Source organism: Triticum aestivum, chromosome 3A, assembly GCF_018294505.1.
Source record: "Triticum aestivum cultivar Chinese Spring chromosome 3A, IWGSC CS RefSeq v2.1, whole genome shotgun sequence".
Classification (NCBI taxonomy): domain Eukaryota; kingdom Viridiplantae; phylum Streptophyta; class Magnoliopsida; order Poales; family Poaceae; genus Triticum; species Triticum aestivum.
Window position 1 is genome coordinate 424,299,651 of NC_057800.1, and position 144,179 is coordinate 424,443,829.

Consider the following 144,179-nt stretch of genomic DNA (forward strand, 5'->3'; position numbering starts at 1 on the left):
AAGTGCAAGATGAGAAGCCAAAAGTTATATGATTTGAAGCTTGCGATCCACATCTTGATAATGTGCATGTGAAGATGGGCTTAAGTTAAGGCTTCCCTCATTGCAATATGATGAAGCATTTCGAGTATCTTCACCAAGTGACTGTGGACAAGAAAAAGATTCCAACTTGAGGCGAGCATTAAAGTCATCATCGAGCTCAAGTGGAATGTGCAAGGCAAAGGTATACCTTAGCTAGGTTTTCCTAATTTTGTCGGTCTCATGGTGCTTGGTGGGAGACCGGATTATAGGTTTGATAGTCGTACTATTAAGAGGGACTTTTGCGCGAGTAGCTTTATCATGTTGCATGCAGAGAGATCAAACTTTTCATGATTTACATCATTATTTATTGTTGATCTTGGGTGTTTCTCTATGTGAGGACCTTGGGATTTTCCATAACTTTAAAACGAGCCCAAAATCATCGAATTCAGAGTTTGTGTGCCAAAGTTGTGCATGTTTTAGTGGGCTGCTGCTGGCTATTATGGGTACCCCGTGGGCACGGGGTTTTGACCTTGTGGGCACGGGGCCCCCATGCACACGGGCTTGTACCATGCGCACAGGACCCCGGTGGCACGGGTTGTCTAGGAAATGTCCGTTGGTGCCCCAATGGCTAGTTTTAGGGTTTGGCTATTTAGTGGCTCCGCCCCCTCCGGTTTGGGGGATGTTCATACACCTAAACATCATTTTGAGCCTCTTACCACCTCTCCCAAACCCCTATATCCCCTCTATGTGAAGGGGGATTTTTGGATGGATCTTTTAGTCATTTGTTGATTCTATCCATTTCATCCCCTCTCTTCAATCTCCTACTTTCTGTAAGTGCATCTAGTGCCACCCCTAATTGGTTTTGGACTATTGACGACAAACCTGGTTGAGGGACTAATGTGTTTATGAGAACTGCAAGATAACACAGGTAGAAGTCCCTCATTGATTCGGTTTTCCTACTAGAGATGACCCCTAAAAATGTATGAAGACATTGAAGTCAAAGGTGGTATGTAAAGACATTCACATTGAAGATTATGACAAAAGAAGACATCACGTGAAGACCATGGAGCGCGAAGACTTAGTTGTTTCGTCGTTCTTTTTCTTCTTTGTTGGGTCATATGAACCACCGTACTATTAAGTGGGGTCCAAGTGAACCAGTCAGAATGACTGAAGTGATGCTTAACCAAAATTCTATGTCTTCGAGCGAAGACAATAAGAGAAAATCTTATCCAAAGCTGGATAAGTCAGCTTTGCTTGTAGCCCAAGTAAAGTTGTCGTGTGTGTTTGAAATATGACCGTTGGAACACGTGTCAGTTCCTTAGTGACCCAGGGTCATTTCAGAAAAATCAGGTCGGGTTGCCTAGTGGCTATAAATAGCCCACCCCCTACAACCATAAACGGTTGGTTGCTCAGAGTTAGTGTACGACTTTTGTCGTTTGAGAGCAACCCACCTCGAAGTCTTTGAGAGAGAATTCCTTGCGAGGACAAAGCCTAAACACCCAGAGCCAAAGAGTGTTAGGCATCACTGAAGTCTTCCTGTCTATGTGATCTGAAGACTTATTACACTTGAGGACTGTGAATCCTCCAGCCGGTTAGGCGTCGCGTTCTAAGCATCCAAGAGTCATTGTGGATCGCCGGTGAACGAAGTCTGTGAAGGTTTGGAAGTCTACCTTGAAGACTTACCAGAGTGATTGGGCAAGGACTGGGTGTCCTTAGCTCAAGGGGAATAAGGTGAAGACGCGGTCTTCTGAGTTGAATCTCAGCCTCCCTAACCACACATACAGTTATCATAGCAACAGGAATTGGTCCAACAAATCATTGTCTTCAACGAGTCACTGGTTCCATTCTTCCCATCTCTTTATTTGCAGATTGGTCCTTGTGAAGTCATTGCCTGTTTGCATTATCTATTTGTCTTCACTGTGTGACTGCTTGTTCTGTTTGGCTTCGTACTATCTTCCATCTTGATCTATACTGCCTAGCTGATATTAGTGTTTGTGCTTTCATCTCATTCAATACTTGACTATGGCTTGCTTAGTGTAGTCTACCTTCCGCTGCATGGTAATAGGTTTGTTTCTATCATTTGTCTTCGAAACTTCCATGTTTTGAAGACTTTCATAAAAATCGCCTATTCACCCCCCCTCTAGTCGATCACTAGCACTTTCAGTTGGTATCAGAGCAAGGTACTCCCTTGTTCTGTGTGATTCGATTTAACCACCTAGAGTTTTAGCTATGTCGACTGCAGGGATAATCAAAGTCTCCGCTGCATGCCCAGTCTTCGATGGAACTGAATATCCCTACTGGAAGAATAAGATGCGCATGCATCTTGAAGCCATTGATGTCAACCTCTGGTATGTCGTCAAGAATGGCGTCCCCAAGGCTGGTGAAGGTGTCACCGCTGCTGATGTCAAGAAGTTCGTTCAACTGGATTCCACTACCAAGAACATCATCTGTGGTCATCTAACCAAAGGACAGTATGGCCGTGTGAGTGCTCTGGAAACATCCAAGGTCAACGAAGGCGTCTCAACCCAGAGAGATCAAAGAATCAGTGTCCTTCACAACCTCTTCAACCGCTTCAAGAGAAACGACAATGAGAATGTTCAACTCACGTTTGATCGACTCACTGACATCACAAATGAGCTTCAAGCCCTCGGCGCTACTGAGATCACCAAGCATGAAGTCGTCAAGACACTCCTGAGATCACTTGACAGCTCGTTTGATACCCTAGCCCTGATGATTCAAGAACGCCCTGACTTCAAGACACTCGATCCGTCTGACATACTTGAAAGGCTCAACACACACGAGTTTCAGCTTTCTGAGAAAAGAGATATCTACGGTCCCAACTATGGGCGAACTCGTGCTTTGAAGGCAAAAGTTGTTTCCTCATCTGAAGAAGACTCTGATTGCAATTCTGATGATCCTGAAGACATTGGAAAGGAGCTTGCTATGCTTGTGAAGAAGTTCCAGAAATTCACCAAGAAGAAAGGCTTTAGAAAGTCCTCACGATCTAGCTCAAGGAACGATGAAGCTTCTGCTCATGACTACAAGAAGAGAACATGCCACAAGTGCAAGAAACCTTGCCACTACATCTCTGAGTGTCCGCAGTGGGACAATGAGAACAACAACAACAAGAAGAGCAAGGAATATGATTCTGACAACAACAACAAGAAGAAATACTCAAAGTCTTCTTCCAAGTCTTCATCAAAGTCTTCATCACACAAGAAGAGCTCATTTGGCAAGGCTCATGCATTTGTTGGCAAGGAAATGGATTCAGAGGAGGAGTCTGCTTCTGAGGAGGCGGAGGTGGAGTCTGAGGAGGAGTCCGATTCTGGCATTGCAAGTCTGGCTACAGCCTATGTTGCCAAGTCCATCTTCAACATTGAAGACAATGACTCCATCACCGACGCCGATGCTAATGACCAGGACGACTCCGCTCCCACCTACAGCTTCATGGCACGCGGTGCCAAGGTAAACTCACACACTACTCACTATCAAACATCCAGTGAAGATGACTCTGATTGTGGTTCCAAACCCAGCTACAAAACACTTGCTAAAATTGCAACTGAAGAACAGAAAGCTATGGAACATATTCAAAAACTGTTAGACAAAAGCAATGACCTGTTAGACGCTGAAATGACTCGATCTCAGTCCTTAATTGAAGACATAAAAAATCTTCACGTTAAGTATGAGGAACTTGAAATTCGTCATGAAACGCTCTCAACAACTCATGAAAAGCTTTCCTATGATTATCTTCAAAGGAAGCAAGATCTTGAGAAATTGAGAGCGGCTCATGAAGATCTTCAAAAGGAAAACGAATCACTTCGCGCCAAACAGATCAGTTCCGCTCAGGAAGGATTTGAACCACCATGTCTTAAATGCATTGAGCGTGACAACGCTACTTCTATTGCTGGATGTTCTACTTCTGCTACTATTGTACTATCTTCAACTGTTGATGTGGTAACTAACCCCTCTGCTGAGGATGCCACTGCTATTGCTGATGAAAATGCTAGGTTGAAGACATTGCTTGAAACAGAGATGTACAAAAGTCTCAAAGGGCATCAGACACTATGTGATGTCCTCAAAAGGCAGATCCTGAACCGAAACCCTAGGAAAGAGGGTGTTGGGTTCGAAAGGAAAATGAATGTTGATGGCTCTTACTGGAAGCCTGAGCAGTACCCCAAAACCACATGGGTTGCTGCAAAGGAACCTTCAGTGGATCCATCCACCCTATCTGGCTTCACTTTTGCTAATCCCATTGTTATTGATGAATCCTTTGATGCAAACTATAAACTGTTTAAGAATCAAAATGGTGAAGTGTTTGCCAGGTATATTGGTACTAACTGCAGGAATGGGCCACCTATGAAGAAAGTCTGGGTGCCGAAAAGGTGTCTGGAGAATCTTCCTGTGAATGTCATTGTCAGTGTCAAAACCGGCGGATCTCGGGTAGGGGGTCCCGAACTGTGCGTCTAGGCCGGATGGTAACAGGAGGCAAGGGACACGAAGTTTTACCCAGGTTCGGGCCCTCTCGATGGAGGTAAAACCCTACGTCCTGCTTGATTAATATTGATGATATGGGTAGTACAAGAGTAGATCTACCACGAGATGAGAGAGGCTAAACCCTAGAAGCTAGCCTATGGTATGATTGTTGATGTGTATGTTGTCCTACGGACTAAAACCCTCCGGTTTATATAGACACCGGATAGGGTTAGGGTTACATAGAGTCGGTTACAATGGTAGGAGATCTGAACATCCGTATTGCCAAGCTTGCCTTCCACGCCAAGGAAAGTCCCTTCCGGACACGGGACAGAGTCTTCAATCTTGTATCTTCATAGTCCTGGAGTCCGGCTAAAGGTATAGTCCGGCCATCCGGACACCCCCTAATCCAGGACTCCCTCAGTAGCCCCCGAACCAGGCTTCAATGACGATGAGTCCGGCGCGCAGATTGTCTTCGGCATTGCAAGGCGGGTTCTCCTCCAAATTCCATGTACCTGTTGAATAAAGTACGGTTTCTTGTAGATGTTGCGCTCCTTGGCTTCTGCGCCCAATAACGGCTACTCCCCACGTGTCAAACGAATATGAAAGGTCTGAGTGTTTTTACATTCACACCCCTAGCCGCGTAAACAAGCTGACCTATTTAAGGAGACGAGGATTTAGATCCAAACCACACCTTCCCCCTTCGCGAGTGTTCATCAGAGCGCATTCGACAAAGATCCATTCCACCATGGCCAGCCGTCGCGACTCCTCCTCCCGCCCTTCCAGCCCTAAGCCCGGATATTGGGAAAGATGCTCCATCCCGCATAGCGAGTTAGTGACGCTCCAGACCAAGATATTTGTCCCCCCGACCTATATGATCCCGGTTCGAGCCGGTCTTGCCATCTATAACGGCGGAAAGCAAGCGGAGAGCGCCCCTAATCCCTCCAAAGAAGAGCGGGTGTGCCTCGTCCCTTATTTAATAAGGGGGCTCGAATTTCCAATCCATCAATTTCTCTGGGGGCTGCTGGAGTTCTACGGCCTCCAGCTACATCATCTCACGCCTGCCTCAGTATTGCATATCGCGGGCTTTTTAGTCCTTTGCGAGCTGTTCTTGGGTGTTGAAGCTCATTTCGGACTGTGGAGGGAGCTATTTTGCCTCGTGCCCCATTCCAAGAAGGGGTCTATGTATCAAGTGGGCGGAGCCGAAGTATGGCGCATCGCCGGGACCGGCTATCTGTCCGGAACCCCAAAGAAGGCGTCCGAAGACTCACCCTCGGAATGGTTTTACATAGAAGACGTCCCGCTGCCGGATCCTGTCCGGATCGGCCTCCCTGAATTCAACAACGCTCCGTTAAAGAAGCGCCTAAGCTGGCGCCCACGGAGCCCTCAGAGGGAAAGTGACAGGGACGTTGTTTACCTAATGGGCCGGATAAGATTGTTAGCTCATTCCGGACTAACCATGATCGGGGTCATGGCCGCATGCATCATGCAAGGGGTGCAACCGCTACAGTATAGAGGCCACCCCATGTGGGATTTCAACGGGGAGGACGACACCACCCGCTACGGCCGTAAGGGGCCGGATTCGACCGCGGCTCTAATAAAGACCTTGTCCGCTTTGTATAAGGGAGAAGAGGAGGATTTTCTCCGCGTTAACCCAAAGGGTGGATTTTCCATGTACAATCCTCCAAGCTGGGTGAGTGATCACATCTTGCCCATCCGTTTTATATCCCCATTGTTAAATATTTAATCTTAGTGATTTCGACGCAGGAACTACGCCAGGCTGTTAAAGAAATAAACAGCCCTCCTCCACAACCCGAGGACCCAGGACGGTCCCTTGACCCGGACTCGCAAGAGGATCCGGAGCTTTCGGTGGATCTGATTGATGGAGTGTTCCATCAATTGAGCAAGGACAATGCCTTGGTGGCCAATACGGCTGATTATCCAAGGCTAATCCCGGCCTCCCAGAAACGGGAGGCCGAACCTGCGGCGACAAGCCAACGAGGGGCCGCAGGGCCCCGTGGGCAGAAAAGAGGTGCAGTCCGGATTGGGGCGTCAGCGCAAAGGTATGGCGCACCCCCTTATCCCAGGTGTCGTACCTTCAGGGCATATTAACACTTGTGTCCTCTTCAGGACAAAGAGACCTCGCCGAACTATATTTGGAGAGACCGCCAATCGCGCCTCCACCAGCCAGGCTCCAAAGCCTAGCCCGGAAGCGGGGTCGAACACAAGGCGCGCACTGGACGATCCTCCGACGGAGGATGTGGACAGGTTGTCTGCCGCCAACTCTGAGGTGGAGAGTGCCATGCACCACAGGCGTCGCCGGAAAATTCTTCGCGACGCTTGTTTCTCCCAAGAGGTGTTAGATGCCTTTAAGTCGGGAGATGCGTACCTCCGTGCCGCTCAAAATGGTCTAACCAGAGCCACGGAGCAATATGTAAAAGACATACGGGTAAGAAGATTTTGGTAATTATATATATACCAGTAGCCCCCGAGACTTGAAACAGTTAAAATAACTGATTTAAGGATCATTTGTTATGCAGGTTCTTATAGTAAAGAATTCCCTACTGTCCAAGGAGCTGGAAGAGTGCAAAGCCCAACTTGAGGCTGCACTAGCTGCGGCAGGGGAGCCTAAGGAGGCCCCCGTTGGTAATATACACTTCAAAAGATAAGTATTTTGCAAAGCACGACTTTGGTGCGAATCTGACAAATGAAATTGCAGATGGCGCCGGATTGGATCCGGAACGGCAACATCTCCTACGCCAGCTAAAGTCTGGTGAGAGGGTGCTGTTGAAGGTGATGGGGGAGAAGAACGATCTCCGAGATGCCAACACCAAGCTGGGCGTCGAGCTGAAAGATGTTCGTGCCCAACTGTCAGACTCCGTGAAGGAGAATCAGTGGCTTCGGCGCGGCATATTTAGTAAGTGCTTGAACGAACCTTTTAAAAGAAAGTTCGGCGGGGAAGTCGACTAACAGAGCAATGTCTGTAGGTGTGCTGACAGGCCGTCCTATAGAGGAGATGCCCGGTTCTACGGGTTACCTTCTTCCCGAGCTCTCGCAACTGCTCGATCGAGTTCGGCAGGCGATGCGAGGCGTCGCCCAGGCCCTGTGGCCATCCGTCTCCATGCCCTAAGGTCTTGGAGAGCTTGCGAAGAAGCTAAAAGGAGCACGGCGGCGCTTCCGATTGTGGAAGATATCAGCCTGCCGTCAAGGCGCTAGGGAGGCCTGGGCCATGGTGAAGACGCGGTACGCAAAGGCTGACCCCAACCACATGGCCGAGGTCGGTCCTATAGGGCCCGATGGGAAGGAGATCCCTGTAAGCTTAGTATACGGCCAAGTAGAGTTGGCCGCAAAGTGCTGGACTGTAAATTAGACAACCTATTAGATGGTATTGAAGAGGAATACGATTAGTCAAAATGACTATGTTATTTAGTTGACATTTATAATGCCTTCTAGCCGGATTGTAGATCATTTGTCATGGCCGACCTTTTCGCTTCAGCCTCGGGACCTGACGGTCCGGAGTGTGTCCGAATTCCCATGCGGTTATATAGGAACCGGGGAATGCATGGAGACCAGGCGTAGGGGTCATTAGTGCATGAACAGACAAGTGCCTGACTAGTTATGTTATGTTACATGGTTAGTAAGGAACATCTTCCAGGGAGAATAGTTCCGTTAGGGGTTCCTTTCCCTGGGAGGCATGCCCTAAGGTGCATGTCCATGCTGCAAAAAGAAACGCAGGAAAAACATCTGGGGGCGTAAAAAATAAAAAAGATCATCTTTAGTTCACCGACCGAATATTCCCTTAAGAACACTAGCTTTCGGCTTCACCCAGTCTGAGGTACACGTCCGGCTGACCCGGCAGTAACAATCGCAGAGGTGCTCCCTTTACCACCTAGCCGAACAATCGGGAATGTAGGGGTAAGCACAGGAGCCAGGCAACCCAGCTTGGCCAAAACTTAAGTCATATCGATGCATATAATGGTGAATAAAAGGTACACACGCATGTGTTGGGCATGAAGCCCGTATGAATAAGCTTCTGTTTAAAAAAGCCCCAGGTTTGATGAGCGCGGATGGCGCGTCACTTTATGAAGGGCTATAAGAGTGAGAGAGAGAGAAGAAGAGAAATGCAAGACAGAAAATATATAAAAAATGGACACAGGAAGGAGACGAACATAGAGTCCGGCGCTAGGCATAGAATCTTCGGAGACGGGCTGCGTTCCATGGGTTCGGCTCGAGTCGGTTATCCGATGCATCTCACAGGCGGTACGCTCCACCAGTCAGGACTTGGTCCATTATGAAGGGACCTTCCCACTTGGGCTTGAGTTTGTCCTTTTTCTTGTCCAGTAGTCGTAGAACTAATTCGCCAACGTTGTAATTTTTGGCCCGTACTTCTCTGCTTTGGTATCTTCGAGCCTGCTGTTGATAGAATGCGGAACGGGCTTTTGCCACGTCACGCTCTTCCTCCAATGCGTCTAAGTTGTCCTGCCGATCGAGCTCGACTTCTCTTTCTTCATACATGCGCACTCGAGGTGAGTCATGAATTACGTCGCAGGGCAAAACTGCCTCTGCGTCGTACACCATAAAGAATGGTGTGTATCCGGTGGTGCGATTCGGTGTGGTCCGCAGCCCCCAGAGTATAGAGTCGAGCTCCTCTACCCAGTGCGTGTTAGATTCCTTGAGGGACCACACTAATCTGGGTTTAATGCCGCTCATGATAAGACCATTTGCACGTTCGACCTGGCCGTTAGTTTGTGGGTGATAGACGGAAGCATAGTCGAGCTTGATGCCCATGTTTTTGCACCAGAGTTTTACCTCATTGGCCGTGAAGTTCGTGCCGTTATCAGTGATGATGCTGTGGGGAACGCCATAACGGTGTACGACCCCGGATATAAAGTCTATCACCGGTCCGGATTTGGCCGTCTTAACAGGCTTGGCTTCTATCCATTTGGTGAATTTATCCACCATGACCAGTAAGTATTTTTGCTTGTGGGTTATGCCTTTAAGGGGTCCAACCATGTCAAGCCCCCAGACCACGAAGGGCCAAGTAATGGGGATGGTTTGGAGGGCGGTGGGTGGCATATGACTTTGGTTTGCAAAGAGCTGGCAACTGGTGCATCGTTGGACTAAGTCCTGAGCGTCTGCCCGGGCCGTCGGCCAATAAAAGCCTGTATGGAAGGCCTTGCTTACAAGGGACCGAGCTGCAGCGTGATGACCGCCCAGTCCGGCATGAATTTCAGCCAGGAGGTTCCGCCCCTCCTCTTCGGAGATGCACCTTTGAAGGACTCCAGTAGTGATTTTCTTATAAAGCTCTCCCTCGTGGACTCTGTAGGCTTTGGATCGCCGCACTATGCAACGTGCCTCATTTTGGTCCTCGGGGAGTTCCTGCCTAGTGAGGTAGGCGAGGAATGGTTCTTTCCACGGGGCGATGACGACCATTATTACGTGGGATGAAGGTGTTATTTCACTGGCAGAGCCTCTGATTGTGTCAGAATGTTCGGTGTCGGGCAGTGCGGTTGGGTCCGGGGTGTTATTGTTTGGCCCCCCTTCCCATACTACGGATGGCTTGAACAGCCTTTCCAGGAAGATGTTGGGGGGACTACATCACGTTTTGTGCCGATGCGTGCCAGGACATCTGCCGCCTGATTATTTTCCCGGGCTATATGGTGAAATTCAAGCCCCTCGAACCGAGCTGACATTTTTAGGACAACGTTGCGGTAAGCTGCCATTTTTGGATCCTTGGCATCAAAGTCTCCATTTATTTGCGATATAGCGAGGTTCGAGTCCCCGCGCACCTCTAGGCGTTGAATGCCCATGGATACTACCATCCGGAGACCATGTAAAGGGCCTCATATTCAGCTGCGTTGTTGGAGTCTGTGTACATAATCTAGAGTACGTATTGAACTGTGTCTCCTGTGGGGGACGTCAAAACGACGCCAGCCCCCAGTCCAGCCAGCATCTTGGAGCCGTCGAAATGCATGATCCAATTTGAATATGTGCTGTACTCTTTAGGGAGTTCGGCCTCCGTTCATTCTGCGACGAAGTCGGCCAAGACTTGCGACTTGATGGCTCGCCGTGGCTTATAAGTTATGTTGAACGGGAGGAGCTCAATGGCCCATTTTGCAATCCGGCCCGTTGCGTCACGGTTGTTTATAATATCGTTAAGTGGTACTTCCGAGGCTACTGTTATTGAACACTCTTGAAAGTAGTGTCGTAGCTTCCGGGATGCCATGAATACCGCGTATGCGATCTTTTGATAATGCGGGTACCGTGATTTGCAAGGAGTGAGGACAGTGGACACATAATAGACCGGCTTTTGAAGGGGGAATCTGTGTCCGTCCGCTTCTCGTTCGACGACGAGCACTGCGCTTACAACCTGATGTGTTGCTGCAATGTATAATAGCATTGGTTCGCCAATATTTGGCGCGGCCAGGACTGGGTTTGTTGCAAGTATGGCTTTTATCTCCTCGAGTCCGGCCGTGGCTGCATCCGTCCATTCGAAGTGTTCGGTGCGCCGAAGGAGGCGGTAAAGGGGTAGGGCCTTTTCTCCCAAGCGGGAGATAAAGCGGCTTAGAGCCGCCATGCATCCGGTTAACTTTTGTATTTGTTTGAGGTCCTTTGGGATATCCAGTTGCGACAGAGCTCGGATCTTGGCTGGATTTGCTTCGATTCCTCTACCGAATACAATGAAGCCCAAGAGCTTTTCGGCTAGAACGCCGAAAACGCATTTTTCTGGGTTGAGCTTGATGTCGTATGTTCGGAGGTTATCAAATGTGAGCCTCAATTCGTCTACTAGAGATTCGACATGTCTTGTTTTCACGACCACATCATCTACATATGCCTCCACTGTTTTGTCGATCTGGCTTGCCAGACATGTCTGAATCATGCGCTGATATGTTGCGCCGGCGTTTTTGAGCCCGAAGGGCATTGTGTTGAAGCAGAATGAGCCGTATGGTGTGATAAATGCCGTTGCGGATTGGTCAGATTCTGCCATCTTGATTTGATGGTAGCCGGAATATGCGTCGAGGAAACACAATGAATCGTGTCCTGCGATAGCATCGATAATTTGATCGATGCGGGGGAGGGGAAGGGATCCTTTGGGCAAGCCTTGTTAAGGTCTTTAAAATCAACGCACAGGCGCCAGGATTTGTCCTTCTTTGGTACCATCACCAGGTTTGCTAGCCAGTCCAGATGTTTTATATCTCTGATGAATCCGGCCTCCAATAGCTTTGCTAGCTCCTCTCCCATAGCCTGTCTCTTAGGTTCGGAAAAACGCCGAAGAGCCTGTTTGACAGGTTTGAATCCTGTTTGGATATTTAAGCTGTGCTCGGCCAGCCTGTGTGGGATTCCTGGCATGTCTGAAGGGTGCCAGGAGAAAATGTCCCAGTTTTCTCGTAGGAACTCTCGTAGTGCGGTGTCTACATCAGGGTTTAATTGGCCCCGATGGAAGCTGTTTTATTTGGGTCCATTGGATGGACTTGAAATTTGACTATTTCGTCCGCCGGTTTAAAGGAGGTGGACTTGGATCTTTTGTCGAGTACCACATCATCCCTATTCACCGTAGAGCGTAGCGCAGTCAGTTCCTCAACCGCTAGGGCTTCGGATAGTGCCTTGAGGGCCAGTGCGGCTGTCTTGTTTTTGGCGCGGAGTGCTATGTCCGGATCACTAGCGAGAGTGATGATCCCGTTAGGCCCGGGCATTTTGAGCTTCATGTACCCGTAATGGGGTATTGCTTGGAAGATTGTAAACGCTTCCCGCCCTAGTAGAGCGTGATAACCGCTGCCGAATGGAGCCACATGGAACGTGATCTCTTCGGACCTGTAATTATCCGGTATGCCAAACACCACATCTAGTGTGATTTTTCCTGTACAACACACTTCCTGACTGGGGATTATTCCTCTAAAGGTTGTGCTGCTTCGCTCAATGCGGTTCCAGTCTATTTCCATTTTTTGAAGGGTTTCCTCGTAAATGAGGTTCAATCCGCTGCCGCCGTCCATGAGTACCTTGGTAAGACGAAAGCCGTCCACTATTGGGCTGAGGACCAATGCGGCTGGTGCTCGGGCTGTTTGGAATTTAGGTTCATCACTGGTGTTAAAGGTAATAGCCGTGTTACTCCATGGGTTTATTGTTGCTACTTGGTAGACTTTGGCAAGGCTACAGAGTGTCCTTTTTCGCATATTATTTGATGCAAAAGTCTCGAAGACTGTTAATACCGTATGGGTGTCTCTGGGGTGGCTTTCTGTGGCCTCCGGAATTAGGAGGTTTTCGCCAATTTTGGCCACCCGCCGGAGTATCCAACATGCTCTAAGGCTGTGAATTGGTGTGGCGTCCTCTGTACTGTGAATTTTACAGGGTCTGTTAAGCCATCCTTCCAGTAAGGTTCCATGCCCTGTAGAGGGTTTTTGCTTTTTGGTATTTGACCTGGGTGTCTGGTTATGCTGCACCCTTTTATTTCGGACTGGGTTTGTATTTAGGGCCCGATTGTCCCAAAATTTTATTTTGGTTTTCCAGGTGCTTTCCATCACACAATACTTTTGTACAATGGACGCCAAGTCAGCGAAGCGTGTGATATCACGGCGACTTATGGCGTTGAGTATTCCCTTGTCCGTGCAATTATTGCAGAAGATTAAGATTGCGTCTTCCTCGCGGCAGTCCCTTAGCCTGTTCTTAACCAGGAGGAATCTAGCCCAGTAATGATGTACTGTTTCGTCGGGCTCTTGCCTGATTTTGGATAGATCGCTTATGTTGGGGTGGGTGGGTGGAGTTAAATCCGAAGCCTCACCCCGTCTAAGGCTCAGAGGCCGAGGAATTTCTGAACTCGAAAATTTGGATCCCTGGGTGTTGTCCAATGAATCCAACCCGTCGCCTAACTCTAAGTTCAGGTCTTGAGTGATATCCTCCCCTCCGCGGGTATCTGGCTTGGAGGGTTCGGGAATCTGGACGTAGCGAGTCCTTAAGATAGACGAAGGGTCGCCACACTGTCCCTCTACCACGACAACGTGATAGGTGACTTGGGGAGAGTTAATCTCTCTCAGATTGGTTTTAGGCCCAATCTGGTCGTAATCCGTAGTGACTCCCAGGGTGGCGAAGCGATCCAAGAGCTCGTTTATGGGGGAAAGCTCCATTGGATCTAACTGCTCGGCGAGTTCCAAACTGACATGAAGATTGTTTTTGATGGCTTGAGAGGTCATCGTCGGTGCAGAAGCCGAACAGGCGGTCATAAGAAAACCACCTAGCCGGAGGGTTTGGCCGACAGCCAAAGCTCCCTTAGCAACGGTGCCGTCTTTAAAGACGGGGCGAGGCATCCTTCCTGATGGCAACGACACAGAGGAACTCTCAATGAAAGCACCAATGTCGGTGTCAAAACCGGCGGATCTCTGGTAAGGGGTCCCGAACTGGGCGTCTAGGCCGGATGGTAATAGGAGGCAAGGGACACGAAGTTTTACCCAGGTTTGGGCCCTATCAATGGAGGTAAAACCCTACATCCTGCTTGATTAATATTGATGATATGGGTAGTACAAGAGTAGATCTACCACGAGATCAGAGAGGCTAAACCCTAGAAGCTAGCCTATGGTATGATTGTTGATGTGTATGTTGTCCTACGGACTAAAACCTTCCGGTTTATATAGACACCGGATAGGGTTAGGGTTACATAGAGTCGGTTACAATGGTAGGAGATCTGAACATCCGTATCGCCAAGCTTGCCTTCCACGCCAAGGAAAGTCCGTTCCGGACATGGGACGGAGTCTTCAATCTTGTATCTTCATAGTCCTGGAGTCCGGCTGAAGGTATAGTCCGGCCATCCGGACACCCCCTAATCCAGGACTCCCTCAGTCATCATGACACCACAAGTGAAGAAGACAAACCCCAGACCACAGGCTTCATATGGTCCAAAGGCTTCATACAGACAGAGGACTCACCTGAGTCGCACTGACGCAAATATTTTGCAGGGAAACCATACTCATGCCTATGAATATGAGCGCATTTCATCAAAACGCCATGTTCATAAGACCAAGAACTACTCTGCTTATTCTTATGAGAACTATTGCCCTCCTGCAAGACTATTTGCTAGGGCTTCAAAGGCAAAGTTCTCAGATGTTGCACGTAGACTCATTGCTTCGAAGCCACCCTTGAAGATGTGGGTGGCTAAGAAAGATTAACTCTCTTTTGCAGGGAAGGGTCTCCAGCCGAAAATCAAATCCGTCAGAAGCTATTGCTGGGGACCTTAAACATCTTGTAGGGCATAAGATCAAATGCCCAAATGGTCTTATTATGTATTTTGTTCCTGAGTCGCTTGCTACTTGCCCTATCAGTCCTAACCTAGATCTAAGCTTTCATAATCCACTTGCTCGTCAAATGTTTATGCTTCACAATTCTCTTCGTGAAGCCTATCCCCCTAACTGCACTGTTGGGTATGACACCGGCTGCTTCAGAATGGATTATTGATAGTGGGTGTACTAATCACATGACTGGCAAGTGAAGTCTTCTCATGGACTCAACTTTACGTCCATCTGATAAGAGTCACATCACATTTGCTGATACTGGTAAAAGCAAGGTATTGGGTCTAGGTAGAGTTGCAATCTCAAGGGATCAACACATGGATAAAGTGATTCTTGTTAAATCCCTTGGTTTCAACTTAATGTCTGTCTCAATGCTTTGCGATTTAAACATGATTGTGATATTTGGAAAATATCGTTGCCGTGTTCTAATGGAATCTGACAAGTCTATAGTCTTTGAAGGGTATTGGAAAGATGATTTGTACATGGTAGATTTCTCAGCAGGACCACAGCTTGCCGTATGTCTTCTAGCAAAAGCTTCAGAATGCTGGCTCTGGCATCGGAGGCTAGGGCATGCTGGCATGAGGAACTTGCACACTCTTGCAAAGAAGAAGCATGCCATAGGCATCGAGGGCGTCAAGTTCAAGAAGGATCACCTATGCGGTGCCTGTGAAGCTGGAAACATGACGAGGGCCAAGCATCCCTCGAAGGCAATCATGACAACGACTCAGCCCTTCGAACTGCTGCACATGGACCTCTTCGGCCCCACTCACTACTCAACTCTTGCTACTACTGCTTGTCTCTGTGGCTTCGTCATTGTTGATGATTATTCAAGATATACATGGGTGCATATAATCCTCTACAAGACTAAAGTGCAGGATGTCTTCAGATGCTTCGCCAATCGAGCCATGAACAACTATGGCGTCAAGATCAAGAACATCAGAAGTGACAATGGCACTGAATTCAAGAACACTGGCCTCGACACTTATCTTGATACTTTGGGCATCACTCATGAGTTCTCAGCTCCGTACACGCCGCAGCAGAATGGCGTCGTGGAACGCAAGAATAGAACACTTATTGAGATGGCCCGGACGATGCTCGATGAATACAAGACTCCAAGAAAGTTCTGGCCTGAAGCCATTGATACTGCATGCCATATTATCAACCGTGTTTATCTTCACAAGCTTCTGAACAAAACATCCTATGAGCTCCTCACTGGTAAGAAGCCAAATGTCAGTTACTTCAGAGTAGTTGGTGCCAGGTGCTGGATCAAGGATCCACATCACACTTCAAAATTTGCACCGAAAGCACATGAAGGCTTTATGCCTGGATACGGAAAGGATTCGCACTCCTACAAAGTCTTCAACCTCTTTCACTATAAAGTGGTTGAAACTGTGGATGTGCGGTTCGATGAGACTAACGGCTCGCAAAGAGAGCACCTGCCAAATGTGCTAGATGAAGTTCCATCCAGTGAATCCATCAAGCTTATGGGAACTGGAGAAATCATATCGTCTGAAGCTCAGCCTGAAGAGGAACTCATCATCTCTGCACCTGATCAACCTGAAGACAATGCTCAGCCTGAAGACAGTCCTTCAAACAATGACAATGACCAGCAAGAGCAAAATCTTCGTCCTGTTCATCCTCGTGTTGCAAATGAAGTACAGATTGAGAGAATAATTGGCAGCATTAATGCACCTGGTCCACTCACTCGTTCAAGGGCAACACAACTAGCAAATTTCTGTGGACACTTCGCATTCATCTCAATATCTGAACCTAAGAAAGTTGATGAAGCCTTCATGGAGCCTGAATGGATTCAAGCAATGCAAGAAGAGCTTCAACAATTTGAGCTGAATAATGTATGGGAACTGGTCAAGCGTCCTGATCCTCGTAAGCACAATATCATAGGCACTAAATGGATATATCGCAACAAGCAAGATGAGCATGGTCAAGTTGTCAGAAACAAAGCTCGTCTCGTTGCTCAAGGACACACTCAAGTTGAAGGAATTGACTTCGATGAAACATTTGCTCCTGTGGCTAGGCTTGAAGCTATACGCATACTGCTGTCCTATGCAAATCATCATAACATTCTTCTGTATCAAATGGATGTGAAGAGCGCTTTTCTCAATGGCAAGATTGAAGAAGAAGTGTATGTTGCACAACCGCCTGGCTTTGAAGATCCAAAACATCCTAACATGGTTTATAAGCTCAACAAGGCACTATATGGCCTCAAACAAGCCCCTCGTGCTTCGTATGACACACTCAAGGACTTCCTGAAGAGCAAAGGCTTCAAACCTGGTTCTTTGGATCCCACACTCTTCACGAAGACATATGATGGTGAACTGTTTGTGTGCCAAATATATGTGGATGGCATTATCTTCGGCTGCACCAACCAGAAATACAGTGATGAGTTTGGATATATGATGCAAGAGCAATATCAGATGTCCATGATGGGTGAACTGAAGTTCTTCCTTGGTCTTCAAATACGATAGCAACACAACGGCATCTTCATATCTCAAGAGAAATACCTCAAAGACTTCCTGAAGAAGTTTGGAATGCAAGACTGCAAAGGTTACACGACGCCAATGCCAGCTAAACACCATCTGGGTCCCGACGACAATGGTAAAGAGTTTGATCAAAAGGTATACCGCTCCATGATTGGTTCTTTGCTTTATTTATGTGCATCTAGGCCAGATATCATGCTTAGTGTTTGCATGTGTGCCCGATTCCAAGCGGCACTAAAGGAATCGCATCACTTAGCTGTGAAGCGAATTCTTCGATATTTGGCTCAGACCCCAACACTAGGATTATGGTATCCAAAGGGCTCAGAGTTTGATCTAGTTGGATTCTCGGATGCTGATTATGCTGGTGACAAGGTGGATCGCAAGTCTACATCAAGCACATGGCACTTTTTGGGACGATCACTTGTATGTTGGTCTTTAAAGAAGCAGAACTGTGTATCTCTCTCCACTGCTGAATCTGAATACATTGCTGCTGGATCTTGCTGCGCTCAGCTTTTATGGATGAAGCAAACACTCAAAGACTATGGCATTCATCTGAAGCACGTTCCACTCTACTGCGACAATGAAAGCGCCATCAAGATTGCAAACAACCCAGTTCAGCACTCAAAGACAAAGCACATTGAAATTCGTCATCACTTTCTCAGAGATCATGTCATGAAGGAAGATATTGATATCATACATGTCATCACTGAAGAGCAACTGGCAGATATCTTCACAAAGCCCTTGGATGAGAAGAGGTTTTGCAAGTTACGGCGTGAGCTAAATATCTTGGAATCCTCAAATGTCCTATGATCAGGCACACATCCTAACACTTATGCATGTTGATGACTTAGATGTGCAACACACGAAGTAAAGTATGTCTTCAATCAATGAAGACTTACATTCTGAGTGTGAATACATTAACGTGGAATTTGACTTCGGAGCGCCACGATAATTGTGCGCCGTGTCTGGGTCTAATACTTCCTATACGGTGGGTAACGCCACCACCAAATTCTTCCCTTAGAAGTGTTTTTCACATGGCGTTACATTTGCAAAGTCTTCGCATTTTGTTTGTCTTCAATGTTAACATGGCCTCATGTTTATCTTCAATTTAGTTTCTGTCCTCTACATCATTCACTTATAGCTATGTGTTCACGTTGAATCTTTTGAACTAAGTGAATGTGATCGGTCCCTAACCTTTCTATGCTCCTGTCTCAAGTCTATCTATCCAAATCATATGCATTCTATTGAAACTGTCGAATGTCTTTGCTGTGTCCTTGTCAGCAGGAGATACACAGACAAACATTAAATCCGTTTTTAAATGCTCAATCCTTCTGCCTGAAACCCGAAGAAGTGGGAACGACCACCCGACAATCCAAGCGTGCGTGGGAACGTGGAACAACCTCCAATGTGTTGCATGATCGCCACATGTCCTTCAGATGTGAACCGCCAGGGGCACCTGCGTAATAACGTTGTGCCATCCCTGTCTCTATAAATACACGCCTCACCTCATTCATTATCTCTTCTTCCACTCTCACACAAACCCTAGCGCCACCGCTAGCACTCGACGACGCTGCCGACGAAGCGCTTAGCTGCCGCGACCTCACCGACGCCGTCCTCACGCCGGCCGCGGACATCGTCTTCTCCGCCATCGTCGTAGGTGTCCTCCGTCGCCAAGTTAGGGCACGGAAGATCGAACTGCTCGGCCTCCTCTTCCACTCCGTCTAGCAGTTCCTCATGTGGTAAATAAAACCTCCTTTTTACAGTCTTTTTGATCCGATAGATTCATCCTTTTCAACCACAAGTGGTTTCTATTCCCACAAGTTGGATCTATCTCATTCTGCATCTCATAGCATGCCTAGTATGTTCACTTATGCTTCACCACCGAAGCGCCTGCACCACCGAAGCCAAAGAAGCTGAAGTTGGATCTATCTCATTCTGCATCTCATAGCATGCCTGCACCACCGAAGCCAAAGAAGCTAAAGGTTCAAGGGGCAGTCGTGGATCAACCTGCAGACGACGCTGATTCTGATGAAGCGCCTGCACCACCGAAGCCAAAGAAGCTGAAGAAACCTAAAGCTTCGAAGCCTTCCCCTGCACCAAAGGTTTCACGGGCGAAGCCTCTGGCCACTGCACCTCCTGAAGACAGTGTGCAGTCTGAAGATCTTTCACGCATCTCCAAGCCCGCCAAAGTGAAGAAGCCCATGCAACCCACTGGTCAAGCACTGACCCCTGCTGTTGTTTTGCGAAATGAAAATGATGCCATTGATCTGTCCAGTGACAACGATCTTGGCGATGACACTCTTGAGCAGTTGATCAAGAGCAAGCAAGAGGCAGAAATCTTCAATGACCTCCCTGAGGGAGTCCTGGATTAGGGGGTCTCCGGACAGCCGGACTATAACCTTTGGTCGGACTGTTGGACTATGAAGATACAAGATTGAAGACTTCGTCTCGTGTCCGGATGGAACTCTACTTGGCATGGAAGGCAAGCTAGGCAATACGGATATGTATATCGCCTCCTTTGTAATCGACCTTGTGTAACCCTAGCCCTCTTCGATGTCTGTATAAACCGGAGTGTTTTAGTCCGTAGGACACAACAATAACATAAAATCATACCATAGGCTAGCTTGTAGGGTTTAGCCTCTCTGATCTCGTGGTAGATCTACTCTTGTACTACCTATATCATCAATATTAATCAACCAGGACGTAGGGTTTTACCTCCATGAAGAGGGCCCGAACCTGGGTAAAACTTCGTGTCCCCTGCCTCCTGTTACCATCCGCCTAGACGCACAGTTCGAGACCCCCTACCCGAGATCCGCCGGTTTTGACACCGACATTGGTGCTTTCATTGAGAGTTCCTCTGTGTCGTCGCCGTTAGGCTTGATGGCTCCTTCTATCATCGTTAGCGACGCAGTCCAGGGTGAGACTTTTCTCCCCGGACAGATTTTTGTATTCGGCGGCTTTGCACTTCGGGCCAATTCGCTTGGCCATCTGGAGCAGATTGAAAGCTACGCCCCTGGCCACCAGGTCAGGTTTGGAAGCTTAAGCTACATGGCCGATATCCACGGAGACTTGATCTTCGACGGATTCGAGCCTCTGCCTTGTGCGTCACACGGTCATGATGAGTATGATTTAGCTCTACCATCCGACAGCGTTCAGGAGATCGCACCGGCAGTCGCTCCGACCCTCAATTCGGAGCCAGTTGCGCCGTCCATGGACGGGTGGATGGACCCCGCCACGGAGGCCTTACCCCCATCGGTGACCGAGCCGAACATCGACCTTACTCTACACGAGAGCCGTGTTGACAAACTGCCGGATCTCTCTCCGGCCACGGACTCCGAACCGCCTGCGCCCGTTCCTAGCGAATCCAATTGGGCGCCGATCATGGAGTTTACCTCCATGTATATTTTTCAGCACTCGCCCCTTGGCGACATATTGAACTCATTAAGGTCTCTCTCCTTGTCAGGAGAATCCTGGCCGAACTATGTCCGGCAGGATTGGGATGCGGATGGCGTCAAAATTCACCGCCCACCCACCACCCACTTAGTAGCCATTGTCGATGACCTAACCAACATGCTCGACTTCGACTCCGAAGACATCAACAGTATGGACGACGATGCAGGAGACGAACAGGAACCACTGCCCACAGGGCACTGGACGCCCACTTCATCACATGCCGTATACATGGTGGACACACCAAAAGAAAACGACCATGAGGAACAGAAGGACGCAATGAAGGGTTGTCTCCTCGAGAAGCAGTCAAAGCAGCGGCGTAAGCGCCGCTCCAAATCCCGCCTCGGCAGAAACAACGATCATACAGACCTAGCGTTAGAGCAGGGTGAACCATCGCCGGACCACGGCAACACGGAGAATCAAACCGAACAACCCGATTCTGTCAAAGATAACAGTCCGGATGACATCACACTGGACACACCCGGAGCAACAGAATGCCCGTCAAAGGCTCGTTCCACCGCGAGGAGTCTAAAAAAGCAGAAGCAAAGGCTCAAGGCTGTGCAAGACACACTTAAAATCAGATGGAGTAAAGTACTCAATACAGCAGCGAAGTACGGCGCTAATTGGCCCACCAAGAGCTACCCGAAGCGGAAGTTGCTACCTGAATTCGATGAGGAGGCCTTAAATCCCCCGCAACCAAAAATTAAAACAGCCCCCTGGCCGGATAGACGACCTCACAGTCAACATAGAGCGGCAATCAACGCCGCACATAAGCCAATACGCGATTCACGCGAGGGCTCGCATCAAAAGGACGGCTCAACCAGATCCATCTATGGACCACGCAAGTGCACTCCAGCATACGATGCAACACAACAAACATCCAAACAACACGGTAAACCCAGATACAGGGGTGCCGCACACCCCCTATGTTTCACCGATGAGGTGCTGGACCATGAATTTCCAGAGGGATTCAAACCCGTAAACATAGAGGCATACGATGGAACAACAGACCCTAGGGTCTGGATTGAGGACTATATCCCCCATATCCATATGGCTCGAGGAGACGATCTCCACGCCATCAAGTACTTACCACTCAAGCTCAAAGGGCCAGCTCGACACTGTCTTAAAAGCCTCCCCAAAAACTCCATTGGAAGCTGGGAAGAGCTCGAAGATGCTTTTCGAGCAAATTTTCAAGGGACTTATGTCCGACCTCCGGATGCGGATGATTTGAGTCATATAACTCAACAGCCCGGAGAGTCAGCCCGAAAGCTTTGGAACAAGTTTCTTACTAAAAAGAACCAAATAGTTGACTGTCCGGACGCTGAAGCCTTGGCAGCTTTTAAGCATAGCATCCGTGACAAATGGCTTGCCAGACACCTCAGCCAAGAAAAGCCAAGAACAATGGCAGCATTAACAAGCCTCATGACCCGCTTTTGCGTGAATGAGGACAGTTGGCTAGCGAGATGCAGCACCAGCGACCCAAGTACATCCGAAGTTAGAGATGAAAACGGGAAATCATGATGTAGCAAAAATAATAAGCGCCGGAATAAAGAAGACATCCCGAAGAGCATGGCAATAAACGCCGGATTCAGAAGCTCTCGGCCAGGTCAGCAAAAGCCGCCCCCTAAAGGCGCCAGAGATGAACTGTCCAGCCTGAACAAAATTGTGGCCCAAGTATGTCAGATCCATAGCACCCCGGGTAAACCCGCTAATCATACCCACAGAGAATGTTGGGTCTTCAAGTAGTCCGGCAAGCTGAACTCCGTACACAAGGGGGAGGATACACCAAGCGAAGACGAGGATGAGCCTCTCAAGCACGACATTGGGGAACAAAAGAAATTTCCACCAGAAGTCAAAACAGTAAATGTGTTACACATGATCAAGGGGAGAAATAAAGCGGCACTCCCAGAGAAATATGCCCAAGGGCCTATCATCGCGGAGTCCTGCCACTTGTCGGCTCAACCGATCACTTTCGACAATCGGGATTACTCAGCAAATATCCGACATGCAGGATGGGCTGCCTTGGTATTAGACCCAATAATTGACGGATACCATTTCACACGAGTCATGATGGATGGTGGCGGCAGTCTAAACCTGATATATCAGGACACAATCCACAAAATGGGGATAGACCCAACGAAAATTTGCCACAACAATACTACCTTTAAAGGAGTAACGCCAGGCCCAGGGGCTCACTGCACGGGCTCCCTACTACTAGAAGTTATATTCGGCTTTCCCGATAACTTCCGTAGCGAAAATTTAACCTTCCACATTGCTCCATTCCAAAGTGGCTATCAAGCACTACTTGGACGCGAAGCATTCGCTAGCTTTAACGCAATACCGCACTGGGCTTCCCTCACACTTAAGATGCCCGGTCCACATGGCATCATTACAGTAAATGGAAATATGGAGCGATCCCTACGCGCCGAAGAGAATGCGGCTGCCTGGGCAGCCGCACACTAAAACGGCCTCACCAACTAAAGTATTCGATAGGTCATCAAGACCACAGACACGGTTAGACAAGTCCGACGCAGTTGTATGTAATTCGTACAGGTTTGATGACCACACCCCTATAACAAATACAAGGGGCTCAACGCACGCAAACAAGTGACAATTTTTACTCATCTTGAATTATACATGGTTTTTTCAAAAAACCTACGTTTTTGCATTACAACTTTTCACCTAAGTTCCTCTCTTTTATAGATGACCACCGTGCTACACCCGTCCAGGATACGGCACAATGGAGACACAGGTGCGGACGTGCAACAGGGACCCGTTCCAAGGATTCTTTTTAGATTAAGACCCTGCGTCAACCTTTTTTTACTGTCTCTTGTTGATACACATCCCTCGGATTCTCAGTACAATTGAGAAGGATGCTGGCGCCTTGGCATGTGGCCACGCCAGAATAATGCATGTACCTGAACACCAGGGGCTTCTTACAAAGGGCACTGATTAGGCCTGGTTCATACCATAACGACCGAATACCTTAGGGAGTGTTCGGCGTCGCGAGTTTGGCCCTATATGCATCAGCTCCGAATCATGTCTTTGGTCAAATGTTGGGTTTGCCCGGCTCCTATGTTTTGGTACCTTTTGTTCCGCTCTATCGGCTAAGGTAGCACTAGGAGAACTACTGCGATTGTGCCCCGGGTCATCCGGACGAGCACCTCAGTAGAGAAAGCCGAAAACTGACTGTCATGATATAGCGTGAGACTGGTCAACCACTCGATGACCTATCGGAATGTTAGAATTTCTTTGCCTTAACGAAGGGCCGTTTCCCGGCCAGGCATGTACGCACCCCGAATTCGGGAGAGTGCGGAGCCACCAGGGGCTATATAGTAGCCCCACCATGAAACTCCTATGGCTAAGTAAAAGTGTTAAAGCATTATAGTCCGGTTGCCTCGTTCGCTGCGCTATCACCTCCTTAATAGGACCAAGACATTGGGTTAAGTGTGAACACGCGTCTTCTGCGAACACCCCCGCAATTATATGTGTGGGGGCTGAAGCCGACGACTGCAATCTTTCAGGTTATACACATGTATACATAAATGGCCGCACAGGAGGCATCATATTACTTTCAGGCAAAAGTATAAACATAGCCTTAATAAATTTCATAAAAACATTGTGTTTACAATGGGAATACATGTCACTCAAACATAATATTCTTCGAGCACTGGGCCTCTATCAAACAAGCACCCTCGAGAACCTCTTCGAAATAGTGCTCGGCAGCCACTCGGCCTATGGCCGAACCCTGCGCCGCAACAGTGGTAGCATCCATCTCCGCCCAGTATGCTTTAACACGGGCAATGGCCATCCGCGAGCCTTCTATGCACGCCGACCTCTTCATCGCATTAATGCGCGGCACCACACCAAGGAACTGCTGCACTAAGCTGAAATAGCTGTTCGGCTTCGGCTTTTCCGGCCACAGCTGATCCACGACAGACCTCATGACGAGTCCGGACAACCTATTGAGTTCGGCCCATTCGGCTAGCTGATCAGTCAATGGAAGCGAATGCTCTGGAATGTTAAATTGCGACCAAAACAGCTTGTCCACTTCACGATCTGTTTGATCTTGGAAGTATTTGGCCGCATCGACAGCGCTCGCCACCAAGTCCATGTATGCGTCTGCCGAACTCTACCCAGCCAATCCAGAGGGGCATACCGTGGATCTCCGAACTTCCTCCGCAGCATAAAGGGCTTCCCAGCCGCAATATCCCCGGCTTCACGCAGCTCCTCCTTCTTCGCTCTCATAGCAGAGCGGGTGTCTTTGTTCGCCATCGTGGCCTTTTCAAGGTCCATTGCCTTCGCTCGGTTTTCTTTTTCAAGGAACTAGCAACGGTCGGCAGTGTCTTTTAACTTTATGACCATCTTGGCCATCTTCTCTTTGCTCTCGCAATGCGCAGCCTTCTTGGTTTTCAACTCTTCGGCCGCCTTCACAGCAGCCGCATTACTAATCCTTGCTTGTTCTTTGGCTCGGGCAAGTTCCGCCCGCAGGGTTTCCACGATGGCAGCTCCATTTGCAGTCACAACATATTAAAGATACTGGCATCATGCTGCTATTACTATGTGGCATTCACCAGAAAATACCACTTACCCTGTGCCTCGTCAAGCCTCTTGTTAACAAGCTCGATGTCGGCATCCGCCGCATCCAGTTGCGGCTTCAGTTCGGCAAACTCATGAGTCCGGCTAGCCACCGAAGCTCCCACTACCTGCACATTAAAGCGGTATGGTTATTGCCTGGGACTACGATCCTCTGTTTGCCGCCGTTCTCGGTGACAACCAGAGTCTCAGGGGCTACTATGTACACAGGGCACACCTAAAAATGTGCGGTACCATCACAAATGTACATCATTTTACATACCTCAAATCCCATCAGTAGACTCATAAAGGCATCATGCAACCCGCTTTCGGCGGATGAAATCCTTTCCATCACCGTACCCATCAATGTACGGTGTTCTTCTGAGATGGCCGCTCGCTCCAACAGCTCTCTCAGTACGTCCGACCGCATACCAGACTGTGCCGGACTGTTCTGTTTGCTCTCCTCGAGAGCCGGACGCTGGGGACTTCGGGGGACTATAGGATTATCTTCTGGCCTCACCGGATCCGGAGAGGCCCTCCGTGACGACACCTCAAGGTCGCCCGCTTCTTGAGCGGAGGAGTCCGGGGGAGGCGTTTCGCTCTCCATCATCTCCGGAAGAAGATCCCCCGAAGACGAGCTCTGCTGAGAAGGGCTAAGATTCGAACTGCAAGATAAATACTTCGATTATTTTCCTCAGAGGTAAGGTAATATATCTTCACTATTAAAGTACTTTTTACTTAAAGCTCGTTAGAGGGCTGATCCCCACGCGGACTTTGTGCGGCAAGAGCACCCTCCAAGGCAGGACCCTCTGGTGGAGATTTCTTCTCCCACTTGGAAACCTTGGTTTCCGGATCTTCAGAGGTAGTCCTCTTCCTTCCCCGGGGTGAGAGAATGTCAGATTACTCCCCTCGGTTATCCTCCCTCATGGAGGCGCTCGTTCCCTCGGTCGGAATAGGTAGCGGTGGAGGCCCGCTTTCGCCCTCATTATTCCCCCCTTTGTCTTCCTTCGAGGGCTCCGGGCAAGGTGCTAGCTCGAGCATCTTTTCCAGTACCGGATTTTCCAAACCCTCGGGAAGGGGGGCCGAACACCGAATCATCTTCGCCTTTGTTATCTAGTCCTGGTCAAAGAGCGATTTCTCAGAATAACGTCATGATAAATGAAAGATGGTGTGTTCGGCTAGAGGATAACTTACTTGGTCGGCGGTGCGGTTGCTGCTCAGGCCCACGTCCTCGGTAGTATCCGGACACTCTATCTAGGGTCCGATGAATGATCTATACATCTCCTCGTGCGTCAGGCTGAGGAAATTCTGAATAGCGCGCGGTCCTTCTGGGATGAACTCCCACATGCGAAGAGGCCGGCGTTTGCATGGCTGGATTCGTCGAACCAGCATGACTTGCATTACCATAATCAAACTGAAATCTCCTTCGAAGAGATTTTGGATGCGGCTTTGCAGTACAAGCACGTCCTTGGCGGGACCCCAGCTCAGCCCTCTGCTAATCCATGACATGAGTTGTGGTGGAGGGCCTGAGCGGAAAGCAGCGGCAGCCGCCCACTTGGCACTTCTGGGAGCTGTGATGTAAAACCACTCCCGTTGCCATAATCCAGACACCTCTCGAATAGAACCCTTTGGCCATGGAGCTCCGGTGATCCCGCTTATTAATGCGCCTCCGCATGCTAGATGCTGCCCCTCGACCATCTTCGGCTTCACGTCAAAGGTCTTGAGCCATAGGCCGAAGTGAGGGGTAATGCGGAGGATAGCCTCACAAACAACAATAAATGGTGAGATGTGGAGAAAGGAGTCCGGGGCTAGATCGTGGAAATCTATCCCGGAATAAAACATCAGCCCCCTAACGAAGGGATCCAGAGTGAGGCCTAGACCTCGGAGGAAGTGGGAGATGAACACGACGTCTTCGTTGGGTTCAGGAGTAGGGACGACCTGCCCTCGGGCTGGCAACCGATGCGAAACCTCGGCGGTCAGGTACCTGGCCTCCCTCAACTTCTTGATATCTTCTTCTGTAACGGAGGAGGGCATCCACCGGCCTTAAAGGCTGGATCCGGACATGATTGAAGGTCCGGAGCACCTGAACTGGGCTTCGGGTGTTAGAACTCGAGGCGGGGGAAGGATTCGATTGAGCACGGGAGGGAAAAAGTAAAAGCCTTGTCCCTTTATAAAGAGGGTGAATATCAAGCGTCCTCTCCGTAGCCGTTTGGGACTTGCCTATAATCTAGGAGTCCTAGATGCGGTTGGGTTACGCACGACCTTATTGATGAGAATCCTGTAATTAGGGGAGCACGATCTCTGGTTTGACAAGATGTGTCAAGAAACCGCCTCGCATTGTGTGTGGGGCTGGTTGAAGAAAAATGGTTCGAATAATTACCGGGCCATGGCATAATGTCGTGTTGCCGAAACGTGTCAGCAGATTAGATTTGTGGAAATATTATTCTCTCTACGATGGTATGTGGAACTTAATTTGCAGGGGCGGACACTATCCTTGTGTTCAAATTCTTCTGTGATGTATTCGGAGGAGGAACCCGCCTTGCAATGCCGAAGACAATACTGCGCGCCGAACTCATCGTCATTGAAGCCTGGTTCAGGGGCTACTGAGGGAGTCCTGGATTAGGGGGTCTCCGGACAGCCGGACTATAACCTTTGGCCGGACTGTTGGACTATGAAGATACAAGATTGAAGACTTCGTCTCATGTCCGGATGGAACTCTACTTGGCGTGGAAGGCAAGCTAGGCAATACGGATATGTATATCTCCTCCTTTGTAACCGACCTTGTGTAACCCTAGCCCTCTCCGATGTCTATATAAACCGGAGGGTTTTAGTCCGTAGGACACAACAATAACATACACTCATACCATAGGCTAGCTTCTAGGGTTCAGCCTCTCTGGTCTCGTGGTAGATCTACTCTTGTACTACCCATATCATCAATATTAATCAAGCAGGACGTAGGTTTTACCTCCATCAAGAGGGCCCGAACCTGGGTAAAACTTCGTGTCCCCTGCCTCCTATTACCATCCGCCTAGAGGCACAGTTCGGGATCCCCTACCCGAGATCCGCCGGTTTTGACACCGACACTCCCTCTCTTTGATGTCGAAATCTTAAACAAGTTTATTGATGAGTGGTTTGATAGCCCAAATGTCAGCTTTGATGATCTTCAGCTTCCTATTGGCCTCAGCGTCGCCTTCCACGAAGCCATTGGTCCTAAGCTGGCTCTAGCTCAGAAAATTGTTGAGCTGAAGCATAAGATCGATTATGAAAAGGCTTAGTTCAAGAAGCACATGGCCAAGCTCAATGTTGAAGACATTCAAAACTTGAAGGTCATGATGCATGAGCTCAAGGAAGCATTCCACAAGAAACGCGAAGAAGCCAAAGGTTCTCGTGAGCGCATGAAGGATCTTGCTGCTAAATGTGTTCAAGGATACAATGAAGCTGAAAAGCGTAAGGCTTTGGGGCGACCAGGCATCGACCCCAGAATGGCTGCCAAGAAGAAGAAGAAGCCAGCTGTGGCAGAACTAGAAGCATCAAGGCAGGAAGAACCTCGGATTGTCTTCCCAGCCAGTATGACAGGCTCGAAGCCTAAGGTCCCCACAGTGGCTTCCGAACTCAAGAAAACAAGGGCAGCTGAAGCCGAAGCCAGAAAACGCAAGACCAAAGCCACCACTGATGATGCTCCCCCAACCAAGAAATGGAAAACCAAGAAGAGAGACCAGGCTGCTCCCATAGAGCCCCTTGATGTCGAGCCAATCTCTGTGGCTCGTCCTGCGTCCGAACATTGAGAGCGCTAGTTGATAGTTCATGAGCCTGCTTCCACAGAGGCTCCTGAAGCTGAAGACAATCCAGCTGTTGACCCCATCGCAGCTGAAGACATTGGTCCTCACGACAATGTTGAAGATGATGAACTCCTTCCTCAGATCGAGCGCAATTTGGTATCATCGACTGTGCTCACGCACAGCGAGCTCATCAGCATTGGTCGTCCTCTGACGCCAACTGCTCAGGATGCATCATGGGCTGATCACCCACAACAACAAGACACCCCAAGTGCTCCCCAACCACAAGATGACGATGACTTTGAGGCCCAGCCGACTCCATCTCCACAAGCGTTGCCAGCATTCCACAGGCTTCACAAAGGATCAAGGCCCCAAGTCCCTCCAACTGTGAACGTCTCTGAGTCTGAAGCCAAAACGGCTGAAGATATTTCGGCTGCATCAGCCGATGAAGAAGAAGAACCAAGAGTTGAAGTAGAAAGAGTTGCTACACCCCCATCCCACCAAGATGTTGTTCTCGAGGAAAACGTGTCCGACCCTCCAGCTCCTGAAGTGGAGGTTAACAATACTGAGGCGGCCACCAACATCAACACTGAAGCCAATGGCATTGTCATGGCTGAAGCAAATGTGGTGCCTGAAGCTAATGTGGTGCCTGAAGCTAATGCGGTGCCAGAAGTGCATGCATCTGAAGCCACTGCTGCGCCGAAGCCAATACTGAAGCACCTGAAGCCAATGTGGCCCCTGAATCCCATGTCAACGACAATGCCAATGCTCCTGTACCCCCTCCAAGACCTCATACAATTGAGCTGGCATTTGATCGTGGTCATCCTGTTATGGTCCGATGGCCCATTCTGGTTCCTCCACCTGCTGCGGGTCCACAATTTGACTATCATGTAGAGAACAGACCTCAAGTCCAGAAGCCCAAGCCAAGACTTCCAAGATTCCCAGGAACTGCAACTTCACCTGGGGTCGTCAATGTGAATGGCTTCATGGCACATAACACCTTCTTCAACAGCACCAAGAACCCTTACACCAAACCTCGCATTTCATCGGATCGATTCTGGAGCTATCAGCAGCGCAGCTACTATTCCTGCATCTTATACAATCAAGGGCGCATATTTCCCCATATGCGTCTTGACACTGAAGCTCTAGCTGGCATGCCCTGTCTAGAAGAAGCGTTGGATTGCTTTAGAGACGCTGGACTCCTGCAATTTGTCACAGACAAGGAACACTGGAATGAAGAGCTTCTGTTACAGTTTTATGCAACTCTTCACATTCGAGGCTACAACAGGGATCCAAAGACTTGGGTCCTTGAGTGGATGACAGGCAATGTCCATCATGAAGCCAAAGCTCTTGATATCATTGAGCTCACAGGCCTGCCCACTCCTGGTGAATACTATGAATCATGTTGTCAAGAACACCAGAATGCTTTGGAGAGCATTTTTCAGAAGCCAGAACACAACATGAGCCAAATGTTGAGCACGATGAAGCCTTTGCCTCACGACGCCGACTACCCATGTGAATTCTTTGTTGAAGACCTAGAGTATCTGCCTCGCACCATTTATCATATCATCAGAAAAACTCTATGGTCTGTCAAAGGACATTCATCTACAACGAAGCTTGAAGGAGCAATGAAGACTTTGGTCTATATCTCCAATGGCATCAGCTTCAATGCTCAAGAGTTTTTCATCAGACAATTGGCTACATCTGGCTCCGACATTTTTGGGTTGAATTTCTATGCTCCATGGGTCATGCGTCTTATCAAGCTTCACTCTGCCTTCAACTATCAGCCGTCTGCGCACAATCATCTTGTATTCTTGCCAGAGGTTGATCTGTCTGTTGAAGCTATTTACCCAAAGCCTACTAAGGATCCCATTTATCTTCACAATGCTGATCGTCAAAGCTTCACCCAGCCCATTGAAGGAGTTCAGGTAGTCTCTCGTGTTTATCCTTTGGCTGGTAACACACGTGCCCCTCGCGCTCAAACTGACGCCACTGAAAGAACCATTGCCCAAAGGCCTCGGAGGCGATCTCGTGTTCTCAATGACCAAGAGCTTCCCGTCGCGCTACACCAGAAATAGGACAAGCATCACAACTGGCTTAAGCGTCAGATGTAAAGCCTCTTGGTGGATATCAATCGCATTCGCAATCTTGCCACCAAGAATGCCCTTGTTACTCATGAAACCCGTCGAAGGTCTTGGAAGAGTTTGACATTGCTTAGTGCTGAAGCTGGTCTGCAGGACGGTGGCTTCACCGAAAGATTCAAGTTTGACTCAACTCCTCCAAGGAATGCTCACTTGCATCGGACTCCCTCACTTGAAGACTCTGGCTATTCGTCCTCAGCTGCGACAGTGAATTCCAGAGTCATCGATGACCAAGATGATGCAACTTCACCTCCTCCAACTTCAGCACGTGTCGACACTGCACCAAGTTCTTCTACATCACCGGACCTCAACGACGACCCTGCTGCCTAGCCTACACCTCATGGGAACGAGTAGGCGCTCTATGTATTCAAACCTTTTTGGTCCTTACTAACAAAAGGGGGAGAAGCATATGAGTTGATAGTCTCCAAGCGGGTCCATATGGGTGGTTGCTTTACTTTTTGCTACCTTTTCCAAGTGCTTACAACTCTCGCTTTTCGATACATTTGGTTCTTTGAGTTGTAACACTTAAACTCGATGGTCGTCTGCTACTTATTTGCTATTCTGTGATGCGATGATAAATTCCGCATGTGCGGTGATAACTTCCGCACTTAGGTCATTTTGCAGACGTCATTTTTCATTATGCATGTCATTATCTTCGTTATATCAAATCATGCATGATGAATTGTCATCATAAGTTGAAGAGGATCTCCACAAGTACAACCTGCCATGTGCATTTGCATTCCAAAAGCAAATTACTTATATGCACATCTTCAGGGGGAGCCTTTGCCACTTATGAAGACAATACACCATCCGTTACAATTTCACATATTTTATTCCCCGTTGAAAATTTCAACCAGCTTGTCATTAATCACCAAAAAGGGGGAGATTGTAAGTGCATCTAGTGCCACCCCTAGTTGGTTTTGGAGTATTGACGACAAACCTAGTTGAGGGACTAATGTGTTTGTGAGAACTGCATGATAACACAGGTAGAAGTCCCTCATTGATTTGGTTTTCCTACCAGAGTTGACCCCTAAAAATGTATGAAGACATTGAAGTCAAAGGTGGTATGTGAAGGCATTCACATTGAAGACTATGACAAAAGAAGATATCGCGTGAAGACTATGGAGCGCGAAGACTTAGTAGTTTCGTCGTTCTTTTTATTCTTTGTTGGGTCATAGGAACCAACGTACTGTTAAGTGGGGTCCAAGTGAACCAGTCAGAATGACTGAAGTGATGCTTAACCAAAATCCTATGTCTTCGAGCGAAGACAATAAGAGCAAATCTTATCCATAGCTGGATAAGTCAGCTTTGCTTGTAGCCCAAGTAAAGTTGCCGTGTGTGTTTGAAATCTGACCGTTGGAACACGTGTCAGTTCCTTAGTGACCCAGGGTCATTTCGGAAAAATCAGGTCGGGTTGCCTAGTGGCTATAAATAGCCCACCCCCTACAACCATAAACGGTTGGCTGCTCAAAGTTAGTGTACGACTTTTGTTGTTTGAGAGCAACCCACCTCGAAGCCTTTGAGAGAGAATTCCTTGCGAGGACAAAGCCCTAAACACCCAGAGCTAAAGAGTGTTAGGCATCACTGAAGTCTTCCTGTGTGTGTGATCTGAAGACTTATTACACTTGAGGACCATGAATCCTCCAGCCGGTTAGGCGTCGTGTTCTGAGCATCCAAGAGTCATTATGGATCGCCGGTGAACGAAGTCTGTGAAGGTTTGGAAGTCTACCTTGAAGACTTACCAGAGTGATTGGGCGAGGACTGGGTGTCCTTAGCTCAAGGGAATAAGGTGAAGACACGGTCTTCTGAGTTGAATCTCAGCCTCCCTAACCAGACGTACACTTGTCACAACAACTGGAACTGGTCCAACAAATCATTGTCTTCAATGAGTCACTGGTTCTATTCTTCCCATCTCTTTATTTGCAGATTGGTCCTTGTGAAGTCATTGCCTGTTTGCATTATCTATTTGTCTTCACTGTGTGACTGCTTGTTCTGTTTGGCTTCGTACTATCTTCCATCCTGATCTATACTACATAGCTGCTATTAGTCTTTGTGCTTTCATCTCATTGAATACTTGACTATGGCTTGCTTTGTGTAGTCTACCTTCTGCTGCATGGTAATAGGTTTGTTTCTATCGTTTGTCTTCGAAACTTCCATGTTTTGAAGACTTTCAAAAAAATCACCTATTCACCCCCTCTAGTCGATCACTAGCACTTTCACTTCTGAGAGTGCATCTTGTGAGATTGACAGAGTGAGTTGAGCATTTGTTGCCTGATCTTGCATTGCATTTTTTGCATTGGTTTGAGCTCCCCACATCGATTTGTTCGAGTGAGATCCCGCGAGTTTATTACTCCTAGAGGCTTCCGCTTCCTAGACGGTTTGGTGATATATTGAGAAGTTTGTGAAGAGGCCTAGGTGGCCAAGGTTCCTCTAGAAGCTTCCTTTTGTGGTGTGCTCCGGGGAAGGGTGTGAAGTGGCGTAGGTGGTCAAGTTCCTCCGGAAGCTTTCGTGTTTGTGGTGTGCTCCGGAGAAGTTTGTAAAGGTGTGGTGGTCGCCTTCAAGACCAACCCCAAATGAATCAAGGCTCATCTATGGGGGGTGACTCGAAAGGGATAATATGGTGAGTCACTTGGTGACACCTTACAGCTTTAGCTTCGGCACTGCCCTAACGGAGATTAGCACTCTCATGAGTGTGAACTTGGGGATAAATCCGCATCCTCGACTCACTTGTGGTTATCTCATACCCACACCCTTTACTTTCCACAATTCATACTTGCTCATATTGATATATCTTGTGCTAGTTGAATTTCTTAGTTGTTCCTACATTTCCATATATTGTGATATAGTTTGTGATTGCTACTTTCCTTAAGTGCCTATCTTGTTTAGAATAGGTTGTTGGTGCACTTAGTTGAGCCTAGCATGTTTAGGATTTGTGCTTGAAAAGTATCCGTTTAGTTTAATTTCGCATTAGGATAAAGCCAAATTTGCAAAAGTGTTTAAATGCCTATTCACCCCCTCTAGTCGTCATCTAGATCCTTTCAATTGGTATTAGAGCTTTGGTCTCTCCTTAGTAGGCTTTACTGCCTAGAGAGTAAAGATGTCAACTAGTGGTATAGTGCATGATGACACTTTTGTTTTAGTGGCACAAACTATCACTAGTGGAAAATTCGCATGCATTGTCACTTTCAGGCCATGGGTCCAAATTTTGTGCGAATTTGATAACCCCCAAGTATAGGGGATCGCAACAGTTTTCGAGGATAGAGTATTCAACCCAAATTTATACATTCGACGCAAGGGGATGCAAAGAATATTTGGAAGTATTAGTAGTTGAGTTGTCAATTCAATCACACCTAGAGACTAAGTATCTGCAGCAAAGTGATCAGTAGCACACAGTAGTATGGTAATTTGATAGTGATAGCACCAATAGTAAGAACAATAGTAACGGTAACAGTGGTAGTAGTAATTTTATAGCAGTTGTGAAAGTAGCAATAGTAATAGTAATGCAGTAAGAACAATATAGGAAAAACTCTAGGCATTGGATCGACGATTTCCTTGGATAATATTCATCATATAACAGTCATAACCTAGGGCGACATAGAACTAGCTCCAATTCATCAATATAATGTAGGCATGTGTATTCCGTATATAGTCATACGTGCTTATGGAAAATAACTTGCATGATATCTGTTGTCCTACCCTCCCGTGGCAGCGGGGTCCATAAGGAAACTAAGGGATATTAAGGCCTCCTTTTAATAGAGAACCGGAACAAAGCATTAACACATAGTGAATACATGAACTCCTCAAACTACGGTAATCACCGGAAAGAATCCCAATTATTGTCACCTTGGGGTATGCGGATCATAACACCTAATAGCTGCATATAAATTGCATGGTAGGATCAAGAACACAAATATATTGGTGAAAACATAAACGGTTTAGATCTGAAATCATGACACTCGGGCCCTAGTGACAAGCATTAAGCACAACAAAGTCATAGCAACATCAATCTCAGAACATAGTGGATACTAGGGATCAAGCCCTAACAAAACTAACTCAATTACATGATGAATCTCATCCAACCCATCACCGTCCAGCAAGCCTATGAAGAGATTAATCACTCCCGGCAGTGAGCATCATGAAATTGGTGATGGAGGATGGTTGGTGATGACAACGATGGCGAATCGCCCTCTCTGGAGCCCTGAACAAACTCTCGATCTGGCCTCCCGATGAAGAACATGAGGTGGCGGCGGCTCCGTTTCATAAAACGCGATGAAACTTCATATCTTATTTTTCTCTCGGAAAATAGTAATTTATTGAGTTGGAGTTAGGGTCAGCAGAGCCTCGAGGGGCCCACTACCCACAAGGGCACGCAAGAGGGGGGTAGCGCGCCCTGGTGCCTAGAGGGCAGCAGGGCCCCCCTTTACAGTGGGTATTTGGTCCAATATTTTTCTTTTATTCCAAATAATTCTCCAAAAAGTTGTGTCCAATTCTGAGAACTTTTATTTCTGCACAAAAACAACACCATGGTAGTTCTGCTGAAAACAACATCAATCCGGGTTAGTTTCATTCAAATCATGCAAATTAGAGTCCAAAACAAGAGCAAAACTGTTTGGAAAAGTAGATACGACGGAGATGCATGAACTCCCCCAAGCTTAACTCATTGCTTGTCTTGAAGCAATTTAGTTTACAAACTAAAAGTGATAAAGAAAAACTTTTACGAACTCTTTTGTTCTTGTATCCATCTATATGCTTAAATAATACGTAGGTTTTCAGCAAAGATCATGATTAACCATGCAAACAATAACTCTTAGAAATTTTATTTCACTCATATCAATGGCATAATCAACTAGCGAGCAATAATAAAATATCTCAAATGCCAACACTTTGTCAAAACAATCGTGATATAATATGACAACAATGGTATCTCGCTAGCCCTTTCTGAGACCGCAAAACATAAATGCAGAGCACCTCCAAAGTTCAAGCAGCGACTAAACATTGTAATTCATGGTAGAAGAGATCCAGTCATGATGCACACAACATTAACTATACACAATGCATGAGAATGACAGTAGTGCTCTCTGGACTGGTGCTTGTTTGAGAAGGTAATGACTCAATAATAAAAGTAAATAGGTAGGCCCTTCGCAGAGGGAAACATGGATTTGCAGAGGTGGCAGAGCTCAAGGCTTAAATCAGAGATAAATATAATTTTGGGAGGTATACCTTTCCTGTCAACGTTACTACCAAGAGTTATCAATATCTTCCATGCTAAACACATTAGCGGTGGTTCCCAAGTTGTATAAGTAAAGTTTACCCCCCCTCCACCAACAAACACAAGCCATGGCTAGCCAAATCCTTGGGTGCCCTACATACCAACAACAGTCTGGGGAGTTTGTTTTATTATTATTGCAATGTTTGATCATGGGACTAGGCATCTCGATTATCGTTCCTTCTCGTGCAAGGACGAGTGAATAAACACTCATCGTGAGAATAACCCACTTAGCATGAGGGATACTGACCACCCCCTGTCGCTCCATGAGCGGTACAGGCACACAAAACAAATGTTCATTTGAATTTTGGGAGGTGGCACATGCAAATTTACTTGGAACAGCAGGGTAATACCGCATATAGGTAGATATAGTGGACTCATCTAGAATAACTTTGGTTTAAGGATTTTGATGCATAAGCAGTATTCCCGCTTAGTACAGGTGAAGGATAGAAAATATGTTGAGAAGCGACCAACTAGAGAGCGAAAACGGTCATAATCAAGCATTATGAATAATTAACATTGAGTACTAGCATGAGTAGAGTATAAACACCATGAACATAAATACCGTGGAGGCTATGTTGGTTTTGAATCAACTACATGCGTGAAAATGTGCCAAGTCAAGCCACTTGAAACATTCAGAGGAGGATACCATATCATCATACTACATAACAACCATTTTAATTCATGTTGACATCTAAGATAAATCATTATCCACTCCTAGCTACTTAAGCATGGCACGAGCAACGGTAATCTCTACTTGTCATCATAAACATGTTTAATGTTAATATGTCGGCATTCTGGGAACCAGGATACCCAAACTTGCCTGCCTGTGGCCCATGGCATAGCTTCATCGATGGCCTGGTACGACCCATCTATGACACCTCCAAGACAAGACCCTCATGAGGCGGGCGACATCAAGACCTCCGGAGGGAGCTGGCTCCTGAGGAGCGGAGATTTCTATGCGGGTGCCCACCTCATGAGGTTGAGGTGATGGAAGCTATGACAACCAAGGCCAGGCGAGCGCCAGCAGGCGCAGAGGAGCAGGTTTCCTCTTTGGTGCAAGGAGGCAAGCGCAGACACAGGGTCCCGAGGAATCAGCCAAAGGTTTCCATTCCCGTGCAACAAGATCAAGACCGCCAGGACGACAGGACAAATGTCTTCATCGAGCCCACCGTAGTGTCACGGCCAGAAGCTTTGCACGTGAAGACCACCATTCATCAGGATAAGAGTACTACTTGTCCCCTTTCAAAATTGGCCACTGTGGGATCCCTTCCCACCTTCGTTTTGGGGCAAGACGACCGAGGCCACTATAAACATAGCTTAGCTACCACTGTAGTAGGGGATCCGAGACATCATCCACTCACACCCACACCAGAGCAGACCTCACGAGGTTGTTCTTCCCTTGTACTAGTCCATCCTCAGACCCTCATGAGGCTAATCCACCACAAAGTAGGAGTAGGGTCTTACACTGCAGGGTGTCCCGAACCTGGGTAAACTGTTGTGTCCCTTTCCTTTCTTGTTCATCGAGCTAGGCCGGTGATGAACTGGTTGGCTGGAGAGGTTGAGTTCTTCGCACATGCCCTGGAGTTTGAACCTTCCTTGGGTCCGCGGAGCCCTGCATCCAACATTTGGTGCGCTAGGTAGGGGCGTATCGAAGCCTTTCTTCCACCGTTTTCTCCGCATTGTTCCGCCGTTCCTATGGCAGACGCCCACCGTGTCCGTGCCGAGCGCTGGGCAGCTCGGGTCACCCAGACGGTGCCCATGGGCAACGGCGTCCCTCGCTGCTCCCGCTCCATGGTGGCTAATGCCGCCACCGACCCTGCTGCCCGCGAACAGCAGGACTCGTCGCTACCACCATCCGTGCGACACCGCGGCGACACCGCGACTCCGTCACCCACTCTGGCCATGGCATCATCTTCTCACGTTCGTTGCGGGCTGGGGAACGCGCAGGCTGCGCTGCTCATGGTGCGCGAACTACTGCGCTACCACCCAGCCAACAATCTCTCCAACGACTGGCTCGCCTGCATCACCGAGCTCGTCAACACCGCTGGTGAGGCCCCTACACCGTCCTGCTCACCTCGTCCTCTGCGGGTGACGTGGCTCACGGCATGCCTCCTCCTTCTCCTCTGCATGGCGTGGACCCCGAGCTAAGGCGCGAGGCTCCCCAGCGCGACCCACCACGCAGGGCGCTGGGGCGCGATGAAGAAAGCTGCCAGGTGGTGCAGCGGCCCCACGGAGAAGTGCATGCGCTTCCAGCTCTGCCACATCAAGACCATGTGCCGCCAGAGGTGGCGGCGCGCGGGCGTCAAGATCAGGCTCCTCCTTAGCGACTGGCTCCCGTGAGTGCAGTAGGGTTCCGTGCATTCACCACGGAGCTGTGCCGCGTCGTTTGGTCCGGCAAGTTCAAGCCGGATCTGCCTCCATGCTATGATGGCATCCGAGACCCCGCCGAGTTCCTCCAGCCCTACGAGCTGAGTATCGAGGCTGCGAACAGCAATGACAAAGTCATGGCGAACTGGTTTCCCATGGCCCTCAAAGATGGCGCACGCTCGTGGCTCCTGAACCTTCCGGCGGGGTCGATCTCCTCCTGGGACGAGCTCCGCGAGCGCTTCATCGCCAACTTCCAAGCTACTCGTGACCGCACTCCTGCGGTAGGCGACCTGCAGTGCATCAAGCAGCAGCCGGGAGGAACCCTGCACATATACATACAATGCTTCACCAACATTCGCCTCAAGATCCCTAAGGTGTCGGACGAGGCCATCATTTCGGCGTTCACTGGCGGCGTCCGAGACGTCAAGATGAAGGAAGAGCTCACCATACACGAAGACCTGTGCTTGGCTCTGGAGATGGTCAACATGGGAACCAGATGCGCGAGGATAGAGGAAGGTCACCTCTCCCTCCTGGAGCTCATGGAGGCCGATCCTGAAGAAAAGAAGGCCAAGGCCAACGATGTGAAGCGCAAGGGCCTTGCTGTGCTCACGACCGAACCTGAGATGAAGCGCAGCTGCGACCATGCCGAACCCTCCAAGGGCAGCCGCCCATTCTGCATCTTCCACAACGTCCACAGTCACAACACCAATGACTGCCAGAAGCTCAGGGCAATCCACGACGGGCGCCTTGGCCGCCATCCTGAGCGCAACGACCATGGCTATGGCCGCCAAGGAGGCCGCGGTGGAGGCCGCTGGGACAACCACGACCCCCGCCAAGACTGGCGCGATTAGCCCCATGAGGATTGTTGGCAGGGCCAGCCTCACGATGGCCCATGGAGGGACCAACCTCGTGAGGACCATCCTCAGGGCAATGCCGGCCTCCCTCCGCTACTGCCGCCGCCAAGGAGGAACAACGACCACCGCTAGGATGATGGAGCTGGGGGCTTCCAAGAGCCTTGACCATTGCCTGCATCCTCGGTGGCGCTCAGGCCCTGCCTCTCATTGCATCTTCAAGAAGTTCGCTCGCGAGGTGAACGTGGCCCTTTCCAAGATTGGGGTGTCACATCCCCTCAGATGGTCCAAGTACGCCGTCACCCTCGACTCTATGGACCAACTCAAGTGTTGAACTACCGCTGGCGCGCTCCCAATGCTCTGCTCACCGAAAATCAGCAATGTCCTCGTCACTAAGACACTCATCAACGGTGGCGCGGGACTCAATGTCCTCTCTGCCGAGACATTCGAAAGGCTCCAGGTGCCCTACGACCAGCTCCTCCCCACCAAGACTTTCTCAGGGGTGACCGACGGCTCCACCGTCCCCCTGGGACATATTCATATCCCTGTCACCTTCGGTAGGCGTGACAACTACCGCATCGAGCTCATCCACTTTGACATCACCCGAATACGCCTCCTGTACAACGCCATCCTCAGGTATCTGTCTCTCACCAAGTTCATGGCAGCGACTCACCATGGCTACAATGTTCTTAAGATGCCCGGAAGCTGTGGCATCATCACGGTTGCCTGTGAAGAGAAGGATGTGGTGTGCTCCCTCAAGCGCGCCTTCTAGGCTGCGGTGGTCGAGAACTTAGATGACGAGGGCGCCATCCATCCTCCCAAGGTTGTCCCCAAGAAGAAGAAGCAGCTCCTCCTCAGGGGCCCTCAGGAGGCTGGGGCGTCCGACGATCATACCTCAGGCCCTGTGCCCACTGCTGGGGCGCCTTTCCCTCTCACATAGGAAGGCGCGCCCGGTGCCCCTCTCAGGACGGGCTCGAGGGCCCTCGTTTGGAGGGCCTCTAACCTGACCAGCGTCATGAGGGAAGCGTTCGGGCACCATGTGGAGGCGTGCTTCAATGCGCTCTTCCGTGAGAAGGGATCAGGCACCAGGCACTCAGGAGTTCACCACCAAGGCAATCGAAGAGCTTCAGGAGGTGCGAGCCATGCACGGTGAGCGCCTCCCCGCTCCACTCAGTGTAGCTGCCGCCCCTGACATGGGTGGCGAGCTGTGTGTCTGCGTCAACATCCTAGGCCTCAATAGGGCTTCTTCCTAGGAGCTCTTTTGGCCGTCCTGCGTGGGCTAGAGTGGGGGCTGCCCCCGCAGCTATATCCGCATGCCGTTTGGCCTGCCGAACATGGCTGCCACGCACCAGCGCTACATGCAGGGCATCCTGGTGGCTCACGAGGCCAGGCGCCAGGCAATCTTGACGGAGGAGGTGCCTGACCCTTGCGAGCCTCCTGGACCTCTGGAGTCCCCCAGGACTCAGGAGCCGGCCGACTCGTGAGGAATGACCTCTGCAGCATGCATCTTCAGCTACCCCAGCACTTCTTCAACGATAGTGCGTGGTGACTTTTTGGTTTGTTTAGTTGAGGGCGCCCCTCAGGCCGCATTATCCTCAAGCTGCTAGGGCCAGCCCCTGCAGTGTGTATCGTTTTGCGCACGTATCAGAACCGGTTTCGCCTCTTATGAATTTCCTAAGATATTACAACCTACATCTCCAGTGCTTCGACACCATAAACATTGTGCGTCCTCATGAGCCCTCCCACGACCGCCTCATGATTAAGGACTGGCACGGCGTCTCTGCTCGGGTCCGTCCCTACAACGTCGCTAAAGCCAAGTGGTCGAGTTCTGTCTCGTGGGCTAGCTCCCGTGCATGTCACCTCCCATGGTCCTTGGTGCCTTGTTCTAGCATGAGTTAATCGCGTGTGGATAAGCCAGGGCGCGCAACCCAGTGCCCCGCCGCCATGGGAGCCACGTGCCGGTTGTCTTTCTTTGGGACTGTTGCATGAGAAGACTGGGCCTGACGTCTATGCTCGGGTCCGTCCCTACAACATCAATAAACCCAACGGCTAAGCTCTGTCTGGCGGGCCAGCCATGTTCACGTCACCTCCTGGGGTCGTTGGTGTTTGACCTTCTCATGCGATGTCCTCTAGAGATTCACTCGGCGCAGGCCACCTAAACATCTCGCATGGCCCTTACAAATGTTCCAAACCGAAAATTCAGGCACAACCCGCCTTGAGGTAGGGCCTCGTGAGTCCCACGCTAGCTCATGAGTGCCCATATACACCTCCTCCAGTCCTACCATGCTAGCCATGCGTACGGACGAGGCTATACACACCCCGGAGTATCCCCCCGAGGGAACTCCCACCCACGCATGAGTGGAAGCCCCATGCTCCACGCTAGCGGACGACACTGCCGAGGAGAGGCTATGCCCACGCCAAGTGGAGGCACCATGCTCCGCGCTGGTGAATAAACAACTGAGGGCACCCTAGTGGCTGCATTAACCTCAGGAGGGCCAATAGGCTCGCCGCCCGGCCTCACCACGCTGTTTTCCCTACGGGAGAGCCGCGCGAGGGGGCTGGGCACAGAGGCTGCGCCCAGGTCACGCCTGGTGCACGCCACCTCACCAGGTCTCTCAAACCTGGTTTTCTCGTGACCCTCCCTGGCAAAAGCTGGTGAGGAAAGGTATGGGGACTCCAGATTAACTCAGACGCTGCTCACGTTTCCTTCATGAGGGATGTTGGAACGTCAAGGGGGACCCCTGAGCATCGCGACTCAGGGCCCTCACTAGTCACGTAGCCCCTCACCCCTTGGCCTCGTCCTGGTGATCTGGATGCCCCAACGGCGGTTGAGGTATGTGTGGGGCCGGGTGAAAGGATCGAGAAGAGGTGTCTAGAGGGGGGGGGGTGATTAGACACTAAGTGCCAAAAGTTGCAATTTTTAATATTCTCAAGTTTAAGTGGAGTTTAAGAACAAGTTTAACAAACACAATACATATCAAGCAAGCATGCAATGAGTATATGAGCAGCGGGAAGTAAAGCATGCAACTTGCAAGAATGTAAGGAGAAGGGTTTGGAGTATTCAAACGCAATTGGAGACACGGATGTTTTTGTCGTGGTTCCGATAGGTGGCGCTATCATACATCCACGTTGATGGAGACTTCAACCCACGGAGGGTAACGGTTGCGCGAGTCCACGAAGGGCTCCACCCACGAAGGGTCCACGAAGAAGCAACCTTGTCTATTCCATCACGGCCGTTGCCCACGAAGGACTTGCCTCACTAGCGGTAGATCTTCACGATGTAGGCGATCTCCTTGCCCTTACAAACTCCTTGGTTCAACTCCACAATCTTGTTGGAGGCTCCCAAGTGACACCTAGCCAATCTAGGAGACACCACTCTCCAAGAAGTAACAAATGGTGTGTTGATGATAAACTCCTTGCTCTTGTGCTTCAAATGATAGTCTCCCCAACACTCAACTCTCTCTCACAGGATTTGGATTTGGTGGAAAGAAGATTTGAGTGGAAAGCAACTTGGGGAAGGCTAGAGATCAAGATTCATATGGTTGGAATGGAATATCTTGACCTCAACACAAGTGTAGGTGGTTCTCTCTCAGAAAATGTGTATTGGAAGTGTAGGTATGTTCTGATGGCTCTCTCCACAAATGAAGAGTGGGTGGAGGGGTATATATAGCCTCCACACAAAATCTAACCGTTACACTCAATTTACCAATCTCGGTAAGACCGAAGGGAAAAACTCGGTCGGACCGATTTAGTAAACCTAGTGACCGTTAGGGTTTTCGGTGGGACCGACTAGTTCAACTCGGTGGAACCGATGTGCTAGGGTTAGGGTAAAACCAAAACTCGGTTTGACCGATTACTCAAACTCGGTGGGACCGATTTGGGTAATAAGCGAAACAGAGAGTTGGCCAAGCAAACTCGGTGGGGCCGATTGCATATCTCGGTGGGACCGAAAATATTGCAACAGGTAACAGAGAGTTTGCAAGCCCATCTCGGTGAGACCGAGATCCCATCGGTGAGACCGAACTGATTAGGGTTTCTGGCAGTGGCTATGTTAACTGAACTCGGTGGCTCCGGATAGAAAGAATCGGTGGGGCCGAGTTTGACTTTTGGTTTAGGTCATATGTGGATGTGGGAAGGTAGTTGAGGGTTTTGGAGCATATCACTAAGCACTTTGAGCAAGCAAGCCATTAAGCAACACCTCATCCCCTCTTGATAGTATTGGCTTTTCCTATAGACTCAATGTGATCTTGGATCACTAAAATAGAAAATGTAGAGTCTTGATCTTGAAGCTTGAGCCAATCCTTTGTCCTTAGCATCTTGAAGGGGTTCCACATCCTCTAGTCCATGCCACTCCATTGTTGAACTTATCTGAAACATACTAGGTAAAAGTGTTAGTCCAACAAGAGATATGTTGACATTAATTACCAAAACCACCCAGGGAGCACTTGTGCTTTCAATCTCCCCCTTTTTGGTAATTGATGACAACATACATCAAAGCTTTAGATAAAGATATAGAGAATAGCAAGTAAAGCTTTGGAAAGACATGTAACATGCATAGGCTCCCCCTACATGTATGCAATCATGTGAATATTGAATATAGGAGCATGTGAATGCGTAAACATGACAGAGTAAGCAATGTGTTACATGTATCTTGGCTATATGCATCAGAGCAAATGATGTGAATGTGAGAAATGTACCTTCATGCTCATGAGTCCTTCTTGCAAACAGTATGTACATCAGCAAGAACTTCTCATTCACATGACTGTGATGCATATACTTACCTTGTGGTCTTGAGTTGGCTTAGGATGGGATGAACCTGCGCAAACAAGGTTAAATAACACAGATACACCTACTGACCAGAGCAAACAAGAGAAACCACAAGAGAACCAAGACTGGGATGACATGTAGAGTGAGTACTAAGTACCACATTGGATATAGACATGTCCCCAAAGGTAAAGATATGCAATAAAATCAGAGATTTCCTTCCCTTAGATGTCTTGCTCCCCCTGAATCTGCATGGGATATTGGGAGAAGATAGGAACAGAAAATCAGAGCAACAAAAAAGGAAACAACAGAGCTTGAGCTAAAGCAAGCAACCAAACATGTCTTTCCCCTCTTAAAGACATGTGACATCTCTCCTCTTGAACACCAAGCATCTGGGGTCTTTGATGATATTACTTTCTCCTAGTTGAGAAACTCTCTCCCCCTGAGTATTCTCTCTTTCTCCCCCTATAGGAAGGATTAAGCTTTGATGTGATCTCTCTCTCCCCCTTTGACATCAATTTCCAAGAAGGGCTCTTCTGGACATGTGATACAAATGGGTTGGTCCTCGAGTCACAGAGCAAAGCAGCATGTCTAATATGATGCTGGTAGAGGACAAGAATCATTGAGTGGAGCTGGAGCAAACAGAAATCAGGAATAAGTGGCAAGTTGGTTTTCCTGTGATGGAATCGGTGACTCCGAGTTGTGTGCTTCGGTTGCACCGAAAGATTTCGGTTGGGCCGAAGAGAACAAACCGGTGTGACCGAGTTCATCAGAGTGAAACCACTTGTCACCTCAGCTCACTAGACAAGTAAGATCTCACAAGGATATGCAAGGAATTAACTGAAAGATTTGCAATGAATTGGATGCAGAAAATGCAGAACAAAAAGGAAAGAAAAGAAACTAAAAGTTCTAGATGAAGTTTTTTTTGAAAGGGGAAACAAATATGCAAATGCAAAAGCACGGAGAAACACTAGAGAACTTCATCTAGAAATGGTCGGTGACAAAGTCACCTATGTTAGAGTATATTGACTTAGGAGTCAAGTGAGAGCACTTGATCATAGGTCATACTCATCGTTTAAGCTCAAAATGGGGTTACCATTTTTCGTTTAAGCCTTTTGATGTATTCACATCTTGTCGAGTTGCTTTGACTCATGACTTGGAGTAAAGCTTCTCTAAGATGGAATAACATACCTTGGGTGGTGGTGTTGATCTTGTTCATGTAGTTGAACTTGTGTGGGTTGCTCAAGGTTGATGTAGTTCATCAAGGGTTGGGAGCACCACTTGGAGTTTGAGTTCATCTACCTACATGGGTTAGCTTTGCAAGGAAGAGCACTTGTGTATCCAAAATGACAATCATGAGACTCAACATGGAATTTGCCAAAGGATATGTTTGAATGGTTTCGTGCTTCCTTGTCTTCAACCACCATTGTGTAGAGACTTGGTGATGTAGAGATTGCTCAAGATGTGAGTGAGTTGCAATCTCATAGATTTAGATTCAACCAAGTACCTACACGGGTTAGATAACATGCAAGGTACAAATATATCCAAGACATATGAATAGCATCATAAGAGAAATATCGAGGATTAGTCATAGGCTCATGCCCCGCATGTATCAAATGGAGTTCCTACTCCAAGTTTGAAGCATCAATGATGTTCAATTCACCTCTCAACCTGCAAAACACTTTCTCATCAAGTGGTTTAGTGAATATATCCGCCAATTGCTTATCGGTGCGAACATGCTTAAGGTTAATGTCCCCTTTTGCAACATGATCTCGAATGAAATGATGACGAACTTCAATATGCTTAGTTCGAGAATGTTGCACGGGATTGTGAGCAATCTTAATAGCACTTTCATTGTCACATAGCAATGGAACATGTTTCACATATATCCCATAATCTTTAAGAGTTTGGGTCATCCAAAGTAATTGAGCGCAACATGAACCAGCGGCAATGTATTCCGCTTCGGCGGTGGATAAGGATACCGAGTTTTGTTTCTTGGAAGACCAAGACACAAGAGATCTACCAAGGAATTGACAAGTACCCGAAGTGGACTTTCTATCAACCTTGTCTCCGGCATAGTCCGAATCGGAGTAGCCAACAAGATCAAAAGAGGACCTCTTAGGATACCAAATGCCAAAATTTGGTGTATGGATTAGGTATCTCACTATCCTTTTCACAGCCTTAAGATGACATTCTTTAGGAGCAGCTTGATATCGTGCACACATGCACACACTTAGCATAATATCGGGACGAGAGGCACATAGATATAACAATGAACCAATCATAGAGCGATAAACCTTTTGATCAACCGGTTCACCATCTTTGGTCAAATCAAGATGTCCACTAGTAGGCATGGGTGTAGTCATACCTTTGCATTCTTGCATATTGAACTTCTTGAATAAGTCATTGGTGTACTTCGTTTGAGAGACAAAGGTACCTTCCTTAGTTTGCTTGATTTGCAAACCGAGAAAGAATTTGAGTTCACTCATCATAGACATCTCAAACTTCTCCGACATTAGCTTTCCAAACTTCTCAATAAAATGAGGGTTAGTTGAACCAAATATGATATCATCAACGTAAATTTGGCACACAAATAGGTCTCCATTAACCCTTTTAGTAAAAAGAGTAGAATCAGTTTTACCAATTTCAAAGCCTTTTTCAATAAGGAACTTGGTCAAGCATTTATACCATGCTCTAGGAGCTTGTTTAAGACCATAAAGGGCTTTGTGAAGTTTGTAAACATGATTAGGTTTCTTAGGATTGACAAAGCTGGGAGGTTGCTTAACATAAACTTCCTCTTCGATTTCGTAGAAAAGCACTTTTAATGTCCATTTGGTACAAGGTGATATCATGGTGATTAGCATAAGAAAGTAAGATGCGAATGGACTCAAGTCTAGCAACGGGAGCATATGTCTCACCATAGTCCATACCTTCAACTTGTGTGTAGCCTTGGGCAACAAGACGTGCTTCGTTGCGAACCACTTGTCCATCTTCATCTTGCTTGTTGCGAAACACCCATTTGGTACCAATGATGTTGTGGTTGTTGTCGGGTTTCTCGACCAAAGTCCACACTTGATTTCTCCCAAAGTTGTGTAGCTATTCATGCATAGCGTTTATCCAATCCGGATCCTCCAATGCTTCTTCAACCTTCATAGGTTCAATGCTAGAGATGAATGAGTAATGTTCACAAAAGTTAGCTAAACGAGTTTTAGAGCGAGTGATTCTCCCGGTTTGGATATCATTGTAGATTTGCTCGACGGGATGATCCTTAGCAATTCTTGCTCGAAATCGTGAAAGCTTTTGCTTGGGTCAGGGTGGAACATCCTCTTCATCTTGTTCTTCTTCTTGGCCTTCTTCATTGTTGACATTGTCGTTCTCTTGTCGTGGTGGAGAAGGAGGTTGTTGATGTTCATCTTGGTGTACTCCCTCGTTTTCTTCGTCTTGGCGTGTCCCACTTGTGGATGCTTCCGTATCAACTCTTGGTTCACCTTGTCGTGAGGTAGAAGCTTCCACTTGGACGGACGAGGTACTCTCCTTCACTTCCGTTGGACGAGTCTTGCCAATGGACAAGTCTTGAATTGCTTCCGAAGGGTCTTTGTCTCCTACATCAATTGGCAATTGCTCTACTTGCGAGCCATTAGATTCATCAAACTTCACATCTACCGTCTCTTCAACCTTTCGGGTGAAATTGTTGTAGACATGGTAAGTGTGAGAGTTTGAGCCATAACCAAGTAGGAAACCTTCATGAGATTTAGGAGCAAATTTAGAACGACGATGCTTATCAAGAATGTAGCACTTTGAGCCGAATACTCGAAAGTATCCAACTTGGGGTTTGTTACCGGTGAGGAGCTCGTATGCCGTCTTGCCGAGTAGCTTGTGAAGATACAAGCGATTTGTTGCATGACAAGCTGTCTCAACCGCTTCCGCCCAAAAGTGCTTTGGCGTTTTGTACTCATCAAGCATCGTTCTTGCCATCTCGATAAGAGTCCGGTTCTTCCTTTCAACAACTCCATTTTGTTGAGGTGTGTACGTAGCCGAGAACTCGTGTGAAATCCCTTCTTCGTCAAGAAAGGTGTCCACATTTGCGTTCTTGAACTCCGTTCCGTTGTCACTCCGAACCTTCTTGATCTTCACGTCAAACTGATTTTGGGCCTTCCTAGCGAAGTTTTGAAGATCTTTTGGACCTGCGATTTGTCATCAAGAAAGAACACCCACGTAAATCTTGAAAAATCATCAACTATGACTAGACCAAATGAGTTACCACCGAGACTCTTGTAGGCATTTGGACCAAAGAGATCCATGTGAAGTAGCTCGAGTGGTCTTCTTGTGGTCATGATGTTCTTCGCGCGGTGACTTCCTCCAACTTGTTTCCCTGCTTGACAAGCACTACAAAGTCTATCCTTGTCAAATATGACATCTTTTATTCCAAGGATATGATCACCTTTAATAAGCTTATCAAGATTTCGCATACCAACATGACCTAGTCTTCTATGCCAAAACCAGCCTTTAGAAGATTTGGGCAATTAAGCAAGTTTTAGGTTGAGCCTTTTTAGTGAAATCAACAATGTAAAGATCTCCTCTATGTATACCGGTAAAAACCATTTTATGATTATCTCTACGAAACACTTGGCAGTCTACTTCAGTAAATAGGACATTGAAACCGAAATCAGCAAGTCTAGATACTGAAAGTAAGTTGTAGCCAAGAGATTCAACAAGCATGACATTTTGTATGGAGCTATCATGTGAGATGGCCACCTTACCAAGGCCAACCACCTTACCCTTTGAATTATCACCAAAAGTGACATACTTTCGAGGGCCGTCATTTTCAGCAAGCTCACGGAACATGTCTTTATCTCCGGTCATATGATCAGTACATCCACTATCAAGGACCCATTCCTTTCCTCCAGCCATGTAGCCGCGAAGATTTGCCATAAGACCAAAGTGTCTCATCGCATCATCGAGATCATAGTCACCATCATCATCATCATCATCATCATCATCATCATCCGAGTATTCATGTTCAACATCATCTTGTGATTGATCAATTCCTAGAGAGGGTAATTCATTAGATAAATGATCATTTGTATAGTTATCTTTATGAATTCTAATAGCTCTGGAAATGATATTGCTAATGATTCCAACATCTCCTTTGGCACTCGTAAGATCAGTAAGCTCAAATAAGCAGTCATCAAATTTGGGATCATTGGAACTCATCTTAATCAAAGCAATAGACTTATGGAGGATTTCATCTAGATCTTTCAAGGAGTAATTAGGAAAGAGTTCCTCAAGGAATTTCCATATGGTGTAGGCACACTTAAGAGTCGACAAACATCCAATCAAGTTTCTAGGCAAGCCTCTAGTGATAAGATTAATAGTTCTAAGATTGCGAATCATGTCAATATCTTCATCTAGGGTAGGGTGCAAAGGATCAACATGAGGTGCACAAGAGCTAGTAATGTACTTGTTCAAATGATATTCATTGAAAATCTCAAGCATTTCATTTTTCCACTCATGAAAATACTCTCCATCAAGAATAGGCACTCTATGTCTAAGACTCCCCAAAGTAGACACATCCATCTTCCTCCAACGGTGTTTAAACCAAGGCAATGGAGACCAAAGCTTTGATACCAATTGAAAGGATCGAGAAGAGGTGTCTAGAGGGGGGGGGTGATTAGACACTAAGTGCCAAAAGTTGCAGTTTTTAATATTCTCAAGTTTAAGTGGAGTTTAAGCACAAGTTTAACAAACACAATACATATCAAGCAAGCATGCAATGAGTATATGAGCAGCAGGAAGTAAAGCATGCAACTTGCAAGAATGTAAGGAGAAGGGTTTGGAGTATTCAAACGCAACGTGGTTCCGATAGGTGGTGCTATCGTACATCCACGTTGATGGAGACTTCAACCCACGGAGGGTAACGGTTGCGCGAGTCCACGGAGGGCTCCACCCACGAAGGGTCCACGAAGAAGCAACCTTGTCTATTCCATCATGGCTGTCGCCCACGAAGGACTTGCCTCACTAGCGGTATATCTTCACGAAGTAGGTGATCTCCTTGCCCTTACAAACTCCTTGGTTCAACTCCACAATCTTGTTGGAGGCTCCCAAGTGACACCTAGCCAATCTAGGAGACACCACTCTCCAAGAAGTAACAAATGTTGTGTTGATGATGAACTCCTTGCTCTTGTGCTTCAAATGATAGTCTCCCCAACACTCAACTCTCATAGGATTTGGATTTGGTGGAAAGAAGATTTGAGTGGAAAGCAACTTGGGGAAGGCTAGAGATCAAGATTCATATGGTTGGAATGGAATATCTTGACCTCAACACAAGTGTAGGTGGTTCTCTCTTAGAAAATGTGTATTGGAAGTGTAGGTATGTTCTGATGGCTCTCTCCACGAATGGAGAGTGGGTGGAGGGGTATATATAGCCTCCACACAAAATCTAACCCTTACACACAATTTAACAATCTTGGTAAGACCGAAGGGAAAAACTCGGTCGGACCGATTTAGTAAACCTAGTGACCGTTAGGGTTTTCGGTGGGACTGACTAGTTCAACTCGGTGGAACCGATGTGCTAGGGTTAGGGTAAAACCAAAACTCGGTTTGACCGATTACTCAAACTCGGTGGGACTGATTTGGGTAATAAGCAAAATAGAGAGTTGGCCAAGCAAACTCGGTGGGGCCGATTGCATATCTCGGTGGAACCGAAAATATTGCAACAGGTAACAGAGAGTTTGCAAGCCCATCTCGGTGAGACCGAGATCCCATCGGTGAGACCGAACTGATTAGGGTTTCTGGCAGTGGCTATGTTAACTGAACTCGGTGGCTCCGGATAGAAAGAATCGGTGGGGCCGAGTTTGACTTTTGGTTTAGGTCATATGTGGATGTGGGAAGGTAGTTTAGGGTTTTGGAGCATATCACTAAGCACTTTGAGCAAGCAAGCCATTAAGCAACACCTCATCCCCTCTTGATAGTATTGGCTTTTCCTATAGACTTAATGTGATCTTGGATCACTAAAATAGAAAATGTAGAGTCTTGATCTTGAAGCTTGAGCCAATCCTTTGTCCTTAGCATCTTTGTCGGTGTTCTGGGAACGGGGGTCCCCAGACTTGCCTGCCTGCGGCCTGCGGCATGGCTTAAAAGGGGGCCCAACATGGCCCATCTTCATCAACACAGACCCAAGGCCCTCGCGAGGGGCCAAGCCTCGCGGGGCGGACGACACGGAGCTTCCTCAGGCACGGCCTCATCAGGATGGCTCGCGAGGAGGCGGAGAGATCAAGGCGGGGTACCTCACGAGGTGCCCGTGACGCAAGCCATGACAACCAAAGGCACCAGGCGGGCGCCAGCCACGCAGTGTCCTCCTTTCCTCTTTGGTGCAAAGGGAGCAAGCACAGCCACGGAGTACCGAGGCATCAGGCAAAGGTTGCCATTTCGGTGCAGCGAGACCAAGACCAGGAGGACTACAAGACAGAGGTCATCGTGGAGCCCAAGACGGCGTCACCACCAGAGCTTTGTGCAGGCGAAGACTACTTTTGTCAGGATAGCTGGTACTAGCTATCACCCTTCAAATTAGTCCGCCATTGTTGGCTCCCTTCCCGCTCGATATTTGGGAAGAGAACCAGGGCCTCTATAAATAGGACTAGTCACCATAGTACGAAAAGGGGGGGACCGGACCCAGAGATACACACAAGTACGAAAGCTCAAGAACACCTCAACCTCAGGAGGTTGTTCTTCCCTCGTACTGTCCATCATCAGCCCCAGAGGCAATCAACCACACCACACAGTGGAGTAGGGTATTACACCACAACGGTGGCCCGAACCAGTATAAACCCTGTGTCTCTTGTGTTGTTCTTTCCATAGCTTAGATCTTAGCGAGGAGGAGGGGTGCAGGTAGGTAGAAGGCGAAATCTCCGCGCGCACCCCAGTGTTCGAACCTCAAGGGTCTACCGGAATCCGAAATCCGACATTTGGCGCGCCAGGTAGGGGTGCACCAGAGTTTTCCCTTCCGCCACCGCCACGGCCTGCCTCGCGATGAGTAGCGCGTCGCCCGCTCCAGCCACCGGTGCCAGCACGGGGGCCAGGGGGCTCCGAGCCCTGGCCCCAGCCCTGCAACGGGTACGATGGCCGGAAAAGTTCAAGCCAACGACGCCGCCGCACTACGGCGGTATGACTGATCCGCTGACCTTCTTGCTGGCGTGCGAGGAGGCCCTCCTCGAAGCTGGAGGTGACGATAGGGTCATGACCAACTGGCTCCCCATGGCCCTCACCAGCGCTCCACGCGCATGGCTGCTCCACCTGCCGGCAGCCTCTGTGGCCTCTTGGGAAGAGCCCCGCAGCCTCTTCCCCGCCCACCATGCTACACCAACACCCCCGGTCATCGCGGCCCTCCTGGGCGGCTCGCAGGCGCCGCCTACAAGTCACCACGTCAAGCCGTTCATCCGTCAGGTCAGCGCCACTTCCACGTGGCAGGGGGCTCTCCCGGACCGGGCGGCTCCCAAGGCCGGCCTGACCTTCAGCTCGGAGGACCACCCCTCCAACTCGGCCTGCTCGGGTGCGCTCGCCATGCTATGCACCCCCACCATCTGCCCGGTGGCCATCACCAGAACTCTCATCGATGGCGGTGCGGGCCTCAGCGTGCTCTCGGTCGAGGCCTTCAACCTCCTCTGCATACCCCTGGAACGGCTGCAACCCAGCCGGCCCTTCTCAGGCGTTGGGGGCGGATCATCCAGCTCCTTGGGACAGATCCGGCTCCCAGTAACCTTCGGCACCTACAACAACTTCCGCACGGAGCTGGTCGACTTCGACATCGCCCCCATCGGCCTCCCCTACAATGCCATCCTCGGCTACCCGGTGCTGGCCCAGTTCATGGCCGCAACGCACCCGGCGTACAACCTCATGAAGATGCCCGGGAGCAACGGTGTCCTCACCGTGCACTGGGACACCGGAGACGCGCTGCGGGTGCTCAAGCTCGCCTTCAAGACGGCGGCGTCAGCGCGGCCCCCCGACTTGGAGACCCCCGAGCCCAAGGGGGCTGCACCCGCCAAGAAGAAACAGTTGTTCACCCAAGACAAGGCAGAAACCAAGCAGATACCCGTCGATGAGGATGGGTCCACCAACGCCACTTTCACCATAGGCGCCAACCTCGAGCCCGAGCAGGAGGAGGCCCTGGTTGGGTTCCTACGCGCAAACAAGAAGGTATTCGCTTGGGAGCCTGACCAGTTGGCGGGGATCCCTAGGAGTGTAATCGAGCATCACCTCAATGTGTGCCCCAACGTGCGCCCTGTGAAGCAGAAGGCAAGGCGGCAGTCCACAGAAAAGCAGGCCTTCATCATCCAAGAGACCCGCAAACTGGAAGCCGCTGGGGTCATTCGCGAGGTCCGATACCCGGATTGGTTGGCCAACCCTGTCGTTGTGCCAAACAAGGGAGGGAAGGAGCGCATGTGTGTCGACTTCACCAACCTCAACAAGGCATGCCTGCAAGATCCGTTCCCGCTCCCCCGCATCGACCAGATCGTCGATTCCACCGCAGAATGCGACCTGCTATGCTTCTTGGATGCCTTCTCTGGGTATCACCAGATCAAGATGGCGGTAGAAGACGTCGAAAAGGCAGCCTTCCTAACCCCGTGTGGGGTGTACTGCTACACATGCGTGCCATTCGGGCTGCGTAACGCAGGGGCGACCTTTCAGCGGCTGATGCACATCACCTTGGGCCCGCAGCTCGGGAAGAATGTTGAAGCTTACGTCGATGACATTGTGGTAAAGTCTCGGGAGGCCAGGACCCTGATACAAGACCTGGAGGAAACCTTTGCGAGCCTCAACGCAGTGAACCTATGGCTCAACCCAGAGAAGTGTGTGTTCGGAGTCCCCTCGGGCAAGCTCTTGGGTTTCCTCGTGTCCCACCGAGGCATCGAGGCTAACCCGGAAAAGGTCAAGGCGGTGGAAGACATGAGCCCGCCAAAGACCCTCAGAGAAATGCAGAAGCTCACTGGGCGCGTGACCGCGCTAGGGCTCTTCATCTCCAAGTTGGGGGAACGAGCGCTGCCCTTCTTCCAGCTAATGAAGAAAAAGGGGCCCTTTGAGTGCACTGAAGAGGCCCACAAGGCGTTCCAGGATCTCAAGAGATACCTGACCAGCCCACCGGTCATGGTGGCTCCGCGCCCTCAAGAGCCCCTGGTGCTTTACCTCGCCGCCACTCCCTACTCCACCAGCGCAGCCCTGGTGGCAGTTAGAGAGGAGCGTCGAATCAAAACCACAACAGCAACCCGGGATAAGGCAAAACAGGAACAAGGAAGGCCCACAGAAACCGCCACCATGACTGAGGAGGATCAGCCGCCGCAGAGGAGTGCACCGGAGGCGGAAGAGGCCCCTCTCCCAGATGGCCAGCCTCAGGAGGCCTCATCACCTCAGGAGGCGCCATGGTCTCCGAAGGGAGCCGCCAGCACTGACGCACCCAACCTCGTTGAGCACCCAGTGTACTTCGTCAGCACGGTGTTGCGGGATGCGAGGGCACGGTACCCCATGCCTCAGAAACTCCTCCTCGCGTTACTGGTGGCCTCGTGCAAGCTGCGACACTATTTTCAGGGTCACCCCATCAAGGTCGTCTCGTCATACCCCCTGGAGAGAGTGCTCAGGAGCCCTAACTCAGCTGGAAGGGTCGCTGAGTGGAACATAGAACTGCAAGCGTTTCAGCTCGAATTCAGCACGACCAGAGTCATCAAGGGAGCAACATTGGCGGGTTTTGTGGCAGACTGGACGGAGGCACCAGGCCTCAAGGCCGACGAGGATCGGTCCCTCTCCCCGGGAAGCGAGGTGCCAAAAGGCTGGGTCATGTACTTCGATGAAGCGTTCTCCAGGCATGGCGCTGGGGCTGGGGTGGTGCTTATATCGCCCACTCAGGACAAGCTCTACTACGCTGTGCAGCTTTGTTTCCAGCAAGGTGAAAAGGTCTCCAACAACATAGCGGAGTATGAAGGTTTAATAGCGGGCTTGAAGGCCGCAGCTGCCCTGGGGGTGAAACGCCTCACCATCAAGGGCGATTCGCAGCTTCTTGTCAATTTCTCCAACAAGGTGTATGAGCCGAAAGATGAGCACATGGAAGCCTACCTTGCGGAGGTCCGCAGGGTGGAGAAGCAGTTCTGGGGGTTGGAGTTGCAGCATGTGCCCCGTGGCACCAATCAGGAGGCCGACGACATCGCCAAACGGGCATCCAGGCGGTTACCTTAGGAGCCTGGCGTTTTCAAGGAGCGGCTCTTCAAGCCCTCAGCCCTGCCGTCATTGTCAAACACGGCTCAGCCTCGGGAGGAGCTCCCCTAGCCACCTGCCTCAGGAGCTCCGGCCTGTGGCCCGGCCTCAGGAGCATGCCTGCTCCTGACGATGGTACCTCAGGAGGGATGCTGGATCACGGAGCTCTGGAGTTACTTAACACAAGGGACCCTGCCGGAGAAGGAGGAGGAAGCGGAGCGAGTGGCACGCCAGGCCATGGCATACTACATCAAGGATGGAGAGCTCTACCGGAAGCGACCAAATGATGTATCCCTGCGCTGCATCTCTAGGGAGCAAGGAAAGGAACTGCTGGAAGATATACACGGCGGAGACTGTGGACATCATTCATCATCACGGACCCTCATCGGCAAGGCGTTCCGCAGTGGGTTTTATTGGCCCACCGCATTCAATGACGCTGTCGAACTAGTAAAAGCTTGTGAGGCCTGCCAGTTCCACGCCAAGAAGATCCATCAGCCAGTAGGAGGCCTGCAGACTATACCCCTTTCGTGGCCATTCGCAGTCTGGGGGCTGGACATCTTGGGCCCGTTTCCTCGGGCGCCAGGGGGCTACCGCTACCTCAACGTCGCCGTGGACAAGTTCACCAAATGGGCTGAAGTAGAGGCTGTCCGCACCATTCCCGCGGGTTTCGCGGTCAAGTTCATCAGGGGCATCATGAGCCGGTTCGGGGTGCCGAACCGCATCATCACGGACAATGGTTCGCAGTTCACCGGTAACCTCTTCAAAACATACTGTGCTAACCTTGGAACGCAGATATGCTACGCTTCGGTGGCGCACCCCCGAAGCAACGGCCAGGCCCAGCGAGCCAACACAGAGGTCCTGAGGGGCCTCAAGACCAGGATGTTCAAGAAGAAGCTGGAGGCCTGCGGCAGAGGTTGGTACGACGAGCTTCAGTCCGTGTTGTGGTCCATCCGCACGACCGCGACCAAGCCGACTGGAGAGACCCTGTTCTTCCTGGTCTATGGAGCCGAAGCGGTCCTCCCTCACGAGGTCAGACGTTGCTCCGCGCGGGTCCTGGCGTTTGACGAGGCGCAGCAGGACGCCATGCGGGGGATGGGCCTCGTGCTGGGGGAGGAACGTCGCCGAGAAGCTGCGCTGGGAGCGGCGAGGTACCAACAAGCACTGCGGCGATATCACTGCCGCAACGTCTGCCCCAGAACTCTCAAGGTAGGATACCTCGTGCTCAGGCAGGTTCTCTCCAGGGAGGGACTGCACAAGCTCTCTCCCATGTGGGAGGGCCCGTTCAAAGTTGTTCATGTTTCCAGGCCCGGCTCCACGCGCTTGGAGACTTAGGAGGGGGTGCCAGTCCAGAACGCATGGAACATCCAGCACCTCCGGAGGTTCTACCCCTAAAAAGGCCCAGAGCCTGTGAAGAAGGTGAATGCCTGTGAAGCTGTCGCATTTGGGAAAAGGCCCGGAGCCTGTGAAGAAGGCGAATGCCTATGAAGCCGTTGCGTTTTGGAAAAGGCCTAGAGCCTGCGAAGAAGCCAAATGCTTGTGAAGCCGTCGCGTTTTGGAAAAGGCCTGGAGCCTGTGAAGAAGGTGAATGCCTATGAAGCCGTCGCGTTTTGGAAAAGGCCCGGAGCCTGTGAAGAAGGTGAATGCCTATGAAGCCGTCGCATTTTGGAACAGGCCCGGAGCCTATGAAGAAGGCGAATGCCTGTGAAGCCGTCGCGTTTTGGAAAAGGCCCGGAGCCTATGAAGAAGGCGAACGCCTGTGAAGCTTGCCGCCCGTGACACTCTCACGTAATAATGAGTTGGGGCTGTACATGCCCCAGAGTCTCAGGAGCACCGGCCTCAGGCCCTGGGGCTCCCTCCCACGCCCAGTGGCAGCACTTAGCTCCGCGCTGGTGAGAAGACGTCGAAGACTAGATTAGGTGCTGGACGCGGCTTTTTCATTTGCTTTCCGCAGTTGGGTTGTTCATTCTCATTCGAAGTTTTATTGAAGTTGTTGCCGTCTTTGGCTTGTGGTTCTTCGACCTTTCACTCTCCTGCCTCGATTTCTCTTATGCAAGGCCTCGCGAGGGGGGCAGCCGAGCGTCCTCACGAGTGTTCCTGTCCTAGTCGTTCAAAGGTTTCGCGACCTGGGTCCATTACAGGAGCACCCCTCCAGTCCGTGCCCCATGGGCACCGCGACATGAACACGGGGCCTGGGTCGGTCGCCCCCCCACGGCTGGGGCCGGGAACTATCCACGCGCGGGCACGTAGCAGGAAGGCACGATAACGGAAGCAAAGCGATGATTAACAACAATAACCCAAACACGCCCCCGCGGGGCTTCACGCTACTGTCTTTTTACGCAGGAAAAAGGAAAAGAAAGAACAAATCCGGCGCAGCTCGCCTCACACCGGCCTGCAAGGAAGACTCGAGCTGCCTCCGGGGCTCAGGCAGACTCTCTCACGCGCTTCACCGAGGCGTGACGGCGGGCGGACATGCTACCACCTCCCAAGCAGGTGCGACGGCGTGGAGGGTGACCGCGGCCACCGCTAGAACAGTCGCCGCCTGAAGAAGAACCGGAGAAGCTTGGGGAACCCTGAGCGCCGCCAGTCACGCGAGCGCTATCCTCTCCATCATTGCCGGAGCTGGGTTCCCGGCCGCGGTCGTCGTCCTCGGGGCAGCACCCTACGCGTCGACCATCTTCCCCAAACACCCTCACGTAGAGGGTGGCATCGCCGTCAAACTTGAAGTGCAGGGTGCACCGACGCCTCAAGCCACGCACGCGGGCAAACGTCTGCCAACCGCGGGCCAAGGCCAGGCTCCCGGCTGCGGAGACCTCTAGTGAAGCCCATGAGGCCCGACTGCAGCAGCCGTCAGCCTGGAGCCAGAGGCCGCCCGGGAGCTCGTCGAGGAGGAAGCGAGGAAGTGGAAGCCGGGTGCTAGTCGGCTCCGCCGACCACACAACGAACTCCGGCAGCACCTCTGCAGCGCGAAAACGCGGCCTAGGGGGACGCGCGACCGAAGCGCGCCCCCCGGCCGCAGCAATCCACCCGTCGCCGTGCTGGAAATCATCTACACGGTCGCGGGGAGCTGCCGTGGTGGCCACAGGATGTTTGCGAGGGCGCCCTCGACCGCGCTTGGGCGGGGGAGAGGCAGGCTCAACCTGGCGAGCCTTCCCCTTCTCTGCGGCCGAGAACCTCCTCGACGGGGCCATGAAGAAGAAGGAGAACCAAGGGGGGATGAACTGGAAGGGCGCGCGCCGATCCATACTTATAGCCGGCGAGGGCCAACCGTCGGCCCCCACGATCGCAGGTAATCATGACCTGCTTTGCATGCAGGGACTTGTCCAATCCGTGCAGTTGCCGAGGCGCCATGGGGAAGTGGAGACGCCCACGTCCAATCAACCGCCACGCGGCGCCCAAGACCGCAGGCTGTTAGGGCCCGCGGCGCTTCGCTCTTGCCCATTCGCCTCCCTGCACGGCGAAGCCCGGGCGCGCCTTGGGCCCGGGGGCTTCTATCGGCGTTCTAGGAATGGGGGTCCCCAGACTTGCCTGCCTGCGGCCTGCGGCGTGGCTCAAAAGGGGGCCCAGCACGGCCCATCTTCATCAACACAGACCCAAGGCCCTCGCGAGGGGCGAAGCCTCGCGGGGCGGACGACACGGAGCTTTCTCAGGCACGGCCTCATCAGGCTGGCTCGCGAGGAGGCGGAGAGATCAAGGCGGGGTACCTCACAAGGTGTCCGTGACGCAAGCCATGACAACCAAAGGCGCCAGGCGGGCGCCAGCCGCGCAGTGTCCTCCTTTCCTCTTTGGTGCAAAGGGAGCAAGCGCAGCCGCGGAGTACCGAGGCATCAGGCAAAGGTTGCCATTTCGGTGCAACAAGACCAAGACCAGGAGGACTGCAAGACAGAGGTCATCGTGGAGCCCAAGACGGCGTCACCACCAGAGCTTTGTGCAGGCGAAGACTACTTTTGTCAGGATAGCTGGTACTAGGTGTCCCCCTTCAAATTAGCCCGCCATTGTTGGCTCCCTTCCCGCTCGATATTTGGGAAGAGGACCAGGGCCTCTATAAATAGGACTAGTCACCATAGTAGGAAAAGGGGGGGGGGATCGGACCCAGAGATACACACAAGTCCGGAAGCTCAAGAACACCTCAACCTCAGGAGGTTGTTCTTCCCTTGTACTGTCCATTATCAGCCCCAGAGGCAATCAACCACACCACACACTGGAGTAGGGTATTACACCACAACGGTGGCCCGAACCAGTATAAACCCTGTGTCTCTTGTGTTGTTCTTTCCATAGCTTAGATCTTAGCGAGGCGGAGGGGTGCAGGTAGGTAGAAGGCAAAATCTCCGCGCGCACCCCAGTGTTCGAACCTCAAGGGTCTATCGGAACCCGAAATCCGACAATCTTGAAGGGGTTCCACATCCTCTAGTCCATGCCACTCCATTGTTGAACTTATCTGAAACATACTAGGTAAAAGTGTTAGTCCAACAAGAGATATGTTGACATTAATTACCGAAACCACCCAGGGAGCACTTGTGCTTTCACCGGGCCCTACCGACGCAGAACACTAAGGCAAACAAGAAGGAAATCGAGCATGGAAAGGAAATTATGAAATCTCGATGATTATTTCAAAACATAATGTGGTAGGAATTTAAGCAGAAGTTCTCATGCCTCAGCGAGGCACGATGGATGTTGCAAGATTGAACTAGGAGGAAGCACTGCTGTTGCCCGCCTTGGGGAGCCCCTTGTCGATGACGCCGCCACCATCTTCATCACCGGCTCCGGTCGCCGTAGCCATGGGGTCGGAGACGTAGAGGAACTTCCCTAGTAGGGCTTCCACCTGCTTCTTCACGGCCCCGACAGTAGCTTCACGGAACTCAGGAGCCACTGGCTCGACCAGGGTGGTGATCTCGAGGCTTGGCTCCCGAAGGTGGAATTGGCTGAAGACACACGTCGCGGCCGCGGTGAAGAGCGCGTGGCACTCCCCTTCCACCATGGAGTCCACTCCGGCGGCGACGCCTTCAAGCGCTTCAACAAGCTTGGGGAGAAGCCGAGTAAGGCCCTCCTCCGGAGTCGCCAGCGGCTTCATGTACCCTCCCACGTATAGGGAGTGCATCGCCTCGCGGGACCTCAGCTCGAGGGAGACGAAGGCTTTGCGTTCCACGACCGCCCTCTCCATGCCGATAGCGAGGGTCTTCTCCCTGGCTTCCAGCCAGGCCACCGCATCCTCCTTCAGCTTGGTGTGGGAAGCCTAGGCCTTGTCCACCTCCTCCTTGAGCTTGCCCATGCGGTCCCACTCCACAGCTTGGTCCTTGGCTGCCTGGGCTAGCTTGGTGTCACAGTCGGCAAGCGCCGCTTCAAGAGGCTTGAGCTCCTCCTCTTGCCACTAGAGTCGTTTGCTGTGGGCGGCTTGCCCCTCGCGGAGAGTCTTCAGCTCTGCCTCCACCCTGCTGCAGCGCTCCTTGGCAGATGTTGTGTTGGCCAGCGCCGCGTCACGAGCCACAATGGCCTTGCCGGCCTCTTTGCTGCTCCCCGCGGTGGCAACCTTGGCCCGGCCCCAGGCCGTCCTAATACACGCATTGGTTTGGAGCCACCCTGAGATCAACCCCATGTGTCCCATCACCATGCCCCGGTCGGCGTCTTGGAGATCAGTCTGGAGCTGATCTAGCGTGTTGTAGGCTTCCTCAAGGGCCCTGGGCCTGATTAGGGGGCCGCAGTCCGCCAGCACAAGGGCCTAGGGAGAAGGCAAAACAGGCGCATGGGCTGGAGTCGCCACGACAGCAGGGGCATCCGGGGGCTCTGGAGCCCCCGAACCCCCCATGGGTGAGACGGGGACGGGCGGCTCCGGAGCCTGCTGGCCCACAGAGGCAGGCACCTCCCGAGGTTCCACCACTGCTGTTTGAGGGACTTGCTCCATCACGGGGGAGGCGAGGCGGTCTCCTCCGTCTGTGCCAGGGTCATCGTGGCCATGGCGGACGGAGTTGCCTCAGAGGTCCCGGCTCCCTCCTTCCTTTTCTTCACCACGGTCTCCATCTTGGTCACCAGGAGGGGGGTATTGTCGGAATGGCATCAAGAATGGCAAACAAAATAAGACAAGATACTTACTTGTCAGCGGTGATGTACGCCCTTTTCCTAGCCGGGGCCAGGGCGCCCCCAATCTTCCTGAGCACGGGCTTAGTTGCTCCTTGGGGATTGACGGGGCGCACCAGCGGCTGGCCTCAGTGCTGGTACCTTGCATATCATTAGGATCATGGATATTCAAAGAATTCATACTAACAACATTGCAATCATGCTCATCATAAAAAGATCTAGTGCCAAACATTTTAATGCATTCTTCTTCTAACACTTTGGCACAATTATCGGAATCCTTATTTTCACGAAAGACATTAAAAATATGAAGCATATGAGGCAACCTCAGTTCCATTTTTTGTAGTTCTATTTTATAGACTAAACTAGTGATAAAACAAGAAACTAAGATTTGATTGCAAGATCTAAAGATATACCTTCAAGCACTAACCTCCCTGGCAGCGATGCTAGAAAAGAGCTTGATGTCTATTACGCAACCTTCTTCTTGTAGACTCATTTTGGGCCTCCAAGCGCAGAGTTTTGTAGGACAATAGCAAATTTCCCTCAAGTGGATGACCTAAGGTTTATCAATTCGTGGGAGGCGTATGATGAAGATGGTCTCTCTCAAACAACCCTGCAACCAAATAACAAAGAGTCTCTTGTGTCCCCAACACACCAAATACAATGGTAAGTTGTATAGGTGCACTAGTTCAGCGAAGAGAGGGTGATACAAGTGCAATATGGATGGTAGATATAGGTTTTTGTAATCTCAAAATATAAAAACATCAAGGTAACAAGTGGTAAAAGTGAGCAAAAACTGTATTGCAATGCTTAGAAACAAGGCCTAGGGTTCATACTTTCACTAGTGCAAGTTCTCTCAACAATGATAACATAATTGGATTATATAACAATCCCTCAACATGCAACAAAGAGTCACTCCAAAGTCACTAATAGCAGAGAATAAACGAAGAGATTATTGTAGGGTACGAAACCACCTCAAAGTTATTCTTTCCGATCGATCTATTGGGCTATTCCCATAAGTGTCACAAACAACCCTAGAGTTCGTACTAAAATAACACCTTAAGACACACATCAACCAAAACCCTAATGTCACCTAGATACTCCAATGTCACCACAAGTATCCACGGGTTTGCTTATACGATATGCATCACACAATCTCAGATTCATCTATTCAAACCAACACAAAGAACTTCAAAGAGTGCCCCAAAGTTTCTACCGGAGAGTCAAGACGAAAACATGTGCCAACCCCTATGCATAAGTTCACAAGGTCACAAAACCCGCAAGTTGATCACCAAAACATACATCAAGTAGATCATGTGAATATCCCATTGTCACCACATATAAGCACATGCAAGACATACAGCAAGTGTTCTCAAATCCTAAAAGACTCAATCCGATAAGATAACTTGAAAGGGAAAACTCAATCCATTACAAGAAGGCTGCGGGGGAGAAACATCATAAGATCCAACTATAATGGCAAAGCTCGCGGTACATCAATATCATGCCAAATCAAGAACACGAGAGAGAGAGAATCAAACACATAGCTACCGATACATACCCTCAGCCCTGAGGGTGAACTACTCCCTCCTCGTCATGGAGAGCGCCGAGATGATGAAGATGGCCACTGGTGATGATTCCCCCCTCCGGCAGGGTGCCAGAACAGGCTCCCGATTGGTTTTTGGTGGCTATAGAGGCTTGCGATGGCGGAACTTCCGATCTAGGTTTCTTTTCGGGGGTTTCTGTATTTATAGGAATTTTGGGCATCGAGAACAAGTTAGGGGGGTCCATGAGGAGCCCACAAGGACGGAGGGCGCGCCCTCCACCCTTGTGGAGGCCTCATGGCTCTTCTGGCCCAACTCTTTTGCTTCGGGGGCTTCTTCTGGTCCACAAAAAACCACCGTAAATTTTCAGGTCATTTGGACTCCGTTTGATATTCCTTTACTGCGAAACTCAAAAACAAGGAAAAAAACAGAAACTGGCACTGGCTCTTGGTTAATAGGTTAGTCCCAAAAATTATATAAAATAGCATATAAATTCATATTAAACATCCAAGATAGATAATATAATAGCATGGAACAATAAAAAATTATAGATGCATTGTAGATGTATCAATGTCGTCCTCGGCGTCCTTGAGCTCCCACATATATAGGACGCGTGTGCGCCTGGAGCGGGGCCAAACGCTGCGTCAGGAACTCCTTGACGAGCATGGCCCCCGTCAGTGCCCCGGTCTCCATGTCTGCCCTTATCTTCCTCAGGACCGGCGCCGCCCAATGGTCGGTGAGCTTCTCATGACCCCACTGATTAAGCTTCTCCGGCAGCCAGGTCGGCGGTTCCAGCCGCACGTGGGGGCCCCAGGTGTACATGAAGACCCACTTGCGCCGGAAGTTCTCCACCTTCTTCTCGGCCCTCATGAGCGCGTTGCCATTATGTACCGCGATGAAGGAAATGCAGCCGGACCACTGGTTCGGGTCGTGCATCTAGAGGTAGAAGAAGTGGAGGAGGATTGCGATGGAGGGCATCACGCCAACGAATGCCTCACAGTAGAAGGAGAAGATGGACTAGAGAAGGATGGAGTTGGGCTGGAGGTACAGAGCCTGAACCTGGTAGTGGTCGAGGGAGGACATCGGTGAAGAACCCGGAGAAAGGCAGGACGAGCCCTGCGAAGATGCTGTGGAGGAAGAAGGGATATAACGTTTCCACCAAGGTCCTTGGGTCCGTGGAGCTGGCCAGGAGCACCGTCTCTTACCGCTCATTGTGGTTGCTCGCCGTCAGCGGGAGCGTGGCGGTGAGGTGCCTCTTCTTGGTGATGGAGGACGTGCCAAGGGCCGGTGCTGGGGCAGAGGCGGAGCCCGCAGCCTACGCGGCCGGCTTCGCCTTTCCGGATTCCATCTAAGTGATCTTCGAGGAAGAGACGCGGAAACGGGGAGAAATTCTACTAGATCTAGAGAAGACCCCAATAGGAGGAAAGGGGATTTGGAGCAAGGTGGAGAGAAGGCAATGAAGGCTTGGCAGCGGGCGCCAGTTTTTTTCCAGCCTAGGCAGTTGCCGAGGCATCATGGGGAAGTGGAGGCGCCCATGTCCCATCAAGCGCCACACGTCGACTTGGTCCGCAGGTGATTGGGGCCCGTGGAGCTTCGCCCTTGCCCTTTGGCTTCGCCTTGAAGCCAAGTCCGAGCACGCCTTGTGCCCGGGGGCTACTGTCAGCGTTCTAGGAACCAGGGTACCCAGACTTGCCTGCCTGCGGCCCATGGCGTGGCTTCATCGATGGCCTGGTACGGCCCATCTACGACACCTCCAAGACAAGACCCTCACGAGGGGCCAAGCCTCGTGAGGCGGCCGACATCAAGACCTCTGGAGGGAGTGGCCTCCCCGGGCTGGCTCCTAAGGAGCGAAGATTTCTATGCGGGTGCCCACCTCATGAGGTTGAGGTGACGCAAGCCATGATGACCAGCACAGACGAGCATGTTTCCCCTTTGTTGCAGGGAGGCAAGCGCAGACGCAGGGTCCCGAGGAATCAACCAAAGGTTTCCATTCCCGTGCAACAAGACCAAGACTACCAGGACGGCAGGATGGATGTCATCACCGAGCCCACCGTACTGTCACGAGTAGAAGCTTTGTAGGCAAAGACCACCTTTCATCAGGATAAGATGTACTACTTGTCCCCCTTCAAAATTGTCCACTGTGGGATCCCTTCCCGCCTTTGTTTTGGGGGAAGAGGACCAAGCCCACTATAAGTATAGCTTAGCCACCACCGTAGTAGGGGATCCAAGACATCATCCACTCACACTCACACCCACACCAGAGCAGATCTCGCGAGGTTGTTCTTTCCTTGTACTAGTCCATCCTCAGCCCCTCGTGAGGCTAATCCACCACAAAGGAGGAGTAGGGTCTTACACCGCAAGGTGGCCCGAACCTGGGTAAACTGTTGTGTTCCTTTCCTTTCTTGTTTATCGAGCTAGGACGTGGGGCACTACAAAAAAAAGACACTTCCGTGATGATACGTGTTTGTCACAGTAGGTCTTGTTTTCTGTCATGCATGTACATCCATGACGATTTTATGACAGAATCAAGATAGTCATACCTGTGCTGTCGTAGAAGTGTTCCATGACATTACCAAAATTATCATCATGGAAGTGTCCACTTCCATGACGAAAAATCACGCGTCATGGAAGTGCTTTCGTCAAGGGTGACCAACACGTGGCATCCACCGTAACAGGTCGCCGTTAAGCTACCGGCTCTGGTTTTGGATTCGATAACCCACTAATAGCCCGGACCAATGAGGATTTTCCACGTGTAAAATTCTCATTGGCCGAAGGAAACACGTGTTGGCTCACCGTTGGGACAGATGTCATCCATTCATTAGACAGGAGGCGCCTATGATACATCGACATGTGGCACAACCCAACAGAGGCCCATTCCGATGAAAAGGCCGGCCCATTTAACTTGGTCAAAAGGTAATGGGCCAGCCCATGGAAAGCATGTTCCTATATAGCCCATTTACGGCCCGCTAACTCACGCCCTGTTACGGCCTATCGGAATTAAGCTCAGTAGCTTCATCTGGGCCGTCCAATATGATTCCAGCCCATTGTAACTTCTGGCCCATGATGTATTTTGGCCCATATGAGGCCATTTGTAACTTTGGCCCATTAATGGCCCGTGGTGAATCTGGCCTGCAATGAACAGTGTACCCCTTTATACCCATTAACGGCCTATTATTCATTTGGGCCATTTCCAACCCGTGTTAGCTTTCGGCCTTCTCAGGGCCCATTTATTCTTGGGCTCATTTCCAGCATTCGGTTACTTATGACCCGTTATTGGCCTTTTCTGCTTGTGGGCCAAATTCAGCCCGCGGTTACAATCGGCCCGTTTGCCGCCCATTAATCCGTTGGGCCGTTTTCATAGCGTCGTCCAATACGGCCGATTAACGACGGCTCGTTATTGTCATCCCCTGAACGGACGATTCCAAATCTAGACTGTTTAAGGCCCATAATGCGGTCTATTATTGGCCCATGTTTGGCCTATCGATCATACGACACGTAGAAGGCCCATTGATGCTACGACCCGTAGAAGGCCCATTGTTTCTATGGCCTGTATAAGGCCCATTCTTTCTATGGCCCGTAGGAGGCCCATGGTAACTACAGTAAATATGTAGCCCATGGTCATTGTGGCCTAGTTTTAAAAAATAGGTTATTGTGGCTACTAGCAAACTGCGGAAAAAGAACTGCACTGACTACAAGCAAACAAATAAACAAGACAACAAGGAATGAAATAAGCAAGCAACTTTCGCTAGGCTATCACGACTATTACACATATTACATCCATTGGGCATCAAAGTTCGCTACCAGTGCAAATATAGGGAACAAAGCAGCATATCACATACACTGGTCGTCAAAGTTGGCGACCAATGCAAATTAACGCTGCATCAAAACAAGTCCAGAACTGAAACCACTTCAGAAGAGCTCAAGAAACAATATCCTAGGTACCCATAATGCTGGCAAGATGCTTAGCAAGGTTATTAACTTTCTCTTGTTTGGCGCTTAAATCCTCCAGCGCTTGTTGTTGCACAAGAAAGTATGCATCTGAATTCTGCAGGGACTTCCTCAGTCCTTCGGCTTCTTGCCAAAGCACAGTTGACTGATGCCTTTAAGATTGTAGCTGAGACCAAAGAAGCCGAAGTGATTCAAGCAGCGAGGTCGAAGAGCTTGTGCCAGCGGTACTAGCCAGTAACTCGAACACTATATCAACGCAGGACTGTGGGGTTTTCTCACTGTCTACAAGATCATTTTTATCACCTTTCTTGGAGACCAACAGGGTTGTCTCACTATCTTGAACCTTATCTTCATTACTTTCTCTACCATTGCATAGTGCGGTGCTCTTCTCCAATATTATTTTCGCATACTACAAGAGAAACAAGCAGACACATCACATGTTTAACATGTAGTATACCAAACTCATTTTGGTAAAACGGTTCAGTAGTAAGGTGGACAGGATAACAGCATGAAACAAACATATATCTATGCACTATGGTCACTGTATTGTCCATATCATTCTAGTTTATGTTGCCAAATCAAGATAGAGACACAATTCAACTCATATATTTTGAAGACACATCAGCATAGACAGAATATAAGTGTGAGAAACTACACAGCATTGGCAACACTTGTAATGTGCATCACATGAGAACATAACTGTTTATACAACCGAAACTGAAATCAACATAGAATAAGAAGTTAGAATAGCAATCCAGTTAAATAAATAGGTTTAAAACATACCTACTGCGCCATTGGAGTTTCAATTGTATCCTTAATATTCGAAAGTAGTTGGTATGAGTAAATACAGTGATGCAACAACAAAGGAATATGGACCATAGCTACGGAATCTGACCCGAGAACAGTTGCTCTTCTACTTTAAACGTGGAGTTTTGGTTTGCTGTGGTGGTCTTCGTGCTTTGGGCACTGCAGTTTCTTTACAAACTGCTCGTGTGGGGGTACTCAGTGGTGGACATGGTGCTTTGTCAACTAGAAGTGGGTTACTATCCGCTGGGGTTGGGGTTAGATGGGTTGTAGATGGTTCTCTGCCCAATTGTCTAAGTGTGCAATCTGGAAGAGTCTCGATTATGTGCGATGGGGCAAGTTTGTGGGCCAGTACAACCATGGTTCTATCTACATAGACGGGTAGCACTGTCTTTTGTGAAGAACATGTTTTTTCTCCCTTAGATACTGCCATCACCCCCTCCAATTCAAATGGCTGATAAACAAGAAAAGAAATTGAACATACAGACATTGTATGATAGACAGATGTGGTAATTCACATATATGTTGTCTAAGCAAACATGACAGCATGACACAATTTCACATATATGATGCCTAACTAAATAGGATAGCATGACACAGTTTTAGATATATGATGGATAACTTAACAGGATATAATGGTATAATTCAACATATGATGTGTATCTAAACAGGATGACATGACAAAACTATATGATGTCTTTCTAAAATAGGTTGGGATGAAATAATTCACATAAATGTTGTCTAAGTATACAGGATGGCATGATATAATTGACATAATTGATTCATATACTAAGCAGCTGGCACTCGCATGTATGATCTCTAAACTAAGCAGATGGAATTCAATATTGTGCATATGATGTCTAAACTAAGCAATGCAAGACACCATATGCATGATATGAGAAATATAAACACTGCAACTTATAGCATACATCTCAGGTGGGATATAGGACTATTCATCTATCTCTGAATCCTCCTTGGAGGAGCTCCCTGTAACCATCGAGATATATGCTTCAACAGGTACCATTGCCTGCTCTGACGACCTAGTGTTGCACTCCTAATTTTTCCATAACCGGCTCAAATTGCTGATACGCATGAAGAGTAGTTTAATATACACAGATTGTCATCAAATGGAATATGTAATGAAAAAAAGATGGCATGAGATAATTCACATATATGATGCCTGGCTACATGGCGGTGCATAATTCACATATATGATAACTGGCTGAAAAACATGGCATTGCATAATTCCCATATACTCCCTCCGTTCCTAAATATTTCTCTTTTTAGAGATTTCAAATGGACTACTACATACGAATGTATATAGACATATTTTAGAGTGTAGATTCACTCATTTTTCTCCGTATGTAGTCACTTGTTGAAATCTCTAAAAAGGAAAATATTTAGGAACGGTGGAAGTATGATATAGAAACCAAACAGGTGGCATTCACACAAAGCAAATCTAAACTAAGCTGATGACATATAAGATGAATAATGTAAGCAATGCGAGGCGCCATATGTATGATATGACCAACATCAGCATGCCAGGTTAGAGCAAACACCTCAGATGGTAAATAGGAGTGGTCAGCTCCCTCTGAATCCCCATCTGAACAGTTATCTTCCTCTGGAATACAATCTAGAATGGTGGGAGGGGGGCACTTCACCCACCATGGAGCGGCGTCTGCATGACATTGTATTCCCACACAATGGTCTTCTCTTTTTCTCTACATGTTCAGTACGATTGTGTACAATAACTGACACACATAATAAAAAATTAGTTAGATTTTGTAAGGCCTAAGGGGTAGAAATCAAGACTGATGGTAGCAAACGAGTGGATAGATCCAAAACTAATGATATCAGGTATATTATAGCTTCAGTTTAAAAAGATAGACAATGGATCATCTACTGTTTGTTGCCCACCCAACATGAACCACATAGAATACCCCAGATGAACAAGATAGTAGACAAATACTATTCGTTGCTGCCTCGATATGAGACCCACAGGCATTTTAAAACTCTAGTTTGAATGGTAAAGTAGCAGGTAATATTAACCGATGTATAACGTAAGCAAACACGAAAGATTGCAACCTCTGTTACGGAACTGTGTAGTTCTCAGGTTCATCTGCTCAGTCGACGATGGTAATGCAGTTGGCGTGGCTGCCGGCAATGGGGAAGATGATCTGAGGCGGCGAAAGCAAGTTTGCAGGGAGAATCTCTGCTGCAGTGAACGCTTATGTCGAGGGTGCACCTCAGGTGGAGTGGATGACGACACGGTAGGAGCAGGACATAACACACAGAGTTTTCTTTGACGCCTATCTGAAAATAAAGTAAATCTGTAAGGGCTCCTTAGAATTGGAGGATTCTATAAACGCAAGGATAGGGAAAACACAGGAATAGGGTAGGAATGCACGTGCAAAACAGAGCATTTGGAAACATAGGATTTCTGTGAATCTCGATGTTTGGTTCACATGAATTGGAAGAAGACAGGAATGGAGAAACATGGTCAAATTAAAGTCAAACCATGTGAAAATGAAAAAAATAAGAATCTTATTATGCCAGTAATGCAATTAGTCCTGTTCTTCATGCATATTAATTTGAAAAGGACGTCCAACTGGATATTAAATTTCCTACCATTTTTCTTTGAAAGAGACACCAAAGGAAAAAATCCTCCAGTTTTGCTTTGCTCCACTCCTAACCAAATGCACAAATAGTAGTACCATAGTAGTTCCATAGCAAAGGATCCCTGAGGGATCGACATGAATGCACAGTAACAAAGTGATGCAACGAGTGTACAACCTCTTTGGCATAGCCTTGTCGACCTCAACATCATTGGGTTGGATGTGGAGGGTGGTGATGCTGGTGTGACTGTCGGAGGCGGGGAAGAAGATCTGAGGCCTCTAGAAACGTTGCTGAGGGTACTTGTCGGTGTCAAAACCGGCGGATCTCGGGTAGGGGGTCCCGAACTGTGCATCTAAGGCGGATGGTAACAGGAGGCAGGGGACACGATGTTTTACCCAGGTTCGGGCCCTCTTGATGGAGGTAAAACCCGACGTCCTGCTTGATTATTCTTGATAATATGAGTAGTACAAGAGTTGATCTACCACGAGATCGGAGAGGCAAAACCCTAGAAGCTAGCCTATGGTATGATTGTATGTTGTCCTCCGGACTAAAACCCTTCGGTTTATATAGACACCGGATGGGGCTAGGGTTACATAAGGTCGGTTACAAAGGAGGAGATATACATATCCGTATTTCCTAGCTTGCCTTCCACGCCAAGGAGAGTCCCATCCGGACACGGGACGAAGTCTTCAATCTTGTATCTTCATAGTCCAACAGTCCGACCAAAGGATATAGTCCGGCTGTACGGAGACCCCCTAATCCAGGACTCCCTCAATAGCCCCTAAACCAGGCTTCAATGACGATGAGTCCGGCGCGCAGTGTTGTCTTCGGCATTGCAAGGCGGGTTCCTCCTCCGAATAGGCCATAGAAGAGTTTGAATACAAGGATAGTGTCCGACCCTGCAAAATAAGTTCCACATACCACCATAGAGAGAATAATATTTCCACAAATCTAATCTGCTGACACGTTTTGGCAGCATGACATCACGCCACGGCCCGGTAATTATTTGAACCATTTTTCTTTAACCAGCCCCGCACATAACGCGAGGCGGTTTCTTGACACGTCTTGTCAAAGCAGATATCGTGTTCCCTTTATTACGGGATTCTCATTAGTACGGACGTGGGTAACCCAACCGTGCCTAGGACTCCTAGATCTTAGGCAAGTCCCAAACGGCCACGAGGAGGACGCTTGATATTCACCCTCTTTATAAAGGGACAAGGCTTTTACTTTTTTTCCTTCCGTGCTCAATCAAATCCTTCCCCCGCCTCGAGTTCTAACACCCAAAGCCCAGGTCACGTGCTTCGGACCTTCAATCATGTCCGGATCCAGCCTTCAAGGCCGGTGGATGCCTTCCTCCATCACGAAGGAGGATATCTGACCGCTGAAATTTCGCATAGGCTGCCCGCCCGAGGGTCGGTCGTCCCTACTCTCGAACCCAACGCGAGCGTTCTGTTCGTCTTCCACTTCCTTCGAGGACTAGGCCTCGCTCTGGATCCCTTTGTTAGGGGTCTTATGTTTTATTACGGGCTAGATTTTCATGATCTGGCCGCGGATTCCCTTCTTCACATCTCGTCATTTATTGTCGTTTGTGAGGCCTTCCTCCGCATTACCCCTCACTTCGGCCTGTGGCTCAAGACCTTCGATGTGAAGCCGAAGATGGTCGAGGGGCAGTATGCAGCGTGCAGAGGTGCTCTAATAAGCAAAATTGCTGACGCTCCATGGCCAAAGGGTTCCTTTCCAGAGGTGTCTGGATAGTGGCAACAGGAGTGGTTTTATGTCACAGCTCCCCGAAGTGCCAAGTGGGTAGCTGCCCCCACCTTTCACTCGGGCCCTCCACCACAACTGATGTCATGGATCAGCAGGGGGCTGAGCTGGGGTCCAGGCAAGGACGTGCCAATACTGCAGAGCCGTATATGAGATCTCTTCGAGGGAGATTTCAGTCTGCTTATGGTAATGCAAGTTATGCTAGTTCGTCGAGTCCAGCCTTGCAAACGCCGGCCCTCCGCATGTGGGAATTCAACCCGGAAGGAGCATGCACTATTCAGAATTTCCTCGGCATGACGCACAAGGAGATGTACAAATCGTTCTTCGGACCCCAAATAGAGTGTCTGGATACTACCGAGGACATGGGCCTGAGCTAAAACCGCCCCGCTGCCCAAGTAAGTAATCCCACGGCCGAACACATTGTCCTTTTATTTGTCATGACATCATTCTGAAGAATCTCTCTCTGACCAGGACTGGATAACGAAGGCGAAGATGATCCGGTGTTCGCCCCCCTTCCTAAAGGCTTGGACAATCCGGTGCTGGAAAAGATGCGAGCCAGCACCTTGTCTGGTGCCCTCGAAGGAAGATGACGGGGGGAATAAAGAGGGAGAAAGCGGGCCTCCATCGCTACCTATTCCAATCGAGGGAATGAGCGCCTTCGCGAGGGAGGATAACTAAGGAGAAGAATCTGACATTCTCTCTCCCCGGGGAAGAAAGAGGACTACCTCTAAAGATCCGGAAACTAAGGTTTCCAAACGGGAGAAGAAATCTCCGCCAGAGGGTCCTGCCTCTGAAAGTGCGTTATATCGACTAGAGGGGGGGTGAATAGGCGATTTTTATGAAAGTCTTCAAAACGTGGAAGTTATGAAGACAAACGATAGAAATAAACCTATTACCATGCAGCGGAAGGTAGACTACACTAGGCAAGCCATAGTCAAGTGTTCAATGAAGTGAAAGCACAATGACTTAATAGCAGCAATGTAGTAAGGATCAGGTAGGAAGATATTATGAAGCCATACAGAGCATGCAGTCACTCAGTGAAGACAAAAGATAGTGCAAACATACAATGACTTCACAAGGAGCAACAGTAAGTAAAGGGAAGGGAAGATGAAACCAGTGACTCATTGAAGACAATGATTTGTTGGACCAGTTCCAGTTGCTGTGACAACTGTACGTCTGGTTGGGGCGGCTAGGTATTTAAACCTTAGGGCACACAGTCCCGGACACCCAGTCCTGAACACGCAGCTTAGGACACCCAGTCCTCACCGTATTCCCCTTGAGCTAAGGTCACACAGACCTCGCCCAATCACTCTGGTCAGTCTTCAAGGTAGACTCCCAAACCTTCACAGACTTTGTTCACCGGCAATCCACAATGTCTCTTGGATGCTCAGAACGCGACGCCTAACCGGCTGGAGGATGCACAATCCTCAAGTGTAATAAATCTTCAGATCACACAGACAAGAAGACTTAAGTGATGCCCAATTCTCTCTGGCTCTGGGTGGTTAGGGCTTTATCCTCGCAAGGAATTCTCTCTCAAAGGCTTTGAGGTGGGTTGCTCTCAAACGACAAAAGCCGTACTCTCAATCTGAGCAGCCAACCGTTTATGGTTGTCGGGGGTGGGCTATTTATAGCCACTTGACAACCCGACCTGATTTGTTCGAAATGACCCTGGGCACTAAGGAACTGACACATGTTCCAACGGTCGGATTTCAAACTCACATGGCAACTTTACTTGGGCTACAAGCAAAGCTGACTTGTCCGACTCTGGACAAGATTCGCTCTCATAGTCTTCACTCGAAGACATAGGTTTTTGGTTAGGCATCACTTCAGTCAGTCTGACTGGTTCTCTTGGACCCCACTTAACAGTATGGTGGTTCCTATGACTCAACACAAAAGAAAAAGAACTATGAAAGATCTAAGTCTTCGAGCTCCATAGGCTTCATGTGGTGTCTTCTCTTGTCATAGTCTTCAATGTGAATATCTTCATATACCACCTTTGACTTCAATGTCTTCATACATTTTTAGGTGTCATCTCTGGTAGGAAAACTGAATCAAGGAGGGACTTCTACCTGTGTTATCCTGCAATTCTCACAAACACATTAGTCCCTCAACTAGGTTTGTCGTCAATACTCCAAAACCAACTAGGGGTGGCACTAGATGCACTTACAATCTCCCCCTTTTTGGTGATTGATGACAAACTAGTTGAAGTTTTCAACAGGGAATATAATCTGTGGAATTGTAAAGGATAAGGAATTGTCTTCATAAGTTGCAAGGGCTCCCCCTGAATATGTGCCTATAGGTAATTTGCTTTTGGAATGCAAATGCACATGGTAGGTTGTACTTGTGGAGATCCACTTCAACTTATGATGACAATCCACTATGCATGTGAAAGTATATGAAGATAATGACATGCATAATGGAAAATGGACGTCTGCAGAATGATCTAAGTGCGGAATTTATCGTCGCACATGCGGAATTTATCATCGCAAAACAAAGTGGCAGATAATTAGCAGACGACCATCGAGTTTAAGTGTTACAACTCAAAGAACAAAATGTAGCAAAACGAGAATTGTAAGCACGAAGCAAAATATAAAGCACCCGCCCATATGGACCCGCTTGAAGACTATCAACCTCATATGCTTCTCCCGCTTTTGTTAGTAAGGACCAAAAAGGTTTGAAGACATAGAGCATCTACTCGTTCCCATGCGGAGTAGGTGAAGTAGCAGGGTCGTTGGTGGTGTTTGGCGGTGCTGAAGAGCTTGGAGCAGAGTTGACGCGTGCTGAAGGAGGTGGTGGTGAAGTAGCATCATCTTCATCCTCGATAACTCTAGCAGTCACTGTTGCAGCAGATGAAGAGAACTCAGAGTCTTCAAGGGGTGGAGTTCCTAGCAGCACAGCTCTTCGAGGAGGTGTGGAGTCAAACTTGAATCGCTCAGTGAAGCCATCCTCTTGGAGATCACCTTCAAAACACATCATCGTTAGCCCTTTCCATGTACGGCGACAGGTTTCATGGGCAACGAAAGCATTCTTGGTGGCAAGATTGCGAATGCGATTAACTTCCACCAAGAGGCTTTTCATCTGACGCTTCAGCCAGTCATGATGCCTATCCTGTTTCTGATGAAGAGCCACAAGAAGCTCTCGGTCGTTGAGAACACGAGTGCGCTTCTTGGGTCTTGGGGCAGTTGTACTATCAGTGGCTTCAGTAGACGCAGGGTGTGCTGCACGTGTAGTGCCAGCCAAAGGATACACCCGAGTGACTGCTTCAACTCCTTCAATGTTCTGTGAGAAACTCTGATGCTCTGCATTCTGAAGACTTAGAGGTTCCTTTGCAGGCTTAGGATAGATGGCTTCAGTAGAGATATCCACATCAGACAGAATAATCCTGTGATTGCGAGCAGATGGCTGATATGAGATATCGGAGTGAAGTTTAATTAGCCGCATTACCCATGGGGCATAGAACTTCAAGCCAAACAGATCAGAGCCCGATGCAGCAAGTTGGCGGATGAATAAGTCCTGTGCATTGAAGCATTTTCCATGAAGAATATAGAAGACCAAAGTCTTCATTGCACCCTCAAGCTTGGCATTTGGAGAGTGCCCTTTGATGGGACAAAGAGTTTGCCTGATGATGTGATAGATGGTTCGTGGCAGATACTCAAGGTCTTCAACGAAGAACTCTGTTGGATAAGCAGCATCTTGGGGCAATGGCTTCATCATGCTGAGCATCTGACTCATATCAGGTTCCGGCCTCTTAAAGATGCTCTCAATAGCTTCACTATGCAGCTGACAGCCATGCTCGTAGAGATCGCCAGGAGTGGGCAAACCAGTGAGCTCAATGATGTCAAATGCATTGGCTTCGTGATGAACATTTCCGGTCATTCACTCCAGGACCCAAGTCTTCGGATCTCTGCTGTACCCGCGGATGTGAAGTGTGGCATAGAATTGGAGCAGCAGCTCTTCATTCCAATGCTCTTGGTCAGTAACGAACGGCAGCAGTCCAACTTCCTTGAAGCAATCCAAAGCTTCTTCCAGACAAGGCAGACCAGCTATGGCTTCAATGTCAAGGTGCTTGTGTGGGAAGATGCGACCTTGGTTGTAAAGAATGCATGAGTAATATCTTCGCTGAGGATAGCTCCAGAACCGATCAGATGATATCCTTTCCCTTGAGTAGGGGTTCCTGGAGCTATCAAAGAATGTGTTGTCTTCCCTGAAGCCATTGATATTGAAGGAGCTAGGTGCTGATGCAGGACCTGGGAACCTTGGCAGTCTTGGGATTGGCTTCTGTACCTGAGGCTTGTGCTCAACATGATAGTCGAACTGGGGACCGGCAGCAGACTCAGGAACAGAAGTGACGGGATCAGTGGCTTCACTGTCTTCTTCTTCCGTTGGGGAGGGCTCCACATTAGCTTCATTGGAGGTTGTGGCAGCCGCAAGATTTTCATCTTCCACTTGACGAGTTGGAGGGTCGGTCACAGGCACGTTCTCCTTGAGAACTGCTTCTTGTTGGGACAGGGGAGTGGGAACTTGTGTGACTTCTTCTTCCGCGGCTGATGCAGCCGGATTGTCTTCAACAGAGACTTGAGGCCTTGGACCTTTGCGAAGCCTGCGCAACGCGGGCGACGCCTGTGGAGTTGGAGTGGGCTGGGCCTCAAAGTCTTCTTCCTCTTGTGGGCGATCCGCCCATGAAGCATCCTGTGCAATTGGCGTCAGTGGACGACCAATGCTGATGAGTTTGCTGTTCTGAGGAAGGACTGCACCATCTTCTACATTGTCATGTTGACCAATGTCTTCAGCAACGATGGGATCAGCTGCTGGAAAGTCTTCAGCTTCATGAGCCTCTGTGGAAGCAGGCTCATGGATGGTCAGTTGGCATTCATCTTCAGGATAGACCATAGAAATGGGTTCAACTATCAAGGGCTCTGTGGAAGCAGCCCGATCTTTCTTGGTCTTCCTCTTCTTCTTGGAGGGGGCAGTTGGAGAGGCTTCAGAATGTTTCCTCTTCCTGGCTTCAGCCTCAGCAGTCCTTGTCTTCTTGAGCTCTGAAGCTGTTGACCGGCTTTTTGGCTTCGAGCCAGTCATTTTAGTTGGGAAGACAATAGGAACTGCTTCCTGCCTTGGTGCGTCAGGTTCAGCCGTAGCAGGCTTCTTCTTCTTCTTTGCAGCCATCTTGGGGTCGATGCCAGGATGCCCAAGGGCCTTGCGCTTCTCAGCCTCATTGTAGGCTTGCACACATCTGTCAGCCAGAGTCTTCATGCGCTCACGCGAACCCTGAGCTTCTGCATGTTTCTTAACAAAGGCTTCCTTGAGCTCGTGCATCATACTCTTGAAGTTCTTCACTTCCTGCACACTGAGCTTGGCCATATGCTTCTTGAACTGAGCCTTTTCATAGTCGATCTTTTGCTTCATTTCAACAATGCGCTGGGCAATAGCGAGTTCTGAAGCAATGGCGCCTTGGAAGGCGACACTGAGGCCAATTGGTAGCTGCAGATCTTCAAAGCTGATGTTTGGCGTGTCAAACCACTCATCAATGAAGTTGTGGATGATGGTCACATCAAAGAGAGGCAGATCATTATAGATTTCTGCTTCTTCTTTGCTCTTGATGAGTTGCTCAAGAGCGTCATCTGCTAGATCTTCATCACTTGACAGATCAATGTCGTCATTGCGCAGAATGGCAGCAACAGTTAGCTCTTGTCCGGTGTGAGGCAGAGGCATCTTGACTTTCTGGGGCTTGGAGATGTGAGATAAGTCTTCGGACTGCACACTGTCTTCAGGAGGTGCAGTTGCCAGTGGCTTCGCCCTTGAGATTTTTGGCGAGGGGGCAGGCTTTGAAGCTTTAGGCTTCTTCATCTTCTTTGTCTTCGGTGCTGCAGGAGCTTCTTGTGATTCAGCGTCAGCTGCAGGCTCATTCACTGCAGTCCCTTGAACTAAGATGCGGGTGATGAGGCCTTCAAGCTTGTAGAAAGGACCGATGACATTGGGTTCTGCATCTTGTGTGCCATCTGCCATTGGTGCTGAGGGACCTGGGTTGAAGTCTAACCCCAAAGTCTTCTTGTTCTGCTTCACTGAGTTCTGGGCAAACTGGAAGTTGCGCTTGCACAGATTGTCATCACGACACCATAGTAGTGACGATGGGTGTGCATCAGCTGGTTGTGGCCCACGGACCATGCAGGGATAGAAGCCTTGAGCAATGGCTTCATCTCTGGACCTGGGTAGAAGATTCTTGTATTGGATGTCTCCCCACGGTCTCTTGATGGCATTTTTCTCAGCATATTCTTGGGTTACAAATCAGTATTTGAACCATTGTTTTGCCCAATATCTTCAAATCCATTGGATTCGGGTCTTGCGCTGATTGTAATCCTCTTCAGGATCTGTCTTGTACAGTTCTGAGAGTTCATCTGGCAGATCTCTGGATGTTTCTCCACGACGCTTTCTGCCACCCTTCCTTGCTGCTTTCTCTAAAGCCATAAACTTTAACTTGAAAGGCTTCAACACGTTCAAAGGCTTCAAAGGTTTTCGCTTGCTGGACCAACATGAACTGGCTTTGGGAGAATTAATGTGATGCTGTAAGAATTCTGCAAATGAATGCAGACTATGAGAACCAAAGGATTCTCCCACGGACATGTACCTGTGACAGCATTAAGGTGCGAGGGAAGGGGAAGAGGTCATATGCATTCTCAGAAGATTTTGAAGATCAATCCGTTTAGAAGACATTGACCTCATTTTGCGAAGACATTCACTCATAGATAAGGAGTTGGTTCCAGATTTGTACGAATCCACAGATCAGTACAAGTGAGGAATCTAACTACTTTGTGAAGCATAAGTGAATATACTAGGCATGTTATGAGATGCAGTATGAGAGAGATCTAACTTGTGTGAATAGAAACTGCTTGTGGTAGAAAGTGACAAATCCATAGGATCAACGGTGCTGTAAAAAGGAAGTTTTATTTACCACACTAAGAACTGCTAGACGAAGTGGAAGATGAGGCCGAGCAGTTCGATCTTCCGTGCCCTAACTTGGCGACGGAGGACACCTACGGCGACGGCGGAGAGGACGATGTCCGCGGTCGGCGTGAAGACGGCGTCGGAGAGGTTGCGGCAGCGAAGCACTTCGTCGCTGGCGTCGTCGAGGGCTAGCAGTGGCGCTAGGGTTCGTGCGAGAGTGGAAGAAGAGATAATGACCGCTCTGAAGTGTGTATTTATAGGTACATGGGCGGCACTGCGCTATTACACAGGTGCCCCTGGCGATTCGCATCTGAGGAACACGTGGCCATTATGCGGAATTTTGGGGTTTGTTCCATGTCCCATGCACGCCTTGATTGTCGGGTGGTCGTTCCTACTTCATGTGGAGGAATGAGCATTGAAAACAGACTTAATGGTTGTCTCTGTATCTTCTGCTGACAAGGACGCAGAGAAGACATTCGACAGTTTCAATAGAATGCATATGATTTGGAGAGATAGAATTTGAGATAGAAAGCATAGAGAGGTTAGGGTCCGATCACATTCACTTAGTTCAAAAGATTCAACAATGAAGACATAGCTATAAGTGAATGCTGTAGAGGACAGAACACTAATATATATATATATAATCAACATAGTGAAGATAATCATGAAGATATGTTGAGATCGAAGCCAAACCAAATGTGAAGACATTGCAAGGTAACGTCATGAGTGAAACACTTCAAAATAGAACATTTGGTGGTGGCGTTACCCACCATATAGGAAGTATTAGACCCAGACACGGCACACAATTATCGTGGCGCTCCGAAGTCAAATTCCACATTAATGTATTCACACTTAGAATGTATGTCTTCATTGATTGAAGTTATACTTTACTTTGTGTGTTGCACATCTAAGTCATCAATATGCATAAGGGTTAGGATGTGTGCCTGATCACAGGACATTTGAGGATTCCAGGATATTTAGCTCACACCGTAACTTGAAAAGTCTCTTCTCGTCCAAGGGCTTGGTGAAGATATCTGCCAATTGCTCTTCAGTGTTGACGTGTATGATATCAATATCTTCCTTCACAACATGATCTCTGAGAAAGTGATGACGAATTTCAATGTGCTTTGTCTTCGAGTGCTGAACTGGGTTGTTGGCGATCTTGATGGCGCTTTCGTTGTCACAGTAAAGTGGCACTTGCTTCAGATGAATGCCATAGTCCTTGGGTGTTTGCTTCATCCATAGAACCTGAGCGCAGCAAGATCCAGTAGCAATGTATTCAGATTCAGCAGTGGAGAGAGATACATAGTTCTGCTTCTTTGAAGACCAACATACAAGTGATCGTCCCAGAAAGTGACATGTGCCTGATGTAGACTTGCGATCAACTTTGTCACCAGCATAATCAGCATCCGAGAATCCAACCAGATCAAACTCTAAGCCCTTTGGATACCATAATCCTAGAGTTGGGGTGTGAGCCAAATATCGAAGAATTCGCTTCACAGCTAAGTGATGCAACTCCTTTGGTGCCGCTTGAAATCGAGCACACATGCAAACACTAAGCATAATATCTGGCCTAGATGCACATAGATAAAGTAAAGAACCAATCATGGAGCGGTATAGCTTTTGATCGAACTCTTTACCATTGTCGTCGGGACCCAGATGATGTTTGGCTGGCATTGGTGTTGTGAAGCCTTTGCAGTCTTGCATACCGAACTTCTTCAGGCAATCTTTGAGATACTTCTCTTGAGATATGAAGATGGCGTTGCGTTGTTGTCGTATTTGAAGACCAAGGAAGAACTTCAGCTCTCCCATCATGGACATCTGATATTGCTCTTGCATCATATATCCAAACTCTTCACTGTACTTCTGATTGGTGCAGCCGAAGATAATGTCATCCACATAAATTTGGCACACAAACAGTTCACCATCATATGTCTTCGTGAAGAGAGTGGGGTCTAGGGAACCAGGTATGAAGCCTTTGCTCTTCAGGAAGTATTTGAGTGTGTCATACCAGGCCCGAGGGGCTTGTTTGAGGCCATACAGTGCCTTGTTGAGCTTGTATACCATGTCAGGATGTTTTGGATCTTGAAAGCCAGGCGGTTGTGCAACATACACTTCTTCTTCAACCTTGCCATTGAGAAAAGCACTCTTCACATCCATTTGATATAGAAGTATGTTGTGATGATTTGCATAGGCCAGCAGTATGCGTATGGCTTCAAGTCTAGCCACAGGAGCAACTGTTTCATCGAAGTCAATGCCTTCCACTTGAGTATATCCTTGAGCAACGAGACGAGCTTTGTTTCTGACAACTTGACCATGCCCATCTTGCTTGTTGCGGTATATCCATTTGGTGCCTATTAGATTGTGCTTCCGTGGATCAGGACGCTTAACTAGTTCCCATACATTATTCAGCTCAAACTGTTGAAGCTCTTCTTGCATAGCTTGAATCCATTCAGGTTCCATGAAGGCTTCTTCAACTTTCTTGGGTTCTGTTATTGAGACGAATGCGAAGTGCCCACAGAAATTTGCTAGCTGAGTTGCCCTTGAACGAGTGAGTGGACCGGGTGCCTTGATGCTATCAATTATTCTTTCAATCTGCACTTCATTGGCAACGCGAGGATGTACAGGGCGAAGACTTTGCTCTTGCTGATCATTGTCGTTGTTAGAAGGAATGTCTTCAGGCTGAGCATTGTCTTCATGTTGATCAGGTGCTGAGATGATAAGTTCTTCTTCAGGATGAGCTTCAGAAGGTATAATTTCTCCAGTTCCCATTAGCTTGATTGATTCACTGGATGGAACTTCATCTAGCACATTTGGCAGTTGCTCTCTTTGTGAACCATTGGTCTCATCGAACCGCACATCCACTGTTTCAACCACTTTGTAATGAAAGAGATTGAAGACTCTGTAGGAGTGCGAATCCTTTCCATATCCAAGCATAAAACCCTCATGTGCTTTTGGTGCAAACTTTGAGGTGTGATGTGGGTCCTTGATCCAGCACCTTGCGCCAAATACTCTGAAGTAACTGACATTTGGCTTCTTGCCAGTAAGGAGCTCATAAGATGTCTTGTTCAGAAGCTTGTGAAGATAAACACGATTGATTGTATGGCATGCAGTATCAATGGCTTCAGGCCAGAATTTTCGTGGGGTCTTGTTTTCATCTAGCATCGTTCTGGCCATCTCAATGAGTGTTCTGTTCTTGCATTCGACGACGCCATTCTGCTGTGGTGTGTACGGGGCTGAGAATTTATGTGTGATGCCCAAGGTATCAAGATATGTATCAAGGCCAGTGTTTTTGAATTCAGTGCCATTCGCCATAATTGTTCATAGCTCGATTGGCGAAGCGTCTGAAGACATCCTGCACTTTAGTCTTGTAAAGGATTATGTGCACCCAAGTGTATCAAGAGTAATCATCAACAATAACGAAGCCATAGAGGCATGCAGTAGTAGTAAGAGTTGAGTAATGAGTGGGACCGAAAAGATCCATGTGAAGTAGTTCGAAGGGTCGAGTAGTGGTCATGATTGTCTTCGAAGGATGTTTGGCCCTCGTCATCTTCCCTACTTCACAGGCACCGCATAAGTGGTCTTTCTTGAACTTGACGCCCTCGATGCCTATGACATGCTTCTTCTTCGCAAGGGTGTGGAGGTTCCTCATGCCAGCATGCCCAAGCCTCTGATGCCAGAGCCAGCATTCTGAAGCTTTTGCTAGAAGACATATGGCAAGTTGTGGTCCTGCTGAGAAATCTACTACGTACAGATCATCTTTTTGATACCCTTCAAACACTAGAGACTTGTCAGATTCCATTAGTACAAGGCAACGATATTTTCCAAATATTACGATCATGTTCAAATCGCAAAGCATTGAGACAGACATTAAGTTGAAGCCAAGGGATTCAACAAACATGACTTTGTCCATGTGTTGATCCCTTGAGATTGCAACTCTACCTAGACCCAATACCTTACTTTTACTAGTGTCAGCAAATGTGATGTGGCTCTTGTCGGATGGACGTAAGGTTGAGTCCATAAGAAGACTTCTTTTGCCAGTCATGTGATTTGTACACCCACTATCAATAATCCATTCTAAAGACGCTGGTGTCGTACCCTACAGTGCAGTTAGGGGGATAGGCTTCACCAAGAGCATTGTGAAGCAAAAACATTTGACGAACCAATGGGTTATGAAAGCTTAGATCCAGATTAGGACTAATAGGGAGAGTAGCAAGCGATTCAGGAACGAAGTACATAGTAAGACCATTCGGGCATTTGATCTTGCGCCCTACAAGATGTTTAAGGTCCCCAACAATGGCGTCAGACGATTTTGGTTTTCTGCTGGAGACCTTTCCCTGCAAAAGAGAGTTAAGCTTTCTTAGCCACCCACATCTTCAAGGGTGGCTGAGAAGCAATAAGTCTAAGTGCAGCATCTGAGAATTTTGGCTTTGGAGCCCTAGCAAACAGTCTTGCAGGCGGACAATAGTACTCATAAGAATAAGCAGAATAGTTCTTGGTCTTATGAACATGGCGGTTTGATGAACCGCTCTCATATTCATATGCCTGAGTTTGGTTTCCCTGCAAAACATTTGCGTTAGTGCGACTCAGGTGAGTCCTCTGTCTGTATAAAGCCTTTGGACCGTATGAAGCCTTTGGTCTGAGGTTTGTCTTGTTCACGTGAGGTGTCATGATGACATTCACAGGAAGATTCTCCAGACACCTTTTCGGAACCCAGATCTTCTTCATAGGCGGTCCATTCCTGCAGTTAGTACCAATGTACATGGCAAACACTTCACCATTCTGATTCTTAAACAGTATATAGTTTGCATCAAAGGATTCATCAATGATAATAGGGTTAGCACAGGTGAAGCCAGATAGATTGGATGGGTCTGCTGAAGGTTCCTTTGCATCAACCCACAAGGTTTTGGGGTACTGCTCAGGTTTCCAGTAAGATCCATCAGCATTCATTTTCCTTACGAACCCAACACCCTCTTTCCTCGGGTTTCGGTTCAGAATCTGCTTTTTGAGGACATCACATAGTGTCTGATGCCCTTTAAGACTTTTGTACATCCCTGTTTCAAGCAATGTCTTCAACCTAGCATTGTCATCAGCAATAGCAGTGGTATCCTCAGCAGAGGGGTTAGTTACCACATCAACAGTTGAAGATATTGCAACAGTAGTAGCAGTAGAACATTCACCAACAAAAGTAGCATTATCACGCTCAATGCATTTAAGACATGGTGGTTCAAATCCTTCCTGAGCGGGACTGATCTGTTTGGAGTGAAGTGACTCGTTTTCCTTTTGAAGATCTTCATGAACCGCTCTCAATTTCTCAAGATCTTGCTTCCTTTGAAGATAATCATAGGAAAGCTTTTCATGAGTTGTTGAGAGAGTTTCATGACGACTTTCAAGTTCCTTATACTTAACGTGAAGATTTTTTATGTCTTCAATTAAGGATTCAGATCGAGTCATTTCAGCACCTAACAGATCATCGCTTCTGTCTAACAGTTTTTGAATATGTTCCATAGCTTTCTGCTGTTCAGTTGCAATTTTAGCAAGTGTTTTGTAGCTGGGTTTTGAATCACAATCAGAGTCATCGTCACTAGATGTTTGATAGTGAGTAGTGCGTGTGTTTACCTTGGCACCGCGAGCCATGAAGGAGTAGGTAGAAGCGGAATAGTCCTTGTCATTTGCATCGGTGTCGGTGACGAGGTCATTGTCTTCAGTATTGAAGATGGACTTGGCAACGTATGCTGTAGCCAGCCTTGCGACGCTTGAATCGGACTCCTCCTCAGACTCCACCTCCGCCTCCTCAGAAGCGGACTCCTCCTCCGAGTCCATTTCCTTGCCAACAAACACACGTGCCTTGCCAGATGAGCTCTTCTTGTGTGATGAAGACTTTGAGGAAGACTTGGACGAAGACTTTGAGTATTTCTTCTTCTTCTTGTCGTCAGAGTCATATTCCTTGCTCTTCTTCTTCTTTTTGTTCTCATTGTCCCACTGTGGACACTCAGAGATGAAGTGGCCAGGTTTCTTGCACTTGTGACATGTTTTCTTCTTGTAGTCGTGAGCAGAAGCTTCATCATTCCTTGAGCTTGATCGGGAAGACTTTCTGAAGCCTTTCTTCTTGGTGAATTTTTGGAACTTGTTCACAAGCATAGCAAGTTCTCTTCCAATGTCTTCAGGATCATCAGAATTGCTGTCAGATTCTTCTTCAGATGAGGAGACAGCTTTTGCCTTCAAGGCACGAGTTCGCCCATAGTTTGGACCGTAGATATCTCTTTTTTCAGAAAGCTGAAACTCATGTGTGTTGAGCCTCTCAAGTATGTCAGATGGATCGAGTGTCTTGAAATCAGGACGTTCTTGAATCATCAGGGCTAGGATGTCAAACGAACTATCAAGTGATCTCAGTAGTGTCTTGACGACTTCATGTTTGGTGATCTCAGTAGCGCCGAGGGCTTGAAGCTCATTTGTGATGTCAGTGAGTCAGTCAAAAGTGTGCTGGACATTCTCGTTGTCATTTCGCTTGAAGCGGTTGAAGAGGTTGCGAAGGACACTGATTCTCTGATCTCTCTGGGTTGAGATGCCTTCATTGACCTTGGAGAGGCAGTCCCAGACCAGCTTAGATGTCTTCAAAGCACTCACACGGCCATACTGTCCTTTGGTTAGGTGACCACAGATGATATTCTTGGCAGTAGAGTCCAGTTGAACAAATTTCTTGACGTCAGCAGCAGTGACACCTTCTCCAGCCTTGGGAACGCCGTTTTCGACGACATACCATAGGTCGACATCAATGGCTTCAAGATGCATGCGCATCTTATTCTTACAGTAGGGATATTCAGTTCCATCGAAGACGGGGCACGCAACGGAGACTTTAATTATCCCTGTAGTCGACATAGCTAAAACTCTAGGTGGTTAAACCGAATCACACAGAACAAGGGAGCACCTTGCTCTGATACCAATTGAAAGTGCGTTATATCGACAAGAGGGGGGGTGAATAGGCGATTTTTATGAAAGTCTTCAAAACGTGGAAGTTATGAAGACAAACGATAGAAATAAACCTATTACCATGCAGCGGAAGGTAGACTACACTAGGCAAGCCATAGTCAAGTGTTCAATGAAGTGAAAGCACAATGACTTAATAGCAACAATGTAGTAAGGATCAGGTAGGAAGATATTATGAAGCCATACAGAGCATGCAGTCACTCAGTGAAGACAAAAGATAGTGCAAACATACAATGACTTCACAAGGAGCAACAGTAAGTAAAGGGAAGGGAAGATGAAACCAGTGACTCGTTGAAGACAATGATTTGTTGGACCAGTTCCAGTTGCCGTGACAACTGTATGTTTGGTTGGGGCGGCTAGGTATTTAAACCTTAGGACACACAGTCCCGGACACCCAGTCCAGAACACGCAGCTCAGGACACCCAGTCCTCACCGTATTCCCCTTGAGCTAAGGTCACACAAACCTCACCCAATCACTCTGGTAAGTCTTCAAGGTAGACTCCCAAACCTTCACAGACTTCGTTCACCGGCAATCCACAATGTCTCTTGGATGCTCAGAACGCGACGCCTAACTGGCTGGAGGATGCACAGTCCTCAAGTGTAATAAGTCTTCAGATCACACAAACAAGAAGACTTAAGTGATGCCCAATTCTCTCTGGCTCTGGGTGGTTAGGGCTTTATCCTCGCAAGGAATTCTCTCTCAAAGGCTTCGAGGTGGGTTGCTCTCAAACGACAAAAGCCGTACTCTCAATCTGAGCAGCCAACCGTTTATGGTTGCGGGGGGTGGGCTATTTATAGCCACTTGACAATCCGACCTGATTTGTCCGAAATGACCCTGGGTCACTAAGGAACTGACACGTGTTCCAATGGTCAGATTTCAAACTCACACGGCAACTTTACTTGGGCTACAAGCAAAGCTGACTTGTCCGCTCTGGACAAGATTCGCTCTCATAGTCTTCACTCGAAGACATAGGTTTTTGGTTAGGCATCACTTCAGTCAGTCTGACTGGTTCTCTTGGACCCCACTTAACAGTACGGTGGTTCCTATGACTCAACACAAAAGAAAAAGAACTACGAAAGATCTAAGTCTTCGAGCTCCATAGGCTTCATGTGGTGTCTTCTCTTGTCATAGTTTTCAATGTGAATATCTTCATATACCACCTTTGACTTCAATGTCTTCATACATTTTTAGGGGTCATCTCTGGTAGGAAAACCGAATCAATGAGGGACTTCTACCGGTGTTATCCTGCAATTCTCACAAACACATTAGTCCCTCAACTAGGTTTGTCGTCAATACTCCAAAACCAACTAGGGGTGGCACTAGATGCACTTACAGCCTCGGAGGGTATTCTTGCCGCACAATGTCCGCGCGGGGATCAACCTTCTACCGAGCTGTAAGTAATCAAAAAGTACTTAATAGTGAAAATATCCTACCTTACTTCTGAGGAAAATAACCGAAGCATTTATCTTGCAATTCGAATCTTAGCCCTTCGCAGTAGAGCTCATCTTCGGGGGATCTTCTTCCGGAGATGATGGAGAGCGAAACGCCCCCCGGACTCCCCAGCTCAAGAAGCGGGCGACCTTGAAGTGTCGTCGTGAAGGGTATCTCCGGATCCAGTATCACCAGAGGATAACCCTTTGGCTGTCCGGCATCCCCAGTATCCGGCTCCTGAGGAGAGCGACAGCAAGGGTTCATACCGTGTGCGGTCGGACACGTTGAAGGATCTTCTAGGGAAAGTTGTCATCTCGGAAGCGCATCGTACGCTAATGGGTATGGTAATTGAAAGGATTTCCTCCGCCGAAAGCAGTTTGTATGAAGATTTTATGAGTCTGCTGAAAGGCTTCGAGGTACGTAAAAATAATGTATGCCTTTAATAGTACCACATAGGTTAGGTATGCCCATGCAGATAGTAGCCCCTGAGACTCTAGTTGTCGTCGAGAATGGCGGCAAACAGAGGATCATAGTCCCAAGTAATAACCAGACCGCCTTTATGTGCAAGTTATTGAAGCTCCGGTGGCTAGCCGGACTGATGGGTTTGCCGAACTAAAGCGACAACTGGATGCGGCAGATGCCGACATCGTGCTTGTTAACAAGCGGCTTGATGAGGCATAGGGCAGGTGATTTTTCTGGTGAATGTCACATAGTAAGAGCAGCATGATGCCAGTATCTTTAATATGTTGTGAATGTCGATGGAGCTGCCACCGTGGAGACCCTTCAGGCGGAGCTTGCCCGAGCCAAGGAGCAAGCAAGGAGTAGTAATGCGGCCGCTTTAAAGGCGGCCGAAGAGTTAAGGGCTGAACAGGCCGCACATTGCGGGAGCAAAGAAAAAATTGCCAAGATGGCCGTGGAGTTAAAAGATGCTGCTGACCATTACCGGCTTTTGAAGAAGAAAATCGGGTGAAGGCGACGGATCTGGAGAAGGCCCGGGTGGCTGCCAGGGAGGCCCGCTCCAAAATTAGAGCGATGAAGGAGGAGCTGAATCAAGCTACGCATATCATTTCTGGGAAGCTCTTCTTGTTGCGGACTAAATTCGGAGATCCGAAATATGCACCTCTAGACCGGCTATGGAGTTCTGCGGATGAGTACATGGATTTGGCTGCGAGTGCTGCAGATGCGACCGAGTACTTCAAGGATCAGAAAGGTCCAGAAGTGGAGAAGCTGTTCTGGTCACAGTTTCACGCTCTAGTCCGTTCGCTGTTGCTGAATGAGCGATTGACCGGTTGGGCCGAGCTCCGTAGATTATCTGGACTGTCCATGAGGTCCATTGTGGATCATTTGTGGCAAGGAGGGCCAAGGCCGAATAGCTACTTTAGCTTAGTGCAACAATTCCTTGGCGCTGTGCCACATATCGATGCTGTAAAGAGGTCGGCGTGCATAGAAGGCTCACGGATGGCCCTTGCCCGTGTCAAAACATACTGGGCGGAGATGGATGCCACCACTGTTGCGGCACAGGGTTTGGCCATAGGTCGAGTGGCTGCCGAGCACTACTTTGAAGAAGTTCTTGAAGGCGCTCGTTCGATAGAGGCTCAGTGCTCGAAGAATATTATGTTTGAGTGACGTATATTCCCATTGTAAAAACAATGTTTTATTGAATTTATCAAGGCCGTATTTATACTTTTGCCCAAAAGAGCTATGATGCCTCTTGTGCAGCCGTTTATGTATATATGTATATAACCTGAAAGATTGTAGTCGCCGGCTTCAGCCCCCACGCATATAATGCGGGGGTGTTCGCAGAAGATGCATGTTCACACTTGATCCAATGTCTTGGTCCATTAAGGAGGTGATAGTGCAGCGAACTAGGCAACCGGACTATAATGCTTTAACACTTTCTCTTAGCCAGAGGAGTTTGATAGTGGGGCTACTATATAGCCCTTGGTGGCTCCGCACTCATCCGAATTCGGGTGCGTACATGCCTGGCCGGGAAACGGCCCTTCGTTAAAGCGGAGGAATCCCGAAGGTTCCGCTAGGTCATCGAGTGGTTGACCAGTCTCACACTATATCAAGAAAGTCAGTTTTCAGCTTTCTCTACTGAGGTGCTCGTCCGGTGAACCAGGGCACAATCGCAGTAGTTCTCCTGGTGCCGCCTTAGCCGATAGAGCGGAACGTAAGGCAGCAAAACACAGGAGCCAGGCAAACCCAACATTTGACCAAAGACATGATTCGGAGCTGGTGCATATAAGGCCAAACTCACGACGCCGAACACTCCCTAAGGTATTCGGTCTTTATGGTGGAAACCGGGCTTAAGCAGTGCCCTTTGTAATAAGCCCCTGGTGTCCAGGTACGTGCAATATTCTAACATGGCCACATGCCAATACGTCAACATCCTTCTCAATTGTACTGAGAATCCGGGGGATGTGTACCAACAAGAGACATTAAAAAAGGTTTACGCAGGGTCTTAATCTAAAAAGAATCCTTGGAACGGGTCCCTGCTGCACGTCTGCGCCTATGTCTCCATTGTGCCATATCCTGGACGGGTGTAGCATGATGGTCATCTGTAAAAGAGAGGAACTTAGTTGAAAAGTTGTCATGCAAAAAGGTAGGTTAAATAAACTATGTACAGTTCAAGATGAGTAAAGTTGAGCCTAATTGCCACTTGTTTGTGCGCGTTGAGCCCCTTATATTGTAATAGGGGTATAGCCATCAAACCTGTATCAATTACATATAGCTGCGCCGGACTCGTCTAACCGCGTCCGTGGTCTTAACGACATGTCAGATGCTTTAGTTGGTGAGGTCGTTTAGTGTGCGGCTGCCAAGGCAGCCGCACGGTCTTCCGCGCGTAAGGAGCGCTCAATATTTCCATTTACTGTAATGATGCCGAGTGGACCGGACATGTTAAGCATGAGAGAAGCGTAATGCGGTATTGCGTTAAAGCGAGCGAAAGCTTCACGTCCGAGTAGTGCTTGATAGCCACTTTGGAATGGAGCGATGTGGAAGGTTAACTTTTCACTGCGGAAGTTATTGGGAAAGCCGAATATAACCTCTAGTAGCAGGGAGCCCGTGCAATGGGCTTCTAGGCCTGGCGTTACTCCTTTAAAGGTAGTATTGCTATGGCTAATTTTTGCAGGGTCTATCCCCATGTTGCGGACTGTGTCCTGATAAATCAGGTTTAAATTGCTACCGCCGTCCATCTGGACTCTTGTGAAGTGGTATCCGTCAATTATTGGGTCTAATACCAAGGCAACCCATCCTGCACACCGGATACTTGCCGAGTAATCCATATGGTCAAAGGTGATCGGTTGGGACGACAAGTGGCAGAACTCCGCGGTGATAGGCCCTGTGGCATGTGTCTATAGGAGTGCCGCTTTGTTTCTCCCCTTTATCACGTGTAACACGTTGACTGTTTTGACTTCTGGTGGGAATTTCTTCTGTTCCCCAATGCTTTGCTTGCGAGGCTCGTCCTCGTCTTCGCTTGGTGTATCCTACCCCTTGTGTTCGGCGTTAAGTTTGCCAGACTAATTGAAGACCCAACATTCTCTGTGAGTATGATTTGCAGGTTTATCGGGGGTGCTATGGATCTGACATAGTTTGTCCAGAATCTTGTTCAGGCCGGACAGTTCGTCTCCGTTGCCTTTGGAGGGCAGCTTTTGCTGACCTGGCCGAGGGCTTCTGAATCCGGCGTTTAGCGCCGTGCTCTTCGGGCTGTCTTCTTTATTCCGGTGCTTGTTTTTGCTGCGTCGCGACTTCCCGTTTCCGTCCCTGACTTCGGATGTACTTGGGTTGCTGGTACTGCATCGGGCTAACCAGCTGTCCTCGCCCGCGCAAAAGCGGGTCATGCGGCTTGTTAATGCTGCCATTGTTCTCAGCTTTTCTTGGCCGAGGTGTCTGGCAAGCCATTCGTCTCGAACGCTGTGTTTGAAAGCTGCTAAGGCTTCGGCGTCTGGACAGTCGACTATTTGGTTCTTTTTAGTGAGGAACCTATTCCAAAGCTTTCAGGCTGACTCTCCGGGCTGTTGAGTTATATGACTTAAATCGTCTGCATCCGGTGGTCGGACATAGGTCCCTTGAAAATTAGCCCGAAAGGCGTCTTCGAGCTCTTCCCAGCTTCCGATGTAGGTTTCGGGGAGGCTTTTAAGCCAGTGCCAAGCTGTCCCTTTAAGCTTGAGGGGTAAATACTTGATGGCGTGGAGATCGTCTCCTCGAGCCATATGGATATGGAGGATGTAGTCCTCAATCCAGACCCAGGGTCTGTCGTTCCGTCGTACGCCTCTATGTTTACGGGTTTGAATCCCTCTGGAAATTCATGGTCCAGCACCTCATCGGTGAAACATAGGGGGTGTGCGGCACCCCTGTATTTGGGTGTACCATGGTGTTCGGATGTTTGTTGTGTTGCATTGCATATTGGAGCGCGCTTGCGTGGCCCATAGATGGATCTGGTTGCGCCGTCCGTTTGATGCGAGCCCTCACATGGATCGCATACTGGCTTATGTGCGGCGTCGTTTACCGCTCTATGTTGGCCACAAGGTCGTCTATCTGACCGGATGGCCGTTTTGTTTTTAATTGCGGGGGATCTAAGGCCTCCTCATCGAATTCAGGTAGCAGCTTTCGCTTCGGGTAGCTCTTGGTGTGTTGTTTACCGCCGTACTTTGCTGCAGTGTTGAGTACTTCACTCCATCTGATTCTGAGTGTGTCTTGTGCAGCCCTGAGCCTTTGCTTCTGCTTTTTCAGACTCCTCGTAGTGGCAACAAGCCTTTGATGGGCATTCTGTTGCTCCGGGTGCCTGTCTGGTGTGATGTTGTCCGGACTATTATCTTCGACAGAGTCGGGTTGTTCGGTTTGATTCTCCGTGTTGCCATGGTCGGGTGGTGGTTCACCCTGCTCTAATGCTGGGTCGATATGATCGCTGTTTCTGTCGAGGCGGGATTTGGAGCGGCGCTTACGCTGCCTCTTTGACTGATTTTCGAGGGAACAACCCTTCGTTGCGTCCTTCCATTCCTCGTCGTTGTTTTCTTTGGGTGTGTCCACCATGTATACGTCATATGATGAAGTGGGCGTCCAGTGCCCTATGGGCAGTGGTTCCTGTTCGTCTCCTGCATCGTCGTCCATACCGTCTATGTCTTTGGAGTCGAAGTCGAGCATGTCAGTCAAATCACCGACAGTGGCTACTAAGTGGGTGGTGGGTGGGCGGCGAATTTCTTCGTCATCCGCATCCCAATCCTGCCGGACATAGTTCGGCTAGGACTCTCCTGACAAGGAGAGAGACCTTAATGAGTTCAATATGTCACCGAAGGGCAAGTGCTGAAAGATATCCGCGGATGTAAACTCCATGATCGGCGCCCAGTCGGATTGGATAGGCACAGGCGCAGGCGGTTCAGAGTCCGTGGCCGGGGAAGGATCCGGCAGTCTGGCATCATAGCTCTCATGAAGGGTAAGGTCGATACTCGGCTCGAGCATCGTAGAGGATACGGCCTCCGTGGCGGGGTCTATCCACCCATCCATGGATGGCGCAACTGGCTCCGAATTGAGGGTCGGAGCGGTTGCCGGTGCGATCTCCTGAACACTGTCTGATGGTAGAGCTAAATCATGCTCATCGTGACCGTGTGGCGCACTAGGCAGGGGCTCGAATCCGTTGAAGATCAAGTCTCCGCGGATATCGGTCGTGTAGTTTAAGCTTCCAAACCTGACCTGGTGGCTAGGGGCGTAACTCTCGATCTGCTCCATATGGCAAAGTGAGTTGGCCTGCAGTGCGAAGCCGTCAAATACAAAGATCTGTCTGGGGAGAAAAGTCTCACCCTGGACTGGATTGCTATCGATGATTGAAGGAGCCATCAAGCCTAATGATGATGACATAGAGGAACTCTCAATGAAAGCACCAATGTCGGTGTCAAAACCGGTGGATCTCGGGTAGGGGGTCCCGAACTGTGCGTCTAAGGCAGATGGTAACAGGAGGCAGGGGACACGATGTTCTACCCAGGTTCGGGCCCTCTTGATGGAGGTAAAACCCTACGTCCTACTTGATTATTCTTGATAATATGAGTAATACAAGAGTTGATCTACCACGAGATCGGAGAGGCTAAACCCTATAAGCTAGCCTATGGTATGATTGTATGTTGTCCTACAGACTAAAACCCTCCGGTTTATATAGACACCGGAGGGGGCTAGGGTTACACAAGGTCGGTTACAAAGGAGGAGATATACATATCTGTATTGCCTAGCTTGCCTTCCACGCCAAGGAGAGTCCCATCTGGACACGGGACGAAGTCTTCAATCTCGTATCTTCATAGTCCAACAGTCCGGCCAAAGGATATAGTCCGGCTGTCCGGAGACCCCCTAATCCAGGACTCCCTCAGTACTGCTCCACTGTGATGGATGGTTCCGTCATTGGAGCAGCTCCGGTGAGGTGTACGCGTCGAGGCTGAAGCAGGACAAGACATACAACATTAATCTGAAGTGGGACTCTAATATCATCTGCAATAGATGATGTAAATACATCACCAAAAAGTGCTAGATGTAAAACGCATCAGCCACACCACGTCCGCTCCGACAGATGCTATAGAAACTGTTTACTCTGAACTTAACTGAAGAAACTAAACTTTACAGTCGAAACTGAATTTTACTGTCGAAACTGATTAAACTAGTCGAAGAGCATTGCAATAGATGTTTAGGGCATTCGAGCACTAGTAGAAGACAAGCAGTGATCTAAATTAGCAGACGCATGAGCAGGGAACACACTAGCAGAGAGCAAGTCATGCAACAGAATCGCGAGCGAGTGCTAAAGCAACAACTCCTATAGCTGCCGGAGGTCGTGCAACAGCAGCAGCAGCGTGAGCGAGAGCAAGAGCAGAGCAGGAGCATGAACGGGAGCAAGAGCAGAGCAGCAGCGCGGCCGACAACAATAGCAGAGCAGAGCAGCAGCACAAAGTGGCCGCCGAGGAAGCAACGACATGGGGGAGAGACGCCATGGATGAAGTGGCCCGCGATGGCGCCGTCGATGGAGGCCTGCCATGGCTGCTCGGTATCGAGCATCGGCAGCCCCGTGAGATTGAATAAAAGATAAAATGCAGCGGTGACTACAGAACCTCCTTGGTGGCGCTGAGTTGGCCTCGGCTTCATCGAAGGAATTGGTGAGGGTGCTGCGGTTTCGGTGGGGCAGGTCAAGACGACGCTGTGGGGATGGAGGTGGCACGATAGACGAGGCGAACATCAGGGCAGCTCCTTGGAGGTGGAGGACGGGGCGGCTGATCCAGTGGGACGACGAGATCAACGATAGATCCACATCTGGTGCGGTGGATGAGGGACGACGAGCTGTTGTGGTGGACGACGTCGTCGGGGAAGAGTCTCTGGCTGGGCGGCGGTCGGCAGGCCGACCGAGGAGCGTGGGGTTTCGTGGCTTTTGGCGGCCTCGGTGTATGAATGGGGGGGGGACGAAGGAGAAGGTAGGGGGAGCCATGGCTTAGGGACGCGCTTGTCTGAAATGTAGGGTAAGTTACGAGTGTACCCCCACCGGATTTGACACCGCGACGTCGAGCCGGCATTTCCGGCTGAGGGGTAGAAGGGGGATTTCGTGTGTCTGGGCTGCGGGACCGATTTCGGATGAGGAGGGAGTTTTCGCGCGCATCAAAATTTCAGGATAACAAGGCGCGGCGCGAGATGAAGAGGCGGGAGTTTCAAAGCAGATGAGACAAAAGATACTCGAGCTTAAAATTTCGGGATAACAAGGCACGGATTCCTTGTTCGGTAGAACAAACTTAACATGCACAAAAAAACAATTCATACAAGACACAAGAGAGTCATGTCCCCTTTTACTATATTGCTATAAAAGTCATAGAAAAAACTACAAGAAAAATGTAAAAAAAATCGGGAGAATATGATTACCCTGTATAGTACCAAATCGATTCGCACTTCCCTCAATAACAACAAAAAACAAATCAATTCCCTCCAAAAGAAAGAGTCATGTCCCTTTTTATATGATTACAAATGCCAGGATCTCGAATTTCAATTTTTGAATCCATGTTATGTTGAATTCGAATATATCGTTAGGTGACCTTGCGGTTTATAATGGATGTAGTCCTACATTTTGGTCTTCCTTCATATATGAACACTTTACTCTACCCTATGAACATATATATTGTCGTCTACCATATGGACTAAATTTGAATCAATTTTCCTTATTTGAATACGATTATTTTCAAGTTATACAATCATTTAAATATTATCTTGATAACAAAAAACGTGCATATATAGCAGTAATCATATTTCACTATAAACTACATGTAACATACGATCTCCAATTCAAATATTTGTATTCATTTTATGTTGAATTCAAATCAGAGTACATTGGTCTAGGTGGCGAGATGTTCGGGATAGTCTAAACCCTGCTTTCATATGTATATAATTCTTGGCTGAATTGAGACAAGTTTTGGTATAAGCTTCTTGCAAAACCGGAGATTCTCTCAACAAGCCTCGTGGTTCCGAGGGAACATGTCACCTTTGTGTGCGAAACAATATATGCTGCCTCCCCCCAGATTTTCTTTACAAAGGCAACATAGAACTATATGAGTGCCGTGTTAAATTTTGGAATTATTCTGGGTTCGTTTGGCCTTTTTATACATTAAGTGAGTTTCTGGACATTTAATGTGCGTAATCCAAATTTGAACTGCAAGCACATGTTCCGGTGCACCAAAGTTGGTTGAAAAATCACATGTGTGTCCTTGGGTGAACTTCTAGGTCCCACGCAAGAAATGGGAATGAAATTCAAACATCTGGGCGTCGTGACTCGGCCGAGAACATCGATAAACTTGTTTTTTAAATTCATGTAAATCCAAAACTCGCCTGGAAATCATGAAACTTGGCATCATGTCATGTCATGTCACTAACATGTTGTGGTAAAAAATTGGGCCGATTTGGAACAAGATTTGGTATAAGCTTCTTGCAAAACAGAGCTTCTCTCAAGAAGGCTTGTGGTTCTGAGAGTGAACGTGTCACCTTTGAGTGTGAAATGATGTATGCTGCCCCCCTTGAGTTTCTTTACAAATGCAACATAGAACTACATGAGTGCCCTCTTAAATTTTGGAATTATTTCGAGTTCGTTTGGCCTTTTTATACATTAATTGAGTTTCTGGTCATTTAATGTGCATAATTCATATTTGAACTACAAACACATGCTCCCGTGCAGCAAAGTTGGTTGAAAAATCACGTGTGTGTCCTCGGCTGAATTTCTAGGTCCCATGAAAGAAATGGGAATGTAATTCAAACATCTGGGCATCGTGGCTCGGCCGAGAACATTGAGAAACTTGGCTTTAAAATTCTTGTAAATCCATACCACGCCTGAAAATCATGAAACTTGGCATGGTGTCATGTCATGGTACTACCATGCCCTGGTAGAAAAAGGCCGAATAGGGACAAATTTTGGTATAAGCTTCCTGCAAACTGGAGCTTCTCTCAAGAAGGCTCGTGGTACTGAGAAGGAACGTGTCATCTTTGAGTGCAAGACAATATACACCGCCCCCCTTGAGTTTCTTTACAGAGGCAACATAGAACTACATGAGTGCCCTGTTAAATTTTGGAATTATTCCATGTTCACTTGGCCTTTTTATACATCAATTGAGTTTCTGGTCATTTAATGTGCATAATTCAAATTTGAACTACAAGCACATGCTCCCGTGCACCATAGTTGGTTGAAAAATCACATGTGTGTCCTCGGGTGAATTTCTAGGTCCCATGGAAGAAATGGGAATGAAATTCAAACATCTTGGCATCGTGGCTCGACCGAGAACATTGAGAAGCTTGGTTTTAAAATTCTTGTAAATCTGAAACACGCGTGAAAATCATGAAACCCGGCATGGTGTTATGTCATGGTACTATCATGCCGTGGTAAAAAAAATTGGCAGAATGGGAACAAGTTTTGGTATAAGTTTCTTGCAAACCGAAGCTTCTCTCAAGAAGGCTCGTGGTTCTGAGAGGGAACGTGTCACCTTTGTGTGCAAAATTCAAATTTGAAATACAAGCACATGCTCCAGTGCACCAAAGTTGGTTGAAAAATCACATGTGTGTCCTCGGGTAAAATTCTAGGTCCCATGCAAGAAATGGGAATGAAATTCAAACATCTGGGCATCGTTGCTCGGATGGAAACATTGAGAAACTTGGTTTTTTAATTCCTGTAAATCCAAAACACGCATGAAAATCATGAAACTTGGCTTGGTGTCATGACATGGCACCAACATGTTGTGGTAATTTTGCTATCCGATTTGCAAAGGCGCACACATTAACAATCAACAACGTCATTTTGGAACAAGTGCGGTCACGTTACAATCGGAAACACAAGTATTATTGAAACCGTGGGCGTTCTATTTACCATTTACGTGCCGCCACGTGTGCCCTTTTTATTAGCTAGGAGGAGCCGTGCAGGGTAGCTATTTGAGTACGGGAGGCGTGCGATCAGACCCCTGCGCGTGCTTATCGGAGGAGAGCCCTTTGACATCCATCTGTCGTCCACCTCTCTTCCAAGGTCTCCATTAATGGCGCCCGAGCCTCTGTTTAATGGCGTGGAAATGTCTCACTCGACTGAGATTTAAGAGAGAAAAAAGAAAATCTGAAAAGAAAATTTTGCAGGATCTTGATGTAAGATCCGACGGACCTATATAGCATCTATTGCGACTTATAGCAAGACTGAAGAATATATATAAGGATGACAGTGGATAATAATTGTCTTACATAATGAGGAAGATAATTAAAAAGGCCACATGCGGCTATGCCCAGAATACACAAGGGAAAAAGAAGAAAGGAAGACGCCTACAATGATCTGGCTCGCTGATCTCTACTTTCTTTATGCTTTGCAGGTCGCGGAGACTAGTTCTCGTGGCGGGCGATGATCTCTTTCATCAGTATCATGTCCTTAATACGCTGCTTGACATCATCCATGGATTCCTCCACCAGCCTATTACATTCGATGCGGAGCATGGCCTTCTCGTCCATAAGTTTCTTGATGATGACGCCCGTCCTCTGCAACAAGGCAGCGGTCTCCTCCTCCTGCTTCGCCCTTCCGGCGATCATTGCCCTCAGTAGGTCGTGCTCGCCCCGGAGCCTCACATTGCCCTCTCCTAGTTGCCGGATGACGCCAGTAGCCTCGTACCGCAACCTCGCCCAGCCGGAGATCTGATCCATCTGGCCATGGAGCATCGCATGCGTGCGCTTGTAAGAGTCCTCGCTTGCCTGCGAGAAAGTTTCCCAGGTTGTCACGGTGCGGCGGGACCTCCGTGCTGCTTCGGCAGCATGGTGGGACATCTCTGCTACTTCCGTGGCGTGGCCGAACCAGTCTGCTATATTGACGGCGCGGCGGGACCTCCATGCTGCATCGGCGGCGCGGCGGGACCTCTGTGCTGCTACTACTGCGCGGCTGGACATGTCGGCTGCTTTTGCGGCGAGGCGGGATGTAACGCCCCGAGTTCGATGCGCCAGGGGTCTTCCAGTTATTCGCTGTTGTTGCCTTGTCATTCGATTGCGTGTTGCATCTTGCCACGTCATCATCCGCATTGCATCTGCATGTCTTCGAAACTTGCATCCGTCCGGGTCTCCCCGTTCCTTCCGTTGTCCATTCTGAGCCCAACCACACACTTGACCTCGTTCGCCTAACCCCCCCTCTTCGCACAGTGCGTCGACCCCTCGCGCATGTCCGAAACTGCCCCGAACCCGAACCGCTCAGTCATCACCGTGGCATTCGGTTCATCCCCAAACATCTACAAAACATCTCCGATTCTTTGTTGGGCTCCCCTAAGCTATTTATTTCTGTCCGCCCAATTACGATCGGAGGGACGAGGTAGCCCCTAATCTAATCCACGCGATGTATATATGCGTCCGAACCCTAGTCCTAGGATCTATCCCATCCATCTTTTCCCATCACGCCGCCGCCTCTCACTCACCATCTCCATCGGGATCCTCCCAGATCCCCATCGGCCAACCACCGCTCCACCTCGTCTTCAGCACAAGACCAACCAGAGCGCACCCGATCCATATCCTCTCCCGCCTCAGACCACCTACCGTGTTTTCTGGCCACAAGCACCAAGCCCCTCGCACGCCTCCTTCCTCGAGCAGGAGCTCAACCTGCTGCCGTAGACCACCACCGGCGACAAGAACCAGACCGCAGCCTCGTTGCCCCTCTCCTTATCCTGCTCCCTGCCTTCTCTTTCTCTATGGTTTCTCTCAAATCTCTGTTTTCTCCCCGTGCAGGAGCCAGGGAAGCCATGGCCTGAGCTCGACCCCGCCATTGCCGCCTCTCTCCCGCGCAACCTCGTCGCAAACGGAGACCCGGCGACCCTTCGGTGAGCCGCCGCCCGGGTACACCTCGTGCCATCCTCTTTTCCTTCCTGAGCTCCTTCCCTACGCTCTGACCTCCTCTGCTCTCCCTCCTGTCCCTTCGAACAGAAGCAGGAGTATTCCGTTGCGCCATGAAGCTCGATGCCTGTTGCCGGTCATGATCCTCGCCGGGAACCGCGACCTCTGCCTCGGATCCGTTGGTTTCGTCCGTTTTGAGTCTTCCCTGCCTCAAGATGCGTCGCCCTTGCCGGAGAACGCACCAATTCCGCCGCTGTCGTTCTGCTTCATGAGGACAAGGCCGAGCCCCTGCCTCCTCGCCCGCTTCGTCCAGCCGCGTTGACCAGCTCGCTAGGTCCCGTGCACCCCCGCCTTGGCCTCCTCCACTTCTCGCGTCACCGGAGTCCATCGCGCCCAGCCACCGGCGCTCGAACCTGCCTGCTTCCACGACCCGCGCTCGCCTCCAGAGGAAGAGTCAACGTAGGAGCGTCTCGCGCGTGGACCAGATCCAGCGAGCCGAGCCCAGCAGCCGACCTGCCCGAGCCTCTTCACCGACTGGGCCTCAGCCCATGGTGAGGACGTGCCCAACCCTCTCTTATGCATGTTGGGCCGGCCAGTTTCGGCCCGTGGTCCTTTTTTTTGCAGTCTCTACGAATTTAGTTATTATTCCAGAGAGACCGGTTTTACAGAAAGCCCCCTGTTGTTCATGCATATCATATCTCACGAACTATGCATCTTATGTAAAAACTTTATATATATATATATAATGCTTAGAATTTTGTCTAGTTTCCTAATATGCCATTTTCATCCATGTTAAAAATGTTTAAAATGATGTTTGCCATTAATTTCCCATATTGCAATGTTAAAATGTTTTATTTTATAACTAAATAACCTTAGCTCCAAATTTAATAAACTTTATATGTAAATGGGGTAGGAAAATGCATAGATTAACATGGTGGCATTACTTTGAATGTTTAAGAACTCTAAAATATGGTTTAGGGAAGAACAATACCAAACCTAATATATGCATATGAGGATTTTCTGGAATTGTTGTTTGTTATTTCCGGCCTCATTTAAACTTGTTTAGATAGATATCTTCTTTATGCTTCACCTCTTGCCATGTTTAACAACATTTAATATTGTTGGGTACATAAATGAGACCGAACTAAATAATTGATGTGGTGTTTCGTCAATATGCAACTCGTTGCATATGGAGCTCCACTTAACTTGTAGTGTTGTTTGTGCATATTGCCATGCCATGCTTTTTTAAACCGGACATGCATCATACTTGTTTGCGCATCATGCCATGCTTATGTGATGGTTGTTTACTTTGTTGTTTGCTTCTTTCTGGGTTACTTCTCGCGTTAGCTTTGGTTTCGTCCCGGAGTTGTGAGGATGCGTTCGACTCCGTCTGTTTGTCTTCTTCATGGACTTGTTCTTCTTCCTTGCGGGATCTCATGCAAGATGACCATACCCTCGAAATCACTTCTATCATTGTTTGCTAGTTGTTCACTCTACCGCTATGTCGCGCTACCTACCACTTGTTTATCAAGCCTCCCAAACTGCCATGATAGCCTCTAACCTTTTTCAACCATCCTAGCAAACCGTTGTTTGGCTATGTTACCACTTTGCTTAACCCCTCTTATAGCATTGCTAGTTGCAGGTGAAGCTGAAGTTTGTTCCATGTTGGAACATGGATATGTTGGGATATTACAATATCTCTTATTTAATTAATGCATTTATATACTTGGTAAAGGGTGGAAGGCTCGGCCTTATGCCTGGTGTTTTGTTCCACTCTTGTTGCCCTAGTTTTCGTCATACCGGTGTTATGTTCCTTGAGTTTATGTTTCTAATGCGGTTGGGTGTTATGGGAACCCCTTGACAATTCTCTTTGAATAAAACTCCTCCAGCAAGGCCCAACCTTGGTTTTACATTTACCTAACAACCTAGTACCCTTCCCTTGGGTCGGCCAACCTGTGACACCCCCGATTCAATCGTACACTAATCATACACGCAAACGTGTACAATCAAGTTCAGGGACTCGCGGGAAGATATCACAACACAACTCTACAAAATAAAAATAAGTCATACAAGCATCATATTACAAGCCAGGGGCCTCGAGGGCTCGAATACAAGAGCTCGATCATAGACGAGTCAGCGGAAGCAACAATATCTGAGTACAGACATAAGTTAAACAAGTTTTCCTTAAGAAGGCTAGCACAAACTGGGACACATATCGAAAGAGGCGCAGGCCTCCTGCCTGGGATCCTCCTAAATTGCTCCTGGTCATCGTCAGTGGGCTGCACGTTGTAGTAGGCACCTCCAGTGTAGTAGGAGTCGTCGTCGACGGTGGCGACTGGCTCCTGGACTCCATCGTCTTGTCGCAGCAATCGGGTATAGAAAGGGGAAAAGGGGGAGCAAAGCAACCGTGAGTACTCATCAAAAGTACTCGCAAGCAAGGAGCTACACTACATATGTATGCATTGGTATAATATGGAATAAGGGTATCATATGTGGATTGAACTGCAGAATGCCGGAATAAGAGGGGGATAGCTAGTCCTATCGAAGACTACGCTTCTGGCCACCTCCATCTTGCAGCATGTAGAAGAGGGCAGAAGGTAAGTCCACCAAGTAGCATCGTGTAGCATAATCCTACCCGGCGATCCTCTCCTCGTCGCCCTGTTAGAGAGCGATCACCGGGTTGTATCTGGCACTTGGAAGGGTGTGTTTTATTAATTAACCGGTTCTAGTTGTCATAAGGTCAAGGTACAACTCCAAGTCGTCTTGTTACCGAAGATCAGGGCTATTCGAATAGATTAACTTCCATGCAGGGGTGCAGCACATTTCCCAACACGCTTGATCCCCTTTGTCCGGACACACTTTCTTGGGTCATGCCCGGCCTCGGAAAATCAACACATTGCAGCCCTACCTAGGCACAACAGAGAGGTTAGCACGCCAGTCTAAATCCTATGCGCGCAGGAGTCTGGGCCCATCGCCCATTGCACACCTGCACGTTGCGTACGCGGCCAGAAGTAGACCTAGCCCCCTTAATACAAGACCGAGCTTACGGTCCAATGTGGCGCGCACCGCTCAGTCACTGACGTCACAAAGGCTTCGGCTGATACCACGACGTCGAGTGCCCATAACTGTTCCCGCATAGTTGGTTAGTGCGTATAGGCTAGTGGCCAAACTCAAATCAAATACCCAGATCTCGTTAAGTGTGTTATTTTGAAATAACCGCGGACGCTGACCAGGGCCAGGCCCACCTCTCCCCTAGGTGGTCTCAACCTACCATGTCGCTCCGCCACAAAGATCCACTCAGAGGGCCGTCGGGACAAACGTCCTTTCAGACCCAATCCGTGAATCACTCGCGGGTACTCCTACGAGCCGACCCAACTTTTAGTCACCATAGGTATCATATATTATGTATAAGTATATACCCGTGATCACCTCCCGAGTGATCACTGCCCGGCAGTATAGCGTGGCAGACTGACAAGAATGTAGGGCCACTGATGATAAACTAGCATCCTATACCAAGCATTTAGGATTGCAGGTAAGGTATCAACAGCTGTAGCAACAATGACAGGCTATGCATCAGAATAGGATTAATGGAAAGCAGTAACATGCTACACTACTCTAATGCAAGCAGTATAGAGAAGAGTAGGCGATATCTGGTGATCAAGGGGGGGCCTGCCTAGTTTCTCTGGCAAGAAAGAGGTGTCGTCAACACCGTAGTCGTACTGGGTAGCAGCGGCGTCGGTCTCGTAGTCTATCAGAGAGAAGAGGGGCAAGAAATAATAAATATTAAGCAAACAAGTGCATAGCGATGCATGACATGACAAGTATCGGTGCTAGGGGTGCCCTAATGCGGTATGAGGTGGTACCGGTGAAGGAGGGAAACATTTGGGAAATTATCCCCGGTGTTTCGCGTTTTCGGGCAGATGAATCGAAGGGGGAAAGTAGCATGTTCGCTATGCTAGGGATGCGTGGCGGACGAACGGGCTATGTATCCGGATTCGTCTCGTCGTTCTGAGCAACTTTCATGTACAAAGTTTTTCCATCCGAGCTATGGTTTATTTTATATTAATTTTAAAAGAATTAAATCATTTTTAGGATTTATTTAATTATTTTAATTCAACATTATCCAGAATAGTGTTTGATAACGTCAGCATGACATCATTAGTCAACAGGGTGTTGATTTAGTCAAACTGATAGATGGGTCCCGCATGTCATACACTCCTAGTTAATTAACATTAATTAATTAGGTTAATTAGTTAATTAGGCTAACATAATCAGGATTAATTAAGTTAATGTCGGAGTAATGGGCCACGGGTAGGCTAACCCGAGTCCCAGAACCTTTCAAGACATCGGGGCAGGCTACGCCCCTCAAGACCCCAGGACAAAGAGTCGCCTTCTAAGGAGTCGGCGGCAAGGCCACCGACTAGCCACTCACAGCCGAGTCCCAGGGACGACTTCAGGACAAACCGACTCCTGACTGACGACTTCCCAAGAAGCCGGCGTTGGGGAGCCGGCCCGCGACTCCAGCAAAACCCCATGTCCTCATCAAGAGGGATAGGACAGGGGAGTGGCTACAGTGAAGACTGCTCCCACCCCTTTCCAAAGGCAAGCATGGTCACAGTACGCCGTACCCGCAGAGATCTCCGTGTGGCGTGGCACTGTTGCCATGCTGGCCCTAACATCAGCACCGATGGACCGAATCCTGCGCCCACGATGGCTTGTGTGTACGACCTTTGGGCGGCGGGTCCCACCGGCCAGCGGGATCCCAGAAGGCGGCAAGTGTGCCACAAGTCGGACCCGTCGGGAGTCGGCCGCCGAGAGTCGGCCAGCTCCTCCCTCGGGGCCCGCGCGCCATTAACCAGATGTGACGGAGAGTGGCAATAGTGATCACCCGCCAGGCAGCGGGACTGTTGCCACGACTCCATGACGAAGCCCGCGTCATTAGAAGCACGGCTACAGTAATTAGCAGCCGGCAAGACCCGCCCGCGGCGGACGCAGCCTGTCGGCTCCGTATCGGGCCAGTCGGCGGGCCCCAGGAGTCAGCGGATAAAACGGCGGCCGAAGAGACTGACGGCTGGGCCCGCGTCCAGCCGGATTACCATTGTACCCCTGGGGAGTAGGCCTATATAAAACCCCCAGGGCACCCATGCAAAGGGTTGGAATCCATTAGTACTAGACCAGATCATATAGGGAGGAGGAAGCTAGCCTTGCGTTCTCCTACCTCTAGGAAACAGCTCAAGGAGCAGTCGTGTAAACACTTGCCATAGTGATCATGCGGAGACCCCGCAGATCAGCAGTAGGGGTATTATCTCCCCAGAGAGCCCTGAAGCTGGGTAAGATTCGCCGGCGTGCATGTCTTCGGCTCATCCCGTTTCCAGGCACCGACGACGTTCTACTCGCCCCCACCATGATAAGCCATCCTTTGGCATATGTCGCACCCAACCCCCGGCAGTTAATTAATTCTTAAATTAATTAACATTATAATTATTTTAAATTATTATTTATTTGTTTACTTATTATATTTTTAATTCCTTTTTTAAATAACGTTCTGGGCGTGGGCCCCTAGTGTCAGTGGCACAGGGGCCATAGCGGGTTACGGGCGCTGGGTCACGGGCGTGCGGGTTTCGCCCGAACGGCGAGCGGTGCGGGGCTAGCGGCAGGGAGGCGGCGACGGGAAGCAATGGAGGCGGGGCGGCGCTAAGCAGCGTTGGTGGCGGCATGTGCAGCGGCAGGAGCAACGACGAGCGGTGGGAAGGCCGCGGCGCAGGTGGGCGAGGCAAGGCGCACCGGCGGGGTTCGCGGGCGACCTGCAGCAAGGGGTGGCGAGGCCACAGGGCGGCCGGCGTGTGGTAGGCGATGCGAGGCGCGAGCGGGGATGACGGTGAGTGGCGCAACAACGACGAGGCGGGGCGCACGCGCGGAGGGATGGGAACGCGGCCGGGCGCGTGCGGTGCGGCCGAAGCGCGAGTAGTGCGCGGCAGCTGGCGCTGGCGGGGAAGGGGACGCGGTGCGCGGGCGGCGGGTGGGGCAAGGGCGGCAGGAGTGCGCGACGAGGGCGAGGCGCGGTCGGGCACGGAGCGGGGTGCGGCGATGAGCGCGGGTCGGCGTGCGACAGAGGAGGGGATCGGGGCTCACTAGGGTGTAGGCGACGAGGCAATGTGCTCGGGGAGGCTCGGGGTGGCCGGAGTTTGTGGCGGCGTGCGGCGGCCCGAGGGGGTGCAGGGGCGGTCCGGCGAGGAGGGCTCCGCGCGGCGGCGGTTCGTTTCGCCCCCAATCCAATCGGGGGAGGGGGAGGGGCTGAGGAGGGGAGAGGGGGGAGGCGCCCGGAGGGAGATGAGGCGCCGGCAGCAGGGCGGCTCCGGCACGGGCGCCGTCGTCGTGTCACAGGACGACGCGGGATCGGGGCGTTCCCGATCCAGGTCGTGGGGGGGGGGGGGGGGGGGAGTGGGGGAACGTGGGAATGGTGTTAGGGCTCAGTTCGGGGGAGGGGGGTTATGCAGGGGCCGGAGTGGGCCGTTTTGGCCAGGGTGCTGGTGCTGGCGGCTAGGCCTCTTGGCCCAGTTGGCCAGGGGGGCTTCCTTTTCATTTTTTTTGTTTGTGTTTCTTTTCTTTTATTGTTTTAGTTTATCTTTTCATTTTTTTAGTTTTAGAAAAACTACAACTAGCACCTAATTAGTATTAATAAATAATCTACTGCCCCATTAATTTCTGGCAACTAAATAAAGTGGTTTACTATCTTATTAATTGTAAAAAAGGCATTTAATCAATAGTTTTTATTATTATTATATCCGAGCATTTAAAATTTTATAAAGGAGTGCTTTCTCCACCACTGTTTCTTATGAATTATTTGGCTCACTTCAACATTTTAGTTTTAATATTTGAAAACTTTTATTGTTTTCTTGATTTTTAATTTAAATTCGAACCGGTTTCGAACTAACGCGAGAGCAACAGTAATCGAGGTGACGTGGCATCATTAGGAGAGGTTCACTATAGCTTAAGTATTCGGGCATCACAATTCTCCTCCATTACAAGAAATCTCGTCCTGAGATTTAAGAGGTAGTGTAAGGGGGAAATGTTTGGTATCAGATCTATCGGGTCTTCTCGGTCTTGCTTGCTCTTCTCGAAGAAGTTGATCTCTTATGTTGATGTCTTCATTTCTCTGCTTCAGGTCATCATGATGAAGTCAGCCTCCTTCCTTCGGGAACTCCTTCGTACTTACAAATAGGTAAAGGGCAGCTCGACAAGGATAGAATGTTATAAGGGGTAATCGTCTGGGGGTATCCCATGGATGAACAGATGAGTATCTCTCGAGTTGAACAAATGAAAGACATCGATAGCAAAGTAAGAAGGTACAATAAGGAGTTCCAAGCAGATAGACAATCGTTCGATGTCTGAAACAGAGTGAAAGGGGTCCAAAGCGTCGAAGAATGAATCTTGTGTCTGATACCAAAATAGACCAGTACGAAGGTGGCCCGTGACTTACATACGGAGCCAAGCACGAGGAATATCTTTGGAAACAGGGGTGTATAGGAGAGTCAGGTCTCGATCCTGTGGAACTGTGGGTTATGGTCCCACCATGTGGGTTAAAAGTAGGAAGGGCGGTTACATCTTGCACGATCATGTAAGCAAGGCATGCCAGAGGATAGTCTGTCGGTTATGTCGGCAACAATATCGGTACCAAGGGCGAGGGACAAAGAGAACCATTTTCCTGCTCGTTGAACGAGGCGGACCAATAGGCAAAGTTCTCGTCCATCGGTGGCTACCGGAATGTCATCAACAAAAGTAACAAGGTCTTTCTGACAGAGTGGCACAACGAGGTGTTTACATAAGCAGGGATATATTACTGCTTATATAATATAGATCACAAGAAGGTTTAAACAAACCAATGGAAGGAAAAAGTGATTATCAGGTTTAAACAGAACAATGGAAAGGAAAATGTGTTTAAACACATATTTCAAGGGTATATCCTTCCCAAGGACAAGCAGAGCATGATATCCATGACATGATATAATGTAGAAAACTCTTTAGGTAAGGGGAGAGAAATTTCATGACATTACCCATACAGCGGTGTTTGGATAATTGAACAGGAAACATTTAACATTGGGTTTTGAATGTCCTTTGTTGAAAATCGAAGTACCACAGACATGCTTCGAGATAGCATTGACATGGTCACTGGGTAGAGATTAGTATTTGTATACACAAATGTTCCATCAGGAACAACTTATAGAATAAGTCTTACAATTTCCTCATGGAAGAATGGCTAACCTTGCTAAAAAGGAAACTATAACACTAGGTCCTCTGGTCAGGTGTGCTAGGCATGACATCACCTTACCAGGGCATATAGGGACCAATGTTATAACTCTTGAAAATATGTTCCAACCATCATATCTGACCGAGATTCGGATCTGACGGGTGTCGGATACCCCAGACTCGGAATGTCTGAGAAGAAAAGGCGCAAAACAAATTGATGAGACAACATTGTAAGATTCTCGGGAAATGTACTATGGAAGCGAGTTCTGAAACAACAGCTCATCATTAAACCGATGAACGGATAAGGAGGTAGCTGTTGAACTTAGCGACAATTCATCTAGACTTCCAACAAGATGGATTTCCATAATTATGCGAACAAGGAGATAACATTTGTCAGATCAAATGATATAATGATGTATGCTTGAGGAAAACATACACAATTAAACATTGGTAATTATGGGCTTAGGTAGCAAGATCAACATTAGAAGGGTGATTTGATATCCAATACACAAAGAATGTAACAATCGTTCATTAAGTTATAGGCAATAGGGTTGCTAGAAGTTTTGAATTTTTCACATCACAGTCCATTTGTCGGTATTCTGGTTAGAAATAACACGGGGACTAAGGAATAAAGGGAGATGGCAAGAAGTATCACTTGTATCAAGATTTTTTAAGAGGTGGTGAAATTCTCATGACTTTCTTGACATAAAAGATGGTAATACTTGCAAGGTAAAGAAGAACAACTGCTGGGTAGCAAGGATCCCAAGGTATAACACAAAACAGGAACAAGTTTGTGTTAAGGGAAGGCAAGAATGTTATCGATGACAACACAAATCATCGAGGGGCAAGGATGGTATTTCTCATCACCAATTCGATTGATATCCTGTAAGAGCTCAAAATGTTAATGAGGATCACGACACAATTGTCGAGAGACTTCATGAAGATGTAATCAATCCACGATGTCATCAAGTCAAAGGAATGATGAAGCGAAAGGTTATTGGAACCACGAATATGACACAAACTCGAAATCAAGCTGGCTGTTCAAGGCGAAATGACAAGATGAGGAAAATCAACGTAAGCTTAGCTCACCATCGAAAGTGTTGCTCCGAGAATAAGGACTAGGTAGCACAGTTAAAATCATCACGAAAATTATATAGTCAAACAGGCTAGGAATGGCGTGATCGGGTAAAAACTGGTACTTAAGAAGATTACTAAGAGTTGTTGAACCATAGTGCGGACTCAGTTCAGTTATCGGTGTCTTTGAGTGTTTAATAACTCAGAGCCCATGAAAAATTGTAATTAGTGAGAATGTAGTACTTGATGAAGAACTCATAAGAAGTTATGTAGTTCCCAAATAATCTTGAGATACCAGGGGGGTAATACTCGACGGTAGATAAAAGTAGAGGTCCGACTCGGGTATTTCTATGCAGAAGACAAGTGCTTAAACTTGCACGAGAAATGGTATTTAAAGGATAACATGGTCGAAACCACGATTGAAAAAGGCCGGATCCCCGATATAAGAACTTATACCAAGGAAAATAATTAATTTAAGAGAAGCTTTAATGATAAGATCTACATTGTGTCCATGGGCATGAACACAAAGTTCAAGGTCGACTCCCACTTCTTCAATGTATAACCTTCCATTCACCTCTCACTTTCGAAGAAGTTGTAGTGTTGAAATTTTATCTAGCAAAATACCAGAAGAGTATTACTCGCGAAAACTTTGGAGTTCACCCATATTAAGGAAGGCATTGGTTCAACCCGTTAGGATATCGTGGAAACATATACCACAAGCTTCAATAGTAAACACCACCAGCTCGAAAGCAGAGCATGGTTGAGAAAGCAGAGGATACAACTTACCAAAGGCTTTATATATCCGTGGAAAGGCTCACAAGGTTATTTGAATATGGAGGACACTGTCAGATAATAATCCAACAAGAGGTCTGGTGGTCTACAATGGAGCTGATGTGAGTATCGGTACTCTATCAAAGGAAGAAGGAATGCAAGTGCATCGGATTATAGAAACAACTGACTAACTCAAAGCTCAAATGTCTAGGAATTATGAATTCCAAGACAAGGGATCAGAAGCAATTCTCTGATTAGGGATGGATAAGTTGAATAGCCTTAGGGGTACAATCGATGGCAATATGATTGGTCGAGATCCCGCTCATGCACAAAATGACGTCTGAGCCGGGAAGATAATTTATAAGGATCAACTGATTATTGCGTGCATTCGCACACATATAGAATCAATGGACTCAAAATGATAGTGGCAAAGGATGCCAATAAAATTACTAGACTTATGGGATTGACCCTAATGAAAGCAAGCAAGAATTTCAAGAGCCATAGGTTGCTGAGGATTTTCGAAAGATTGAATATCATTTCGAAGACTTTTGTGAATACATGAACAACTAGGGAGAAACAAATCCTCGAAGAGTGTGAGGATTAAGTTGTAGGTGTATTCTGGCGACAAGGAACTACAAGGCAGTAAGCACAAAGATTTCTCGGAGAAATAGAGAGAAGTTCGAGGTATCTTGTAATAACAAGATCAACTTGGAATAAAAGCAAGAACGACGGGTGTATGTATTTATCCATAGGGATATTTTAGAGGTAGGGAATTACAAAAGCAACAGGCACAAAGTCTTGAGAGAACATCGGATAGTATCTTCGGAATCTTCTGGTGTAGCAGGCGATCATCTGGAATGAGGGGCTCTCCGGGAGAAAGTATTATCGAGAACCTAAAGTTAGATTTAGTAAAACCATTTAAACCCGAAAAGGAGATAGATCAGAGTCTCAGAGTATAGACGAGGAACAAAGGATCCTAACACCACCCAAATGGCGACGTGGGCCCGTAAGGCACGCAACCTTGTTAGTAAAAAGTTTTGTAATGTCTAGACTCGACTTCGGCCAAGGAGTGTGGAAGGGGGATTCCTATAGGCAGTCTGCTCTTATACCAACTTGTGACGCCCCCGATTCAATCGTACACTAATCATACATGCAAACGTGTATGATCAAATTCAGGGACTCACGGGAAGATATCACAACACAACTCTACAAAATAAAAATAAGTCATACAAGCATCATATTACAAGCCAGGGGCCTCGAGGGCTCGAATACAAGATCTCGATCATAGACGAGTCAGCGGAAGCAACAATATCTGAGTACATACATAAGTTAAACAAGTTTGCCTTAAGAAGGCAAGCACAAACTGGGATACATATCAAAAGAGGCGTAGGCCTCCTGCCTGAGATCCTCCTAAACTACTCCTGGTCATCGTCAGCGGGCTGCACGTAGTAGTAGGCACCTCCAGTGTAGTAGGAGTCGTCGTCGACGTTGGCATCTGGCTCCTGTACTCCATCGTCTGGTCGCAACAATCGGGTATAGAAAAGGGGAATAGAGGGAGCAAAGCAACCGTGAGTACTCATCCAAAGTACTTGCAAGCAAGGAGCTACACTACATATGTATACATTGGTATCAAATGGAAGACAGGTATCATATGTGGACTGAACTGCAGAATACCGGAATAAGAGGGGGATAGCTAATCTTATCGAATACTACGCTTTTGGCCACCTCCATCTTGCAGCATGTAGAAGAGAGCAGAAGGTAAGTCCACCAAGCAGCATCGTGTAGCATAATCCTACCCGGCGACCCTCTCCTTGTCGCCCTATTAGAGAGCGATCACCATGTTATATCTGGCACTTGGAAGGGTGTGTTTTATTAAGTAACCGGTTCTAGTTGTCATATGGTCAAGGTACAACTCCAAGTCATCCTGTTACCGAAGATCATGGCTATTCTAATAGATTAACTTCCCTGCAGGGGTGCACCACATTTCCCAACACGCTCGATCCCCTTTGTCCGGACACACTTTCCTGGGTCATGCCCGGCCTTGGAAGATCAACATGTCGCAACCCTACCTAGGCACAACAAAGAGGTCAGCACGTCGGTCTAAATCCTATCCTCGTAGCGGTCTGGGCCCATCGGCCATTGCACACCTGCACGTTGCGTACGCGGCCAGAAGCAGACCTAGCCCCCTTAATACAAGCACGAGCTTACGGTCCAATGCGGCGCGCGCCGCTCAGTCGCTGACGTCACGAAGGCTTTGGCTGATACCATGACGTCGAGTGCCCATAACTGTTCCCGCGTAGTTGGTTAGTGCGTATAGGCCAATGGCGAGACTCAGATCAAATACCTAGATCTCGTTAAGCGTGTTATTTTGAAATAACTGCGGACAACGACCAGGGCCAGGCCCACCTCTCTCCTAGGTAGTCTCAACCTAACCTGTCGCTCCGCCACAAAGATCCACTCAGAGGGTCGTCGGGACAAATGTCCTTTCAGACCCAATACGTGAATCACTCGCGGGTACTCCTACGAGCCGACCCGACTTTTAGTCACCACAAGCATCATATGTTATGTATTAGTATATACCCGTGAGCACCTCCCGAGTGATCATGGCCCGGTAGTATAGCATGTCAGACTGACAAGAATGTAGGGCCACTGATGATAAACTAGCATCCTATACTAAGAATTTAGGATTGCAGGTAAGGTATCAACAGCTGTAGCAACAATGACAGGTTATGCGTCAGAATAGGATTAATAGAAAGCAGTAACATGCTACACTACTCTAATGCAAGCAGTATAGAGAAGAGTAGGCGATATCTAGTGATCAAGGGGGGCTTGCCTGGTTGCTCTGGCAAGAGAGAGGGGTCGTCAACACTGTAGTCGTACTAGGTAATAGCGGCGTCGGTCTTGTAGTCTATCGGAGAGAAGAGGGGGAAGAAACAATAAATATTAAGAAAACAGATGCATAGGGATGCATGACATGACAAGTATCAGTGATAGGGGTGCCCTAACGCGGTATGAGGTGGTACCGGTGAAGGGGGGAAACATTTGGGAAATTATCCCCGGTGTTTCGCGTTTTCGGACAGACGAATCGGAGGGGGAAAGTTGCATGTTCGCTATGCTAGGGATGTGTGGCGGACGAATGGGTTGCGTATCCGGATCCGTCTTGTCGTTCTGAGCAACTTTCATGTACAAAGTTTTTCCATCCGAGCTACGGTTTATTTTATATTAATTTTAAAAGAATTGAATCATTTTAGGATTTATTTAATTATTTTAATTCAACATTATGCAGAATAGTGTTTGCTGACGTCAGCATGACGTCATCAGTCAACAGGGCGTTGACTTAGTCAAGCTGACAGATGGATCCCGCATGTCATGCACTCCTAGTTAATTAACATTAATTAATTAGGTTAATTAGTTAATTAGGCTAACCTAATCAGGATTAATTAAGTTAATTAATTCTTTAATTAATTAACATTATTATTATTTTAAATTTATTATTTATTTATTATATTTTTAATTCTTTTTTTAAAATAACGTTTTGGGGCGTGGGCCCCTAGTGTCAGTGGCACAGGGGCCATAGCGGGTTACACGCGCTGGGTCACGGGCATGCGGGGTTCGCCCGAACAGCGAGCGGTGCGGGGCTAGCGGCAGGGAGGTGGGGCGGCGCTAAGCATCGGCGGTGGCGGCATGTGCAGCGGCAGGAGCAGCGACGAGCGGTGGGAAGGCCGCGGCGCAGCTGGGCGAGGCGAGGCGCACCGGCGGGGTTCGTGAGCGAGCTGTAGCGAGGGGTGGCAAGGCCACAAGGCGGCCGGCGTGTAGTAGGCGACGCGAGGCGCGAGCGAGGACAATGGTGAGCGACGCAACAACGACGAGGCAGGGCGCATGCGCTGAGGGTTGGGAACGCGACCGGGTGCGTGCGGCGCGGCCGAAGCGCGAGCAGTGCGCGACTACGGGCGATGACGGGGAAGGGGACGCGGTGCGCGGGCGGCGTGTCGGGCAAGGGTGGCAGGAGTGGGTGGCGAGGGCGAGGCGTGGTCGGGCACGGAGCGGGGTGCGGCGACGAGCGCGGGTTGGCGTGCGACAGAGGAGGGGATCGAGGCTCACTGCAGGTGTAGGGGACGAGGCAATGTGCTCGGGGAGGCTCGGGGTGGCCGGAGTTGGTGGCGGCGTGCGGCGGCTCGAGGGGTTGCAGGATCGGTCCGGCGAGGAGGGCCCCGCGTGGCGGCGGTTCGATTCCCCTCCCAATCCAATGAGGGGGGCTGAGGAGGGGAGAGGGGGGGAGGCGCCCGGAGGGAGATGAGGCGACGGCAGCAGGGCGGGGCCAGCGATGGGCACCGTCGTCGTGTCGCAGGGTGGCGCGGGATTGGGGTGTTCCCGATCCAGATCGTGGGGGGGAGGGGGAGTGGGGGAACGTGGGAATGGTGCTAGGGCTCGGTTCGGGGGAGGGCGGTTATGCAGGGGCCGGAGTGGGCCGTTTTGGCCAGGGTGCTGGTGCTGGCCGGCTGGGCCTCTTGGCCCAGTTGGCCAGGGGGGCTTCCTTTTCATTTTTTTGTTTGTGTTTCTTTTCTATTGTTTTAGTTTATCTTTTCATTTATTTAGTTTTATAAAAACTACAACTAGCACCTAATTAGTATTAATAAATAATCTACTGCCCCATTAATTTTTGGCAACTAAATAAAGTGGTTTACAATCTTATTAATTGTAAAAAGGCATTTAATCAATTGTTATTATTATTATTATTATTTCCGAGCATTTAACATTTTAGAAAGGAGTGCTTTCTCCACCGGGTCAGTGCTTAAGTATCCGGGCATCACACAACCCAAGGGTCATCTTTATTTTAACCCCCCGGGTCAGTGCTTCTCTAAGTGTTGGCCCTAATCGAGCTGCCTGCGGGGCCACCTCAGGGAAACTTGAGGTTTGGTTTTACTCGTAGCTAGTCTCATCCGGTGTTTCCCTGAGAATGAGATACGTGCGACTCCTATCGGGATTGTCGGCACATCGGGTGGCTTTGCTGGTCTTGTTTTACCATTGTCGAAATGTCTTGTAACCGGGATACCGAGACTGATCGGGTCTTCTCGGGAGAAGGAATATCCTTCGTTGACCGTGAGAGATCGTGATGGGCTAAGTTGGGACACCCCTGCAGGGTTCGAACTTTCAAAAGCCGTGCCCGCGGTTATGGGCAGATGGGAATTTGTTAATATCCGGTTGTAGAGAACTTGACACTTAACTTAATTAAAATGAATCAACCGCGTGTGTAGCGGTGATGGTCTCTTTTCGGCAGAGTCCGGAAAGTGAACACGGTTCCTGTGTTATGCTTGAACGTAAGTAGTTTCAGGATCACTTCTAGCTTTTCGACCATTGCGTTGCTTCTCTTCTCGCTCTTATTTGCGTATGTTAGCCACCATATATGCTTAGTGCTTGCTGCAGCTCCACCTCACCACCTTCCCCTACCCATAAGCTTAAATAGTCTTGATCTCGCGGGTGTGAGATTGTTGAGTCCTCGTGGCTCACAAATACTTCCAAACAGTTGCAGGTGCCGATGATGCCATTGCAAGTGGCGCAACCAAGCTCAAGTGGGAGCTCGATGAAGATTTTGATCGTTGTTTTGTGTCTTTTCCGTTTGATCAGTAGTGGAGCCCAGTTGGGACGATCGGGGATCTAGCATTTGGGGTTGTCTTCTTTTATTTTGGTTCCGTAGTAGGACCTTGATTGTACTCTGGATGATGTATGTTTAACTTGTATTTGTGTGAAGTGGCGATTGTAAGCCAACTCTTTATCCCTTTCTTATTCAGTACATGGGATTGTGTGAAGATTACCCCACTTGCGACTAAACTACCATGCGACTATTCCTCTAAGTCGTGCCTCGACACGTGGGAGATATAGCCGCATTGTGGGTGTTACACGGGACATCTTTCGTGCTTCCTCTTCCACGCTCGCCTCTCCCTGGTGGAAATCTCTTGACCCAGAACTCACGCTGGCCATGGTTTGATTGAGTTGATTGTTTTTCGTGGATGAAGAGTTGAGGAGGAATGTGCAGTCATCTTGGCATAGTAGTATTTAAAACCGAGTACTACTAATATGCTCCTAAGTGGGAAACCATTTAGGTTGTTATCGGTGTGAAGAAGTTTGCAATTAAATATAGCGTGGTAGTAGTAGTAATTTGGAATTTGACGAGACACGCTCAAAATTTATTGACGGTTCTACATTCGAAGTGCGACACTATTCCCGGATGGCGTAACGTGGGCTCGTGTTCTCGGCCGTGGTGTAGCATATGCCATGGTACTAGTCCTTTTTCTACTGCTGTGTACGTGCAAAAACTGGCACCGTCCGATACATATCTTACGCTTGGCATTCGACAGGAATAGCCTCGTGACGAGCTATAGACTAGTCTTTTTCCAAAAGCATTACACCTATCTCTCGGGACTTCTCGCATGCACCATCACTGATCCCTAGGTTGATGCCACCCACACACACTTGTACTCCGTGTTTAGTACGTTATACTGGAAGAGAAGAGGTGCACGCACGCACTCGCCTTCTCTCACACACGCATCTGTAGCTACGAATTGTAGTGTTCTCGACCATACGATTGGCTCTATCATAGGTTTCACGTTGCTCCTTGGCCTTGAGATTGAGAAGTTTAAACCGTGGAGGCTAAGATGGAGGCGCGAGGTTTTGGTGAATGTGCGGGCCGCACACGGCACCAACACGACACGAGCTTCGTCTGCCTGGTGCGCATGCAGTCGGGTGAGTTGTCCAAGTATAGACACAACCAGGCCCTCGTTGGTACCCGCGCCTCGACTTTGGCTTGTCATAGTGGAGAGTAACATAGACTAGTTACTAGTCTATGTTACTAGTACCTTCATAGTGGGTAGTGTCATATATGTGATAAAATAGTACTAATGTCTTCATTTATTACTCTGTAGACTCATTTTGCATTGGAAAGCACTATGTGATGGTAACATATTAGGCTAGTCATAGTGGGAGTAACTTAACTACTCCCTCCGTCTAGGTGTGTAAGTCACCTTACGAAAACGAAATAAACCCAAAACACTTAGGCACGGTAATTAACTCCCTTCTCGTTTCTTGTTTCATGACGTATCAACCAATAAGAGATGTGGGCCATGCATGCTTTTAATGACTTGAGACTAACAAACATGATATGTAGTGGTTAGTTCATTGCATGCAATGCTATTAATTAACAAAAAGACATTAAGTTCTCTCGTTTTTCCCACTGCCTTGGTCGCGGTACACAACCTAAGATGACTTAGACTACCCATAGTGGGAGTAACATAGATGGAAACATCACACTTATCTGGACAAAATAGATGATGTGACATGTAATTAATGAAGAAAGAGAGGCATGTGGTAACATAGCTAGTTACAATAACATCACACATATCAAGAAAAGATGAGTCTACAACCTAATAAATGAAGTGATGCATGACACAACACATATGTTCCGCACGTCGAAGCCACCGCCGCGCTCGCACTTCTGGCACTGCCGCTGGTTCCCGGGGCGCTCGACGCGGCAGTCCGTGCAGGCCAGGTGCCCTCCCTTGCACTGCACAAATCAATCGAATAACACATCAATCAAGAAACCTGCACCTTGCTTGATCAGCCGAATGGAGGAGGTGTATTCGAACCTCATACACTGGAGGTTTCAAGGGGCGGAGGCACAAGGGGTAGTGGAGCAAGGTGAGGTCCATCGAGACCATAGAGAGCTCCATCGTTGGGTCCTGTTCCGTCTGCATGATCTCGCCCTCCTTGGAATTCCACCCTCCTCGTGCACAACCATCTCTCGCTTTATTAGGGCCGGGGCATTACAAAGCTTTACCGTCACATATTCATACTACTTCAAGGTGCATTAAATCAACACATGCAAGTATCAAAAGGAGAGTCACGGCATGCATGCATGCGTTGTAATTAATGCATCGGTAAACACATATTATTGAAATATATCGAGTGCAGTGCTTTGATGTGTCGCGTCAAATCGTACAAGAACGAGAAGTTTGATTACTACAACACCCTCTCGACTTAACCGCACCTGCCTTTGGCTGCATGACAGGTGGGCCCACCTATCATACACGCAAAGGCCGGAGCAGTAAGTCAATGAAGCTGCGTCCCTTCCTCGTCCATGAGCATGGTGCCTGGCAAGACTAGGAGAAGCTTTCGTTCGCTACACGCTCTCCCTCCCGCACGTAGTGGACATGCAGCAGTTCAATCGGTGTCAGATGGCCAGAAGCATACAGTAGTACTCCTCCACTGCATTAGTACTCCATCATTATTCGACTTCCCGAAGAGGCGAAGAGCCAAGCGCAGCCCGAACGCTTGTGTGGCAGTTTCATGTGTAGAGTAGTCTAGGATAGCGTGTACCATGCCTGTAAGCTTTAAAATCGTTGGGGTCGGCTCCATGCTTTTTTTATTAAAATAATCTTCTAGCCCTACCTGTCATCCTGGTGATTGTAGTTTGCACACTCATCTGGTCAAGACAGGAATATATATTGGAGAAGCTTGATTTTACTACTCGCCTTCTCCCTCGCCCATGCGTGCGGTGGCTGCAGATGAGGATAGGCTTTTGGTTATAGTTGTACTACAACAAGCTATCCCTCCCGCTCGCGGTGGACGGACATGTAGCAGTGGATTCGATACTGTAGAAGCAACAGTAGTAACATCATTGTCAGTCTTCTCGAAGAGGCGAAGAGCCAAGCGCAACCCGAACGTGTGGCAGTTTCGAACCTTGGAGCGCGTATATAGCCAGGCTCTTGCATGAGACAAAATTGCTATGTGAGCCCATTATTACTTGCTAGTATAGCCCTATAAACCAGAAAGGAGTATTTGCCTTTCTAGAGATTTCAACAAATGACTAGACTACACCGAGACGGAGTACATATGGAGCAAAATTAGTGAATCTACACCGTAAATAAATACGTAGTTCTCTCGTTTTCCTCTCCGCCTTGGTCGCGGTGCAAAATAGGCACCATAGGCACATTGTCATCAACGGGAACGTCTCCTAACACGGGATAGACGCGAGCGGCAGTCGCCTCCATAGGTGCTTGAGGCACTGTTTGGTTCATATGTCCTAGGACTTTTTCTAGTCCCAACTAAAAAGTCCCTAGTGTTTTTAGCTGGGTTAGAGCAAACCAGCTCAAACTAACCCCTCCTGTTTGGATAATTTGAGGCTATTTCAACCCAAACTAGCTCTAACTCAGGGATCCAAACAAAGAGGAGTAGTACTGTACATGCTACAGTCTAGACGGTAGCACATTGTTTTTATGGCCATATCAGCACATTGTTTTCTACTGCTGATTCACTGGGCTACCGTGGTTCGCACTCCTGTGCCATGGTTCACACTCCTCCTACGTACTTCACAGACATGTGGGAGAGCCAGCATCCGGGTCGACGTGTCATGCACCAGATTAGAGTGCGGAACGGAAGGGGGGCATCACCCCGGTCGCACCGCCAGTAATTCATGACTATAGTGAGTAGTCATATCAAAAGTCTTTCCAGCAGTAACGTGCCATCAAATCAGACAACCCGTCCTTTCCAGCAGTAAGTAAGTTGAATCCACTACTCCCTCACCCTCCTCGCCTCTCTGTCAAACCGCCTACGCAAAAACTGCCGCGCGTACTGCCCGGGAAAAGCCCCGCCCTCAACTTTTAACTACGCGAAAATAGTTCGAGCTTGTTCGTTCTATATAAATATTAGTACTGTATGTTTATTCACCCGTGGGGTTGGTAAATGAATGGAGGGCCGGGGAGCACAAGTGAACAATACTACTACTACTACTACCTTCGTCCTAGTTCATTGGTCCCCATTGTATATTGTGTCAAATTTTGACTATAGATTGAACTAACAAAACATTCATGCATGTTACCAACAATTATATCATTGATAACTATGTTGAAATACGAATCCCACAATATAATTTTTTTGACATGCATTAACATTTTGTTAGCTAAATATTTGGTCAAAATTTGGCATGAACTATAAAGGTGACCTATAAACCAGGACGGAGGTAGTAGTAGTAGTAGTAGTAAGTAGGAGTCGTATGGTTACTCACCTTAAATAGAGAGTTTCTTTTCTTTAATGCCACATACACAAAATGAAACGCTTGTTGTGGAGAGAAAAAGATAATCACTCCACTATATATGTACGCCAGGGCATGAGTGCTTGCTTTACTAGGGTTGCTCTATTTATTCTCTCATCCTCTCCAGATCTAAACAAGACAATGGTAGCGACATTTTCTCTCTGCTCACCGCTGGTCACAGATCCGGCCGGATCCCTTCGGCTAGTGTATTTAGAGGACTAGGTGCATCGTTCACGCGGTCATCACCGGCGAGGGGGGAAACACACAGCTGCCGGAGGGGCCCGATCCTCTGCCCGTGCCGTTCTCTCCGACACAGCGCTGGCTCGGGAGGTCCTCCGACCCTTCTTCCTCCCTCCCGTATTGTGCGCAGATCCGACCTGCTGCCGCCGACATCCCGACGACCCACAGTTATAAGTTCTTCGAAAGCGGCCTTGCTCTACTGCCCCAGCTCCCCACATGTCTGCATGTGCATCTTTTTCTACTCCCATCAGCTCTTCCAAAACCACCTAAATTTTAGTATTATTAGAGGTAAAGCTACTTCATGTATTCGAATCTAGGACTTGGTTCAAACAACAAAGAAAGGGGGGAAAGTTGTAGCATGAATCTAGGACTTGATTCAAAGAGGAAATAATATGGTGAAAGTAGTAGAGACCGGATACCCAACCGGTCTCTTGGTTGAAAAGGGAAATAATGGGAAAACACAGTACAAACTGGATAGGGAACAGATATATTATTGGTTGAAAAAAGGATAGAAAGTGGCGGCTGGTGGACAAGTCAGCAGAGTATGTCCAGGATTAGATTTGTTGCCCTCACATAGTAAAAGGTCTCCAGGATTAGAATTGCTGCCCTCACATAGTAAAAGGTCTCCAGGATTAGATTTGCTGCCCTAACATAGTAAAAGGTCTCCATGATTAGAATTGATGCCCTCACATTGTAGAAGGTCTCCAGGATTAGATTTGCTGCCCTCACATAGTAAAAGGTCTCTAGGATTAGATTTGCTACCCTCACATAGTAAAAGGTCTCCAGGATTAGATTTGATGACCTCACATAGTAAAAGGTCTCCAGGATTAGAATTGCCGCCCTCACATTGTAAAAGGTCTCCAGGATTAGATTTGCTGCCCTCACATAGTAAAAGGTCCCCAGGATTAGATTTGCTGCCCTCACATAGTAAAAGGTCTCCAGGATTAGATTTTCTGCCCTCGCATAGTAAAAGGTCTCCAGGATTAGATTTGCTGCCCTCACAGAGCATGAACAAACTCGGCATCACCACTTTATGCCTCCTTGTAGGTACATTGTGCTGATGCATCCACTGTCGCATGTCCTTATACCAACCTTTTGCTATTGTTAATGTAAGGGTGCATCTAAAATGAAGCGATCACACTATTACCTTAGGGACATGTCTAACCAGTGTTATTGTTAATCTAATGCCTCTAGTGATATGATGCAATTAAACTATGTAACAAATGGTACTCCTGCTGTTTTGCCCGGTATGATAAGTAAGTTGCTCCTTTACGCTGTTGAGTGTCCTGGTGTCCCCACGGTCCCATGCCCTTAAACCAACTCTTTAGCTGCTATTGATTTACTGTATCTGCTAAACAAGCAATGCCACCATTAAAGTAATCCCATATTTGAGGAATGTCATTGTTGATCGTAATGCTTCCGGTAACATGAAGCATTGCTGACGTTTTAAATTTTCTACTGTCCTTGCGTGATTGCCATGAACATAATTAAGATGCTTCTTTTCATTTCATGTATGTTTCGTATATTCTTACTGACCAGCAACTGTTTACTTTCTATCTTTTTGTGCAGATAGGGATATCCATTTCACCTTGTTGCTATTGTTACCTTTTAGTGAACTACACAACACACTCTTTTTTGGAATGAGTGTCTTGTGCAGTTCAACTAATATGTCACGTGGGCAACATCTCTAATTTTGTTGGAATTGCACAAAATGGTGATTGGAGTTTCCAAAATCTCTGTCAAATTCTGCTGGTAATCTCATGCAATATTTTATTAGCCTTTGCAAGATGAGCCGTCACTGTCACCACAATGGCACTTTCTTTTAGTGGACCTGCACAAAAGGATTAGCAAATTATAGTTGCACCTTACATGAGCAGGACAGCCAACCTTAATGTTCCTCAATTTTAGTGCAACTACTAAAGAACCTGCCAGCTCACGAGAGCATGTACTTCTTGCTAGCTAAATGATGCAATCTTTGCTTCATTTTAGGTGAACTGCAGAAAAAGGCGCATGAATTAAATCATGGAAGTCCAGGCCAGCCTCATCCGAGTGGAGTTGCAGGTTGAGTTCAAGGAGTGCCACAATTATAGTAATCAGGCTCTTCTTATTTGTGTTGTGCAAACAGTAATACTCAACTATAGATGTTGTGATGGTTAAGAGAATTCGCCAAGTTCTTCGGTTGTATGACATGGCTAGCCAAGATGGATTTAATCCCGATATTCACTTTATCAAAAGGCTTTAATGGGTTGTTTCAGAATCTTGCAAGCTGGGAATCAAAGAGATGTGTAGACATATTTGTTGTACTTATGATTTGAATCTTATTTGTTGGTTATGAATTTTGCAAGCTAGGAATCAATGAGATGTGTAAGCATCTTTGTTGTACTTATTAATTGGATCTTATTTGTTGGTTCTGAATCTTGCAAGCTGGGAAACATGGCATGATGATGCAGAGGACAACAACCATAACAAACAGTTCAAACTTGGTAGTATTATCTGTGTGAAAGTGCCAATGCAGAACCGCTCGTGAACTGACGTGTGGCCGGAGTTGGTTTCTTAATGGAGGCGTTTGAATGTGCCGAGGGTGCATCTTCTACCAGGCGTGCAGCAAGCAAGGGATGGGAACTAACTGTTGTCTCCTATACACACTCAATTTACTGTTGAATCCAGTTCCCCAAGAGCTAAAAAACGAACTGCTGCCGCCGCCTACCCACTCGTTCACTTGAACAGACTCCAATGGCGATCCGAGGGGTGAGCCTGCTGGATATGGACTTCAGCAAGGAGTTCACCTTTGAGTTCGTTGTTCAGTCCTATGGCTGCACCGAGTTGAATGTGATGTACACCAATGATCCGGACTCCGTGAAGGTCTGCCTCGCCGTGTTCAAGCAGTACCTACAGGACGAGAAAGCACAAGGTCACAGGAATTAGACCTTGTGCCCATCCATTCGTCTCCTGACAGGGATCAGCGGATCGCTGTCGCCCAGATATGTGTGTGGGACGAGGTACTCATCTACCACTGTTGCAGGGCCGTCAGAGGTTCTGAAGCATTCGCCCGTTTCATCGGCAGCGCCGACTGCACCTTCGCTATGGTGGAGAGAAGGAAGAACACGATGATTCAGCCATCTGGTGGAACAAGATTGTTGACATCCAGAAGCAATACAAGATCACCGGCAACGGGCAGGAGAAGGACTCCATATTTGACCTTGCCGAGACCATCATCGACCTCTGATACGCCAACATGAAAGAAGACAACGATACTAAGGACCTGAACACGTGGGAGGTACCTCTGAATCTAGCCTACATAACCTACGCGGCCAAGGACGCATACGCATGCTACGACATGTACAGGCGGATCTTGGACATGAGGGCGTGTCTGCTTTCCATAACCGATGAGTACACAGACAGCCACGACGTCATGATCAAGCATGCCTGGAAGGTCTAGATGATGTACTTTATCTGTTTATAAGCACCTTTATCATCTGAGTGTTTCATGCATTAGCCTATGTGTCGTAATTATTTGTTTTGTTTGAAATATTTCTTTTAAGAACGCATTAACCTATTTGCTTTTTAGTGGCTATCTGCTTATGTATGTAACTAGTTCACTTGTCCGTTAAAAAAACTAGTTCACTCGGCTGCCGTGCTTTGAATCTCCTTCCTGGCAACATATTCCCCTTCTCAGGTGGACCCAGCAGGTCTCGTACACAGACATATGGGACCAACCACCTATCCATTTGTAGTTCTTTATTTTGTTCAATCTTTCCTCCTCTTCCTATACAGCGGTTGGCCATCCCTCTACTCCCACACATTGTCTGGCGGCAGCAGCCCCACCGGCCCACCCTGCACCCAAACAAGTCAACCCTCGTACTCCCCTTCTCCTGCGTCTTCCCCTGCTCCGGTTCGTTCGGTCCGAGGTCTCGACGTCGTCCTCCGCCTTGGTGCTCTCGCCGCGGCGCCACCGTCTGTCATTCCCTACATGGTCAGCAAAACAAGAGGAATCAGGAGACAACTATTCGTTGAGAGGCTGACAGTCCCGGGCCCACCAAGTCCATGGCCTAGGTTTTGTTGTTTAACATGGATAGCCCACAACATGTTTCAACATTTTTTGGATCTAGCAGGTATCAAGAGGCCTCTGGGCCTCCCAACCTAGCTTGTCTATAACATCAGCAACCCAAGTTATGTTTGTATTTTCAAGACAACGCACAGCTCAGTTCTATTTTTCTATAAGAATGCAAAACTAAACCTATGTTTTCTATAAGGATGCAAAACTGAACCTATATTTATATCTTATTTTATTACACACACACACACACACACACACACACACACACACACACACATATATATATATATATATATATATATATATATATATATATATATATAATAGAAACAACATAAGGTTCCGTTAAACCTGTCATTCGTCCAACCATTTTATAGACCTTCCCACTTCCTTTATTTTTTGTTTTCATTAATCCTATATCTGAATTTTCTCCCACTTTATTTTTTGATGTAAACTGAGTTTCCTCCCAGTACTTTTCCCTAGAACCAACTCAACTGTCGCACGTCTAGCCTAAAAAATAATAATACCCCACGTCCTATTAGCTCATAAAATTAAAATGATATTCGTAAGTTGAAAGTTCTTACAAAATAATAATAATAATTGTTTATATATAACTTGGCAAGTTAACTCCTACTGATTGCGTACATAAGCTTGCAAGGATTTTACTGACCAATGTAGTAATAGACATGCAATCATGTGTTTATGTTTTTATAACATTTCTCCGTCCAGCCCAACATGATATTTTCACCCGGCCCAGCAAGTCCGCAGATTTCAAGAAAAATGCAAATGGGCTTACGGGCTGCATAGATGCTACATCATTATTTCACCCAGCCCACCAAATGGACTAAAAAAACAAATGGACTGCCTGCATGTGAGCCAATAGGTCGAAGCCTAACAAGGCATTGGATTTACATCCAACGGCCGACATTCTTCTTCAATCCCTCGTCTTCTTCCCCTAGCGCTGTCGGGACCGCCTGCGCCAGCCTCCGGCATCCAGCGGCGTTGTTTTGTGTGCCTCACCGAAACGCTACTCCGCCTATGGCCAGGCCATCCCTCCACTCCGCACCTCCTGTTATTCTCTGCCGAGTGTAGGCCCACCCCGCACCCGAACCAGTCAAATCCTACTCCTCTCCATCTGCGACTCCACTGCCGCGTCTTCCCCATCTCTAGGTCGTTCTAGTCTAGGGCCGCGCCGTCTTCCATCGCCTCGCAGCGCTCGGCGTGGCGTGGTCAACAAACGAGAGTCATCGGAAGAGGACTGTAGTTGGAGAGCCTGACGGCTGGGACCCACGAGGTCCATGGTCGCACGCAAGGAAAGTTCCTCCTTATTAATCTCTTTCCTCCCCCTAACAGTTGGGACCCACCGGCGGTATATTCACACGGAAGGAAGTGCCTCCTTGTTATGCAAAAAAACATTCATCCCGATGACAGCTGGGACCCGGCAGATTTGGTGGCTAACTTGTGGGCCTACTAAGCAGACGTGTACGCAGGGCTTTGTCAACTTAATCAACAAATGATTCTAGCAGCTGGAACGTTGGATGTTAATCGAACAGCCGGGCTGCTTCTTCAACCTCTGTTCTTGCTCCTATCTCCCGTGGGCGGTAGTGCTCACGCGCACCTGAACCAGTCAAGTTTCCCACTCCTCTCCATCTGTGACTCCAACTTCTACGTCTTCCCCATCTCCGGGTCGTTCCAGTCTGGGGCCTAGCCATCATCCACCGGCCTTCGTGCGCTCGGCACGGTGTGGTCAACATGGTCAACAACTAAGAGTCATCGAAAGATGACTGTACGTGAGAGGCTGACAGTGAGGAGACACCACACCCATGGATGCATGCACCTGTATCCTTTTTACCCTGAAAAATAATGTTTCTCCCCCTGACTCCTGGGACCCAACAGCTACATCTTCGCACGCAAGGAAGTGCGTCCATATTACGGGCAAAAAAATGATTCGCCCCCTGACTGCTGGAACCCACCAGCTACATCTTCGCATGCAAGGAAGTGCGTGACAGTCGGGACCCACCTGGTCGAAGCATACATAGCGTTGTCATTCTAGTCGCGAGCGTGTACGTACGTACGATCGGTCTGTTTGCAGGCTGCAGTGATGAACCGTGGCCGTGTAAGGAAGGGCACGTGTCGTAGTAGAGGCGCTCACGTGTCGTAGTAGAGGCGCGCACGTAGAATGTACATGTACATACAACAGCCATGTTGCAAGAAAGTAAATACGACCATGTACGTACATACATGCGGGGTCTCGAACGCCTACTCACGCATACGTACGGCCAGGGCTCATGTACATGGCTGGGTCGGAACGGAGAAACTGCATCATCATCGTGTTCATCGGGAGCCAACCGGCTTGGACGGAATATGCGATGGAAACGAGGCCTGGCGTACCGCAGAATGGAGGAATCGGCCTTGTGTTTGACCAGCCACGGTCGAAACGGGATCCTGTTCATCGGGAGGGGTCTGGCGTACCACAAAACGGAGGAAATGGATCTCCTACGGTGGAAACTTGGTCCTGTTGATCGGGAGGGGTGTGGCTGATAACCCACAAGTATAGGGGATCGCAATAGTTTTTGATAAGTAAGAGTGTCGAACCCAACGAGGATCTAAAGGTAGAACAAATATTCCCTCAAGTTCTATCGACCGCCGATACAACTCTACGCACGCTTGACGTTCGCTTTACCTAGAACAAGTATGAAACTATAAGTACTTTGTAGGAGTTTTTGGATAGGTTTGCAAGATAATAAAGAGCAAGTAAATAAAAAGTAGGGGCTGTTTAGATGAAGACACAACTAAGTTAGTTTTAGTAGAGAGCTTTTTGTTACGAGAAAGTTATTTGTCCCTAGGTAATCGATAACTAGACCGGTAATCATTATTGCAATTTTATTTGAGGGAGAGGCATAAGCTAACATACTTTCTCTACTTGGATCATATGCACTTATGATTGGAAGTCTAGCAAGCATCCGCAACTACTAAAGATCATTAAGGTAAAACCCAACCATAGTATTAAAGTATCAAGTCGTCTTTATCCCATACGCAAACAACCTACTTACTAGGGTATATGCTTCTATCACGCACGCCACCCACCATAAGCAAATCATGAACATATTGCAAACCCTACAACAGGAATCCCTCACACTTGCGCGACACGAAGAGCACCATAGGACAACACCAATAATAAAACATGCAACTCAAACCAATCACGACCATCAAATAACCCATAGGGCAAAACATATCTACTCACTCATCATAGGATAGCCATACATCATTGGGAAATAATATATGGCGTTGAGCACCATGTTTAAGTAGAGATTACAGCGGGTAAGAGAGAGGTCACACCACTGCTTAGAGGGGGGAAGAGTTGGTGATGATGGCGGTGAAGTTGTTGGTGAAGATTGCAGTGATGATGATGGCCACGACAGTGCTCCGGCGCCACCGGAAGCGAGGAGGAGAGAGCCCCCCTCCTCCTTCTCCCTTGACCTCCTCCCTAGATGGGAGAAGGGTTTCCCCTCTAGTTCTTGGTCTTTATGGCATGGGAGGGCCCCCTCCGAGATTGGATCTGTCTCTCTATCTGTCTCTGTTTTTGCGTTCTCTATGGGTGCCCTTTCACCATTTCATATATATATGGAGATCCGTAACTCCGATTGGACTGAAATCTTCGCCATGATTTCCCCCTAGAAATTAGCTTTCTTGCGGCTGAAGAAGAGCATCAACAACCTTACGGGGGGCCCACGAGGGCCAGGGGCACGCCCAGGGGGGTGGGGCGCCCCCCTGCCTCGTTCCTCCCTCGGGCACCGTCTCGCGTGGATATTTCTTCCCATATTCTCCGAATATTCCAAAAATAATCTCCGTCAGCTTTTATCCCGTTTGGAATCCGTTTGATATGGATATTTTGTGAAACAAAAAACATGCAAAAAACAGGAACTGGCACTGGGCACTGGATCAAGATGTTAGTCCCAAAAATAGTATAAAAAGTTGCCAAAAGTATATGATAGTTATAGAATATTGGCATGGACCAATAAAAAATTATCGATACGACGGAGACGTATCAGCATCCCCAAGCTTAATTCTTGCTCGTCCTCGAGTAGGTAAATGATAAAAAAAATAATTTTTGATGTGGAATGCTACCTAGCATAATCTTGATCACATATCTAATCATGGCATGAATATTAAGACTTGAGTGATTCAAAGCAATAGTCTACCATTTGACATAAAAAACAATAAAACTTCGAGCCTACTAATAAAGCAATCATGTCTTTTCAAAATAACATGGCCAAAGAAAGTTATCCCTACAAAATCATATAGTCTGGCTATGCTCCATCTTCACCACACAAAATATTCACATCATGCACAACCCCGATGACAAGCCAAGCAATTGTTTCATACTTTTGACATCCTCAAACCTTTTCAACTTTCACGCAATACATGAGCGTGAGCCATGGATATAGCACTATAGGTGGAATAGAATGGTAGTTGCGAAGATGACAAAAAGGAGAAGATAGTCTCACATCAACTAGGCGTATCAATGGGCTATGGAGATGCCCATCAATAGATATCAATGTGAGTGAGTAAGTATTTCCATGCAACGGATGCACTAAGAGCTATAAGTGTATGAAAGCTCAGACTGAAAACTAAGTGGGTGTGCATCCAACTTGCTTGCTCAAGAAGACCTCGGGCGTTTGAGGAAGCCCATCATCGAAATATACAAGCCAAGCTCTATAATGAAAATTCCCACTAGTATATGAAAGTGATAACTCAAGAGTCTCTCTATATGAAGAACATGGTGCTACTTTGAAGCACAAGTGTGGAAAAAGGATAATAGCATTGTCCCTTCTCTCTTTTTCTCTCATTTTTTGGGCCCCCCTTTTTTATGGCCTTTCTTTCTCTTCTTTTTTTAATTTTATTCGTCCGGGGTCTCATACCGACTTGTGGGGGAATCATAGTCTCCATCATCCTTTCCTCACCGGGACAATGCTCTAATAATGATGATCATCACACTTTTATTTACTTACAACTCAATATTACAACTCGATACTAGGACAAAGATATGACTCTATATGAATGCCTCCGGCGGTGTACCGGGATGTGCAATGATCTAGCGTAGCAATGACATCAAAAAACGGACAAGCCATGAAAACCTTATGCTAGCTATCTTACGATCATGTAAAGCAATATGACAATGAATGCTCGAGTCATGTATATGATGATGATGGAAGTTGCATGGCAATATATCTCGGAATGGCTATGGAAATGCCATGATAGGTAGGTATGGTGGCTGTTTTGAGGAAGGTATATGGTGGGTTTATGGTACCGGCGAAAGTTGCACGGTACTAGAGAGGCAAGAAATGGTGGAAGGGAGAGAGTGCGTATAATCCATGGACTCAACATTAGTCATAAAGAACTCACATACTTATCACAAAAGTCTATTAGCTATCAAAACAAAGTACTACGCGCATGATCCTAGGGGGATAGATTGGTAGGAAAAGACCATCGCTCGTCCCCGACCGCCACTCATAAGGAAGACAATCAATAAATAAATCATGCTCCGACTTCATCACATAACGGTTCACCATACGTGCATGCTACGGGAATCACAAACCTCAACACAAGTATTTCTACAATCCACAACTACCCACTAGCATGACTCTAATATCACCATCTTTATATCGCAAAACTATTGCAAGGAATCAAACATATCATATTCAGTGATCTACAATTTTTATGTAGGATTTTATGACTAACCATGTGAATGACCAGTTCCTGTCATCTCTCTAAATAGATATAAGTGAAGCAAGAGAGTTTAAATCTTTCTACAAAAGATATGCCCACGCTCTAACAAATATAAGTGAAGCAAAAGAGCATTCTACAAATGGTGGTTTTCTATGTAAAGAGAAACAGTCAATCCAAACTTCAAATGATATAAGTGAAGCACATGAAGCATTCTATAAAGCCATACTCAAAAGATATAAGTGAAGTGCAATGAGCATTCTATAAATCAACCAAGGACTATCTCATACCAGCATGTGAATAAAATAAAAGTGAAAACTAAATTCAAAAGACGCCCCAAGATTGCACATATCGCATGAACGAAACGAATCCGAAAACATACCGATAATTGTTGAAGAAAGAGGGGATGCCTTCCGGGGCATCCCCAAGCTTAGACGCTTGAGTCTCCTTGAATATTTACTTGGGGTGCCTCGGGCATCCCCAAGCTTGATCTCTTGCCTCTCTTCCTTCTTCTCACATCGAGACCTTCTCGATCATCGAACACTTCATCCACACAAAACTTCAACATAAAACTCGGTAAGACCCGTTAGTATAATAAAGCAAATCACTACTCTAAGTACTGTTGCAAACCAATTAATATTTTGTTTTTGCATTATAGCTACTGTAACATAACTTTTCCATGGCTTAATCCACTGATATAAATCGATAGTTTCATCAAAACAAGCAAACTATGCATCAAAAACAGAATCTGTCTAAAACAGAACAGTCTGTAATACTCTGAACATTCACCATACCTATGGTACTCCACAAATTCTACCAAAATTAGGAAAAATAAAATATTTGTACAGAAAGACAGTTCAAAAAGAATCAGAACCATTTGACGTTCCAGCAAAAAATGTAAAATCGCGCACTACAGCCAAAGTTTCTGTCCTGCACCGTACAAACCATCAAGCAAATGTAAACATCCTACAGGCAAACCTTGGCACATTATTTTTATAATACAATGGAATTGTACAAGGGGATAATTATTTTTGTTGAAAAGTTTCTGTAATTAAGATTCACAAAGTTTCCATGTGCATGAACAAAGTTCAAGGACGTCCCCCACTTTCACAATGCTCGTCTATCTCACTTTCACTTTTCTTTTTGAAAAGTTTTGGGTTCCCCTCTTTATTTGTTTGTTTTTAAACTATATAAAAGCAATCAACAAAAATAAATGACTCTCTAAAACTTCCGGGTTGTCTCCCTGGCAGCGCTTTATTTAAATCCATTAAGCTAGGCATATAGTGCTCAAGTAATGGATCCACCCGGATCCCAAGGTATATCAAAGCCAATTTGAGTCAACAATGATTTGTAATTTAGTAGTGAGTACAAAGTAACATATATCAAGCAATGACAAAGTCTAACTCTCTTCCTATTCATTGACATGTCATAAAAGAACAATTCATGCACACATAGTAAAGGCCAATGCATAGTATAAACAGTTTCTTGCAATTTTATCGTATTGGAAACATAGAGAGGTGGAGATATAGTTCCTCTCTCACAATAATTGCAAGTAGGAGCAGCAACCACATGCATATTATATTCATCAAAATTATCATGTGTAATAGTAAAATGAAACCCATCAATATAATCCTTAATAAGGGTAAACTTCTCCGATATAGTGTAGTTGGGAGAATTCAAAAATATAATAGGACTATCATGCGTGGGTGCAATAGCAACAATGTCATGTTTAACATAAGGAACTATATCAAGTTCATCTCCATAAGCATAATTCATATTGGCATCTTGGCCACAAGCATAGCAAGCATCATCAAAAAGGGATATTTCAAGAGAATCAACGGGATCATGACAATCATCATAGCAATCATCCTTCGATAAGTACGAAGGGAAATTAAACAATGTATGAGTTGACGAGTTACTCTCATTAGAAGGTGGGCACGGGTAGCTAATCCGCTCTTCCTCCTTATGTTCTTCGCTCTCCTCATCATCTTTTTCATCCAATGAGCTCACAACTTCATCAATTTCTTCTTCCATAGACTCCTGCAAAATATTAGTCTCTTCTTAGACAGCGGAGGAGACCTCGATATATGGTTTAACATAGGCATTAGAAGCATAATTCTCATAACAATATCAAGTATGGCAATATTTTCATACTTGTAAAGAGTAGCATCATACTTTTCAATCAAAGAAGCAATTTCATAAGCACTCTTAAAAGTTACAAATTCTACAATTTGTTGAACATCCTAGTAATTATAAACACCCTTAGCATAAGAAGATGCGATTCCATTATCACTAAAAAAACATTGGTAGGGAAGGTGTTTCTTAGGGTCCTTAGAACAACAAGTATAATCATATATTTCGCATAAATTCCAAGCATAGCATTGCAAACAATGAATTTGATCTAGTAAATATTTCCCTTTTTCAGATATGCTGTGTCGCACATAACAGGCATGCTCATATAGGGATTTGCCCTCAACAAAGCTAGTTGGGGTTTTAGTAGGAGCACATAGGGATCGAAGATGATCCAAGTAATAAGCTTCAGGAGTGTGGTAGATTTTGAGTGGTTCTTCAACCATTGGTTCAGTAGGTACAACTAATTTTTTTGGTATTTTGCGTTTCCTACCCATAACTAAAGATATAAAACAACTAAGAACAACAAATAAAAATTACTTAGTGATAAAGCAAACAAGCACACACGAGAATATTCACCCCACGCTATGGCTCCCCGACAATGGTGCCAGAAAACGGTCTTGATAACCCACAAGTATAGGGGATCGCCATAGTTTTTGATAAGTAAGAGTGTCGAACCCAACGAGGAGCTAAAGTTAGAACAAATATTCCCTCAAGTTGTATCGACCACCGATACAACTCTATGCACGCTTGACGTTCGCTTTACCTAGAACAAGTATGAAACTAGAAGTACTTTGTAGGAGTTTTTGGATCGGTTTGCAAGATAATAAAGAGCAAGTAAATAAAAAGTAGGGGCTGCTTAGATGAAGACACAACTAAGTTAGTTATAATAGAGAGCTTTTTGTTACGAGAAAGTTATTTGTCCCTAGGTAATCGATAACTAGACCGGTAATCATTATTGCAATTTTATTTGAGGGAGAGGCATAAGCTAACATACTTTCTCTACTTGGAACATATGCACTTATGATTGGAACTCTAGCAAGCATCCGCAACTACTAAATATCATTAAGGTAAAACCCAACCATAGCATTAAAGTATCAAGTCCTCTTTATCCCATACGCAAACAACCTACTTACTCGGGTATATGCTTCTGTCACTCATGCCACCCACCATAAGAAAATCATGAACATATTGCAAACCCTATAGCGTGAATACCTCATGCTTGTGCGACACGGAGAGCACCATGGGACAACACCAATAATAAAACATGCAACTCAAACCAATCACGATCATCAAATAACCCATAGGACAAAACGGATCTACTCAAACATCATAGGATAGCCATACATAATTGGGAAATAATATATGGTGTTGAGCACCATGTTTAAGTAGAGATTACAGTGGGTAAGAGAGAGGTTACACCGCTGCATAGAGGGGGGGAAGAGTTGGTGATGATGGCGGTGAAGTTGTTGGTGAAGATTGCGGTGATGATGATGGCCCCAGCAGCGCTCCGGCGCCACCGGAAGTGAGGAGGAGAGAGCCCCCTCCTTGTTCTTCTCCCTTGACCTCCTCCCTAGATGGGAGAAGTGTTTCCCCTATGGTCCTTGGTCTTCATGGTATGGGAGGGGCGAGAGCCCCTCCGAGATTGGATCTGTCTCTCTTTGTTTCTGCGTTCTCTATGGCCGCCCTTTCACCGTTTCGTATATATATGTGGAGATCTGTAACTCTGATTGCACTGAAATCCTCGCCGTGATTTTTCCCTAAAAATTAGCTTTCTTGCGGCCGAAGAAGGGCATCAACCGCCTTACGGGGGGCCCACGAGGGTCAGGGGCGCGCCCAGGGGGTGGGGTGTGCCCCCTGCCTCATGCCTCTCTCGGGCACCGTCTCGCGTGGATTTTCTTCCAATATTCTCCGAATATTCCAAAAATAATCTCTGTCAGTTTTTATCCCGTTTGGACTCCGTTTGATATGGATACTCTGTGAAACAAAAAACATGCAACAAACAGGAACTGGCACTGGGCACTAGATCAATATCTTAGTCCCAAAAATAGTATAAAAAGTTGCCAAAAGTATATGAAAGTTGTAGAATATTGGCATGGAACAATCAAAAATTATAGATATGACGGAGACGTATCAGTGGCGTACCGCAAAATGGAGGAAACAGACTTGTGTTGGAGCGCTACGGTCGAAATAGGGGTCCTATTGATCAGGAGGGGTGTGGCGTACCGCAAAACGGGACTCCAGGGGATACTATTCATCTCCACCACCGACCTCCTCTAGCCTCCACGGGCTACTGTTCATCCACCGTCGACCTCCTCCAGCCTCCACCTATGACTGTTCATCCACGGGCTCCGGTTCATCCAGCCTCCACCGCGCGCTCCTTCACTGACTACTGTTCAACCATCCCTCTCCACGGGGTCCTGTTCAACCAAACCTCCAGGGGCTACTGTTCATCCAGCCCTCCACCGGTTACTGTTCAACCATCCCTCCACGGGGTCCTGTTCATCCAGCCCTCCACGGGGTCCTATTCATCCACCGGCTCGATCGATCGGGGTATTGTTTATCCAGCAGCAACACCCTCTACTACCACGGGGTCCTGTTCATCCAACCCCCCATCGGGAACTATTCATCCAAACCCCCTCAACAATGCTCACTGTTCATCCAGAGGCAGCATCGATCGTCTTCAGTTAGCAGCAGTAGCGAAGGAATCACACTCGGGTTCAGTTAACAGCAAGGGATCGATCGATCACTTGGGTTCAGTAATGCGTAGCTTGCAGTGCAATCGCTCGGGTTCAGTTAGATCCCAACGCCTTGCTCGGGTTCAGTTAGAGCCCAACGCCTCGCACACACGCGCGTATGTACGAGAGAAACGCACATCGCTCGACCCCCGACCACCCACCGTAACCGGGAATTCGCCGATATTTTCCTCGCCCTCACTTCTACCACAGTTTTTTCCGTCATGGACGGCCCAAAGAATGTCATGCAGCTGCGTCTCCGGCCCGCCCAGGACGAAAACCCATTTTCTGTCATGATTTTTTGTCATAGAAGTAGGACCCCAGCACATCTATGATGATACCGGGTTTTGTCACAATTATCGTCATAGTAGTGTCATAAGTATGGCATTTTTTTTCTTTCGGCCCAAAATGTCACGGATGTGTCTTTCTTTTGTAGTGGGGGTGACGAACTGGTTGGCTAGAGAGGTTGATTTCTTCGCACACGCCCCAGAGTTTGAAAATTTCTTGGGTCCGCAGAGCCCTGAATCCAATACTTCTTCAACAATTGTGCGGCTGCTCGGCGAGTGCTCAAGAGTTCACCACCAAGGCAATCGAAGAGCTTTTGGAGGCGCGAGCCATGCGCGGCGAGCGCCGCCCCGCACCACTCAGTGCAGCTTCTGCCCCTGACATGGTTGGCGAGCTGCGCGTCTGCGTCCATCCCAGGCCTCAACAGGGCCTCTTCCTAGGAGCTGTTATGACCGTCCCGCGTCGGACGGAGTGGGGGCTGCCCCGCACATGTGTCCACATGCTATTCGGCCTGCTGAACATGGCTGCCACGCACCAACGCTACATGCGGGCGTCCTAGCATCTCACAAGGCTAGGCGCCCGGTAATCTTGACGGAGGAGGTGCCTGACCCTCGCGAGCCTCCTGGACCTCCGGAGTCCCCCAGGACACAGGAGCTGGCTCATGAGGAACAATCTCTGAAGTGCTCATATTCAGCTACCCCAACACTTATTCAACAATGGTGCTAGGTAACTTTGTGGTTTGTTCAGTTGAGGGTGCCCCTCGAGCTGCATCATCCTCAAGCCGCTAGGGCCCGCCCTTGCAACTGCACCATTTTGATTCATGTAATCTGGACGAGTTATGCATGCTCGAGTTATCATAGTTGTTGACGTTGCTCCTGCCATCTCATTATTTATGGAGTTGCCCCTCACGACCTGCGGCACAGGGACGAACCCAAGCACAGGCGCCGTGCTAGCAGCCCTCGTTGCGGGATGAGCAAGAGGCAGGTTTAGCAACGTGCAGAGGCCGCGAGGGGAAACTCCATAAATAACGAGACGGTAGGAGCAATGTCAACAACTATGATAACTCGAGCATGCATAACTGGTCTAGAGTACATGAATCAAAATCGTGGATTCAGGGCTTCACGGACCCAACAAAGGTTTGAACTCTGGGGCGTGTGCGAAGAACTCAACCTCTCCAGCCAACCAGTTCGTCGCCCCCACGGCCTAGCTCGATGAACAAGAAAGGAAAGGGACACAACAGTTTACCCATGTTCGTGTCGGCATTCTGGGAACGGGGGTACCCAGACTTGCCTGCCTACGGCCCATAGCGTGGCTCCATCGACGGCCTGGTACGACCCGGCTTCAACATCAACAACTCAAGATCCTCGCGAGGGGCCAAGCACTACAAAAAAAGACACATCCGTGACATTTTGGGCCGAATGAATTTTTTTCTGTCATGCTTATGACACTTCCATGACGATAATTGTGGCAAAACCCGGCATCATCATAGATGTGGTGGGCTTGTACTTCTATGACAAAAAATCATGACAGAAAATGGGCTTTTCGTCCTGGGCAGGCCGGAGACGCAACTGCATGACATTCTTTGGGCCGTCCATGATGGAGAAAACCGTGGTAGAAGCAAGGGCGAGGAAAATATAGGGGGAGTTCCCGGTTACGGTGGGTGGTCGGGGGCCGAGCGATGCGCGTTTCTCTCGTACGTACGCGTGTGTATGCAAGGTGTTGCACTCTAACTGAACCCGAGTGAGGTGTTGGGCTCTAACTGAAACTGAGCGATTGCACTGCAGGCTACGCGTTACTGAACCCGAGTGATCGATCGATCCCTTGCTGTTAACTGAACGCGAGTGATTCCATCGCTACTACTTCTAACTAAAGCCGATCGATGCTGCCTCTGGATGAACAGTGAGCGTTGTTGGGGGCTTTGAATGAACAGTTCCCGGTGGGGGTTGGATGAACAGGAACCCGTGGTAGTAGAGGCCATTGCCACTGGATGAACAGTGCCCTGATCGATCGAGCCAGTGGATGAACAGGACCACGTGGAGGGCTGGTTGAACAGTAGCCGATGGAGGGCTGGTTGAACAGTAGCCGACGGAGGGCTGGATGAACAGTAGCCCGTGGAGGGGTGGTTGAACAGGACCCCGTGGTGAGGGTTGGCTGAATAGTAGCTGATGGAGGAGCGCGCGTTGGAGGCTGGATGAACAGGAGCCCGTGGATGAACAGTCGTAGGTGGAGGGTGGAGGAGGTCGACGGTGGATGAACAGGAGCCCGTGGAGGCTGGAGGAGGTCAATGATGGAGATGAACAGTATCCCGTGGAGTCCCGTTTTGCGGTATGCCACACCCCTCTCGATGAACATGACCCCCATTTCGACCGTAGAGCTCCAACACAAGTCAGTTTCCTCCGTTTTGCGGTACGCCACACCCCTCCCGATCAACAGGACCCCATTTCGACCATAGGAGGTCCGTTTCCTCTCTCTTCGGTACGTCAGACCCCTCCTGATGAACAGGATCCCGTTTCGACCGTGGCCGGTCAAACACAAGGCCGTTTCCTCCGTTCTACGGTACGCCAGGCCTTGTTTCCATCGGTTGTCCTGTCCAAGCCGGTTGGCTCCCGATGAACAGCACGCGTTCCGTTGCCTCCAGATGAACACGAAGCATTCCGTTGCCTCCCCATGAACACGATGACAACACAGTTTCTCCGTTCTGACCCAGCCATGTACATGAGCGCTGGCCGTACGTATGCGCGAGTAGGCGTTCGAGACCCCGCCCGTATGTATGTGCGTGGCCGTATTTACTTTCTTGCACCCTGGCCGCTGTACGTACATGTACATGCTACCTGCGCACCTCTAGTATGACACGTGCCCTTCCTTAGACGGCCACGGTTCATCGCTGCAGCCTGCAGACAGACCGATTGTATGTACGTACATGTTCACGACCAGAATGACAATGCTACATACACTTCAACCGGGTGGGTCCCGACTGTTAGGCACTTCCTTGCGTGCGAAGATGTAGCTGGTGGGTCCCAGCGGTCAAGGGGAAACATTTTTTTGGGAAATACGGTGGTCCGTCTGGTGGGTCCCTGCTGTCAGGTGGAGGAATCATTATTTTCTGTGTAATAAGGAGGCACTTCCTTGCTGCGGCCGTGGACCCAGCTGTCAGCCTCTCAACGTACAATACTCTTCCTATGGAAGTCGTTCATTGACCACATTGACCACACCACGCATAGAGCACCAGGGCAGTGTACGACGGTGAGGCCTAGGAAGGGGACGACGCGGAGCCGGGGAAGACGCGCCAGTGGATGCCCACACAGAGGGGAGTACATGGGTTGACTGCTTCAGCTCCGGTGTGAGGCTGCCGTCGCCGGAGAATAACAGGAGCTGTGGGTGAGTATACATGGATGGCATGGCCAGCGGTGGCACCACAACCGGACATCGGAGGCAGGAGCCGGTGGCATCGCCGACGCTTGTTTGGGCGGCTGGAGCAAGAAGACCAGAGGTTGAAGAAGCACTACGGCCGTTGGATGGACATTGTACGGTCACTGGAGCTAGAATCATTCATATTGACTAAGTTGACAAAGCCCTCCATCCCTGTCATCTTAGTAGGCCGACAAGTTAGCCTCCCACTATGGTGGGTCCCAGCTAGCAGGGGGAGTATTCATTTTTTTGTGCGTAATATGGAGGTAGTTCCTTCCTTGCGAAGATATAGCTGGTGGGTCCGACCTGTCAGCGGGGGAATGTTTTTTTCGTGAAATACAGAGGCCCTTCCGGTGGGTCCCAGATGTCAGGTGGAGGAATCATTATTTTGCGCGAAATAAGGAGGCATTTCCTTATGTGCGGCCGTGGACCTAGCTGTCAGCCTCTCCACTTACAGTTCATGTCCGATGGATGTCGTTCGTTGACCACGCCACACCGAGAGCACCAGGGCGGTGGACGATGGTGAGTCCTAGCAAGGGAGCGACACGGAGCCGGGGAAGACTTGGTAGTGGTTACCCACGCAGTGGGGAGTACGAGGGTTTACTGGTCCGGCTGCCGTCGCAGGAAAATAACAAGATGTGTGGGTGAGTAGAGGAATGGCCTGGCCAGTAATGGAGTAGGGTGGGGCGGTGCGGCCTGTGCGGCAGCACAGCCAGCCATGGGAGGCGGGAGAAGGCAGTACCACCGGTGCTGGTTTGGGCGGCTGGAGCAAGAATATCAGATATTGAAGAAGCAGCACGGCCATTGGATTAACATCCAACGGTCACTGCTGCTAGAATCGTTTGTGACTAAGTTGACAAAGCCTTTCGTACACGTCAACCTAGTAGACCCATAAGTCAGCCTCCAAATCTGTCCCAAACAGCATACAACACAAAATTTCTAGCCAGATTCAAATTAATTTTAAAACTAAACATACCTTAATTTAAATCTAATGAAATTTTACCAGCACAAAACCAATGAAATTTAAAATATCAAAATCCGAAAGAAAAAAGAATTTTGGAACTAATTGCCTATTTGCTGTATTTTTTTCATTTTAAATCCCATTTATTATTACTTATAGCCCATTTCTTATTACTTATAGACCAGTTTCTGGGAAAAATGCATCCCTCCTCGTCTTGAAAGATTTCCGGCCCAGCAGGGCGTAGAAAAGCAAGTAGGCCTACATTGGTTATTCTGCAAAAAACAAAATAGCTGGGCTAGCCTTTTTCAGAAAGAAAAAAACTGGGCTGGTCATGTGCTAAATATATGAAATAAAAGCCTGGGCTAGACGAGCCACAGCTCCCGCACAACCTAGTTGATACCCTTCTCCCGTTCTCCGTCCCAAAAAACAAAATTACTGCGTGCGTTGTTGGGTCCCTACTATCATCCTCACCATGCATAGTCATCTCCTTATTCCTCTCGGTTGTTGACCATATTGACAACACTGGAGGGCGGCGCCGTAGCGAGTGAACCAAGACAGAGGACGATGGTGAGGCCTCGAACAGAAACGAATAGGAGCCGAGGAAGATGCGCAGAGTTTTAGGGTGCGATGTGGCCATGATGCTTGCGCGGCAGCACAGCCAGCCGTGGGAGGCGGGAGCAGGCGGTCCCGTCGGCACTGGTTTGGCTTTGGCGGCTGGAGGAAGAAGAGACTGAAGAAACACGACAGCTGTTGAATGTCAATCCAGGGGTCAAGGTTGGCACAATCGTTTGGTGACTAAGCCGACACCAAGTAGCATACTTTTTTATATATAGGAAGAAAAGAAAAACTGCGCTTGTTTGCCTGGTAACATTCTCGAAACTACGACCGTTCGATCTTGCGTCGCAACTAAAACTGTGAGGAAAACGCGTTCGTCTTCCGTCCTCCTCCCAGGGAACGTTCGCCACATAAGTGACTAGCACCCTTGGTTTTCAACCGAGAGGCCTTGGGTCCGAGTCCCAGGAACTCTCAGTTTTGTCCTCCTTCCTTCCTCCCAAAAAAAGAAAGAAAAACAAAGACTTGAGAAGGCGTATAGAACAAGCTAGTGTACCAGTAAAGAGACGTTGCTGAGTTTTCGTAAAAAGAGAGACGTGCTCCTATAGCTGGTTCGAATCCAAACCTAGACTATGACTATATATAGTGCTATGCTACTCTGCAAGTAATGAAACTGACATATCCAACATTCACTTCTCCTCTTCTCTACTTACTCTGCCTAGCATCAGAAGCTCTGGCCATAGCAACCATCTCCGCTGGCTACTCGTCCACCTGCTCTTCAGCAGGCAACAACCAGATATGCGCCACGTCGCCACCCGTACCATCGCCTGTGGGTCTCATCACACCCCCGCCGGCACACACACCGTAGTCGGTTGCTCATCGCAACCCGCTGCCGTTGGTGTGGTGCCACTACTGCAAATCACGCAGAGTCATCCATCGCATCTCAACCACAATCCTCAACCCTAGCCGAGTCTTCTACAAATGCCCGAATCTTGGGGTAATAATATGTTTAAGTGTTGTTTTGCTTCTTTCAGTTGCTGATTTTTCTAATAGTTTGGTTGATGATCTTCCAATTTGATTCATGCAAAAAAGGGAAGATTTGTGTGATTTGTATTTCTGGGAAGTTGCTGATGTGGGGGAATGCAACTACGCTGATTATTTGGTTAGCCGAGGAATCCCAATACCAGCAGGTTGGGGTGTTGGACAAGTAACTGAAGGAACGACAGAAGAGGAAGATGCAGAGCAGAAGGTTAAAGATGCAGTTCCTCTGATCATGGCCAAGCAACAGTCGCTGAACGGCCCTTACAGCAATGAGGAGATGAAAGAGCTTGTGAAGATAATGGGCAAAATCGATGTGCTCTGTAGGATGATTGTCTCTTTATTTGCAGTGTATGTAGCACTCGTGATGTATTCAGTGGCTATGACATGAGCACTTTGCTGAAACTAGTAATGAATGAAACCTGTGTAGCAGGCTGGGCGTAGTGTTGTGAACATCTAATGATTTCTATTAACGAAATCAGGGGGTATCCCCTTTTGCTCATAAATAAATAAATAGCAGAGGCCCTTTTGGTAATAAATAAATAAATCAGCAGAGGCCCTGTCGGGTCAGCTTTGTTCCCATTTGAAGACGTCGAGCAAATTGCAGTCCAACAACAAACTATGTCATCAAGTTCAAGTTTCATAGCCAAATATGAGTACAACTAAACAATAATGTCATCAAGTTTTACTCGTCATACAATCACCAAACAGAAATGAACATACATAACAAGTGATGTTCTCATAGCAAAATACTAAACAACACGTTCATCAGGTTTCAGTTGTTATAGGAAACACAATTTCACATAGTAGATAAAAAACGTCTTCTGGCAGGCAAATACGACAAAAGCAATCTAATCATCATCCGCAGTGGCAGCATCAACATCTTCACCATGTGTATCAGTCTGAATTGTAACTCCCCAAAGTGTCATCTTCTTCTTCATCCTCAATGTCCTCGAACATTGGCTTCTTCTTGATCAACTCTTGTATGTCCATAGCACGGCAGGCAATTTTTTCACCAGCGTCATTGACGTGATGGTTCTCAAAGATATTAGGAACATCTATGGAATCTTGTACCTCAGGAGTGGTGTAAGCATCATCTTGTTGTGCAAATTCATTAAACGATTTCTTCTGCTCAAACCTTTGCAATACTATCCAGTCATCGCTACGTGCAAATGTGTCTTCCAAGAAAAATATCTGTGTTGCTTGATTTGCCAAAATAAAAGGCTTGTTGGTCTGGTACGGTGCCTTGACATTGATGGATTTAAAATAATCATCTACTCTAGGTTTTGCGATCCTAGAAAACAGGTTATACCAACGACAACACAACAGAACCACACACCGATGATCCTCGGAACTAGAGATATACTACAACTGAACAATGTCTGTTATGTTAGCATACATTTCAGTTATCACTTTGTCGTACGTATCCATGCTCATGATGGCACATTTTTGTATCTTCCTGCCTTTGTCGCGTGCAAGGGTGTTGTAGCGCACATCTCCAACAATGCAAGATTCGTAATGTCTTACTCGAGTACCAGGACCCATTGCTAGTGCGTAAAGGGCATCATCAACCACCTGCCCATCCACCTGCATCTTCTTTACCTATGTTTAGAAAATAGACAAGCTGATCATCTTATGTACTCAATATATTAAAAAAAATTACAGGGCAATTCAAAAGCTTACATGGCTCTTGAACCATTTTGCAAATCCTGCCATAACCAGTTTGTCAATGTTTCTTGGATTTTGTGGCAGTGAATCCTTTTTGTAGATGTTGCACAACATAGTGATCGCGTCAAACATCTAAATATATAACAATGTGCTGCAAGCTTAGTAGATTATGATGTATAAGCTGCAGTACATAGCACTTACTTGATATAAGGTAGTATCTCAGGACAGTTATTCAACACATACCAAACCATTTTGTCCAAATCTTTATGTTTGTCCTCTTGTCGACTCTTCCCTGTAACTCAAACAGACTAATTGAAAACATTGAGCCCGGGATTGTCTTCACCCACCTCTTTGCTAAGCTGATCATCTATTTCAATGTATTTTGAGCAGAATGTCAACGCTTCTATAGCAATGTAGGCCTCTGCAATGGAACCCTCAGGTCTAGCTCTATTCCTAACATTGCCCTTGAAAGTGCCTGGCGGCCTTTCAATAGGATACATCCAGCCATACTATACTGGACCTCTAAGTATTGCCTCATCAGGTAGATGAACAGTCAAATGCACCATCACATCAAAGAAGGATGGAGGATATATCTTCTTAAGGTCACATAGGATAGTTCATATCTTGTCTCTAAGACGCTCCAAAGCATCTATCCTGATATTTCTACTGCAGAGTTCCCTGAAGAATTGTCCCAACTCTGCAACTGCTCTGTATAAGTCAGGGCGGCCCTATTCTCTAAGGATAACAGGTAAAAACCTTTGAAGTAGGACGTGGCAGTCATGAGTTTTCAACCCTTGTACCTTGTTCCCATCTCCACCGACTCTCCTTTTAGGGTTGGAAGCTAATCCATGTGGGAATCTCACACGTGACAGGACCTCGCAGAATTCTTTTCTTTTTACCTTGTCCAATACGTACACAGCTGGTGCCATGTCCCGCGGTTTACCTTCATTTTGCACATGCAAATCCCTTCTGATACCCAGGTGTGTTAAATAAATCCTAGATTTTAAGGTATCTTTCGTCTTGCCTTCAATATTAAGAAGTGTGCCGATAATGATGTCACATATATTTTTCTCGATGT